This window comes from Oryx dammah, unplaced genomic scaffold (genome assembly GCF_014754425.2).
Source record: "Oryx dammah isolate SB20612 unplaced genomic scaffold, SCBI_Odam_1.1 HiC_scaffold_10, whole genome shotgun sequence".
Lineage (NCBI taxonomy): Eukaryota > Metazoa > Chordata > Mammalia > Artiodactyla > Bovidae > Oryx > Oryx dammah.
The window spans coordinates 8,726,765-8,862,224 of record NW_024070194.1 but is presented as its reverse complement, the minus strand read 5'-3'; the positions used below and the strand labels follow the sequence as shown (position 1 = coordinate 8,862,224).

The following is a 135,460-nucleotide window of genomic DNA, read 5'->3' as shown; positions in this document are numbered from 1 at the left end:
CTTCCTCCCAGAGACAGAAAGAGAAGACGACCACAGATGGCTCCCTCCCTAACCAGCTCTGGGAGCCCAGGAGCACCCAAGGATCTCTTCCCCAAAGAGCTGACGTACCTCCCTTAATGTCTCCGAAGCAGGCATGGCCACAGCCGGTGCTGCAGCACTTCTGTCCCTGGGGACAGGACGTGTCCCCATCACACAGCTCTTCACACGGAAGGGGGTCAGCCGGACATTCACCGCCAAGCTCTGCCACAGAATCAGAACACTGGGGCTCAGAGGTACCCCAGCCCAGTGTTGCCAGTTATTTTTATTGGGACTCCAGTACAAAATGTACAAACAAAAATGTAATGGGAAACGACACATTTTCCCTTGTTCCTGTGTGTGTTTCATGAATATTTATGCTTAAAGGGCGCATATTCATGTGCCTTCATGCATATTCAGTGCTGACACTTCTTATTTTATTTCTTCTTTTCTTCAACGCTGGCCACAAAATACGAAGTTGATATCCAGATGCAGCCTGAAAAGCGTGGTTGAGGTCTAACAAGTTGTGACAGACGCACTAGTTGCCACCCCCGTATTTGTCCTCCCTCCTTGCTTCCCGTGGTTGACATCAGCACTGCTGGCTGCTGCACTCATGCCCACGGGTACCCCCCTTCCTATCGTCTCTGGGCTGGACTGGGTGACTCGCTTTGACCGACAAGACCCCAGCAAGTATGATGTAAGCAGCGTGTGTGCATGCGTGCCTGCTCAGTTGCTTCAGTCGTGTCTGACTCTTTGGGACCCTGTGGACTGTAGCCCGCCAGGCTCTCTGTCCATGGGATTCTCTAGGCAAGACTACTGGAGTGGTTGTCATGCCCTGCTCCGGGGGACACGTTCACTGCCCCTAGATAGACAATGAAACTCAGAGAAGAGAAGCTGTTGGCCCAGAACCGCAGAGTGAGTCAGCGCCAAAGCAGGACGAAACCCAGCCTCCCGGTCTGTAGTGAAGCACTCCTTCTACTACACCATCCCTAAGACAGGTGGGCAACGGGCCAGCTCCACAGGGCAGGCACACCCAAGAAGTCACATCCAAACCACACCCACTCACCGTGACTCACTCCTCTCGGTGTTCAAGTTTTTTAAATAGAGGGGAAATACAGGCCATTTTCTTGTAGAAAACCAAGACAGGACCGGCCCAGTGCCTCTGAGAAAGAATATATACATACGATTGGACACAGCTGGTTCCAGGAAGTCTGACATGATGGAAAAAGCACATGCTAGACTCCAAGAGAATGCGTGCAGCTAAACGTGTTCAGGCGCTCAGTTGTGTCTGACTCTTTGCAACCCTATGGACTGCAGTCCTCCAGGCTTCTCTGTCCATGATATTTTCCAGGCAAGAATACTGGAGCGGGTTGCCATTTCCTCCTCCAGGGGATCTTCCCCACCCAGAGATCACACTCCAGTCTCCTGCAGGCACTGGCAGGCAGATTCTTTGCCACTGAGCCACCTGGAAAACCTGCCAGCTGAACAATCCAAGGTATAATAACCTCGCCTCCTTAGATTTTCTAAATAGCCCCTATTTCATGCCACTGTCAGTCCGTATTACAACTGTGTGTCTTGATATTTTTATTCATAAAATATGATCATTGTTCATCACCACGTCTCTCCCCACACCTCCCCAGTTGTTTGACAAACACTAAAATCCCTCTAACAAGGAACAAAGCCCTTTATCCCCAAGGTTGAGAAGACTGGGCATAAAAACAATCTCCCCGATAGAGAAAAAACCCAGCAGCATAAACGTCTCACCAAATTATACCTTGTACCCTAGAGAGTGGAGGCCTAGAATCTCAAATTTCCCAGATTTAACCATTTTGCTGGGCCTGACTCTGAAGTAGCTTCCCAGGTGGCTCAGGGTAAAGAACCTGCCTGCCAATGCAGGAGACAGAGGAGACGCGGGTTCAATCCCTGGGCCGGGAAGATCCCTGGAGGAGGAAGTGGAAACCCACTCCAGTATTCTTGCCTGGAGAATCCCACGGAGAGAGGAACCTGGAAGGCTACAGTCCATGGGGTCACAAAGAGTCGGACACGACTTAGCAACTGAGCGCACACTCACGACTCTGAAGTAACCAATGCCAGGAGCACCCGGCTACCACTGCTTTCGTCCCCAGGACAAGGAACAGACACCAAAGCTCTACTGTCTCCCAGGCCAGACTTCCTTGAGTTCCCTGGGGATTTATCAACTATCAGAAGGGACCGTTGGAGGATAGGCTGAAGCCCTGAGGCTCAGAACATATCCCCTCAGACCAGTTCCCAGCAGGGCCACCCAGTCCAACACCCTATCTGATGCCTGAATCCCTGCCAAATGATCCCCCATCCTCAGTTTGGAGAGCTGGAATTAAGGGAGAAGGCAATGGCACCCCACTCCAGTACTCTTGCCTGGAAAATCAATCCCATGGACAGAGGAGCCTGGTGGGCTGCAGTCCATGGGGTCGCGAAGAGTCGGACACGACTGAGCAACTTCACTTTCACTTTACTACCTCCAAGCCCAACTACAACCAGCCACCCTTATATTTAAGCTAGACAGCCTTAAGGATAAAAAAGTCTCTCTTTATATTCAACTGCCATCTGTTTTTCTCCACTGGTCCTTTACCTATCCCCAGAAACCTGGTAAGATCACAGCTTGTGCCACCTTTGTAGACGTCCTCTGCCTTTCACTGTCTCAGCTCTGCCAGGCTAGGTGAGCTCAGTGCCTCCTATCACACAGTTTCTAGTCACCTCAGTTACCTCAGCAGGAATCAGGGTGAGAAATACGAATGACAGCCAGAATAGGGATGGTCAATCTAGGCTCTGGATATGCCCGATCCCAAGATCCCAAGCTATCATCAGAAAGCAGAATAGAAAGCTGAAGCCCAGGAACACTCACTCACTGAGTCTCCACTGCTGCCTCAGCTCCAACCCTCCACTAGGGAAAGACACCAGCTGCTGGCAGGAAAGTGACATGTCAAAACTTCTTAAGCTAAGAAGGGCCCTGAGTCCTCAAACCTACTCCTTTCTTCTCATGTAAATAGACAGACAGACATTCAGAAGGGGGAGAAATAGGCCTGAAGTCAATGGTCCCAGAACTGGGCCCCAAACCCCCAGCTCTGACACTAGGTCCAGTGCCCTTTAACCCACACGATTACAATCCCCTACACTCTGCAAGGATCACATAAAAGCCAATCAAGAAGCACTGGGACTCAGCTCAGTTCCGCCAAAAGACCCAGCAGTAGACAGCTTTAGGGGTTAGGAAAACTTACAAATAAACTAGAGTGTCTCTGGAGCCCCCGGGACCACTCCTAGTTTTGGTGATTCACCGGGACTCAGCATACAGGTGTACATACGGCCATGATTCACAACAGCACAAAAATACAAAGCAAAACCCATCAACGGGAAAAAGCGCGTGACGCGAAGTCCAGGGGAAACCAGGCGCAAGCTTCCAGGAGCCCTCTCCAGGAGAGTCGCACAGGATGAACTTTATTCTTCTGGCATGAAACTGTGACAACATGTATGAAGTAGTATTCTACCAGGGAACCCACCGGAGACTCAAGATTCTTCCTTGGGGCTGGGCACACGGCACTCTCTGCCTAGCCCATACCACTCTTAATAGTTAGGGTGGCAGGAACTCACTCAAAGATCCAAATTCCCAGAAGCCAGCCAAGGCCAATCTTGTGAGCAGGCCTTTCTGGGAATGTTAACCTTGACCTTGGACCTGCTGTGTTAATTCTCTCAGCGGTACAAACAGCATGGAGGTTTCAGGAAAGGGGGCCCAAACACACATGGAGCCCACACCCTCAATCCATACAAAAGGACGTAATGCATATTTCCTAATAAGAAAACGGAGGCTCACAGGGGCTCAGGAGGGGCCAACCTTCAGGCAGTGGGAGGGGGGACATAAGGGACCCAAGACAGACAGACAGACAGAGATTGGCTCAGTCGTGTCCAACTCTTGGCAACCCCACATGCTGCAGTGCACCAGGCTCCTCTGTCCATGGAATTCTCCAGGTAAGAATACTGGAATGGGTTGCCATCCTCTTTTCCAGGGGATCTTCCCAACCCAGGCATTGAACCTGGGTCTCCCACATTACAGGCAGATTCTTTACCGTCTGAGCTACCAGGGAAGCCTCTGGGACAACATTAAGGGAGCCAAAGGGGGACAACATTAAGGCCATTATCTGAATCTTCACTCCAAACCCTTCTCCTCCCAAAGTTGCCCCCTTCTCAGCAAAGAGTACGACCATCACCCAAAGGCTCCCGCCAGACACTCAGCATCCTTCTCGACACTTCCTCTTCCTCATCACCCACATCTGCTAACCAGGCCTGTCAGCTCCATCTTCAGAAGTATTTCAGGGACTTCCCTGGTGGTCCACTGGTTAAGAATCTGCCTGCCAATAGTGGACACGAGTTCAATCTCTGGTTGGGGAAGATCTCACATGCCCTGGGGCAATTAAGCCGGTGAATTAAGCAACTGCTGAGCCCCTCTGCTGCTACTGAAGCCTGCTTGCCATGAGCCGGTGCTCCGCAACAAGAGAAGCCCGAGCGCCACAACTAGAGTGTGGCTCCCCCTTGCCACAGCTAGAGAAAGCCCAAAAGCAGCAACAAAGACCACGCACAGCCAAAAATAGTAAATAAAATTTTTCCCCCAAAAAAAGTACTTCAAGTCTGCCGCTTCTCCGGGTTGGCACTGTCACCAGCCTGGTCTGAGCCACGGTCACTCCCTTGCCCAGCCTGCCACAGTGGCCTCTCAACTGGCCTACCACCTTCCACATTCCCCTCATCCATTCTTCACACTCCAGCAGAGAGGTCTTTTTAAAATGAAAACCCAACCAGGTCTCTCCTGCCTTAAAGGCCTCCCGCTGCACTTACAATAAAGCCTCAGACAGAGGCCCTGGAGGTTCCCTGAAAGCCTAGACCTGAACTGGAAACACCCTCCTTCTCTATCTCTCGTCTCCAACCACACTGACCTTTCACCTCCTGAAAAGAGCAAGCCCAGCCCCACCCCGCAGGTTTTGCCCCGGCAGTTCCCTCTTCCTAGCATTACACCCAACAGCCAGCTGCTTCATCTCATTCTCCAGCTTAAAATGATACCTCCTCTTCCCCTCACTTTTCTTTTCCATTCGTAGCACCAGCATGACTGGTGCTTATTATTGTTCACTTATGATTATTTCCTCTGTCTCACGTCAGGGCCCGAGCTCCATGAGACCAGGGACCATGACTGCCCTGCTCACCCCTGGATGCCCAAATGCCAGGTAGTAAAGACCGACTCAATGTGTACTGAATCCATTTATAAGCAAGCTAGTGAAATAGACAGGCCGGACGTCAGAGAGCTGGGGGGAAATCTGATCGGCAAGGTGCTGGGCATCACTCTATAAGCTGCTGGGCATTATTTGGCAGGTTTTGTACAAGCTTCTTATATACATCTCTTCTCAACTACATGATTGGAGAAGGCAATGGCACCCGACTCCAGTACTCTTGCCTGGAAAATCCCATGGAGAGAGGAGCTTGGTAGGCTGCAGTCCATGGGGTTGCAAAGAATCAGACACCACTGAGTGACTTCACTTTCACTTTTCACTTTCATGCACTGGAGAAGGAAATGGCAACCCACTCCAGTGTTCTTGCCTGGAGAATCCCAGGGACGGGGGAGCCTGGTGGGCTGCCGTCTCTGGGGTCGCACAGAGTCGGACACGACTGGAGTGACTTAGCAGCAGCAGCAGCAGCAGCAGCATGCATGTGTTTAGTCAATCAGTCATCTCCGAGTCTTTGCAACTCTTTGGAGTCCACCAGGCTCCTCTGTCCATGGGATTCTCCAGGCAAGAATACTGCAGCAAGTTGCCATTTCCTCCTCCACGGGATCTTCCTGACCCAGGGATCTCCTGTGTCTCCTGCATTGCAGGCAGATTCTTACCTGCTGAGCCATCAGGGAAGCCCTGATAAGAGATAAATATGCTTGCCTCCATTTTAAGGATGATAAAAATAGGCCACAGAGGAGCCAGGCTTCTTACCCATATTCAAACCCTAACTGCCTCAGGAGAGCAGGTCCAGGGTCCAGCCTGGGCCCTCAGGCACTCTGATGTGCCTCTACCCTACCACACAGACAGCACAGGAAGCCTCTGGTGAATCAGGGCTTAATGAAAGCAGAAGTTGTTCACAGCCCAGAAAGAAGAGCTCCCAGTGCTGGTCATTGGGTGTAGCAACGAGTCCCACTGGGTGAGTGGGCCAGCCCTGCTCCAGTACTGGAACTGTAGAAAAGCACTTAACTAATAACCCCGTGGCCAATATCACTTCCCACTGGACGAGGAACCCCACGCAGCCAGTGGGCTCTGGGAAATCTGCAGAGAAATCACTGTTCTAACCTGCTGAGCTCCCAGGAAAGAAGCAGCCCCAACTGGGCTGGCCAGGGCCCAGGGCAGCTCACTGAGGTGCCCAGCTGGGCTGCCAGCCTCACCCTCAGCCCCTACAATTCAGTCATAACCTTCAAACACGGGGAAGACTGTACCAGGCCCCACAAGCCATGAGGGAGTGACCTGTGGGAGACAGACGCCCAGCCCTAGTTCCAGATGGGGCCTCAAGAGTCCTGGCAAGGAGTACAACCCTCTATTCTCTTTTATGGGCACGCTGCCCAAGGGAGCTACCAAAGTCAGGTGCAGACAATCCTACTGGGTAGAGGGAAGGGGCCTGCTACATGGGGAGATTTGGCTGGCAGGTCAGCCTTCACAAGAACCCTGAGTTCCAAGTAAAAGAAGCACAGATAATCAATGGTCTGTTCTTTCCTGACAGAAAGCAAAGAACTGGGGACTCTAATGTTATTAAAGGAGAAGAGACAGCTCCCCCACTAAAAAAAAAGGGGGGGGTGGGGAAGAGGTGCTCCAGGTGAGCTAGAGTCCAAGAGCCAACCTTGAAGACAGGAAGCTGGCTGGGTCTACGTAGCCCAGGGGCAAGATCGGGAAGGAGACATGGATTTTGCCTCTCGAGACATCCTTAGGGACGACTCCTCAGCAGAGCCAACCACAGCATGCACTGCAGCGCATCTGCCCAGCCAGACAGGATTCATCCCCCTGGCATGGCTCTTGGCACAGGTTCTTATCGGGAGGGTATTTTCCTTCTTTCGCTGCAAAAGAGACCACCTGAGATTGGGGGTACCTGATAAGGCCTCAAGAAATGGGGAATGGAAGCCAAATGCACTTCGGGGACCTTTAGCCTCTCCCAAATTCTTATCTAAAATATTTCTGCAACCACTTTCCCCTCCTCCCTCACCCCCACCATCCACCAACACACACCCAGCACCACTCAAGGACCAGCCATTCTGCAGAGAGAGAGAAAGGTTGGGCAAAGCCAGAACCTCTAGTAAGCCAGACTGGAAATGCTATCTCCTTGTCCAGAGAGGACAGAGAAAGCCAGGAAGACCTATCCTGGCTGCTCCCAGAACTGATCCATCCAGGTCTGTCCTATAGAGGAAACCATCATCTCCCCAAATGAGGATGCTCACTCTGGGGGGAGGCAAGGGGTGATTTCTTCTCTAGTCATTTTCAGTTACTCTTAGTCAGGGGTCCCAAAGGGTAACTCACCGCGCTCTCCTACAGTCACCTTGGATGCTGTGGACTCAAGAGCCACTACTGTCTTCAGGAGAAAGAGGCAGCTCAACATGACGATGATGCTGAGAGCTGAGACGAAAACTCCAATCCGGCCAGACATGTACATCTTGCCCAGAACATCAACCGAGGGAAGGGCAAGGCAAGGGGACTGGCCTAAGCCCAGCCCCAGATCCTTCCCTTTCGCAATAATTCCCAAGGATGTCTTCTCCTGACAAGAAGAAGAAAAGTGATTGGTTGCTGGTGTGTGGGAACATTCCTGGTGCTACCAAAAGACACATGATCAGAATGATCAAACTGTACAAGGGACAATGATGAAGAATCTAGGGGGAGCTGGGAAAACAGAGGGATAGACACTGGATCAAAGAAAGCCCTAGAGGGTTTTTCAGGGACATAGCTACAGCTGAAATGAGAGAGGAAAGGACTAAAGACACCACTAAAGAAAAGAACCAACGCTAATAAAATGCACTGTGGCTCCTGTCCATCATCGCAACCTAGAAAACAGAGACTAGAACCAACTGCGTACAAACTATTCAAAAACTATAGAAAAGTAGTGTTTGAATTTCTTCAGAACTAACATAAATGCACCAAAAACCTACATCTTGGTCACTCTGGCCCATATAGGACATTTTTGGACTATATGAAGGCTAGTTGACAAAACTCAAAAGAACAGTTGCTGACTCAAGTAATAACCTAGGTCATATAGACTCCCTTTCTTTGTCTCTTCTTCCTTTATTTCTTTTTATTTTTCTATATCTGTCCCTTTGATCAACCATGATACCTAATAGTGTCCACTGGCACTGCTTAGTCTAACAAGGTTAAAGGGCAGGGGACATTCAAGGCACAAGATAAAAAAACCTCAATAGGGTCTAGGAGTTTGTTGCCAGAAAGTCACCTTATTATTTTAAGGCTGATAAATGAACATTTGTTGATCTAATATGTGCTTGACATATTTTATTTCTCACAACTAACTTGCAAAAGTAAGAAAACTAATTCTTTTTTTAGAGGGAAAACTGCCCAAGGTCATTAAGCTAGTAAGTGGTGGCTTCTGGGATTTAATAACAGTAATGACAGATAGCATTGTTTGAAGGTTTATTGCTGCCAAGGGTCTAAGTACTTTACATAAGTTAACTCACTTAATTCTCACTGCAACCCTATGAGTTAAGTACTATTATCCCCATTCTACAGATGGGGAAACTGAATCACAGAAAGAAATGTAGGTCACAGCTACATTCTACGTGGTAGAACAAAGGTACATGTGTGCATGCTCAGTTGCTTCAGTCATGTCTCACTTTTTGCAGCGTCTGAGTCTTTGTAACTCTATGGACTGTAGCCCACCAGGCTCCTCTGTCCATGGGATTCCCCAAGCAAGAATACAGGGAGTGGGTTGCCATTCCCTTCTCCAGGGAATCCTCCGACCCAGGGATCGAACAGATGTCTCCTGCATCTCCTGTGTTCCAGGAGGATTCTTTAACCACTGAGCCACTTGGGAAGCCCAGAACAAAGGTAAGCAGTCCAATTCCATAGTCAGTGTTCTTTATCATCTTATCATAATGAATTTGAACTCAGATCTAACTGCAAAACTTATGCACCTTCTAGTACCCTGTATTATGACCTGGTAAAAGTAGGTCCAATTCTATTCATGGATGTCTTACCTCTAATGCAGAGCAAAAGGGGATCTGGGGAACTCCACAGCTGTGAAACCTCTGCATCCTCAACCTATCCCAGAATCAACCATCTGGGAAGAGAAGCCCAGGATCTTCATTAGATGCCTTCAGACGCCAAGAGGCAACCCCTGGGGTAAAAGCCTGGAGGGACCGCTGAGTGTTTAGGACGCCATGGGCCAGACCCCCTCCCCCTCTTGTATTGGGTTTTGGGGTCCTCGCATGAGGCCCATCCAATTCTGGGAGCTGAGTGGCGGTCATATTAAAATCTAGTTTTCCAAAGACAACCGCAGACGCCCCTGTACCAAACGCTCCCCTCCTCTCCCCAGCTCTAGCCCGTGGAAACCTGCTCCCTTCTTCCCGCTCCGCACTTCTCCACGGGCCTTGGCCCGGCCAGAGAACGACCTTTGACTGAACACCCCCAGTCACACCCGAAGCGAGGCGGCCCCCGAGAGAGAGACGGGCCACCCGACACGCAACGCCTCTAAGCAGCCGCAACAGGACGGGAACCAGCGGCTCGGTTTCCCTGGCAACCCCGCCGCTCGCCGCGTCGCGCTTCCGGAGCCTGAGGGCGGCGCGCTCCAATGACGTCACGGGGCCACTTTCCGGCCGGTGGCAGAGTCGGGCTGAAGTTGTGGGGGCCCGTGACGCCATGGGGGCCACTGGCGACGTTGAGCAGCCGCGGGGACCCGGCGGGGCAGAGCGGGGTGGCCCCGAGCTGGGAGACGCGGGCGCAGCGGGGCAGCTGGTTCTCACGGTGAGGGCGCCCCCGGGGAGGCCCCGGCCGGGCCTGGGCTCGGGCCGGGCAGGGCCTCGGGCTCCCGGGACCCTGGCCCGCGGGGGAGAGAACGCGGCGGCTGATCTACCGAGGGGGTTGGCATTGTCACAGTCCGACGACCTGGCTTCAAATTCTGGTGCCGCCCTCCTAGCTAGGTGACGTGGGCCAGCCCTGTCAAGCCCCTCAGCCCCAGTTTTATCTTCGGGAAGATGGAGATGCTTAGCCCCTGCCTCGTAAAGTTGTCGGGGGGAGGGATAATAAATGCGGGTAAAGCGCCCAGCGCATCATCTGGCAGAGTAGACCCTCGGTAAACACTGGTCCCCTTCCTCCCCGCTTTTCTGAAAAGTAGGGTTGGGACTTTGGAGGCAGGAAACTTTGCCTCGGTTCCTCTTCCCCGGCCGGGCCTTCCCCCGCACCGCCCTACCCCAAGGTGGCAGAGACGGTGAAAGCACCCGAGAAGCAGGAATGTCTGAGGTGTAACTTAATGCCCACGCTCCACCTCCACGCCAGTGTCACGGACCTCGGTGACATGGGCTCCCTTGGTCCCCACAGAACCCTTGGAACATAATGATCAAGCACCGGCAAGTGCAGCGGAGGGGCCGCCGCTCACAGATGACCACAAGGTAAGGCTAGCCCTGGACGGGATGTCTCTCCAAGGCCCTGGCATGGAAGGCAGTTTTGCGGTCCCCACTGCACAGGGCTAAGAAAGAGTTCATCAGCCAGTAGAAAGAGGAGATTCAGATACTGTAACTCTCTGTGTGACCTTGAGCAAGTCATTTCCCCCTGAACTCAAAACGAGGGGGAGGTGTGTTGATTAGACAGTGCCCAAGGTCCCTAACATTCAAAGGCTCTTGTGTTTAAAGCTGCCAAAGAGGCAGAATAGCATGGAGGGTTTGAGAAACATGGGCCTGATAGTCTCCATCTCAGGGAAGGGAGGGAGCACAAGATGGGTCTTTGGGATGCTGGTTGTATATGTTTCTTGACCTGTATGTGTGTATGCTAATTCGCTTCAACAGTGTCCAGGTCTTTGCAACCCTATGGACTGTAGCCCACTATGGGATTCTCCAGCCGAGAATACTGGCGTGGGGAGCCGTGCCCTCCTCCAGGGGAATCTTCAGACCCAGGGATCGAACCCTCATCTCCTGCGTCTCAGGCGCATTCTTTACATCTAGCACTACCTGGGAAGTCTTGACCTGAGTAGTAATTAAATGGCTGTTCACTAAAACTTACAGTGTATTAAGTATTATTCTGCTAAAACACTTTAAAAATAATGCCCATTTCATAGAGTTATGAGTATGAAATGAAGTGCCACGTCTATGTGGTTTGCACAGAACTTGGACACATAGCTAGTTTTCAGTAAAAGTCATCTGATTGTTTATTCGGGGGTGGTTTGTTTTTTTCTTTTTCTAGCCGAACTACATGGCATGCGGGATCTTAGTTCCCTGACCAGGGATCAAACCTGTGCTTCCTTTAGTGGAAGCATAGAGTTTTAACCACTGGACTGCCAGCCAAGTCCCAAAGCCATCTGTTATTGTTGTTGAAGGATCTTATGTCAGTAACTGGCTGGGCAGATTGGGAAAAGAAATGTTTGGAACATGCCTCCTGACTGTGGCTTCTTCCCCTCCCTCCCTCTGCAGTTTCACAGATCCTGCCATCTCCATGGACCTCCTCCGAGCTGTCCTGCAGCCCAGCATCAACGAGGAGATCCAGACAGTCTTCAACAAGTACATGAAGGTGAGAAGGATGCAGAAACAAACAAAAAAAATTAATAGGAGTTAAGACTCATGGGTGATCCTTCCCTGCATCACAGTCTCCCTAGCTCTTTCTAGTACCTACACATGCCTAAAGTTTTCCAATTTGGAATCCCCACTCCAAGAATGTTTTTTCTCTTTGGGGGTAATTGAATACCTCTTATTGTTACCAAAGCAAGTTTGGGTCTCCTCACCCATGTGTGTGCTAAGTCGCTTCAGTCATGTCCAACTCTTTGTGACCCTATGGACTGTAGCCCGCCAGGCTCCTCTGTCCATGGGATTCTCCAGGCAAGAATACTGGAGTGGGTTGCCACGTCCTTCTCCAGGGGATCTTCCCGACCCAGGGATCAAACCTGCATCTCTTAAGTCTCCTGCATTGGCAAGTGGGTTCTTTACCTCTAGCGCCACCTGGGAAGCCCAAGCAAGTTTGGTTCTGCTCACCCACACGCAGTAAAACCAATCTACTGACACCAGGTAGTGGTGAAGGAAAGTGCAACATTTACTGCTGGGCAGCACCAAGCAAGGAGGCTGGGGACTGGTTTGTTTCTGTTATTGTTATTTAGTCACTAAGTCATGTCCGACTCTGCAACCCCATGGACTGTAGCCCACCAGGCACCTCTGTCCATGGAATTTCCCAAGCAAGACCACTGGAGTGGGTTGCTATTTCCTTCTCCATCGAATCTTCAGACCCTCATCTCCTGCATTGGCAGGTGGGTTCCTTACCACTGAGCCACCAGGGAAGCCCTCCAGGGACTAGACTAGTGCTTGAAACCCCCAGACTCTCCAGTGAGTTTCAGCAAAGCATTTTTAAAGACAGCGTGAGGGAGGGGCGTCGCAGGGTATGCGATCAGCTTGTGCACCATTCTCTGATTGGTTGATGGTGAGGTGGCCGTGTAGTATCACAGGGAGTAACATTATTAACCCTTAGGCTCTGCTCATTTTCATCACGTAGTTCATTTCTTCCACTTCATGGTGACTTTAACATCTATTAGACAACTCAGGAATGTGCATCAGATGCTGTTATTGAGGAGCTTTAAAGCAGAGGATATGGGAGAGGAGTCTGCTCCCTGTCCTCCAAGGCCCCATAGGGTCAGCTCCATTAGTTTTGCCAAGCTGTTGTGAGGATGAAATGACTTAAGTGTAATGTGCTCAGCCTGTGCTTGGAATGCAAGTGTTTTTATTACTTGTTTAATAGATAACCATTGTTACTGTTTAAAATTTATTTCAATATCTATTAATAATCTTCTACACGGCTCTACCTGAATTTCCCACAGATGCTTCAGTCCCAGCATATTAAGGACTGAACTCTTGTTTTTCTTCCTAAATCTTCTCATATATTTATTCTTTCATTTGAGAAGTATGTACTAAGCCCTTACCATAATGCAGGCACTGTTCTAGGCACTTAAGGATGTAACAGGGAACAAAATGGGCAGCGTCCTTGCCCTCTTTAAATAAATGTGTCCTTTGTCAGGGAATGCCAGAGAGAAGGAGAAAACAGTGACCTATAGGGAACAGAGGTACTCTTTCATAGGTTGTGTCTAGACAAGACATTTGAGCAGAGACCCAAAAGAATGAGGAAGGAACAAGTCATGCATATACCTGGAGGGAAAGCAATCCAGGCAGAGGGAACAACGGCAGAGGCCCAGAGCCAGAAGCATGCTTGGCACGTTCAGAGCACCAGAGTGGCCAGTGTGGTGGGAGCCAACCAAATCAGGAAAGAAGTAGGAGAGGTGACCAGACAGGTAACAAACTCGGCTCAGGCAGAACTTTGAAGCCGGGGTGAGAACTGTGAATGAGAAGTATTACCTGCCACATCAGAAAACAAAGGCTGCTGCAGCCATCAAGCCATCTCTCTACAGCTACCCGGCCTAGAGCCCCGAGGGAACTCAGGACAGAAACAGGACGCCCACCATCTAGCGGTCAACTGCTGCAATCACCCCTGACAGTGCACCCCGAGGGGACTCGGGACTGAGAAGGCACAGGATTCTGGCCCCAGGAAGCTGAGGCACACACCAAAAAAATGGTTTCAGTGAGCCCAGACTCCTGCATCTTTCCATACATAGGAAAGCACTAAATTCCTTAACTGGAGATACCTGGTTTTCTTTATTTAACAGTAATCTTTTGATGTTCCGACTACCTACTCTTTGTTGCAAAAACTTCTGTGTCGATATCCTGGCTCCCCACCTTGCCTTCTTGGAGCCGTCTCCCAAAGCTGTCTTAGATGCTGTGTCCCGGACTTAAGTCCTCAGTTTTGTCCTCACCAAATAAAACATAACTCTCAACTTTTAGGTTGTGCTTTTTTTTTTTTTTTTTCCCCAGTTGACAGAACTTTGGGTTTCATTATAAGTAAAATAGAGGCTCTTGGAGAGTTTTGAGCAGAGTTCATGATCTGATCATTTTTAAAGAGTCTCTCTGACAGTCATAGAGTGGACTTCAGGAGGAGCAGTTAGGAGGCTTGAGATGATAGTGGCTTGGGTATTAGCAGTAAGGGTGCCAGGAAAGAGTCAGATTCTGTATGTCTCCAAGGTAGCAAACAGGATTTGCCGGTAATTCAGAAGTGCTGAGTAAAAGAAAAAGAGAAGGAAATAACTCCCAAGTTATTTGCCAGAGGCAACTGTAAAGGTAGAATCACCACTGACTTGGTATGAAGAAGATGGAAACAAGCAGAGGAAGCAGGAGCTCAGTTATGGACAAGTTTAAATGAGATCATCATTCACTTAAAAACCATAGTCCAGTGGGCTCTACCCTCCTCCATCTTCCATATTCAGTCCTGGGGTCCTGTACATTCCACCCCACACTCTTACCAGCCTGCCTTTCTTCTTTGCCTCTGCCTTGGTTCAGGCCTTCATTATTTCTCCCACTATAATCCTTAACTGCCTCTGTTCTTTCTCTCTTTCAGCCCACCCTCCATAAATCCAGTGATTTCTAAAATGTAAATCCTTTAAAATCCCTCCATGACTTTACATTTTTTTCTGGGTGAAATCCAAATTCCTTTACATGGCATATATGGCCCCCTAAGATCAGACCACAGCCACCCCTTGCTGGATACCTAGTTATTCCTGCCCCTGACTTCTGCACTTCCCAGGATGCCCCAAGTATTCTCATACCTCTGCACCTTTACATATGCAGAAATAAAGGGGTTAAGCCACTAGGAAAAGGCTAGACCAGGATTGTCTATCTCCAAAGCACTTTCCTTGTTGCTTGTCCTGATAGTGGATACCATGATTCAGGAACTTTCTCTCCTGGACAAATGCTGAATAAACACAATTTGTGGCTTCACGTTGTCTGCAAAGATACCTCCTTGCCACGCTTGTTTTTAGGACAAGGTACAAGTGACTTGATTACATCACAGCTTCGTATTAAGTGCAAGCTCTTGATCAGCCTCATCAGATCACTTTGTTTAATAGTGTTCCCAAATCTCAGCTACCCATTTTCTTAAGAATGTTTAGAATAATAACTTCTAGAAATGGCTGATCTTATCCAAGAAATGTTTAATTTTATCCATTTATTCTTGTTACTTCTAAATGCTAATACTACTAATTTAAAAAATCTAATAACATAGCTTAGAAAATGGAGTGATAGATGGATAAATGGGATGGGTAGATGGCTATGTGATAGCAAATACAGCAGAAGGTTAATTGTAAACCTAGAACCTATTACACAGAGTGAAGTGAGTCAGAAAGAGAAAGATAAATACTGTATTCTAACGCATATATACAGAATCTAGAAAAATGGTACTGAAAAATTTATTTACAGGGCAACATTGGAGAAATAGACATAGGAAATAAACATATGGACATGAGGAGAGGGGAGGAGAGGGTGAGATGCAAGGAAAGAGTAACACGGAAACTTACATTACCGTATGTAAAATAGGTAGCCAACAGGAATTTGCTGTATGGCTCAGGAAACTCAAACAGGGGCTCTGTATCAACCTAGAGGGGTGGGATGGAGAGGGGATATATATATACCTATGGCTGATTCATGTTGTGGTTTGACAGAAAACAGCAAAATTTTGTAAAGCAATTATCCTTCAATAAAAAATAAATTAATTGTTTTTAAAAGGTTAATTATAGACTAGGTAATAGGTATTAGTATCAATTGAATAAAAGTAAAAACCAAAAGTCACTAAAACTCACCTCACAGAATACCAGGCTGTTAATAATGATCATGTAGTCTCCTATATTTATTTGTGTGTATGTGTGTGTGCGCACGCGCATGCATGTTTACAAAATACATAGGATCGTTTTACACCGTTCTGCAATTTGTTTTTTTCATTTAACAGTATATTTTGGTCATGTTTCTAGGTCAGTACGTAATAGCTCACACTGATTGTTTTGTAATAGTTGCAGAGTGGTCTAGTGTGTGAATGTACTGCAGTTTAGTTAGCTAATCCGTAGAACACTTGGATTATTTACATTTTTCCCTATTACAAACAGTTCTATATTGAACACTTTGAATGTATATCTTTGTTCACCTGTGAGAATATTTCTGAAGGATAAAGTTGTAAAGATGAAATTGGTGGGTAAAGGAGGAAACATTTTTCCCTCAAGAAAATTTCTTTCCAGAAATTTTGTGCCATTTTGCATTTCTACCAATAGTGCTTGAGAATTCCTTATTTATTCTCATATCCAGAGGTGGCTTACACTTAGCCTACATATTCCTTGTACTGCCCACCTCACAGGGTGGTTGTAAAGTATCCATGTTATTTCATTTAGCATTCACTTAGTCATTAGTCAACATTGAACACCAGTAGTAATCTCCAGTTTTTAGTTTTTGTTTTGAAGTCAAACTCATCTGATCATTTCACTTAATTTTGCCTGCAGAATTTTCCTCCTAAACTCTTGAGCTCTCTAATCCAGTGCTTTCACTCTCTTCCCCTTGGTTTGGTGTAAACAACAAAGGCATATATGTAAGTGATTGTACTTCTGCATGGTTGTCTGCCTCAAGGGGTTCATGGGTTTTAGATTTCAGAATTTTTCTATTTACTGAAGAGAACCTATCTTTTCTTCTAGAGACATGGATCTCTTTTTGATGTATTCCCAGTGTCTCGGTTTGGACCTCGCATCACCTCATCCCTTGATGTTTTCAGGCTCAAGCTCTCCCTCGTACCTGTGGAGGAACCTTCTGCCTTTCCTTTCCCCAGCCAGCTGGGGCTGCTGATATCCGGGGGCCTGGCCAAGTCTTACCCCGCGCAGTCTACAGATGTTCCTCTCAGATTGGGTGAAGTCAGGGTTCAAGTAGGCTTTTCTGCCCACTGCGTCTTTTTGGCCTCCCTCACCTGTTCATCTCAGGCACTGGCCTTTCTTTTTTCTTCTTCTTCTTTGGAAGTAAAACATGTACATTGTAGAAATTGAGAAGATTTATAGTTACACACAAAAAAGAGAGAAAACAATCACGACATCACCACTTTAATATAGTGTATTCTCACAGTTCTTTTGTCTTATGTTTGCTTTTTGCTATTTTAGTCTCACGCTGTCCCAAACTGTTTAATAACTTCCTTTCTTCACTTGACTGTATATCATGAATACCTTTTTGTGTCAAAAATATATTCTCCTGTACCTTGCTTACTGTGATTTTTGATACTTGTCTACTGCTTCATGCTATAGATAGTCCATAATTTACTTCAGTTGTACTTGGAAATTTAGATTATGCTTTGATTTTGTACTGTCTACACGTTACTACTGTGAAGACCCTGCTTTGAGTACCTCCGTGATGGTTCTCCTCTGTAAGACAGGATGAAGAGGGGAAGTAGAGCCAGGGACCTGAATCTAAGCCTGGCTGATCTCACGGCATGGTCATGATTGCCTTTCCCTTCTTTATGCATACGTGTGTGCTTAGTCGCTCAGTTATGTCTGACTCCTTGCAGCTCCATGGACACCAGGCTCCTCTGTCCATGGAATTTTCCAGGCAAGAATACTTGAGTGGGTTGCCATTTCCTCCTCCAGAGGATCTTCCCCGAACCTGTGTCTTGTGTGTCTCCTGCATTGGCAGGCAGATTCTTTACCACTGAGCCACCTGGGAAGCCCCTTCCCTTCTTTATAAGGGTAGATTTTATGTACAGTTCCCTTCACGTTGATGCAAATCAGCAGGACTTCTGGCTCTTTCTTCTATTGTACTTCTCCCTAGTTCTTCCAGAAGGCAGCACTGAATGTACGAGACAACGTCGGGGAAGAAGTGGATGCTGAGCAGCTGATCCAGGAGGCCTGTCGGAGCTGCCTGGAGCAGGTGAGATCAAAGGGGAAGAGAAGTGTAGGCACAGGGGTTAGCCCTCCGGGCTCGGCAAAGACATACGATCTCATCATCAGTGGTGTTTGGAAGGAGACCCAGTGAGCTACTTACTTAGACAGGGCTTGGAGCTTTGAAGACAGAGGGAAGGGAGGTAGCTACTAGATGCCAAGTACTATGGTAGACACTTTCACCTGCATGCGTCGTTTCCATCTCAGAAGAAACCTGTACAGAAGGCACCTTTCAATTCCTAGTTTACAGATGAAGAAATTGTGGCTCAGCACAAACAGGAGGTAGAAGAGCTAAGATCTGGCTCGCCTCTTAGTGCGTGGTGACTTGACCCTTCACGTAGTCACAGCCCCTTTTGGTGTCACAAGAACTACCACCCTTTCTGCCTCCTTGCCTCCCAAGGTATGGTCAGGAGGCATGACGTCAGGTCTAGAAATGGCTGTGTGCTCAAGATAGTCGTGAACCTGTTTGCATGTGTCAGCTGCTGTTATTAATAGGAATTGTCAACATCACCCAGATTCTGTGCTTGAATGTGAAACCATTAGCTGTCAGAGATGGAATTTGCTTCATGACGATAGCCACAAGAGCAGACTGGAGTTCAGTCCTTTTATCTCGTTGTTGTTGTTCAGGCACTAAGTCGTGTCCGACTCTTGGTGACCCCGCGGACTGCAGCCCGCCAGGCTTCCCCTGTCCCTCACTATCATGAGTTGAGAGAATAATGTCTTCTGGGAGGTTGGCTGGCAAGCTGCTCAGGCACAGCCTCGGAAAAGAACAAGACCAGGGCCTTGAATCTGAGGTTGTTGAGATTCCCCCTGAGATACACATCTCATCTGTCTGAGGACCTGTTTTTCCAAAGCACAGAGTGACTCTTTTTCATCTTGAATTCCTCTTGAAGTGCAGGCTACTTGCAGTGGGTTACAACTTAACCCTCGTAGAGCTGAGCAACGCTCTTTGTTTTGTTTAGTTCACAAATCCCATCTCATCTCTGGCTCCCTGTCCTTCCACGTGACTTTATCTAGTCCTGTGGCTTTGAAGCCAGTGTAGCTGTTGATGATTCTAAACATACAGCTCAGCCCTGAGCTGCTTTCCCATTTGCCTTCCTCCACTCTATCCTCAGAGCAGCCAGCCCCAGGGTTTTTTGTTTTGTTTTTTTTTTTAATTTTAATTTATTTATTTTAATTGGAGGCTAATTACTTTACAATATTGTATTGGTTTTGCCATACATCAACATGAATCTGCCACAGGTGTACATGTGTTCCCCATCCTGAACCCCCTTCCCACCTCCCTCCCCATTACCATCCCTCTGGGTCATCCCAGTGCACCAGCCCCAGGCATCCTGTATCCTGCATCAAACCTGGACTGGCGATTCATTTCATATATGATATTATACATGTTTCAGTGCCATTCTTCCAAATCATCTGACCCTCTCCCTCTCCCACAGAGTCCAAAAGACTGTTCTATACATCGGTGTCTCTTTTGCTGTCTTGCATACAGGGTTATCGTTACCATCTTTGTAAATTCCATATATATGCCTTAGTATAATGTATTGGTGTTTTTCTTTCTGGCTTACTTCACTCTGTATAATCGGCTCCAGTTTCATCCACCTCATTAGAACTGATTCAAATGTATTCTTTTTAATGGCTGAGTAATACTCCATTGTGTATATGTACCACAGCTTTCTTATCCATTCATCTGCTGATGGACATCTAGGTTGTTTCCATGTCCTGGCTATTATAAACAGTGCTGTGATGAACATTGGGGTACATGTGTCTCTTTCAATTCTTGTTTCCTCGGTGTGTATGCCCAGCAGTGGGATTGCTGGGTCATAAGGCAGTTCTATTTCCAGATTTTTAAGGAATCTCCACACTGTTCTCCATAGTGGCTGTACTAGTTTGCATTACCACCAATAGTGTAAGAGGGTTCCCTTTTCTCCAAACCCTCCCCAGCATTTATTGCTTGTAGACTTTTGGATCGCAGCCATTCTAACTAGTGTGAAATGGTACCTCACTGTGGTTTTGATTTGCATTTCTCTGATAAGGAGTGATGTTGAGCATCTTTTCATGTGTTTGTTAGCCATCTGTATGTCTTCTTTGGAGAAATGTCTGTTTAGTTCTTTGGCCCATTTTTTTTATTAGGTCGTTTATCTTTCTGGAATTGAGCTGCAGGAGTTGCTTGTATATTTTTGAGATTAGTTGTTTGTCAGTTGCTTCATTTGCTATTATTTTCTCCCATTCTGAAGGCTGTCTTTTCACCTTGCTTATAGTTTCCTTTGTTGTGCAGAAGCTTTTAATTTTAATTAGGTCCCATTTGTTTATTTTTGCTTTTATTTCCAGTATTCTGGGAGGTGTATCATAGAGTATCCTGCTGTGATTTATGTTGGAGAGTGTTTTGCCTATGTTCTCCTCTAGGAGTTTTATAGTTTCTGGTCTTATGTTTAGATCTTTAATCCATTTTGAGTTTATTTTTGTGTGTGGTGTTAGAAAGTGTTCTAGTTTCATTCTTTTACAAGTGGTTGACCAGTTTTCCCAGCACCACTTGTTAAAGAAATTGTCTTTAATCCATTGTTTATTCTTGCCTCCTTTGTCAAAGATAAGATGTCCATAGGTGCGTGGGTTTATCTCTGGGCTTTCTATTTTGTTCCATTGATCTATATTTCTGTCTTTGTGCCAGTACCATACTGTCTTGATGACTGTGGCTTTGTAGTAGAGCCTGAAGTCAGGCAAGTTGATTCCTCCAGTTCCATTCTTCTTTCTCAAGGTTGCTTTGGCTATTCCAAGTTTTTTGTATTTCCATACAAATTGTGAAATTATTTGTTCTAGCTCTGTGAAAAATACTGTTGGTAGCTTGATAGGGATTGCATTGAATCTATAGATAGCTTTGGGTAGTATACTCATTTTCACTATATTGATTCTTCTGATCCTTGAACATGGTATATTTCTCCATCTATTAGTATCCTCTTTGATTTCTTTCACCAGTGTTTTATAGTTTCCTATATATAGGTCTTTAGTTTCTTTAGGTAGATATATTCCTAAGTATTTTATTCTTTTCATTGCAATGGTGAATGGAATTGTTTCCTTAATTTCTCTCTATTTTCTCATTATTAGTGTATAGGAATGCAAGGGATTTCTGTGTGTTGATTTTATATCCTGCAACTTTACTATATTCATTGATTAGCTCTAGTAATTTTTTGGTGGAGTCTTTAGGGTTTTCTATGTAGAGGATCATGTCATCTGCAAACAGTGAGAGTTTTACTTCTTCTTTTCCAATTTGGATTCCTTTTATTTCTTTTTCTGCTCTGATTGCTGTGGCCAGAACTTCCAAAACTATGTTGAATAGTAGTGGTGAAAGTGGACACCCTTGTCTTGTTCCTGACTTTAGGGGAAATGCTTTCAATATTTCACCATTGAGGATAATGTTTGCTGTGGGTTTGTCATATATAGCTTTTATTATGTTGAGGTATGTTCTTTCTATTCCTGCTTTCTGGAGAGTTTTTATCATAAATGGATGTTGAATTTTGTCAGAGGCTTTCTCTGCATCTATTGAGATAATCATATGGCTTTTATGTTTCAATTTGTTAATGTGGTGTATTACATTGATTGATTTGTGGATATTGAAGAATCCTTGCATCCCTGGGATAAAGCCCACTTGGTCATGGTGTATGATCTTTTTAATGTGTTGTTGGATTCTGATTGCTAGAATTTTGTTAAGGATTTTAGCATCTATGTTCATCAGTGATATTGGCCTGTAGTTTTCTTTTTGTGTGGCATCTTTGTCAGGTTTTGGTATTAGGTTGATGGTGGCCTCATAGAATGAGTTTGGAAGTTTATCTCCCTCTGCAATTTTCTGGAAGAGTTTGAGTAGGATAGGTGTTAGCTCTTCTCCAAATTTTTGGTAGAATTCAGCTGTGAAGCCGTCTGGACCTCAGCCCCAGGTTTTTAAAGGTGAATCAGATTGTGTCTGATCATGGTCCCAAATACCCTTTTATATGTGTTTGTTTATTTGCTTGCCATCCAGATCACCCACAGAATGAGCCTCACAAGAGGAAAGCCCTTGCTTGTGCTATTAATCGCTGTGTCTCTAGCACTTACATACTAAGCACTCAATATTTATTTGAAAAAAAAAAAAAAAACAGCAGCTTACTGAGGAACATGTTTAATATCAGTGCATTTACTTAGAAAAAAAGTATTTAGCATATGTTTACATGGGAAAAGTGAGGAAGAATCTTACATGAAATGTTAATAGTATTCTGGGGAACTGAGGTTTCAGATTTTTTTTTAAATTTTGCTTATTTACATTTTTGTAATTTTTCAGTAATCCTTCATTATTCAGCGATTTCAAAAAAGGTGTTTATTTGTATGACTATTTCAGGGTCCCTTTGTACTGACCGTGAAAAAGTTTTAACAGAGTTTGAAGTTGTGTCTAATGGAGGTAGATAGGTTTACCCACCAAGAGTGACTGATAACACTTTTTTTGTCTTTTCCCTTCAGGCTAAACTACTATTTTCAGATGGAGAAAAAGTAATACCCAGATTGACACATGAGCTTCCAGGGATAAAGGTCAGAGTCCCTGTGTGATGGTGTTTTGCAGGGAGGACCAATCAGACTGGGAGGCTGGAGAGCTCTTTTACCCCGCGGAGGCTACACAGACCCCCTGTTTGTGGGACCAGGTCTGAATAGCATCGTGCCAGGAGGGCTGCTGAGTCCTGGCTCAGGGGGGTGCCAGAGGGTGTGGTCTAGGCCTGGGGACCTGCAGCTCCCGAGCAGCGGCCTCCGTCTGACTCCCTTCCCTTCCCCACCCCCAGCGTGGCCGGCAGGCAGAAGAGGAGTGTGCTCTCCGAGGAAGCCCCATTCCCAAAAAGGTGAACCGTCTCCTCATTTTCTGGCTGGGTAAAGGCCCTGCAGCTCCAGAAGAGGGTGGGCTTCCTCAGCGCCCCTTGGGGCCTTTCTAGCGTGGGAGGCAGGAGTCCTAAGCGCAGCCGCCCTCCCCGCTCACCCCCGAGCGCCATCTGGCCTCGCAGGGAAGCCACCTCCTTCAGGCGACCCTGGTCCTGCCCGTGGGCTGGGGCTCCCACAGGGCCAGGCCTCTGATGGCTGTTCTCTTTGGCAGCGGAAGGGACGGCCTCCGGGACACATCCTGTCAAACGACCGGGCCGCCGCGGGCATGGTGTGAGTAGAGGCCAGCAGAGCTGTGGGGGGTAGTGGGCAGGGGGTAGGCCTGGAGGAGAGGAGGCCAGAGTTCTCTGCCTGGCAGCCTGGCAGACTCAGACTCATCTATGCAAGAACCCAGGGAGGAGAGTTCTCTAGTCTGAGGGCTGAGGGAAGAAGGCAGCGAGGAGGGTGTCGTATCTTGCTTTTACCCCAGAACAGTTCAGCCCAGCTTCATTAAACACCAAAGTTTTTCTTTAAACACCGGAATTGTGTTTTATTAGTATGTACCAAATGCTTGTGGGGCTTCCCCAGTGGCTCAGCGGTAAAGAATCCACCTACAGTGCAGGGGGTGCAGGAGACGTGGGTTTGATCCCTGGGTCGAGAAGATCCCCTGGAGGAGGGCGTTGCAACACCCTCCAGTACTCTTGCCTGGAGAATTCCACGGACAGAGGAGCCTGGCACACAGAGTCAGGCACGACTAAAGTGACTTAGCACACACACACGAATGCTTGTAATGTGCCATCACTGGTCTGAACACCTAATATATACTTTTCCTTTTAATCTTTCCAACCACCCTCTGACGAGGGTATAATTAATTCTGCAAATAAGGAAACAGACTCACAATTACTTGCCCAAAGTCAGACGGTTAATAAAAGGCAAAACTATACCACATTGCCTCCAGGATGGTCATTTTCAAAGACTGTTGAAGGAACAGAATCTTTTTCAAACAGCTTTATGTGGAATCGTGATACCGATATGTAAAAAAGATAAAGCCTCCCTGGTCAGGGAACTGAGATCCTGCAAGCTGCATGGCATGGCCGAGGTTTGGGGGTAGGGTGAGGAGGAGCCACACTGATCTGGTTAAGAGAGATGGAGATAGTTTGAAACCACCAGCTTAGGAGATGGATTAGTGTAATCCTTATACCTTAGACTTGTCTCCTGCCTGAAGCAAGTTCATTCCTCACTTACACAAGACTGGGAATTGCTACTGTTATCTCTTCTGACAGATGAGAAACTGCAGCCCAGAGAGGTTCCCAGACTTGCCCACATGGCTAGATGGTGTCAGATTGAGTCCTTGAGTGGACTAGGACCCGTTCTTTTTCCCTTTGCACCCCCTCTAACGGACACCAGGTAGCAGTCTCCCTGGGGCTGGAGTGAGAGTCTATGAGGATCTCCCACCAGTAGCAGCAAACTTTCTTGCAGTCCTAGGCCCTATCGGAGAATTCACCTTTCCTCTTTGCCTCCAAGCAGGTGGAAACCAAAATCCTGTGAACCAATTCGCCGGGAAGGCCCTAAGGTATGATGCTGTGAGCATGGCAGTGACCGCTGTCCCAGGGAGACCCCAGTCCAAGCTCTGGGCACCCCCTTGAGGGAAAGGGCCTGGGGTTGGGTGAAGGATGTGTGCGCCAGAGCCATTTTACCTGCCCTCCTACCTCCCAACTCTGGCTTCCAGGAGGATCCCAAGTAAGGATTGAAATTAGGGGCAAAACAAAGAGAGGGCTTGATGTCTGCCGCACCCTTCTCCCTGTAAAAGCTCGGTGTCGCCAAGACTTGTCCCGCACTTACTATGTCACAGGCACCGCCCTACATCCTTGGTATGGTTTGCCTCGTTTAATCTTTATCACAACCTGTTGAGAGAGATTCTGTTACCTTTCTGTGGTTCATGAGCTTCCTTTCCTACCTCATGGCAGAAATTATTTTATCTGTTATCCTACACATTTGATACGCTTGAAGATACTAAGGACTACAGAGTTGCCCAAAGTCACATACCGAGTAAGTGGCAGAGCTGTGTCAAACCCAAGGTCCAGGGATGCCAGTCTGGGTTCTTAAAACTGTTAGCTTCTGTTGCCTCCAGAACAGTTGTTTGCAGGCTTTTTTTTTTTTTTTAACACCAAAAACATTTTGTTTGGGGATATGCCAGTTAACAGTGTTGTGATAGTTTCAATTGAACAGTGAAGGAACTCAGCCATACACGTACATGTATCCATTCTCCCCCAAACCCCCCTCCCATCCAGGCTGCCACATAACATTGAGCAGAGTTCCACATGCTATACAGGTGTTTGTTATCCATTTAAATATAACAGAGTATGCATGCCATTCCCAAAGTCCCTAACTGTCCCTTCCCTTCCCTTCCTGCCCCACCCTCCACCCCTCCGCCAGCAACCATGAGTTCATTTTCTAAGTCTGGGAGTCTCTTTCTGTTTTGTAAGTAAGTTCATTTGTATCATTTCTTTTTAGATTCCACATATACGTGATGTCATATGATATTTCTCCTTCTCTCTGACTTCTCTCAGTGTGACATTCTCTACTTGCGTCCATGTTGCTGCAAATGACCTTATTTCATTCTTTTTAATGGCTGAATAATGTTGCATTGTGTGTGTACCACGTCTTCTTTATCCACTCCTCTGCTGACGGAGGCTTAGGTTTTCTCCATGTCTTGACCGTTGTAAACAGTGCTGCAATGAACACTGAGGTGCATGTATCTTTTGGGGCCATGTTTTTCTCTGGATATATGCCTAGAAGTGGGATTGTAGGGTCATATGCTAGCTCTGTTTTTAAAGGAGCTTCCATACTGTTCTCCATAGTGGCTATAGCTTTTTATATTGCCACCAACAATTCAAGAAGGTTCCTTTCTCTCCACACCCTCTCTAGCATTTGTTGTTTATGGATTTTTTGATGATGGCCATTATGACTGGTATAAGAATAGAATCTTTTCTTCAACTAAAATCATACATGCAAGCCCACTGTCCAGTCATACATGATAGGAGAAAGCTCCACCATCCAAATTAAGGCTATGTGCAGTGGAAATGGTCCCCCCGTTATTGTACTGGCCCGCTGCCTCCACCAGTGCCCAGGCCTGCCTTCTTCACCTCTGCTCCCTTGGAGCGGGTGATCCCGCAGCCTCCTAGAGCTCTGTCTTCCTCTCCAAACACCCCTTCTCTCTCTCCAGTGAGTCCTTCCTCCTGTATAAGCGGGCATTCCCCAGAATTCTCTCCATTGCCCACTTATCCACCTCAGGTTTCTCTCTGGATGACCTAAAGCATCCATGCTTATTAGATCTTGGGGACTACCTCTTGGTTTATACCCCACCTTTCCCTCTAGTTTAAAACCTGTATATCCTACTGTCTGCTGGAGCTCTTGGCCTGGAATCTCCATAGAATTTCAAACTCAGCATATCCAGAGTTGAAATCAGAATCTTTCTCCCAGAACCACTTCAACCTTCTCTCTTTTTTTTTTTTTTCTCCCCAACCTTCTCTTCTTGAGTCATCTTTGCCTCTTCCTTTCCTTCCCCTCCCTACATCCAGTCCCGGCTGATTCTGCCTCCCAAATACATTCCCTAAAGAGGTTCCTATTCCTCCTTCTTCCTTCATCCTACTACTGCGGCCCTCATCTTCCTCTTTTTTTGGCCAAACTGGCATGCAGGACCTTAAGTTCCCCAACCAAGGATCAAACCCATCCCCCTGCAGTGGAAGTGCAGAGTCCTAACCACTGGACCACCAGGGAATTGCCCCTCATTTTCCAAACTGCTCTGTACAACTACCTCTAAACTGCCCACCCCTCCTATAGTCGAGCCACTTCACACCCGTTAGCCGAGTTTCAGAAGAGCAGGCTATCGTGAGCGCAAATCCAGCTCTCCCTGCCTAGAGGCCTTCAGTGACTCCATTACCTCCAAGATAAACAAATAAAAAGCTGTCTACATAGTGAACGAGCACCCCCAGCCCCGCTCTGCTTCCCTCCAGCCCCAGCCATTGCCACTCTCTGAATGCTCGCTCTTTCAGCAGCACAGAGCTGCTGTGGTTTCTCCGCGAGCTCCCCAGCCGTCACCTGCCTGCTTGCGCTGCGCCTCCTGCCCCCCCTCTCACTGTCCAGCTCTGCTGTCTGTCAGCACCACCTTGGGAGTCACCCTTCAAGGAAGCCCTTCTGTTACCCTCCCCTCAACTCCCATCAGGCCTTGTACTCATCTGTGTCACCGCCCACCTTATAGTGGTATCATTATCCGCACGTGCATCTGTGACCCTGTGGAGAACAGAGACTGTCCCTGATTCATCCCCTTACCCCCCGGCCCCCCATTCCCCCCGCCACAGTATATATAGCACAGTGTCCAATATTTTAAAAGTATTCAGTTTCTTAAATCAGCTGTTTGTTCAGTAATGGCCAAGGATGATGGTAGGAGAGGGTGGGGGAGAGTTTCTGTCCTGCCCACCAGATAAACCTCCACCTCACCAGCCTCTCTGTCTTTTGCACAGTGGGACCCAGCTCGGCTGAACGAATCTACCACCTTTGTGTTGGGATCTCGAGCCAACAAGTAAGTCTATACGGAGTTGGTGCTGAGGGAGGGGCCCTGAGGGGTCCCCCTGAGCACCACGCCTGCTGGGATCCTCACCACTCGCCTGTTGCCTTGCAGGGCCCTGGGAATGGGGGGCACCCGAGGGAGGATCTACATCAAGCACCCACACCTCTTTAAGGTACGTGAGTGCCAGGGGTCGGGCCAACCCTGGCCGTGGAGTAGGCGGCACTGCGAACTCTCCATGGCCCAGAGGAACCTGGAGTAGGCCCTGACCCAGGAGCCAGGGCAGCAGGGTTCTAGTGGCCCCTCTGCCCTTAACCTTTACCTTTTGTAATTGACTCAGCACCTCTGTGCCTCATAACATAGCTCCTGTCCTCGCCCATTTGCTGTGTGTCTAACATGGTTTTAAGTGCTACGCTTACGTTACCTCTTGGATGTGAGTCAGGATTCTGTCTTCTGCAAATCCTGAGCTCTTGACCACTGCTGTATTCAGTTGTCTGCGAAATAGAGAGATTGCAACGGAGCAGCCGTTCTAACGTTTTCCAAAGAGGGGACTCCTCGTCTGAGCTATGCTTTGGTCTCCACTATTTGAGAAAATAATGGAGCGGGGAGGGCATGAATTCATGCTCTTAGATAAGTTTGTATTTTATCAGTCACAGAAGCATCCAAATATATTAGAAGAAAGGTAACATGCACGTGTTCAGGTTAATGGTTTTTGCACCTATGTGCAAGACTCGGTGCCCCTTGTCAGAACAGCTCCTTGGGGTCTCAGAATCAGGGGCTCTGGCCGCTACATTTGGTACAAGTTCAAGTTCTTTAAAGGGCAGACCTACTTCTATCTTACCAGTCTTATGTTTTGGGATTTTCAGCCTGTGTTTCGGCCTGCGTGCCGCTACTTCGTTTGCCTCCCTTAGTGTCTCCACTCTTGCTGTTCCCATTGATGGCCTTCCCCCGCCACCCCCACTCTTTTCTCTGCCTGACTGTTCTGTTAGATCCACCTTGTCCAAGACCCTCGCTGGCATCATTGCCAAATGGATATGCTCTTAGACCTACTTCCAGGTCCTTTTGTGCAGTGGTTAAGAGTATCATCTCAGTCCTGATTCCCTTACTTACTAGCACGTGGCCTTTTATGGTTGGCAGAATTAAGAGAGAATGCAGTGAAACAGCCTTTTTTGTAGTAACTTTTCCTTTTAATATTTATTTGGCTGCATTGGGTCTTAGTTGTGACTCACGGGCTTAGTTCCCTGACCAGGGATCAAATCCACATCCCCTGCATTGGAAGGCAGATACTTAACCATTGGACCACTAGGGAAGTCAGTAGTAATAACTTTAAAAGGAGTATAGTCTATAAAAACATTGACTCATTGTGTTGTACACCTGAAATTAATACAATATCATGAATCAGCTATACTTCAAAAAAAAAACCAAAAAAATGGACTTTCTCTATTAAAAAAGAGAGAGAGAAAGAGATAAAGCACAATAAAGCCCCCAGACAATGCCACCCCAGCAAGGGCTCAGTAAATTGTCCCCATTACCAGCATAGTTTCCCAGTTCTTAGACCCATCGTTGGTAATAAACTCATGGCCAGTAGATACTCTCTCTTACTTTAGTCTTTTCAGAATAATAAGTGGAGGGGAAAGATTTTTGGTTTTTTACTTTTAATTCTTTACTAGTGATGATAAGCATCTTTTCATCCATTTAGAGTTTTTGTGTTTCTTCTGTAAACTGCCCGTTATACCTTTTGCTCATTCTTCTGTCCGTCTAAAGGCATTTTGCAAATTTCCTTTTTGTTTTTAACTTTTTTAAATTATAGAAATAATATATAAACCCATTCTTGTAAAAAGATTCAAACAATACACTAAAGCTAATAGGGAACAAGGCACCAAATCCCGCTTCACCCTTGTCTCTGACTCTTCTCCCCCAGAGGTTACCCCAGCAACGTGGTAGCATCTGTCAGTCCCGTGCGTGTGTGTGTGTCCTTGTCCTTTAATGATGTATTGTTTATGTTACTGGTCTTACGCTGTATATATTGCTCTAAGTTTTTTTTCACCGCAAAATTCATTCATTCATTCAAATATCTATTGAGTACTGAGCAGTCTCAGACTGCAGAGATACAGCAGTGGGCAAAACAGATACACACAGCTCCTTGCCCTCACAGAGCTTACAGTCTAACGTAGAGCAAGCTGTATACCCTGGAGCCAAATCCAACCTGTAGCGTTGTTTTTGTCCAGCACAGAGTGATGACATTTTTAAAGGGTAATTTAAAAAAATAAAAATAAAGATTATGTGACCAGCAAAGCGTAAAGTATTTATAGAAAAAGTGTGCTGACCACTGTAAATCTAGGGAATAAGACCTTAAGAGATTTGCCCATGTTATTAAGTCCCCCTCATTTTACTTTTTTTTTTTAAGATTTATTTTTGACTGTGCTGGGTCTGTGTTACTGCACAGGCTTTTCTCTGTTTTCGGAGAGCAGGGTCTGCCCTCTAGTTGGGATGTACCAGCTTCTCACTCCCTGGGCTTCTCTTGTTGCAGAGCTCAGGCTCTAGGACACACGGTCTTCAGTAGTAGCAGCTCCTGGGCTCACTACTTGTGGCTCCCAGGCTTTAGAGCACAAGTTCAGTAGCTGTGGCACGCCAGCTCAGTCGCTGCTCGGCATGTGAGGTCTCCCCAGATCAGGGATGGAACCTGCATCCCTTGCACTGACTGGCGGACTCTTCACCACAGAGCCAGCAGGGAAGCCCTTCTTTTTTTTTTTTTAAATTTTATTTATTTATTTTTGGCTACATTGGATCTGTGTCCAGCCTTCTCTAGTTGCAGCAAGCAGGGTCTACTCTCTAGTTGTGGTGTGCGGGCTTCCTTTGAGGTGGAGCGCCGCCTCCAGGTGCTCGGCCTTCAGTAGCTGCTGGATGTGCGCGCAGTAGTTGGGGCACACAGGTTTAGTTTCTCCCCGGCATGTAGGATCTTCACTGACCAGGACTGAACCAGTGTCCTCTGCATTGGCAGGCAGATTCTAATCCACTGAACCACCAGGGATGTGCTGACTCCTTCAATTTTAACAACAGTCCTATAAGTGTTAATACCCTCTGTTTTACAAATGAAGAAACTGAGTCTCAAAGAAATCATTGCCTCGATTTACACCACCTAATAAGTAGAAGAAACCAAGATTTATGAACCAGGTTTTTTTTTCTTTTCTTTCTTGTTTTTTTTTAACCTGACACCCCCTAAAAGCCCACCAAGCCAAATTGGCCACCTGCACATATGCTCATCTCCAACTTTCCCCGCCACACGTGCTCCCTATGGGCTGAGCTCTGAACCCCACAATTAAGTTCTTACCCAAGATGCTCTTCTGCTTCCAGGGCATGAATTGTCCTGACTTTTGTTTTAGAAAATTTGGTCACCTTAATAGCCACATATGTTGTAAGCCACCTCCAATCACTTCTTCACAGAGGAATACAGCTCTCAAACATAGTCACCAGTCTGACCAGTTGCCAGAGGTCCTATGTTTTAAGGAAGGAAAGGGAGGATACTCTGGTTTCTCTTGAAATCGAATATATCTTTCGCCTTTTACTAAAGATTTCCGTAGAGAGAAACAACTCGAGTGTTCGACTCGGAGCCCTTGGCAGGGCTCATCTTTGATGTTATGGTGGTGGTTTAGTTGTTAAATCATGTCCACTGTAGCTTGCCAGGCTCCTCTATCCATGGGATTTCCCAGGCAAGAAGATGGGAGCAAGTTTGCCATGTCCTTCTCCAGGGGACCTTCCCCACCCAAGGATTGAACCTGAGTCTCCTGCATTGCAGGCAGATTCTTTACCAACTGAGTTACCAGGGCAGCCCCTTGATGTTATAATAAAAGATAAAAAAGTAAAAGAAAGCAAAGGGGGGGAATTCCTTGGTGGTCTAGTGGTTAGGACTCCATTCTTTCACTGCCATGCCTCAGGTTCAGTCCCTGGTTGGGGAACTGAGATCCCACAAGCCTCGAGTCTTGGCCAAAAAAAAAAGAAAGAAAGAAAATTTTTTTTAAGGGAAAGGAATTAGAAGTGTATTAAATCTCTGGGAATTGGGCCCCTTTCCCTGGCCTCCTGGACTCAGCCCTGTTCGCTCTGAAGAGGTCAGTGAGCCCTCTGTAGCCACCAGAGGTCTTGTTGGTAAGCAGTGTTAGGTAAAAGACCAGGACACCAAAAGAGTGTCTAACAGGCTTTTTAATGGCGAAGCGTTCCCGGGCGGGGTTCCCAGACCCGAGCGAGGCAGGTTGAGGAAGTCTGCCTGGACCGTGTTGGAGGTGGTTTTTATACGATCGTTGCGAGGGCTGGTCAGGCTAGATGGACGGGGGTTCGGATAGGTCGCCAGGCCGAGGCATCGCGGGCTGACAGGTCCTTCTACATGGCTGGGGTGGGGTGGCTTTAGCTGGTGAAGTGTTCTGTCATTGGTCCCCGGGATCTGGGAGGCTCCTTCCATTAGGGACTTCCCCCGCCGGAGGGAGGGAGAGGAGGGGCGGCCCATCATGGCCCCTGGGGTCCGGCCTTACAAGAAGGCCTCAAAGGCTAAGAGTATGTTCTGAACCAAATGAAAAATACCCATCACACCAGGCTAATGTCTCCCCGTGTGGCTTCATCCCTCACAGTATGCAGCTGACCCCCAGGACAAGCACTGGCTGGCCGAGCAACATCATATGCGGGCAACAGGGGGAAAGATGGTAAGCACTGTTCACACGCGCCACTGCCAGGGACCCACCCAGCCCAGGGACCAGGGCTGTTAGTGACAGCTTGCCTCCAAACCTGAGAGACTCTATGCCCAACAAATGAGAAAGGAGACTTGCAGGAGGAGAGAGGGCCCATTCCTTCACACTGAAGACCCATCTGTAACCCCTGCCTCTCCTCTCCTGTGCCTGGGTCTCCCACACACCACCCCCTCCCCGTCCCCATGGCACCCTCATATGTAGTTCATATTAGCTGTACGTAAGAATAGCAAGTACAAGACACACTTAACACTCTTTGCCATCATGCACTGCCTGTCGATAGATTTCACCCCTCCATCACAACTCTGCCACCAGACGCAGCTACGGAATCTCTTCTCAACACTGCCCCAGGCAGCACCCCTTGTCAGAAAAAACAGCACATGCAGTGAAACTTGTCTGCCACCCCTGGCAGCCCTTTCCAGAGTCACTTCTACTTGAAGAGTTCTCAGCTCAAATCAAGCAACATCCTTAGGAAAATCATCCTCACATGTATTCTGAAACTGTCTTGGAGGGTTGTGTCCGTCACATGCACTGTCTCTCACCTGAAGGTGCACTCAGTCCACTGCTGGGACCGCTCCTGTTAGAATTCAGCAGCCTTGCAAGCCACTGCACCATCCCCTGCCTGGCTACCTTTTATTTCCCACTACATTTACGCTATACTCTCTTTCAAAAAAGATTTTAGGAAGCTTACTGTGAACACATAACATAAATAAGAAACAGAGAGGAAAAAAGGAAAAGCAGGATCGAAAATTAAGGCAGGAGCAAGATTAGTTATAAAAAAGAATTGTTTTGTTTGTTTGTTTGTTTTTTAAGAAAAAAAGGCAGGGGAATTTTAAGTTATCAGACTAGGAGACCAGGGCATGTCTATAGGTTTTCACAAATTCAATTCCTTTGCCCCTGAGGTGAAGACAGTCAAATGACTCAGGGGACACACAGTTATTTCTGACCCTAAGACTGGAAAGAAATCCCTTCCACAGAAGACTCTCATGTGATGAACATCATCGCCCACACGGTAAATTCACAAGAGGGCTCTCCCGAGGCAGATCGTGGCGTTGTGCCAAAGCAATTCTGCAGGCCCCGGACCACACAGCCCAGCTCCTCAACAGCAGTGCAGTTTATCTGTTTGCCCTTTTGCCTCAGAGTTCAAAACCAGCTTATCTTAGTTCAGGGTTCACACATGGCTTCCTTCTGATTTCCTGTTTCCATGTATATTTTGCTGGCTCTCTGGCCCTTTCATTTTTTTTTTTAATTTATTTTTGATTAAAGGATAATTAGAATATTGTGTTGGTTTCTGCCATACATCAACATGGATCACCCCCATAGGTATATATGTCCCCTCCCTCTTGAGCCTCCCTCCCACCTCCTACCCCATCCTATCCCACTAGGTTGGCACAGAGCCCCAGTTTGAGTTCTGTGAGTCATACAGCAAATTCCCACTGGCTATCTGTTTTACATATGTTAGTGTATATGTTTCCATGCTACTCTCTCCATTTGTCCCACCGTCTCCTTCTTACCCCGCCCCCTCCATGTCAGTAAGTCTATTCTCTATGTATGCACCTCCATTACTGCCCAGCAAATAGCATCATTAGCACCATCTTTCTAGATTCCATATATATGGGTTAATATACAATGTTTATTTATCTCTTTCCATCTTACTTCACTCTGTATAATAGGCTCTAGGCTCATTCACCTCATTAGCACTGACTCAGGTGTGTTCCTTTTTATTGGCCCTTTCATTTTAAAACACATCAGGGTCCCTTTTTACAAGAGATGGCAGCTATAGATAAATTAGTCACCATTGCCCACTCTCCCACCCAGAAAGTTTCATCTTGAGTAAAAGAATGCTTCAAGGAACTGTTCCCCAGACAGACAGTCTCTCTCTACTCTCTCCATAGCTAAATTATAAACTGTGACTACCGGCCCCTCCCTTCCAGCCCTTACTTTAAGCAGACATTTAATAAAGTGCTAATCCAGTTGACTGAAGTGAACCATAGGCAATGATGACTCTCCTTTGCTCCTACTCTAGGCCTACCTTCTCATTGAGGAGGACATCCGGGACCTCGCTGCCAGCGATGACTACAGGTAAAACCAGTAGTCTCTGCTCTCCCCTCCCCACTGGGATGAGCGTGGACCTACAACCTCCCTTGCTCCAACTCTCCTCCTCAATGTCTGTTCCAGAGGATGCCTGGACCTGAAGTTAGAGGAGCTGAAATCCTTTGTCCTGCCCTCCTGGATGGTTGAGAAGATGCGGAAGTACATGGAGACACTCCGGACAGAGAATGAGCATCGTGCTGTCGAAGCGCCTCCACAGACCTGAAACCGGGTCCCCTGGTTACAGTTGGCAGCCCTCCTCCAAGGCCCTCGTACCCACATGGCTGAGGCCACTGCTAGGACTGCTCCTAGGTGGATCTGAGCGGCATTAAGCTATGCCTGGGCTAGTTTGTAGTGACTCACTGCAGAGCATCCCCAGACTGGCATGTGGTTCTATATTTGTAAAGTTATTGGGATAAGAAGCAATTAAACAGTTTGTAATAAACACAGATGGTGAGCCTGCTGTGAAGTCTGCCAGTGGGGCTGACGAAATATCAAGGGCTCTGGAGGAAGTGGGTGTAGGAAGAAAGAGCCAGGCACCCCCCACCCCAGGAAGCCCAGCACCCCTGCGAACATCTGCTTTGTGAGATGAAGCTGGGGACACCAGGTGTTTGGCCAATCTTCCCTGTCCCTCTGTTTCTGTTTCCTCACTCAACTAAAGCATGGAATAGCAGAATGTGATGGCTGGCACCATGGGAGATTGATGACAAATCAGAAGAAAAATGTAAGGTGGTTTTTATTACCCCCGTTTTATAGGTTAAAACTAAATTTTGTGCCCAGGGTAATACAGCAAACTTGGAGAGGCAGCCAATGAAGCTGTTTTCTAATAAGGACTCTCGCTGTAACCATCAGCTTCTAGTTTTTTCCCCTCACTTGTGTGTTCAGACAGCAAAGGCCCCAACCAAAGTGGCTAGGACATTAATAACAGGTGGAGGAGCTGGGTTTCCGGTTTGAGGGACGAGTGTGGCTTCCCAGGTGGCATACCGGTAAAGAATCCGCCTGCCAGTGCAGTAGACAGCAAGAGACACTGGTTTGATCCCTGGATTGGGAAAATCCCCTGGAGTAGGAAATGGAAACATACTCCAGTATTGCTTGGAAAGTTCCATGGACAGAGGAGCCTGGCAGGCTACAGTCCATGGGGTCGCAGAATTAGGACTGAGCGCACACACATCACAAAATTGGAGACCCTTGGTCAGGGCGTGCAGGGTGCTGGCCGACTGTAACCAAGCATTGACCTAAAGGGATTCATCCCACGTGGACGTCTTCTAGGCCCTTTAATGGTTGGCGTTTTCCAAAGGCGGCCAATCCATTACAGGCTCGTTAATCAAAGACAGCCTGTTCTGCCTATCGCCACTGAGAAGCCCGATTCCGTTGCCCAATAGTAGTACGCTGGTAGGTGGGTCTAGCGGTTGCGCAGTGACATAGCACTCTGGAGTGCCCCGTTGGCTGGATCAAACCCAAGCGAGCCACTGATTGGTTAGCGCTGCCGGAGGGTTACAATTCAAACGCGGGCGGGCGGGCCCGCAGCCCTGCAGTTGCAACTGTGAGCTCCCCGTACCGCTTATCTCCGTCTCATCGCCGCCGGGATGGCTTCCCAGAACCGCGACCCAGCCGCCGCCAGCGTCGCCGCCGCCCGTAAAGGAGCCGAGCCTAGTGGGGGTGCTGCCAGGGGCCCCGTAGGCAAGAGGTGAGTGGTGTGGAGGTAACACCCGCCGAGCCTGGCACGCCCTGGGCATTTGCGGCCAAGAGGGAAGACTTCCGGGACCCCCACCTCCTCCTGGAACGGGTTAGATACGGGAGTTAGAGAGACACGCCAGAAGCTCTCCTGCTCTTAAGAGACACTCCCGAAAGAGGACGGAAGGGGTAGGATGACTGCCAGGATCCTCTTGTCAGTGAGTCGAGATGAAGATACTCCGGCGAACCTCGCTGGCTAGGCCGGAGGGCGGCGGGGGAGCGGGGTCGGGGAGGAAGAATGGGAGAAATTGAGATCCGGAGAGAGACTCCAGAGAAGCAGATGGGGTTAAGAGTAAGCCAGATCCGTCCTTCGAGATCCTCGAATTAGGGAGGGTGAGGGCTCACTAGGACCCTCCTATGGAAATAGAGGTGACTGTTCCCCCAGTTGAGTCCGACTTCAGGGTAGAGGAAAGCCTCCGTGACAACTGCCCCAGAGAGACTGGGGTGGGAGAAGATACCTGGAATCCTGGCCCATCCAGACTCCCAGGTGACTCCAAGTACTCTTTTTGCAGGTTACAACAGGAGCTGATGACTCTCATGGTGAGTGACTGGTGCCCAGATCCCCAACCAATTGGTCTACCCTTTCACCTCCTAGTCATTTATCAGTGGCTTCCTTTCCTACATCAGGCTCTTTGGTAGTCGTGGGGGTAAAAAGATGAGTCCACCTTTCTCTCTTCTGTAAAGAAGTTAATCCACCCCACCTACACACCTTTTCTCCCCAATCTCTACTCCCCAGTACCATCCCCCACACAGTGAAGTTATACCTAAAATACAGCTCTTATACAAGGCCCTCTCCTTGTCCTGCCTGGCCCTACTTCCCTGCCCTAAGGTTTGAAAAAAGGGAAGTGTTAGTATCTCAGTGGTGTCCGACTCTTCGACCCCATGAACTCTAGCCTGGTAGTCTCCTCTGTTGAGGGAACTCTCCAGGCAAGTACTGGAGTGGGTAGCCATTCCCTTCTCCAGGGGATATTCCCGCATTGCAAGCAGATTCTTTATCCCCTGAGCCACCAGGGAAGCCCTCAGGTTTATCCACACCCATCTCTCCATCCTTCTTAATATTTCTAATCCTGTCCTACTTCTTCCTGGACTATGTTTTCTACGTTAACCCTAGATACTCAACTCACATCCTTCAATGACCATATTGTTCCTCTTCCCAGTCTGTGAATAGTTTCTGGGCTTCATATATAACCAGCACTCAATAGCATGTTGAGGGAATTCCCTGGTGGTCCAGTGGTTAGGACTCAATGCTTTCACTGCCTTGGCCCAGGTTCCATCCCTGGTCAGGGAATGAAGATCCCACAAGCCAAAGAACAGCCCCCCAAAAAATAGCATGTTGAACTGAATTCCCGCAGCCAGCATTAAAGGTTCAGAGCTGCTTTCTGCTTCCCTACACAACATCTCCTTTCTTAGCCTGGCAATGAACCGCCACAATCCCAGTACTCCCCTCAGAAAAGCATATTGGTTTGGCCCGGTTGCTTTATTTTGGATCAAAATGTGAGGTTAAGAGGAACGGGTTCACTGACTGGCCCCCCAAGAGCAAACTCTTCCAGCCCAGCATGTGTGGTGTTTCCTCCCCAGATGTCTGGAGATAAAGGAATTTCTGCCTTCCCTGAATCGGACAACCTCTTCAAATGGGTGGGGACCATCCATGGAGCCGCTGGCACAGTAAGTGCAGGGCTGGGGGAGGTGAGTGTGACTAAGCTGAGTCTGGGGAGAGGTGGGAGGTGAAATCCAAGTGCCAGGTCTGCTTCACGTCTCTTGCCTGCCAGGACACTCCTCTGTGTCTGCTGTGGTGCCCTGAGCTTGTGGTCCTGGTCACCCTGAGTACAGTAAGAGGCTGGGTTTAAGGCAGCACTCTCCATCTGAGATACGTACAGAGGACCAGACAGCAAAGACAATTGAGCACACTTAGGCTGGTGGGCCTTAGACCAAAGGACCACTGAGGACCCCACCAGATACGAGAGAACGCACCAGACCGGTTTCATGCTTCATATTCTGTTGAGTCCTGATGAACTCAGGGGTCCTGGCAAGTCCTTATGTGGAGCTTAGGCTGAGAACTGAGGCTCAGGGCAGGAGGGTTAACCCACAGATCTCTTTCTCCAGGTATATGAAGACCTGAGGTATAAACTGTCCCTGGAGTTCCCCAGTGGCTACCCTTACAACGCGCCCACGGTGAAGTTCCTCACACCCTGCTACCATCCCAATGTGGACACCCAGGGTAACATCTGTCTGGACATCCTGAAAGACAAGTGGTCCGCCCTGTATGACGTCAGGACCATCCTGCTCTCCATCCAGAGTCTGCTCGGAGGTGACTGCCAGGCCCAGCCCCTCCCCCAGAACCTGGGGACCTGTCAGGACTCCCCCCAGGCTGCCTCTCCTACCCACACCTGACCCTTCTTTTCCTCCATCCACAGAGCCCAACATTGATAGCCCTTTGAACACACATGCGGCCGAGCTCTGGAAAAACCCCACAGGTGGGTCCTTTATCCTGAAGGCACCAGACCATCCCTCCCCAACCTTCAGAATCTCCTTCAAACAACAGGAGGATTCCAGTGACTTGGGAATGTGTCCTGATGGCTTAAGGGGGCCGGGGAGGAGGGGGAGGTGGTAACCCACTTCTACCCCTTTCTTGATGTGTCTGGTTCTCTTGTTTGCTATAAAATCAGAAAAACCAACCCGTTCCACATTAATAGAGCTTAGGGAGATTTTAAGTAGAAGGCAAAGCTTTGTGCAAATGACTTGCTCTCTCAGGGCCCCTAGGCGCCTCCCCTGTCCCTGGGAGCAGAGCTACCCCCTAGAAGCAGAAGCCATCCAGGAGACCTGTCTAGGTGGCCAGCAGAGGGTCAAGCCGTTGTGCTGGGAAACCCCTCAGAGCTCCCCAAAGTCCTCCCACGTGTGTATTCTTGCTGCTCTCTTGCCCACCTTACCCCCTGCCCCCATCAGTCACCAAGACCTGCCTGTTCTCTTCCAGCCTTTAAGAAGTACCTGCAAGAAACCTACTCAAAGCAGGTCTCCAGCCAAGACCCCTGACCTGGGATGTCCAGCTCTCCTTGTGTTCTTTTTTCTTTTTTTTTCCCTTAGGCGGTCTGTCCATGCCTCAATTTCTGTACAGAACTCTGTCTTATCTGTGGTGTCATTTTTGTTTTGTTTCTGTATTTTAAATTAAGTGTAGTTAAACCCTTGTGATGAATATATTAAATAAATACATTTTAGGGTTTTTATAGCAAGTTGCTGTTTTGTCATTGCCCAAGGGTTGCAAGTGCCCAGGGTCGGCAGAGATCAGGTTTAGGATTTGAATTCTCTGCTCCACAGCCCAGGGAGTAGAAACAGCTGATAGGCTCTAGGGGTAAGCAAGGAAGTGACAGGATTCCCTCCCATGTAACCTGAGTTATTTTATGATTCTGCACCTGTTTCCTCATCTATAAAACAGGTGTCACAAAATGCTAGTTTCTGGGAGTTCCCTGGTGGTCTAGTGGTGAGGAGTCAATGCTTTCACTGCTGCAGCCTAGGTTCAACCCCTGGGAACTGAGATCCCAGAAGCCACACAGCATGGCAGTAAATAAATACCAATTTAAAGAAAAGCAAAATGCTGATCCTATGGAGTGGTGACACAGACCAGGAATATAGGTGTTGTCCCAGTTGTGTTGTAGATGAAGCTGAGCCAGATCTTAAGACTGAAATGGAGTGATACAGTGTGTATGTGTATGTTGAAGAGGGTTGGGAGGAGGACCAGCTACCTGCTTTATGACAGATTTTTTGACCCTGAAGAAGGAGCAAGAGGACATTCAGGTGACCCTACAGCCGGCCTAGGGTCTGGGGAGACAGCCAGGGGAAGTTTTCTGGATGAAGGTCACAAGTCACCCCAGCCCAGGTCCTCCACTGATGGTTCCTTCTCCACTGGGGCACATTCACCTGCTCCATCTCCCAGCATTTCCTCTGTTTGCTACACCACTGGTCCAGAGCCCCAGCCCCTTGGGCCATCTTTCCACTGACCCACCACAGGCCTTTGAGCCCCTGGAAGGAAACCCCCATGTTGACCAGCTGGGTCCCAGCAGGCTGGGGTGCTGGGCCCTGCCCAGGTCCTGCAGGAAGATCTCCATGAGAAGCTTAGTGTTAGGTGAAAGACCAGGACACCAAAAGTGTCTAACAGGCTTTTTAATGGCGAAGCACTCCCAGGCGGGGTTCCCAGACCAGAACGAGGCAGGTCGAGGAAGTCTGCACCCCGACCGAATTGAGGATGGTTTTTATACGATCGTTGCAAGGGATGGTCAGGCTAGATGGACGGGGATTCGGATAGGTCGCCAGGCCAAGGCGTCGCCGGCTGACAGCTCCTTCTATGTGGCTGGGGTGGGGCAGCTTTAGCTGGCGAAGTGTTCTGTCATTGGTCCCCGGGATCTGGGAGGCACCTTCCGTTAGGGACTTCCCCCGCCAGAGGGAGGGAGAGGAGGGGGAGTCCATCATGGCCCCCAGCGTCGGCCTTACACTTAGGTGCACTCCAACAAGGCCGGAGCATTGCCCTGCTCACCTAGCCTGGTCAACTGTGTCTGCAGCTGCTTGTGCAGGCCTGGGGTAGGGTAAGAGGAGGAGATAGCAGGGAGACCATCAGGAAGGTTCTCACCCACCTTTTTCTCTTAACCCAGCTAGCCCACATCCCTGCGCCCTGACATGTGGAAAGTACTGTGGTTGGAACTTAGATGTCCTCTGATCAATTTCTTTATTTCAAATTGTGCTGTTGGCTCTCTCCTTGGAACTTAGACTCATGTTGCTCAATCTGCTGTGCATATAAACCTTCCCGGGATTTTATTCAAATACAAATTTTGATTCAGTCCATCTTGCGGGGGAGCTGAGGCTCTGCAGTTCCAGTTGGCTCCCAGGCGGTATCATTGCTGTTGTCTAGTTAAAGGTACAGAGCAGTCTTCTCAAGGTGCTGTCCTTCCACTTGTCACCTGGATCTGGCTAGAAATGCAAGTTCTTGGCCCCAGTAATCTGTCCAGATGATTCTGACGCTCTCAAATTGAAAATCACCAGACCAGACTTCCCTGGTTGTCCAGTGGTTCAGAATCTGTCTGCCAATGCAGGGGACACAGGTTCAACCCCTGGTCCAGGAAAATCCCATATGCTACAAGGCAACTGAGCTTGTATGCCAACTATTGAGCCTACACTCTAGAGTCCGCCAGCCACAACCCCTGAGCCCACGCATGCCCTAGAGGCCATGCCCTGCAAAAAGAGAAGCAATAAGAACCCCAAGCACTGCAACTAAGAGTAGCCCCACTTGCTGCAACTAGAGAAAGCCCGTGTGCAGCAACCAAGACCCACTGCTGTCAGAAATAAAATTAAAAAAAAAAAAAATCACCAGGCTGGGAGATGTCTGAGAAGAGCAGTGCTCAAAATCTGACACTAAATTGGTTCTTAAGTACTGGCCAAGGTGGATGAGTCTTTGCCTGCCTTAGGAAGCCTCCTTATGTGCTTTCCTAGATCATGGTGTCTGATCCCCCCAGATGGTCACGTGGCCTAAAAGCGTCAGTCACAGAGACCCAACTCCACATTGTCATTCAGAACTAATCCCTCCAAGAAAGTAAAATTGCTTTCTTGAATACTACTAGAAGGCAATGGCACCCCACTCCAGTACTCTTGCCTGGAAAATCCCATGGACAGAGGAGCCTGGTAGGCTGCAGTCCATGGGGTCGCTAAGAGTTGGACACAACTGACCAACTTCACTTTCACTTTTCACTTTCATGCATTGGAGAAGGAAATGGCAACCCACTCCAGAGTTCTTACCTGGACAATCCCAGGGACGGGGGAGCCTGACGGGCTGCTGTCTATGGGGTCGCACAGAGTCGGACACGACTGAAGTGACTTAGCAGCAGCAGCAGAGCTGCTAAAAGAGGAGGGTGTCAGTCTGGGCTGCTGGTGGAGACAGCTGCAAATGAAAGAATGCCAAGCAGAGACAAATAGCTGAGAGATGACATTGAAACTCTGGCCTCCACTTCACGCCTTGGCATCCCAGTATCATGAGTCAACAAATCTCTTCTTTGTGTAAGTCAGTTCGACTTCAGTTTCCGACACTAGCTCAGTAAGTATGAGAAGGTGGTCGTGGTGGTTGCTAAGTCACTAAGTCATGCCCAACTCTTGTGAACCCATGGGCTGTAGCCTGCTAGGCTCCTGTGATGATTGTCATTCTCATTCATTAAGTCAACGGTTGAGTGCCTACAAGGTAAAGGCCCTAGGTTGGGGGCTGGGGATAAGGCAGGGAAGAGGACACAGTGCTGTCCTCGAGGAGAGTGAAGTTTAGGGAACAGATAGACATATCGATGGGGCTTCCCAGGTGGCTCAGTGGTAAAGCCTCCGCCTGCCAATCCCTGGATTGGGAAGATCCCCTGGAGAAGGTAACAGAAACCCACTCCAGTATCCTTGCTTGGGAAATCACATGGACAGAGGGAGCTTGGCAGGCCACAGTCCATGGGGTCACAAAGAGTCAAACACAACCGAGTGGCTGAACACATACACAAGCAAAGGCATGTCAACAGCAGGAATAAGTGGTGGTTAAAGTAGAACTGTGTTAGAATTCCTGATCCATGCCCATATTACTTGTACACACTTGGGAACTTAGAGGGAAACTCTGTAAAATGGAAATATTAGTAGCTACCTCATAGGATAGAACAGTGCCTCAGAATAGTGCCTGACACATAAAAAGCACTAAATAAAAGCTGGATGTAGGAGATCCCGGGCAGTCTAGTGGTTAGGATTCCAGGCTTCCACTGACATGGCTTGGGTTCAGTCCCCAGTCAGGGAACTGAGATAAGCCACATGGTGTGGCAAAAAAAAAAAAAAACTGAATGCTAGGCTCACATGTTGCTATGAGAACTCAGAGGTGAGTGAGGCACCTAACGAAGACGAGGAGGGTCAAAGAAGGCTCTCTGGAGAAGGAAATTGGGCCGTGCGGGAGGTAATAGGCAGTTCATGAAGCCTTGAGCAGGGCAGTGACATGATCAGATTTGGTTTTGGAAAGATCCTTCTGGCCACCGTCTGTCTAGGGAGTGAATGGCTGGAAGGAAGTTCGCTACCATTATCAATAGCCTGGTAAGCAATGGTGGTGACCTGAGTTATGACGTTCAGTGGGCTTGGAGAGGAGAAATGAAGTGGTAGGGAGACGAAGTGGTGGGGCCCAGTAGGTAAATTAGAGGTGGGAAATGAGCTCCAGAATTTCTGACTTGGGTCTCATCCCTGAGAAAGGTACCACAAGACAAGATGGAGGAGGGAGATTTATCAATTTATGGCAGAGCCAGTTTGAAGCACTCAGGACACCCAGGAAGAACTGTCAACAGGTAGTCTTACTCCTGTTTCCACCCCACAGCCATATCGTCTAGGTCAGCGGTCCCTAGCCTTTTGGGCACCAGGGACCAATTTCATGGAAGACAATTTTCCACCGACCAGAGTGGTGGGGGGGGATAGTTTCAGGATGATTCAAGCACACTACATTTCTATTATTATTACATTGTGATATATAATTATATAACTCACCATAATGCAGAATCAGATCATCAGGCATTAGATTCTTGTGCAATCTAGATCCCTCACCTGCACAGTTCACACAGTAGGGTTTACACTCCTTTGAGAATCTAATACTGCCACTGATCTTACCAGACATGAAGCTCAGGCTGTAATGTGAGTGATGGGGAATGGCTAGGAATACCGATGAAGTTTCAATCCTCACTCACTAACTCACCTCTCACCTCCTGCTGTGTGGCTCAGTTCCTAATAGGCCCCGGACAGGTACCGTACCTGGTACTGGGGATTGGGGACCTCTGATCTAAGGCAATGCCAAAGAATGCTCAAACTACTGCACAATTGCACCCATCTCACATGCTAGTAAAGTAATGCTCAAAATTCTCCAAGCCAGGCTTCAGCAGTACGTGAACCGTGAACTCCCTGATGTTCAAGCTGGTTTTAGAAGAGGCAGAGGAACCAGAGATCAAATTGCCAACATCCGCTGGATCATGGAAAAAGCAAGAGAGTTCCAGAAAAACATCTATTTCTGCTTTATTGACGATGCCAAAGCCTTTGACTGTGTGGATCACAATAAACTGTGGAAAATTCTGAAAGAGATGAGAATACCAGACCACCTAAACTGCCTCTTGAGAAATCTGTATGCAGGTCAGGAAGCAACACTTAGAACTGGACATGGAACAACAGACTGGTTCCAAATAGGAAAAGGAGTACATCAAGACTGTATATTGTCACCCTGCTTATTTAACTTATATGCAGAGTACATCATGAGAAACGCTGGACTGGAACAAACACAAGCTGGAATCAAGACTGCCGGGAGAAATATCAATCACCTCAGATATGCAGACGACACCACCCTTATGGCAGAAAGTGAAGAGGAGCTAAAAAGCCTCTTGATGAAAATGAAAGAGGAGAGTGAAAAAGTTGGCTTAAAGCTCAACATTCAGAAAATGAAGATCATGGCATCCGGTCCCATCACTTCATGGGAAATAGATGGGGAAACAGTGTCAGACTTTATTTTGGGGGGCTCCAAACTCACTGCAGATGGTGACTGCAGCCATGAAATTAAAAGACGCTTACTCCTTGGAAGAAAAGTTATGACCAACCTAGATAGTATATTCAGAAGTAGAGACATTCCTTTGCCGACTAAGGTCTGTCTAGTCAAGGCTATGGTTTTTCCTGTGGTCATGTATGGATGTGAGAGTTGGGACTGTGAAGAAGGCTGAGCGCTGAAGAATTGATGCTTTTGAACTGTGGTGTTGGAGAAGACTCTTGAGAGTCCCTTGGACTGCAAGGAGATCCAACCAGTCCATTCTGAAGGAGATCAGCCCTGGGATTTCTTTGGAAGGAATGGTGCTAAAGCTGAAACTCCAGTACTCTGGCTACCTCATGCGAAGAGTTGACTCATTGGAAAAGACTCTGATGCTGGGAGGGATTGGGGGCAGGAGGAGAAGGGGACGACCGAGGATGAGATGGCTGGATGGCATCACGGACTCGATGGACCTGAGTCTGAGTGAACTCCGGGAGATGGTGATGGACAGGGAGGCCTGGCATGCTGCGATTCATGGGGTCGCAAAGAGTCGGACACGACTGAGCGACTGAACTGAACTGAACTGAACTGATCTAAATTATCATCTATATGTCTGGGTAAGATGGTTAGACGGCATCACCAACTCAATGGACATGAGTCTGAGCAAGCTCCAGGAGTTGGTGATGAACATGGAAGCCTGGCATGCTGCAGTCTGTGGGGCTGCAAAGAGTCGGGCACGACTGAGCAACTGAACTGAACTGAACTGATATGTCTGCATACATCATTCCACTCGGTCTTAATTTCCTCAACCGTAAAATGGAAATAAGGGCATCTGTCCCTGGGGTTGTGTGGATAAATGAGACAATGAGCAGCACACAGTAGGCACTCATAGGGATGATAACTAACCTCCAGCACTCCTCCTGGCTAGAAATACCATCAGGAAAGGTGATGAGACAGAAAGGGGAGAAGAAAACACAGAGTTGGAGAGAGAGAGCTAGAGTGATGAATGAGTTCAATGTTTCAAGACGATAACGACATTACTAAAAGGATTTACTGTATGCTGACTCTGTGCCAGTCTCTGTTCTAAGCACTTGGTACACATTAACTAGTCCTTCCAACCCTGTAAAAGTGAAAGTCACTCAGTCCTGTCTGACTCTTTGGGACCCCACGGACTGTACAATCCATAGAATTCTCCAGGCCAGAATATTGGAGTGGGTAGCCTTCTCCTTCTCCAGGGGATCTTCCCAACCCAGGGATCAAACCCAGATCTCCCACACTGCAGGCGAATATTTTACCAGCTGAGCCACCAGGAAAGGCCAAAGATATGTACTGTCATTGTCCCCATTTTACAGATTAGGATAGGGAGCAGAGAGTGGTTTGTCACCAGCAATGAGGATTCAGACTTAGCCTGACCAAAGCCAAACTACCACTGCACCTTATTAGATTCGACCCGACTCTATCATTGAGTAGTTTCCAAAAGAGCTCTGGTCGCCAGAGTGCAGCCAGTCAGCGCACGGATCAAGGAAGGACGTGATGATATCTGAGATGGGTCGTGATATCTTGGAGATGGCATCTGAGCTGAGTTGAAGGATTTGCCAAGGTTTTAATAAGAGGAAGAAGGGCAGTCCAAGGAGAGAGAACAAAGTGTGCAAAGGCCCAAGGACTTAAAGTGCACCCCACCTGCAGAGCACGAGAGAGAGGCCGAAGCCTGTCGAGGGGAGGGGCAACTGTGAGAAGGAGGGGATGGAATCTGGATTTGATTCTAGAAGCAGAGGGGACCCTGGAAGCGCCAGGCGCCACACAGCCCCTCAGCTAAGCTGTCACGCACGCTCAGTCGCGAAACTTCCGAGGGCACGGAACGCCACCTCGGGTTCCCGGGTCCCGCTGCGCTCGGACCCGAGGATGCTCGGGCGGCTCCAGCCTTGCGGCGCCCTGGACGGTGACCCAATCAGGCGGCCCCGGACACTCGATCCCTCGATCCGTCCCGGTCCTCCCCTCTACTCAGACCACGCGCTTTGCAATGTTTCCTTTTATTCCTTTCAGACACATCCCCAGAAGAGGCCGCGCCTCCCTCCCGGGGCGGAGGGACGAAAGCGGCTCGGGTTGGGGGGGGGGGGGGGGAGGCACCGCCCACGCTAGAGGGCCGCGCGGTGTCGGTGGCTGCAAGGGCCGACTTCTTACTGCACGCCCTCCATCATCTTCAGGAACTCTGCGGGAAAGAAGACGGAGGGGCGCTTACGAGTCTCCCCGCGGCGGACGAGGCCAGGTCCCGGGGGCAGGGGGCGGGCGCAGCCTCTTGGACAGGGCGCCCGGCTATTAGCGGACGCATTGCACAAAACTGGCCCGCAGGAGGCGGGGAGGAACCTGACCCCGCCCCGCCCCGCCCCGCCCTCAAGGCGGAGGACGCCCGCCGGGGCGCGAAGCCGCGGGGGCTCCCGTCCCCGCGCCACGGTCCCTGCGCGCCCCAGACCCTCACCGTCAAAGTCAATGCGGCCGTCGTTGTTCTTGTCCCCGTCCTTCATCAGGGATTCGAGCTCCTCGTCTGTCACGTGCTCCCCGGAGGCTCGGAAAATCTCCGCCAGCTCCTCGGCGTCGATGTAGCCGTCCGCGTTCCTGCGGGCGTGTAGGGCCTGGGCGCGGGGCGCTCAGGGCCCGCAGGGGCGAGCCTCCCGCGCCACGCCCCCCGCCTGCACCCCCATCCGCCCCCCCAGAACCTTCGGGCCCTGAGGGCCAGATTCAGACTGCTCCGCGCCTTGGCTGTTCCCAGGGCCCCCGACGCACCTGTCGAAGATGCGGAAACACTCAGCCAGCTCCTCCTCGCTCTTGCCCTTGGCGTCCTCTTTCATCTGGCGCACCATCATGACCAAGAACTCCTCGAAGTCGATGGTGCCGCTGCCTGAGGGGAGCGGGTGGTGAGTGGGCCCGAGCCCTGGCTGCCACGCCCCCCCCCCCCCCCCCCCCCCCCTCCCGAGGGCCGCCGGCTCACCATCCTCATCCACCTCTTCGATGATGGCGTCCAGCTCCTCTTTGGTGGGTGTCTGGCCCAGCATCCTCATCACGGTGCCCAGCTCCTTGACGCTGATGTCCCCGCCGCCGTCCGCGTCAAACATGTCGAAGGCGGCCTTGAACTCTGCCAGGGCGAGGAGGGCAGAGAGCCGAGGTGAGCCTGGCGAGACTGTCAGCCTCAAATCCACATACTCTCTCCCCGCCTGCCCAGACTCTCCAGGTTCCCCGGCACTCCGCCTCCCAGCAGCCAGCCCGCCCACCCCCACTCACCAGCGATCATCTCCTCGCTGAGGTAGGACCGGGCCTCAGCCTGCTGGTCGGTCTGCAGAAGACACGGGCCATCAAAGAGTCAAAGGGACAGAAGAGAGTACATTCCGGCCTTCACCCCGTTCTCCTGCACCCCCATTTCCGTACGTGCCCCCTAAGTCCCTGCAGAGCAACACCTTCCAGTTGCCCCACTCTGGGCATGCCCCCACAGTACCCAACCCCACTTTTGAAGAACTGGGGATTATGTCTCGCTTGTCTATCAGAGATCAAGTCAGGGCCCCCCACCCTATGACCTTCCTCGAGTCATTAATGTACCTCATCCCCTGATCTCTTCTCAGCAGCTTTTCGGGGATCAGCTGGAATCAGCCGAGTGAGAAGGCTTTGTAAAGTGCTAGCATGATTCCAGCATGGTCTTCTAGTTTCCCTACCTGCTCATCACACTTGGTACTTTAATAGTGAAGTCACTCAGTCGTGTTCTACTCTTTGCAACCCCGTGGACTGTAGCCCACCAGGCTCCTCTCTCCATGGGATGCTCCAGGCAAGAACACTGGAGTGGGTTGCCATTTCCTTCTCCAGGGGATCTTCCCAACCCAGGGATTGAACCCGCGTCTCCCGCATTGCGGACACTTCAACCTCTGAGCCACCAGTACTTTAATAGGTGCTCAATAAATGTTTGTGGTCACGCAAATAATAATGTGACGGAAAGTTACTGAGTCCTGACCAAGGGTCAGGCCATAGACCAGGCCCTGGTACCACCAAGGAATCAGGCACATTCCCTCCCTCAGAACTTTCAGAGACAGAGGGTGTAAGCTTCCTTCCGCCGACTCAGTCATCAGAGTAGACACCACTCGGTGCTGGGCAGAGTGGGATGTGGGCCTTGTGGGGGTGACAGGTGGCTCTGGAGAGTTCTGGTCACATCCAAGCCCAGCCAACCAGCCGGGGCTCTGGACTGAGGCTGGCCCTGAGGGAGTGCTGAAGCATTCTAGGAGTCCTTTGGCTGGCTGGCTGGCTGACTGCTGCCTGTCCTCCCTGTCTCCCTCCTCCTCTCCCCCTCCCCAGTCCTGAGCCAGAAGGGCAGACTATTTTTAGTAAGGCATGGGCAACAGCAGCTGCCCTCCGGGTCTAGTTACTCCTTGAAGAGAAGTGGGGAGGGCTCCCGGAGGAGAAGCACAGCCTCAAATCCCAGCCCCTCTCCGGGAGGGTGACATCTCTCTAACCCTGCTCTGTCATCTTTGGCCCCTTGGAGCTCTGGCGGTCCTGCTCCTGAGCAGGCCTCCTGTCTTCCAGAGGAGGGCTTTAGCAAGGCTTCCAGCCCATCCCCCCCCCCGCCACCACTCACTGCCTTGCTGGATAACCCCTTCTCCACCACGAGGGAGACAAGCTAAGGCCCACTCACGGTCCCCTGATCCATACTGCTAGAAGCCTCAGAAGATCTCTGGGAACCAGCAAGCCTGGAGGATGGGCCCCTGGAACGTCCTCACTAGCCGTCCCCTTCCAAGACAAGTCCAAGGCCCTCTTCCAACCTTCCTCCCAGACACCGGGATTCCAGGAGACTTCAGATTCCATCTTCAAACATCCAAGTGACTGCCCCACCAAGCACCCAGATCTGAGAGATGCCCAGAAGAGCTCCAGTGAAGGCAGAGAGGAAGTCCCTTTGGATCCTTACCCTTACCATTTTGCGTGTCCACCTGGACTCCTTCACTGTAGGTTACCTTCTCCGTACTCCACCACCCAAAGATGCCCTGGCCCGCTCTAGCCCCTCGGATTTGTAGGGGCACCCTCTCCTCCCACCTCCCTGCTCCCCAGGACCGATGCCCTGGCCAATCAGATCCTGGGGTCAGTGAGCCACCCCCTCCCAGAGTCCTAACCCATTACCTAATTTAGCCAAGGGCCCTTGCAGAGAAATTTAAGCCTCTGAGCAGGTGGCGAGCCTTGACGTCCTAGATTCTTGTGAGGAGAACCCGCCTTGCTCTGCCACTCCTAGTGAGCCCCCCCACCCCGCCCCCAAGAAGCACACTTGCTCCAAGATGGGTGAGGAAGATCAGGATAGAGGAAAGAGAGGCAACCATAGTAGCATGGAAGAGCACAAGCCTTGACGTTCAAAACCCAATATCCAAGTCCTGTCTCTACAAGCTGTGCATACGTGGGCAGGTGGCAATGCCACTCTGAACTTCAGTTTCCTTGTGTGTGAGATGGAGACAGTCATAACCTCCCTCCCAGAGAAACCATGGTAAACGGGAGCCTGGGTTTAAGTCACCGGGCTTGTGCCAACTACTTAAAGTCAGTGCTTTGCAAATGGAGTGTTCTGTCTTTGAATCAGAGACCAGAGGGGGACAGGACAGGATGAGGGGACATTGACAGCCACAGTTACTGAACCTCTGCGACGTGTCGCACATGTGCAAAGCGTTTTAATCATCTGATCTCACCCAATACTCATCCTGTGAGGTAGCGACTATGGTTATTCCCCTTTTTACCGGGAGCTTTGTAAATCATAAAGCTCTGTAGTCACGTTGGGGATTCTTATTCATCCTGACTGAGGGGAAGTTGGGGCAGGCGGTCCTCCAGAGGGACCTGTCTGGAGGGAAAAATGAATAGAGGGGTCCAGGAAACGGGGTGTGCACTTGGAAGAGAAAGAAACATTGAAAGTAGATTCTTCTCTCAAGCTTACCTTGTCCAGGAAAGGAGGTTTGGGGATTCACTTTTTTAGTGGGGGAGGGGACCAGAGGAGGATTCCCTAAGTAAATGCAGGGACAGCTTGCCCTTTGCCGGAGCTCAGGGGAGAAGTCTGGAGGAGCTCGGCTGGCCTCCTGGAGAGTGAAGGGGTGGGTGGATCAAGGCAAATCCAAAGGGAGACCACCCTGAGAATCCCTGGGGTCCACCAGGGTGTTGGGATGGGCAACATTCATGGACTCTTATCAAGTAACAGAAAGAGCACGATGATGACTAAACACAGGGTCTGGGGCCAGGGAAAGGGGGCTGGACACCAAGGAAGGGAGACGGACAGTGGCAGCTGGGCTGCCTTCTTGCCCTACATAGATATTCCCAAGGAAAGCTCAGTGGAGCCAGGCCAGGCTAAATAAGGCCTCCCCCAGCCAGGCCCAGGGCCAAAGGGTGATGCTCTCCAGGGGTGCCTATTTAGACACAAACATTGGAACCACTTGATCCTTTAGGAACAGAGTATAGGGAGTATAGAACTCCCAGCAATCCTTTGTTCATTAGTTTGTTCTTTATTTGGCAAAATAGATAAAGTCCAAACTCAGTGTGGCCAAACAAGTTCCCACTGATCCTTCCATTCTCATTCCCCACCTTACATGTGGTTCTGCTCTGGTTCAAGCTAAAATGCAGCTTCAAACACCATCCTTTATAGCCCTCCAAGCCCTTGCACATGTAGGTTTGTTGGTGGTTTTTTTTTTTTTTTTTTTAATATTTACTTATTTGGCTGTGCCGGATCTTAGTTGAGGCATGCGGTACGTTCCATCTTCATTGAGGCATGCAGGATCTTTAGTTGTGGCCTGTGAACTCTTAGTTGCAGCATGTGGGATCCAGTTCCCTGACCAGGGATTGAACTTGGGGCCCCCGCACTGGGAGCTCAGAGTCTTAGCCACTGGACCAGGAGTGAAGTCCCTCGGTTTCTTCGTCTTAAAAATGGACGATTCTTGTCCACTAACGGCCTGTTCCCCAGGAGGTTGTGAGGGTTAGATATGACACCTTTTCAAGTGCCTAGAACCAGGTGGAGGATGCCGTGGAACCTCAAGAAATGAGAGCCCTGCCTCTTCTGCACCGAGGGATGGCAGGGAGTGTGTTTCATTCAAAGCCATTCCCCCACCCCTCTCTCCTGTACATTTAAAAAGGGCAGGAGTGGACTTCCCTGGTTGCGTGGAGGATAAGAACCTGCCTGCCAAAGCAGGGGACATGAGTTCAATCCCTGGTCTGAGAAGATTCCACGTGCTGCAGAGCAACTAAGCCCAGCTCCACAACTACTGAAACCTCGCTCCAGAGCCGAGGGTTGGAGCTGCAACTTCCAAGCCCAAGTACTGCAACTATTGAAGGCCAGGTGCCTGGAGCCTGTGCTCTGCAACAAGAGAAGCCACTGCAATGAGAAGCCTGTGAACCTCAACAAAGCAAAGAGTAGCCCCTACTCGCCACAACTAGAGAAGGCCAGGCAAAGCAACGAAGCCCCAGCGCAGCCAAAAGTAAAATTAAAAAAAAAAAATTTAAAGAAGTAGCTACCATCAGAGATTTTATCTGATCATACGCTATAACTAGCAATATCTGCCCTGCTAAGGACTGATAGCTAGGCCTTCTGACAGGAAGGGACAATAAATTCTTGACCTACAGCTGCCTTCTGGATAAAAGATAAAAACACAGCTCGTTAGAGGAATTGCTGAGATTGCAACTGACATCGGGAGATAAAAAACAGGATGTGGAACTCAGGAGACCTGGGCGGCAAGGCCCCACTCTCAGAAACCTCTGGCAAGCTGTGTGACTTCAGGCAAGTAACTCAGCCTCTCTGGGTCTGTTTCTTCATTTGTCTATGTGCTATGTGTGAGGCAGGCTCAAATGAGATTGTAAGCGTGTGAACACTGGAGAAACAAAAATCGTTGTGTAACTGATGATCCTCTTAGCCCCTGCTCTGAGCTAAGCCCTCGACTAGGGTCCTTTCCGAGAGCTGCAGAAATCGTGCTTCAGTTCGTATTGTTCTTGTTTTACGTATGAGAAAACCTAGGCCACTTAGATTCCATCTCAGATCACATGGCTTCTCTTGGCCTCGGTTTCCTCCCAGGAGAGAAGGGTTTCTGACTGCCGCGCAGTGACTTTGGAAAGTTAGAGTGCTGGGTGGAAATGAGGGGACAGTCTGCGGCCAGCCTGGGTCTCCGGGAGGGGTGGGCGGATTCAAGGAGGGCGTAGGCCCCTCCGGATTGGGGACGATCCCGGAGGAGGCCTGGCCTACCCAGGATTCCCATAGCCCTCCTGGAGCGAAAGGCCCGGGATTCCCGGGCGGCTCCGGGAGCGGGCGGGGCGGGAGGCGGGCCAGCGGCAGGAAGGGGCCGGAGCGGCGCTCGGAGCGGACTGGGCCGGTTCGGTGCAACCCGGTCGGCCTCGGCCAGCCTCCGGGAGCAGCACCGGGGAGCGGGGCGCCCCGGGGCACAGGAGGCAGAGCCGCGGGGAGAGCCCCCGATCCCCTCAACGGGCAGGGGCGGGACCTCCACGGCGCCCCGCCCTCCCCGGGCCCCGCCCCGCCCCCTCCCGGCGCGGGGCCGGGGTCCACCTCCCGCCCCAGCCCGCGACCCGGCTTCGCGCGCTCCCCCCGGGGTGCCATGGCCTCGCGGCTCCTGCACCGGCTGCGGCACGCCCTGACTGGCGACGGCCCCGGGGAGGCGGCGGCCGGCCCCGAGGCCGAGCAGTTCCCGGAGAGCTCGGAACTGGAGGACGACGATGCCGAGGGCCTGTCGTCCCGCCTCAGCGGCACCCTGAGCTTCACCAGCGCCGAGGACGACGACGAGGAGGACGGCGAGGACGACGACGACACTGACCCCGACCCGCTGTCCGCTGGCGACCAGGTGGCGGGAGAAGACGCAGGCGAGTGCGGGAAGGATGGAGGCGGGAACCCTGGGCTCGGTTAGGCCTCCACCCCGGCCGCGTTCCCGACTTGATCCAACCGAAACTCAAGACACTTCGTTTAATTGCGTCCAGCTGCCTCTTGGCTGTGTGACCTTGAGAGACTCACACCACCTCTCTGGGCCAAGTTCCCTTGTGTCAAATCACTCGCATCTCAGGGTTGTTTAGAGCGTGAAATGTACAGTCTGGGATACAAACGGTAGTACTGTGCTAGGGATGTTTGGGGGGTGGAGATGTTTATTTAACTCCTACTGTCTGCCCGGCAGGTGTTTGGCTCCGGGTCCCTCTCTGGCCCTCCGTTTCCGTTTATGTCAGATAGGGATAAAGCCTTTGTCATTCGTTGGGAGGAGGATGAATGAGGTCAGGCGCCTAATTTACGTCAAACCTGGCCCCAGGCCCATCCTGTGCTCAAGCAGAACGGAGTCTCCCACCTGATGGGCAGCGGAGCAGTCAGCTCCTGACCCGGCAGTTGCAAGATTTCTGGAAGAAGTCCCGGAACACCCTGGTACCCCAGCGGCTGCTCTTTGAGGTGACCAACGCCACCGTGGTTAAGGACCCGCCCTCCAAGTACGTGGTGAGTGAGGGTCCAGGACCCTGAGCTATGAGTCTTAGAAGACCCTGGCTTAGAGAAAGTAGGGGAAACTTCAGCATCCTGGGTGATCTGGCTGTGTAGTTATAAATGGCTGCCCCATTTGACAGATGGGGAAACTGAGGCCAGAAAAGGGCTGTAACTTGAGCAGATCCTCAGGCAAATGAACCTATCCTATCCCAGTTTTGAGACTAAGAACTACTGTGCATGTCCTCTGCCCCCTGGACTTTTGCAAACTGTCACAAGATGCGAGATACATGGGGAAGAATATTATCTGAGTCAGACTTGAGACCAAGTTGGTATTGGTTGGAAAAATGGGTTTGGGATCCAGATCTTGATTCAGATCCCAGTTATTACCAGTTGTTTGACTTCAGGTGAGTTATGAAACCTTGACTAACCCGTTTTCTCACCTGAACAATGGGGATAATGCAGGAGTTAAATGAGACAGTACACAGAAAGCCCTTCGCATTGTGCCTGGTATCTTGAAGTGCTCGATAAAATGTTAGTTCTGTTATTACTATTTTACTTTGGGTTGAAAATGTCAGGCATCTAGGGCCTGTTGTGGCCTCTTTGCAACCCAGAAGAGTCAGTTCTCCAGCACTCACACCTGTACAGAATAAGCTGATCTGAAGGACTGGATTTAGGGGACTGGTGTGTGTGTGTGTGCCTTCTGTCGTGTCCGACTCTTTGCAGCCCCATGGACCATAGCCCACCAGGCTCCTCTGTCCATAGGAATTTCCAGGCAAGGATACTGGAGTGGGTTGTCATTTCCTTCGCCAGGGGATTGAGGCCCTGTCAAGTCAGTGGTAGGGGGTTGCGGGGGGTGCAGGCTGATTTCCTGACTGTGGAAAGGAGGAACACATGGAGGATGCGGTTGGCCTGGTCCTGAAACCCAGCCTAACCTGGCTGGTTGTGGCAGCAGCAGCTCCCTGCCTCTCACTTCCCTCCTCTTCCCCACCCTCCTCCATTTTTGACTCAGCAGGAAGGGGGCCTGGAGCCCTGTCCCACATCTGGACTTCTCCACCCCTTTCTGAGGCTCTCAGTTTAAAAAGGGCCACGCCCACAGGGCAGCTGCTCCAGTTTCACCGAGGATTGACTCTGATGATCAAGTCTTGAGTGGCAGAAGTCCTGGCTGAGGGTCATGCACAGGAAGGGGCCGCGAGGAGCAGCTGAGAGACAGGGAAGTTGGGAGTAGCTCTGGGAAGAGAATGACAAGACAGAGCCAAGCCTGGCCTGGGCCGGGCCTGGGAGAATCCCAGGGAATCAGGAGCCTGGGGGTGGGTCGCAAAGAGTCAGACGCGACTGAGTGACTAGGCAACAAATCCTGCTTCAACATCTGCTGAAGGTTAAGAGCAGACTTTGGAATTAGGTCGGCCTGGGTTTGAGTCCCAGCTGGGCCATTTACCAGCTGTGTGACTTAGAGGAGGTCTTTAAACCCTTTGCCTTCTCTGGGAGCCTGCTTCCTGAGCTGACAGAGGTATGGACACCTTCCTCGCAGTGAGGTTGTGATGGTGAAACAGTGGCTGTGAAGAACTCACACGGTGTGGTGCAGGGTAGTGCTCAGTTAATGATCCTCATTATTACCTGTCACATAGGACAACAGAAGGATCAGGCAATGGATCTAAAATGGGTTTTTGTCCAAAAACTACCAATGAAAATAAAAGCTAGATGAGCATAAGGGGTCACTATAGATGAGGGCTTCCTGAAATGTGTTCTGCAGAAAATTGGTTCCCTGGAATATTAAAAACTGTCCCTTTAAATAAAAAAGCTTTACAGTCAATATGTAATGTTTTAGGAATGCGGAGTTGAACTAGAGTAAAATAAGTTTCTTTATGGTTAAACTTTCTAATCCTGAATACTAGTTAGACTGAATCTTCCAGAGTGAGCAGGCAAACCTGACTGAGCAGGCGTGGCTCCAATATTGGCAGTTTCACAGAACAGATTTGAGAGTAAAATCTGGATTTGGTGTTAGTACACTTTTAACATCTATGTGTGTGTATCTGCGTGTGTGCGTGCTCAGTTGCGACCTAGTGCTTGCTAATCCCCTTTTTAGACCTGTTAACTCAGCATTATTATAGATTAAGGCATATTTGGGTTCTCAGACCTGGTGGGAAGCTTAGTGGTCATCTTGTTCAGTGTTTCCCAAACGTCCATCTCCCTCACAATTTTGGTCCTATCTAAATGCTACTTTTACCATTTGGTGCTTATCACTTTTCTTCAAATAAACCTATTTTTAAAAAATAACTTTAAAAGACAACTTTACAAAACAACTGTATATGGGAAGCTTGACTAACTCACCATAAAGAGAAGATAACCATAAAAATAAAAGCAGTGAAACAGAGTCTGACTGGATGCTGCTGCCTGGAGGTGGCGCTGACAGATTCTTTCTGGCTCTTTTCTAAAAACAGAGCTGAGAAGTGTTGGAGAAGGGCTTTTGTGAACCAAACAGAGAGCTTCTCAATTTGTAGTCAGAAAGATTCACAGAGAATGAGAGGGGTATCACCTCCTGCCTCTATTCAAGTGTTATTCACTCCAGTACTTACCATCTAAACATCCCGGGGACTGACGTTTGTTCCCGTCCCACACCTGAGTAAACTGTGAGCTGAGCCAGCGCTCCATTCACTACAGTGGAAGTGGACCCAAGAAGGGGACCACCCTGCCTGACTCCCATAGTGAGGGAGCATCTGACCCAAGGGTAGAACTTGGGTCCCAGTCCAGTGAGGGTCTGGATGGGAATAACCCAGCCATGTGGAGCCATGTGTCCAGAATGGAACAGAGCTCCAAGCTGGTCCTAAAGGTTGGCCTGGAGATGGGCCTGGGTTTCAACACACAGCTGGTTTTCCAGAGGGGCTGTCAGAAGAGCTCGCTTCCCAATGGGAGGGGCTTCCTAGGTGGCACTAGTGGTAAAGAACCTGCCTGCCAAGGCAGGAGACATCAGACCTGGGTTCGATCCCTGGGTGGGAAGATCCCTTGGAGGAGGGCATGGCAACCCACTGCAATATTCTTGCCTGGGAATCCCATGGACAGTGGAGCCTGGTGGGCTATAGTCCATAGGGTCGCAGAGAGTCGGACATGACTGAAGCGACTTAGCACGCACTCCCTGGAAGGGGGTGAGGGGGGCAGCCATCCAGGCGCTAAAGCTCATCTCTGTCTTTTTCTCCCTGTGCTGCCTTGGGCCTGGGTCATTTCAGACGAGCCTCAGGTAAGATGAGACTGGGCTCCCCAGCTGCAGCCCTGGCAGCTCCCACCCTCCAGGCTCAATCTCCAGGGTGAAGGGAAGGGGTGGGGGAAGAGAGTTGGAAGTGGAGGTGGGGGGTCAGGGAGGGAAGGGGCCCAAGGACACCCTGCCTCTGCCCTGACCCCCGCCCTCCTTGCAGCTCTACACCCTCGCCGTGATGGGCCCGGGGCCACCGGATAGCCAGCCGGCCCAGATCTCCCGCCGCTACTCGGACTTTGAGCGGTTGCACCGAAACCTGCAGCGGCAGTTCCGGGGCCCCATGGCTGGCATCTCCTTCCCCCGCAAGCGCCTGCGCCAGAACTTTACCGCCGAGACGATCGCCCGCCGCAGCCGGGCCTTCGAGCAATTTCTGGGCCACCTCCAGGCTGTGCCTGAGCTGCGCCACGCTGCGGACCTGCAGGACTTCTTCGTGCTGCCCGAGCTGCGGCGGGCACAGAGCCTCACCTGTACCGGCCTCTACCGCGAGGCCCTGGCACTCTGGGCCAACGCCTGGCAGCTACAGGCCCAGCTGGGCATCCCCTGTGGCCCAGACCGACGTCTGCTAACCCTGGCGGGGCTGGCCGTCTGCCACCAGGAACTGGAGGATGCCGGGGAGGCCCGGGCATGCTGTGAGAGGGCCCTGCAGCTGCTGGGGGCCGAGAGCCCGCACCCTCTGCTGGCCCCCTTTCTGGAGGCCCACGTGCGGCTCTCCTGGCGCCTGGGCCTGGACAAACGCCACTCTGAGGCCCGGCTCCAGGCCCTGCAGGAGGCAGGCCTGACCCCCACGCCACCTCCCAGTCTTAAAGAGTTACTCATCAAGGAGGTGCTGGACTAGCGTCACCTAGACTTAAGGCCACTGTGGGAGAGGCGCCACCCCTGGATGGGGGGTGGGCTGGGGGGCTGATGAGGACACAGACAGCTGCTGAGAGGCTCTCTGGGGTGCTGGGAACCCCAAGAAGGTCCACAGAGAATTTGCAGCAGACCAAGGAAACGTGCTGCTTCTGTTGAGCTGCACTCAGGACAAGCTGGAATGTTGCAGGGAGAAAGTCTGACGCTGCCTCTCCAGCTTATGAATACCTGGGGGCCGTTGTGACCCAGGTCAGGGTCGATGGTCTGTCTTCCTGCAGGCCAGCCTGGCTGAAGGGCCAGGGACTGAGGCCGTGGAGTCCTGGAGTTGATGGCTGGAGGGAGGGCTGCGATCCTGGCCCAGGGGCCTTAAAGGGCAGCAGCTCCCGTGGTTTGAGTCTCTTTATTGGATCCCGGACAGAAGGCCCCGCCCTGGATGGTAATCCTGCCTCAGGAGTAGGGGGAGAAGGGAGAGCCTTGAAGCCCAAGGCCCAGCTGGCACCTCTGGCTACAGCTTGCTCATTGAGTCCAAGGGCTTAACTCGGATCACACCCTCCTGGGCACAGGACACAGCCAGGACCCCGTCCTGACGCCACAGCCGCCCGTGAACCAGGCCACGGGAGCTGCCTGCGGATGAAGAGAAGAGTTTCAGTGGCCTGTCTCCTGCTGCCCAGCCAAACGCGCTCCTTGCAAGAGGTGCAGCTCGGGTTGGGCCACCCCATGCCAGAGCCACGCTTGGCGGTGTGGTCACTCCCAATCTCCAAGCACCCCTTTAGGAGCCTATTATGTAACTCCTCCCAAGGGAGCCCCACTTGATGGTTTAAAAGCACTTTCATGTATCTGCTGACTTCCTCGAAAAAAAAAAAATCCCAAGGGGAGAAGTTCTGAGAACAGTCTGATTTAGAAGTTTAGCTAGGCGGATCTGCCCAACCTCTGGCCACTTGTGTAAGGAAACCCATCAGTTCCCTTTGTAATAAATCCAGCCCTCCAGGACAGTCATTCATATTATTAAAAAAATTTTAAAAATCTTCCACAATCATGGGGACAAAGGGGCTCAGGGGAGAGGATATGAAGCCATGAGGAGCCTAGGCACTACCCCCCGCACGTGGAGATTCTCCCTTGCTACCCAGGGCCGGAGTCTGACATTTAGGAAGGGAACTGCTGGTTTGTTTTAAACACAGTACAGCCCACTTAGTTCCCACGGTAGCCAAGTAAAGCAGGCCTTGTCCTGTGTTCCAGATGATGACACTCAAGCCTAGAGAGGCTTGGGAAATTGGCCTTAAGGACCAGGTCAAAGCCGAACCCAAGAGACCTACCATCAAGGTGGCTGTTCCTGTGCTGTGATGCTGTTGGTTCTTGAGAGTCCCTCTTCCCTGAGTATAAAGAGTCCCTTAAGTTTTGTTCCTGTTTCACAAAACAAGGCTTCTCTTCGTTTGAAATGCTCTTCCTTGGAACAGAACCCAGGGCTCTGAGACCAGGCACTGATGAACAAGCCTGGGTTTCTTGCTTCACAATATAAGGAGGGTCCAAGCAGTGGGGCCGCTACACTGCTGAGGGCCCCAACCCCCAGCCAGGCTAACTGTCAGAATCACTTAGGGAATCTGTAAACTTTCCTGGACCTCATCCAAGCCCTGTAGTCAGAATCTTGGGGGTCAAATCTGGGAATGTTTTGAAAAAGCTCTCCCAAGAGGTGGAAGAATAGGCCCCCAGCTTTGGATCCCTCTGCTCTGGTGCAACCCTATTTGTGTAGACGAGGAAACAGACTCAGAGCGGAGATGGGACTTGCCCAGCATCACACAGAGAATCCGAAGTGGTTCTGGGACTAGCACTGAGCCTCAGAAAAAGTGAGTCATGTCCCCAGCATGTTACAGAAATTAGCTGAGCGGGTGTCCTGTCCTCAGGCCGCACCCTGTCATTCTGAAGACAAGGATGCCGCAGCCTGCGGAAGCAGGAGAGGAAGTGATCTGTGCAGCGCTCCACAGTAAGAGGAGCATCACCCAAGAAAGCAGGCTCCCTGCCCTCCCCACCAAAGGCACCAAGGTCAGCACCCTCGTCCCCCGTGACCCCAGTACTCACCGGCCCAGGGACTCTCACACTCATAGAGCATCCAGTGGTCAGCTCGGAAAGGGGCATGGAACCACATGGAGTGGTCCAGAGAGACCATGAAGTCTACCTCGTACCGCCAGTGGTGGGGCAGTATTGCTGTGCCCAGGAAGGCAAAGTCCGAGATATAGGCCGCCACGCAGCAGTGCATCTTCATGTCGCCCTCGCCTGCAACAGGTTCCAGTCCCATCAGCCCTGGGCTCCTGGGCTTTACAGCACAGGACCTGCAGGGAGGTGGGGAGAAACGGGCTGCCGTGCACAGATGTGCAGACTCTTCACAAGGGCACCTGGCCCAGGGGTGTGTGTGCGTGTGTGATGGAGGCCAAGGGAGACAGAGTGGAGGAGGGCAGGGGTGGGTGAGGACTGAAATCCTCCCCCCGCCTCCCACCCTGGACCTTGAAAGTATCTTCTTCCAGTTTTGCACAAAGGCACCTTATGCTTAGCAGGGGACCTGGAGAAGAATCTCGGCCAGGTGCCTTGCCTTCCCCAGGAAAGGCCCACGTGAGGATTCCCGTCACTTCCCCATTCTACCCCTGCAAAAGGCTGAGCTCACTTCTCCGTCACTCAGATAAGAAAATGGGCCCACAGTGTGGGAGGACCATGTTCAAGACTACCCAGGGCAGAAGAGGTGCAGGTCTAGACCCCGGAAGAGAGTTTCCTTTCAAGCCATGGGGTCCACTTACCAATATAGCCCTGGGCTCGTACCCAGAACATCTGTTTGGGCTCCATTTTCTTCAGTGTGCATGGAGTAGTTGGGTTTACCAGCTTGATCTCAATGGGCACCTCCTGGGCAGCAATTCGGTTCAGCCCCACTTGGTACTTCTGGAATTTCGGGTCCCTGAAAGTAAAGGGGAGAGGCGTGGGGAGACCCCGGAAGATGGGGAACCTGTCTGAGCTGCCTCTTCTGACCCCGCACGTTCCTCCACAGGAACTCCTGACATCCCAAGGCCTCTCCTCCCCTCCAGCAGGCAGGATAGGACAGTGTCTGCATCCTTTCTTTGCCACCGAGGAGCCCTGTGGCCTGCTGCAAGTTAGTCATCATCAGCCTTTTTCCCATCTGCAAAATGTGGGTGATGACAGTCACCTCCCTCATAGTTAACGCTATGAGGGAAGAGACAACATGATGCGTGTGAAGCCAACACGTCATCCAGCCATGGGGCTACCCTGTAATGGGCCCAGCTCCAGGCAGTTCACATCCACGAGCTCACATGCTATCTTCCCTGCTCTCTGAGAAGTGGAGTGAACACAGAGGGCGCAGACAGCCAGCTCAGGAAGTGCGTGGGGGCGGGAGTTAGACCCAGGCCGTCTGGCTCCTCCTCGGTTCCTGCTCTTAACCGCTTCTCTATTCTAACCCTCAGGAAACAGGCTGCCCTACTTAGACTGACTTACCTAACCTGAGCCACTGGGGACACTGTCTCCCGGGCCAAGGAGCCCATTGCCAGGGAAGCCCCTTCGCCACAGGAAACACCACCCCTCGTGCCCCTAGCGCTCTTCCCCAGTATTTCAATTCCCTCTCTTTCCCCTTGAGCCTTGATGGAAACTTCTGTGGTGATGGAATGTTCTGGTCCACTGTGGTGGCCACTAGCCACATCAGGCTGCTGAGGGCTTGACATGTGGCCAGTGTGACCAAGGAACAGATCTGAATTAACTCTGTTTAATGTTAATAAACTCAACACAGTCCCCTGTGGTTAGTGGTTTCCTTATGGGAGACACAGTTCTAGATTCAGGGACCTTTAAGAACAAGGTCCTCCTTTCATTCTCAAAGTTTTTTATTTAATTTATTTTTGTCCACGGCACGTGGGATCTTAATTCCCCGAACAGGGACTGAACCCCAAGCCCCCTGTGATGAAAATTAACCACTGGGCTGCCAGGGAGAAAAGAAAAGAAAGAAAGTGAAAGTTGCTCAGTCACGTCCAACTCTTTGCAATCTCATGGACTGTACAGTCCATTGAATTCTCCAGGCCAGAATACTGGAGCAGGTTGCCGTTCCCTTCTCCAGGGGATCTTCCCGACCCAGGGGTTGAACCAAGGTCTCCTTCTCAAATATTTTGGAGCTCTGACCACACACCAGGCTCCGTGTTTATTCCTCTCTGTCAAGAGTGGCATAACTATAATTTACTGAGTGCTCACCGAGCACCTTGTTATCACTTATCTCTGTCATCCTCACAGCAGCCTTACGAGGTAGGGATTCCGATGGATTTTATAACTGATCACAAGCTCAAAGTGGGAAAGCAACTTGCCAGACTCACACAGCAGGCAGTGACAGAGTCCGGATCTGAGCCCAGGCCTTTCGCAGGCTCGGATGCACATTCGCGTCACACTGGGCTGACTCCCCTGCACGGGGCACTAGGCAGTGGAGCCCTCCTTACCACTCAGCTGTGAAGCAGGCGGGGCAGAAACAATGACCCCCATTCTTCATATGAAGAAGCAGGGCTCTGAGAGGCTGGAGAGGGCAAAGCTACACAGCAGGTGGGCACCAAGAGAGGTGGAGCCCTGGCAGGAATCAGTAACCGAGCAGGAACCTGTGGGCACCTCTGTCAAGTTTAAGATTAACTTCCATATCTGAACCTTTATTCCTTTTCTTGTTCAAAATGTGTTCTCTCAAGACTGAAGAGTATCGAAAGAAAGGTGGGAACTGTAACTGAGCAGGACGCTGGGGGGCCTTCTGGGGACAGGTCTTCATCCACTTCCTTGGCTTTCACTCCTCTCTGAGGTACCCAGGTAACCAGCATTTGACGCACATTTCCTGAGTTGTTTTACAGCTGTGAAAACTCCCCACCAAATGGAAGATGTTAACTACTGATGACCATGAGCACATAGCCCCGGGGCCTCCTGGAACCTAGGGACTGATAAGGTTCACCCCTGAGACACTGCCCTGTTACATCAGCATCAGCCAATCAGAGAACTGAGCATGAGTGGATCTCATGTCCTGCAGCCCGCCCCACCCCGCCTTTCTTCTTTTAATATTTATCTATTTACTTTTATTTGGCTGTGCTATTTAACTTATATGCAGAGTACATCATGAGAAACGCTGGACTGGAACAAACACAAGCTGGAATCAAGATTGCCGGGAGAAATATCAATAACCTCAGATATGCAGATGACACCACCCTTATGGCAGAAAGTGAAGAGGAGCTAAAAAGCCTCTTGATGAAAATGAAAGAGAGTGAAAAAGTTGGCTTAAAGCTCAACATTCAGAAAACGAAGATCATGGCATCTGGTTCCATCACTTCATGGGAAATAGATGGGGAAACAGTGGAAACAGTGTCAGACTTTATTTTGGGGGGCTCCAAAATCACTGCAGATGGTGACTGCAGCCATGAAATTAAAAGACGCTTACTCCTTGGAAGAAAAGTTATGACCAACCTAGATAGTATATTCAAAAGCAGAGACATTACTTTGCTAACTAAGGTCCATCTAGTCAAGGCTATGGTTTTTCCTGTGGTCATGTATGGATGTGAGAGTTGGACTGTGAAGAAGGCTGAGCGCTGACGAATTGATGCTTTTGAACTGTGGTGTTGGAGAAGACTCTTGAGAGTCCCTTGAACTGCAAGGAGATCCAACCAGTCCATTCTGAAGGAGATCAGCCCTGGGATTTCTTTGGAAGGAATGATGCTAAAGCTGAAACTCCAGTACTTTGGCCACCTCATGTGAAGAGTTGACTGATTGGAAAAGACTCTGATGCTGGGCGGGATTGGGGGCAGGAGGAGAAGGGGACGACCGAGGATGAGATGGCTGGATGGCATCACGGACTCAATGGACGTGAGTCTGAGTGAACTCCGGGAGACGGTGATGAACAGGGAGGCCTGGCGTGCTGCGATTCATGGGGTCGCAAAGAGTCAGACACGACTGAGCGACTGAACTAACTAACTATGTCTTAGTTGTGGTAGGGGGGTTCTTTGATCTTTGCGGTACTCAGGATCTGTTCGTTTTTGTATGTGGGATCTAGTTCCCCAACCAGGGATTGAACCCAGGCTCCCTGCACTAGCAGCACAAAGTCTTAGCCACTGAACCTCCAGGGAAGCTTAGCCAGCTGAGCTACCAGGGAAGCCCCCAGCTTTTTTTTTTTTTTTTAATTGGAGAATAACTGCTTTACAGTGTCGTGTTAGTTTCTGCTGTACAACAACGTGTATCTGATGGGGACAGAGTTAAGGGACAAAACAGGTGACTAAATAGTGAATCCCACTAGGAGATTGGGGGCTTCCCTGGTAGCTCAGCTGGTAAAGAATCCATCTGCAATGCAGGGGACCCTGGTTCAATTCCTGGGTCGGGAAGATCCCCTGGAGAAGGGATAGGCCACCCACTCCAGTATTCTTGGGCTTCTCTGATGGCTCAGCTGGTGAAGAATCTGCCTGCAATGCAGAAGACTAGGGTTCGATACCTGGGTGGGGAAGATCCCCTGGAGGAGGGCATGGCAACCCACTCCAGTATTCTTGCCTGGAGAATCCCATGGATAGAGGAGCCTGGCGGGCTACAGTCCATGAGGTTGCAAAGAGTCAGACATGACTGAGCCCCCACAACTAAGCAGCAAGGGATTGTTGAGTAGAAAAAGTATGGGAAACCCTGGTACGTTCATGATTACTCAAGAAAGCAGGTTTGTTTAGCAACAAAGCCACGCAGCAGAAGCACGAGACCTGCCCCCAAAACGAGACTCACATCCTGCCCAGCAAGCTCAATAAGTCAGTGATCCCCGGGACATACTCTGCACACATGAAACACAGTCATTTGTGGACCTAGCTTGACCACTCAGGGACAGGAAAACTTCCCTGCTCAAGCTGGAGCAGAAGCTTATGTTGGAAGCATGACATCGACTCAAGAAAGACAAAGGCATTCTTCTCCTCCCGACTTTTCCTTCGATTATAAAACTGTAGCCCAGTAAGTTCTCAGGGTGCGCGGCATGTCTCTCCCGCCCACTTATAAGCCTCACAAGCATCCTCTTCTAATAAATCACTTATCAATCACTTTGCCTCCTGCTGAATTATTTTCTATGCTGAGCCATAAAGGACTGTGGTGCCGAAGCTCTTCGGAGCCCCTGAAGTGACACCAAACAGTTTCAAATCAGCTGTAAGTATACCTATATTCCCTCCCTTCCACTCCCCCAATCCCAAGTCTAGCTTTTTAAAATGCTATTTGGGATCCACTTAAGAAGCCCGTGACCCGCCAATGGGTGGCAACTGCGGTTTGAACACTGTCCTGGGGCCTCCAGGTCTCTCACCTTAAATACTGGTCAATGAGGGCCTTGTGGCTAAGCAGCTCCTCCGGCGGGGGCACGGCAGGCATGGAGAACTGGTGCTGCATGGGGCTGGGCTGGGCCTTCTGGAAGGAGGCCTGGCAGATAAAGATGGGCCTGCCGTGTTGCACGGCCTTCACAAAGCGCACAGAGAAGCTTGCCCCTGTCCGCGTCCGCTCCACCTGGTACAGCACCGGCACCTTCGGGTCCCCTGCAGCGGGCACAAGGCACAGTGAGCCCAAGTGAGCCCCGTAGGCCCACTCACGTAATGGTTCTCCTTTTCTGCTCAGTAGCTACTGACTGCGGCCTGCTGAGTCCCAGGTACTGGGGATACAGGGAGGAAACCTAGACCCTATTGTCAGGATGCTCCTGGTGCAGGCAGAGCTCCTGTCCATCAATAGCACAGGACAGAAGGGACACTGCCAGATGCCCTGCGTTCAAAGCTTGGCTCTGCCACTCATCAGCTGCAGCCGTGCGACCTTGGGGAAATCACTTAACCTCTCGGAGCAGTTAACATCATAGTGTTCATGCCTCTCAGGATTTCAATGAGGGTAAATTAGTACAGAGTTGTAAGGTGTGTTCAGAATAATATCCAGCACACACAGTAATTTCTCTATGTTTAAATAAAATACTCTCAGCTTTTGTCTTGTTCCGCCTGTGACCGGGATCTTGTCATGAGCCCAGTACCATTCTTCTAGATCAGGGGTCAGCAGATCTGGTCTGCTGCCTGTTTTCTTTCTTTAAAATAATTGTATCTGTTTATTTTTGGCTGCCCCGGGTCTTCATTGCTTTGTGAGGGTTTTCTCTAGCTGCTGCGAGCAGGGCTACTCTCTAGTTACGGTGCTCGGGCTTCTCACTGCGGTGACTTCTTGTTGCAGAGCACAGGCTCTAGGCACCTGGGCTTGGTTGTAGCACTCAGGCTCAGTGGTTGCAGCACGGTCTCAGTTGCTCCGCGGAACGTGGGATCTTCCAGAGCAGGAATTGAACCCATGTCCCTGCAACAGCAGGTGGATCATTATCCATTGCACCACCAGGGAAGTCCCTGCTGCCTGTTTTCTTTCTGTTTTTCTTTTCTACCTTCCTTTATTTTGAAAACAAGCAAAGGTTATTTATTCAGAATTTAGTACATCAAGGGAGTCAGCCACAATTACTTCCATTTGGCAGAGACCCAAAGGAAGACAGAGGAGTGGGAAAGCTTTATAGTGGGGGAAAAAAAAAAAAAAGGTTTCCGGTGTGCCCTGCTTGGAGACCGCTGGCAAGGGGAAGCTACAGGTAGGCTAACTATGTAATTGATGCAGGGCGCATGTTTGGCTTTCCCTAGTTAGTCCTAAGTTGGAAACGAGTAAAAAGTAAGGAAGCTCCCGGTTATTCACCAAGTCCTGGCCATTAGGGGCTGATCCTTACAGGGACTATGGTTTAGCTTCCTAGACTGGCTGCTAGAGATGGTGGTCTGACATCCTCCAAGCCTGACTTGTAGATAGTAGGCTGGTTTCCTGTGCTAGTTGCTACCGGTTGTGGCTCAGAGTACTTTTTTTATATACGGTTTGGCCATTGTCTGATATTCATTCTCCCAAGAAAGGCCTGCTGTCAAGTCAGTTCCTTCATTCTTAATGCAAATGGAAGTCACTCTGTCCTTCTCCTTTGGTATCTGCTCTGTCAATGCAAGAGGGGAAACACTGGCCCCAGGGTAAGGACTATCAACCCTCAACAAACAGGCTGGGAAGGGTTTTTAGAGGGAGAGAGTCTTCCTGGTGTTCCTGAAGTCCTTTGGTCTGAGTCAGACGACCTTGGAGAACATCTAGGTGGTAAAACAACTTGGGGATGATTTTCAACTTTGAGATGCAAGAAGCAAGTCTAGAGAAGTGTTGTTTCTTCACCTTGTCCGGGTGGGAAGCCCCTGCCAGGCACAGGGACTCATTCAACAGCCATAAACACGCCTGTAATGCCTTGAAGCCCAGCAGGTTTGCTCAGGTTTGCTAGCTGGCAATGCTAAAGGACATTTTTATCAGAATGGGGGCTCCTCAAGGCCTTAGTGGAGTAGGAAGTGGCAACCCACTCTAGTATTCTTGCCTAGAGAATCCTATGGACAGAGGAACCTGGTGAGCTACAGTACATGGGGTCACAAAGAGTCAGACACAATTGAGCAACAGAGCATGCACACAAGGCCAAAGGCCTTTGAGAAGGGTTTCCCAAGAGTCCAGAAACTGGAGATAGCTACATGAGCAGTCTGATTTCAGGGGATGGGAAAGAGGCCTCCCTTCCCTACCAAAAAAAGGTTTTCATCCAGTCCTTGGGCTACAGCTAAAATGCAGTATTTTCCATCACTAGTGATTTACCTTTCAGTATGAATGAGTTCTTGGAGAAGGCAATGGCAACCCACTCCAGGACTCGAGCCTGGAAAATCCCATGGACGGAGGAGCCTGGTAGGCTGCAGTCCATGCGGTCGCTGAGGGTCAGACACGACTGAGCGACTTCACTTTCAATTTTCCATTTTCATGCATTGGAGAAGGAAATGACAACTCACTCCAGTGTTCTTGCCTGGAGAATCCCAGGGACGGGGGAGTCTGGTGGGCTGCCGTCTATGGGGTCGCACAGAGTCGGACACGACTGAAGCGACTTAGCAGCATCAGCATGAATGAGTTCTAGACCTGTTCTTTAAAATTTGTATTGGAACAGAACAGGTAGGCTCTGCAGTATATTGAAGGAAGAGAGATAAAGAGTTATGGAGTTGAGTGCATTTGTTACATTGACCTGAAACAGATAGCCAGATATTTCTCCAGCGAAGATATGTTTCTTCAGGATCAGCAGGGAATTGCAATTTGAGGCCTGCAACCACGGTGAGCCAGGTACAAGTCCCCGCCCAGCAAGGGAAGGAGCCAGCTTTTATAGAGGGGGAAAGGGGAGCTACAGTACAATGTAATTAGGAGGGTCCTAGTAAACAAGGAGCCTATGGTTTTTCATTGGCTGATTCCTTGCCAGAAAGGAGTCTTTCTTTTTCCTCTTGGGCTCCATTGTCACAGGGCACGAGAGCGCCCTCTTCTGGCCTTCTAACACTCCTGAATGGAGGTTTCCGTTTCATTTTTTAACAGTTTAAACTAAGGTATCTTCTCATGTTGGTTTCACATTAACTATGCCAAGTGGGTCTTACCCAGTTGTATAGATGGGGAAATTGATGCCATAAATAACATCTTTGGAGAATACAGCCAAGCCCATTTGTTTATGTATTTCGACTATTTTGCCCATAAAATCGAAAATATTTATGATCTGCCTTTATAGAATGTTCTTTGACTCCTGCTGTAGAATCTCCAAGCTCTAAACCTACATCAGGGCTTCCCTGGGGGCTCAGATGGTAAAGAAATCCACCTACAATGTGGAAGACCTGGGTTCCATCCCTGGGTTGGGAAGATCTCCTGGAGAAGGGAAAGGCTACCCACTCCAGTATCCTGGCCTGGAGAATTCCATGGACCGTACCAAGGCAGATGACAACTATCTAGAGAAAAACATTAAAAAAAAAAATAAACAAAAACCCAAACTCACATTCTCTCCTAGGCTTCAAGAAAAAGAATTGATACGATAAATGGCCAAGAACCAGACCCCAACCTCACAGTATCTTTTAATTAAAAATATCACTGGAGGACTTCCCTGGTAGTCCTGTGGTTAAGACTCTGTCCTTCCAATGCAGAGAACAAGAGTTTGATCCCTGGTCAGGGAACTAAGGTCTAAGATCATTGGAGCACCATCACTGTTTATAAATCTTGATGTACCGGGTAGAGGGGGCTTCCCTGGTGGCTTAGCAGTAAAGAATTCACCTGCAATGCAGGAAACTCAGGTTTGATCCCTGGGTCGGGAAGATACCCTGGAGCAGGAAATGGCAACCTACTCCAGTATGCTTGCCTAGGAAATTTCATGGTCAGAGGAGCCTGGCTGGCTAAAGTCCATGGGGTCACAAAGAGCTGGACACAACTTAGCAACTAAACAACACCCTGGTAGTGGGTCACATCAGAAACGAATAAGAGCTTCCCTTTCTGCCTTGCTGCCAGGAAGCTTGGAACTAACTTTTATATAAAACTGAGATGATATGCCTTAGCCTAGTATTCTGACACAATCATTCCCCCCAAATCCTAGTCTCCTGGCCCTTTAATTGTTTACTTTTAAAACTTTTGCCCCAAATGTTTTATTTTTTTCCCCACACTTTATTTTCTTGCAGATTATATTCCATTACAGGTTATTAAAAGATATTGAATTCTCTATGCCTCACAGTAAATCTTTGTTGCAGATCTCTTTTATGTATAATAGTTTGTATCTGTTAACCCCATACTCCTGATCTGCCTCAACTTTTATTTTATTTTTTAAATTAAGGAATTTATTTTTGGCCACATTACACGGCTTGCAGGATCTTAGTTTCCTGACCAGGGAGCGAACCTAGTACCTCCACAGTGAAACCATGGAGTCTTAACCACTGGGCCGTTAGGGAATTCTGACTTTTAACAGCCAGTTATTTTAAGCTGTCTTCTTTCAAGAAGTTGAAAGGGGATACAAATAACTGGTGATTATTAGGATATAGCGGTGTTGGCACCATTCATTTCATGCTGCTCCTGGATAGAGAATTTCCAAGGAAGTGGATGCCTCCCCTAGAACCTGAGATGGGCTCTCCCATGGTTTGGGAATTATTTCCCAAGAGTGAAAGAGAAAAGCACAGAAGGAGAACAAAGCACAGAGCTTGGAGTCACCCAACTTCAGGTTCAAATCCTGGCCTTGCCTCTCTGAGCATTACGGAAGCTGCTTACATAACCTCTTTGGGTCCAAGGTTCCTTACACGTAGAATATAGAATAAACACCCCTTGGGTTTACGGAAGAGGGTCAAACAAGACAGTGTAAATAGCTGTGCACTGCAATGTGCAAATTGTAATCACTCCCATATATTCATTGTCAAAAAATAATGGTAAGTACTGTTTATGGAGAACTCACAACCTGCCAGGCCCTGCACTAGCTACTTCACCTACAAAGACTCAGAATTCTTTTCAGAAACCGGATAATGAAACTGGTTCAAAGGGATCAAGTAATGCCCCTACTTCCACAAAACAAAACAAAACTGTCTCACTGGGCAAGAAGGATTACAGTATCAAAAGGCCAGGATTTTCAGAGTCTACAAGCAAACTGAGGGAACCAAGGGCACAAGGGTATGTCTGCTTCCAACTGGCATAAAGGTTTAAGAACAGGGCTCACCTCAAAATAAGCATTCAAATACTTTATAGCAATGACTATCAGGAAAGGACAGGAAATAAAGGGATGGGGAGTGACAAACAGGGTATAATACAAAAAGGTATATTTACTATTAAACTATTCTATATTTGTATATATGCTGGGAAAGACTGAAGGCAAAAGAAGTGGGCGACAGAGGATGAGATGGTTAGATAGCATCACTGATTCAATGGACATGAATTTGAGCAAACTCTGGGAGACAGTGAAGGACAGGGAAGCCTGGCAGGCTGCAGTCCTTTTGGACACGACTAATCGAGTGAACAACAACGATTCTATATTCATAAAATGAAGGGGGGAAACCCACTATCTTTCTTAATATAGATCACATTTCATAAAGTTGCATAAATTCTTCTCAGTTGATGGGACCACGCAGAAGGCAGAGACTCTTAAAATTGGGAGCATCTGCTTAGGAGTGAGATTTTTATGTTTCTCAAAAGAGCCTGAGTTTTAAAAGATGATGTTCTTTCTTTGATTTGATACCAGGGTTGTAAGCAGCTAGAACAATCTCGCTTGGCCCAGGCCCGCCTGCATTTTTCAGGTGGGAAGAAGGAGAGGGTGAAGAAGAGGGGTTATCTCACTCAAGGGGAGCTGGCAAATCAGTGACAAAGCTCCACCGGGACCAGAGGTCTCTTGATTCCCAGGCTGGTCTCTTTTCCAAACTCCCAGCAGAGATTCCAGGACTTCTCTGAGGAACCAGCACCAGGACTGGCATGAGAAGGTGAGTAAAGGATAAAGAACAAAACACCCACTGGGAACAGTTAAGCACCAACAAGTACCTAGTGTCTCAACAGGTACTGGGTCTAAGGTTCTTCCTGGCTCTTGCCCTTCTTCCTCTAGGCTCCCCTGAGGGTGATCAACTAACCTCACCATCCCTCTCCCCTCCCCTTCTCTCCTGCTTTCTCCTCAGTCACCACCCCCATCCCACAAGGCCAGAATTCTGCTGAGCCACCTGGGCCAGGGTGGGGTGGGGAAGAGTTGGTTTACCTGTCCGTACAAAGTAGCAGTGCAGGGAATGCACATGGACATCTTCACTCACAGACTTGGCTGCAGCCACCAGGGCCTGGCCCACGATCTGACCCCCAAACAGCCGCTGAGTTGAGGGTACCCAGTAATGCATTCCTCTGTGGGGAGAGAGGGACAAGAGGAAAGACTTGGGGGCTGAGCCAAATCCTACGACCTTCAGTGAGCCTCCAGTGTAGGATTTCTTAACCTGATTGGGGTTTGTGATCCTTTGAGAAACCTTTCCCGAGACAAATATCCTAACATCACTCTATCTACAACTCCAAGGCTTTATCTGTGGACTTCAGTTAAGGGTAATGAACCAATCCTCGTATTTTACACTAGGAGAACAGGGATCAGAGAGGGAAACTGACTTGAGAAAGGTCACACAGTTCACAAATTGCCATCCGGAGCAATATCTGGGTCTTTTGATCCCAAGTCCAATGTGTCTTCCATTGCCCATACGAGGTGTGTCTCAACGCCTTGAGTAGACCAAGATGAACCCCACAAACTGCAGGTGGACTGCATTAGCTCTGCCACTTACACCCCTCAACTTTGATAGATCAGTTCTTAAAAGAACTAAATTTAGAGGTTGGAGACCCTCAGACTTCAAGTCTAACCCATTCAGTGCACAGATGAGGAAACGCAGCCCCCAGAAGTGAAAAGTCTCCCCCAGTGAAAGATTAAGAATTAAGATTAAGTCTCAAGCTTTCCACTGCCCGGCCCAGCATTTTTCATATAAGGCACTGCAAAATTCCAGGCAGTTATTTGTAGTTGGTTAAATGGGGGAAATTAAGTTAGTGCCAAAAATAGCTTCCAATAAGCCAGGAGGAGCCTTGGAAGCTGGAACTGTTACATCCCCAGTTCCAGTGACATCAGGAAGGAAACTGGCTCAGGCCTCAGAATGAATAAGGAGCTACTAGATGCCACCTCGGAGAAGGCGATGGTACCCCACTCCACTACTCTTGCCTGGAAAATCCCATGAACAGAGGAGTCTGGTAGGCTTGCAGTCCATGGGGTCTCGAAGAGTCGGACTTCACTTTCACTTTTCACTTTCATGCATTGGAGAAGGAAATGGCAACCCACTCCAATGTTCTTGCCTGGAGAATCCCAGGGACCGGGGAGCCTAGTGGGCTGCCGTCTCTAGGGTCGCACAGAGTCGGACACGACTGAAGCGACTTAGCAGCAGCAGCAGCAGACCCCACCTAGTGGTGGTGGGGATGGACTATGTAAAAGGAAAAAGTGACTGCAAGGAGCTGAGGTTACGTTTGTTCCCTCGGACAAATCACTGCCCTTTCAGGGCTGGCGCTCCCAGGGACCTGACCCTTCCTGGGGAGGCTGCTGAGAAGGATACCTCGGATCACCACTTTATCTGCCCAGATTGCCAGGACCTCCCGGGGATGAGGCTGCACAGAGCCCCGCGCCGAGGAGGAAGCCGGGGCAGCTTCGTCAGGCACAAGTTCCCTCCCAATTACGGCAGAGGCATCGCGCACAGAGCCCATCCTCGTCCAGAGGGGTACGAGCAGAGGCAGTGGGGTTGCAGCAATCAAGATCAGAAGACTCTGACCCGCTGCGGGGGTGCGGACCAGATGCGGCCGGCTACCTGAAGAGATCCTCGTCCAGCGGCTCGAGGTTGAGCACGCTGGTGACCAGGACGCTGCGGAGGTCCCCGGGTGGATCGCCGCCGCCCTGTTCGTCTTCCGGGTCCTGAGGGGGCGACATGTAGTTCACCAGCTGCTGGCACGGGCCGCTGCGCTGGAGGGACACACGCGGACACCTGAACAGAACGCGCAGCCTCGAGAGGACTCTTAAGTAACCGGAAATCTCCCTCAAGCCCTAAGAAAGAGGGAAAGCCTGAATCCTCTTTATGATTGGTCGGTGCTCCTGTCAGTCTTCGAATGGGCGAGCCCATCTGCTCTCTAGCAATTGAGGAAGATGAGTGCCAGTCCGGCGAACCCATGCGTGATTGGATATGACGGTGAGGGGGCGGAGCCTCGAGACTGGATAATAAGGGCTCAGTGTCATTTTCCCCACTTGTCAGAGAGCAAACCCACTTAACCCACGATAACCGTCTCAGGCCGAGGGCTTCTCCTGAGCTCCGTAACAAGGCACCCAATAGAGGCCCGCTCTTAAGGCATCCTGGGGACCAACAGCCTGTAGACCCTCCTAGGTGACCTCTGATCCCCGGTGTTGATCTTAGTGCAGCCCCTGGGTGGGCCGAGGGGGCGGCCATGGAGCTCGGGAGCTGCTTCAAGACCTACGAGGACTTCAAGGAGTGCTTCAGCGCCTACAAAAAGGAGAACAAGTGTTCCTTCATTCTCAGGGACTGCATTTCCGTCCGGTACCACAACCTCAACCACGGCACCTCTATCCGCGAGGACATCCTGTAAGGGCGTGGCGGGGGCGGGGCAGGAGGGTGGGGAGGAGGCCGGACGGTCCCAAAAAGGAGGGCGGCGTGGAGGAGGGAGTGCACCTGGGCGCCCCCTGACCATGCCCCGTCTCTGAGCAATTCCATATTGAGCACCTGCTTGGTGCCTGGGAAAAGCGCAAAACCTCCACAGGCATCGCCTTTTGACCACCCACGTCACCTCCACTCATTCACGCCTTCATTCCCAGCTTTCCTGGAATTCATGACGACTGCAGTTTATCTCTTTTTTTTGAGCACCTGCCATATCCCAGACACAACGTATAGCCTTCACAGTGGATAAAAAGGCCTTGGCGAGAATTATGTTCATGTCTTCTCTTTACAAAGCAGTGACACTGGTCAGTTGTTGGTTGGTTAGATGGGTCATTCATTCTTTCATTCTTTTCTTAGTTCTGTAAATGGTTCTCGAGCTCCAGAGATTAACAAACCGGTTTTCAAACACTTCCCATGTCCCAGGCAGCGTTCTCTATTCTAGGTACGCTTTCACCCACAGGGGTGTATTGAAAATCACAGGTAAATGTTATTTTTCCCATTTGGCAGATGAGAAAAGAGGCTTGGAGGCTAAGCTAAGGGTTGAAAACTCAATTGCCTTCAGGACTCAGGTGAAACAGCCCCGTGTAAGAAAGCTGAACTTTTAATTTAACTATATAAAAAGGAATGATGAAATAATCAACACCAGGTCTTTGTGCTAGGGAGAATAGACGTGTAAACTGGGCCAAATGGAGAGCAGGCCAATTAACTGCAGCTGATGGTCTCCATGTAAGAGTGAAGATCCAGTGTTCCCAGATATGGGGCAAATGGAGTTAGCAGTCCAGGCTTTATGTGAATGTGTCCACTTTTAAAAAATTGGAAATCAATTCACATGTGAACATGCTCTCTATGGGCCACCTTTGAGAGTCAAAGTGTATCTGAGTTTGAGACCTCTAGGTTGAGACATTTGGCCAAAGCTCACTCTCTGGTCAGGCAGGTGGTGTTTTTTTCCCTGTTCTGAAGTCCAGTGCTGTGCTGGGTACAGATAAATATGAATAAGTAATTAAACTTGTGCTCAAAGAGCTTGAGATGGCATAGTGCATGGACTAGTGTGTGACCAATGCTTTATTAGATATGTGCAGAGGAAGAAGTGACAAGTATCTGGGAAGACAGGAAGGGCTTCACACTGGAAGTAATGGTTGCTACTGGGCTGTGAATGAAAGCAGAAGGCTAGTGCAGAAGTTCAGTGGTTAATCAAGTATCACAGAGGGGTTTGACCAGAAGGAGCTGTGGAGTGAAGACACAAATTTATGAAAGGATGTGGCATGTTTGAGAAACAGTGTAGGATGCCATACCTGGCAGGAGGTCATGTCAGTTGCAGTTCACCCATCAATAAAAGCTTCCCTTGTGGCTTTACTGTAAAGAATCCATCTGTAACACGGAAGACCTGGGTTCAATCCCTAGGTTGGGAAGATCCCCTGGAGAAGGGAAAGGCTACCCACTCCAGTATTCTGGCCTGGAGAATTCCATGGACTGTATAGTCCATGGGGTTGCAAAGAGTTGGACACAACTGAGAGACTTTGATCAATAAAGTTCATCGAGCTTCCCTGGTGGCTCAGATGGTAAAGAATCTGCCTGCAATGCAGGAGAGTGGGGTTTGATTCCTGAATCGGGAAGATGCCCTGGAGAAGAGCATGGCTACCCAATCCAGTACTTTATGGAGAACCCCATAAAGTATGACTGTGAGGTGTTAGGACTTTGATCTATGCCTGTAGCATCTTTCTAAGCTATGAAAGAATGCAAAAAAAAAAAAAATGCCCTGCTTCAAACTGCTTAACAGTATAGGCCAGATAAAGTGCAATAGCCTCCCCGTTGCTCTCTTGATTAAGTCCAGGATTATTATTAACCTGGCTCGCCAGACCATCTAACCCTTTTGACCTCCCCATCTTGCACTGTGTGCTCCATACTCACCGACTCTTACTCCATAATCAGCCCCTGTCCCAAGCCCATAGCTTCCTAGTCCTTGCACTTAACCACTTCTGCTGGTTAGAATAATCTTGTCCATCACTATAGCTCTCTCTTCCTCAAACATCAGTTGTTTTGTATACTATCCTTTCTGTACTGTATATCCTGAACTACAATTTACCTAACATTTTTCTTTAAATTGTTCTAATATTCAGAGAAACTTTAGAACCAATCTAAGTAATACAGTATGGTGGCCAAAAAATAGTATATCTTTTATAAGTAACTATTAAACATTCATGTGTTCTCTGCAGTCATTTTGGACCACTTGTGGAAAACTCTGTCTTAGCTAATTGTTACTTTTCCTTCAGATACTAGCATAATTTCCAAAAAGCCTTTCTTAACTCCCTGAAGGTTAGGTTCCGTGCTCCTACTCTGTGTTCTGACAGCACTTGTTATAGCTCTTTGCACATCCTTTTGGAATATAGTTTACAGAGGTTTCCCTGGTTTGCTGAGCTCTTTGAGGGAAGGACTCTGGTTTACTATTTTTTGCATTCTCACTGATTGACACCATGCTGCTTGCTTAGAATCAAGTCCAAACCCCTCATAAATGCACCTAGACACCCTTCGGGTGGATCACCTCCAGGGTCTAGCACAAGGCTTGTCTCACAGCAGGCCTTAAGGAACCATTGAAGGAATGAGTCATAGAGTATTAAATGTATAACTCAGTGAAACTCATGCTGCAGGGACTCAGAGAAAAGTCACAGTGGGCTGGGGAAGTAAGAGAGACAAGGAGGCTTGAGCTGGGCCCTCAGAGACGGGGAGGTGTCAAGAGGTGTCTTTTCTATCTGCTGCTGTAACAAATTACCACAAACACAGTGATGAAAGCAACACAAATTTAGTAGCTTACCATTCTGTAGGTTAGAAGTCAGGCACAGATCTGACTGGGCTAAAACCAAGGCATCAGCAGAGTTGTATTTCTTTCTGGAGTCCCTGTGCATGCGTGCTAAGTCACTTCAGACTCCATGGGCTGCAGCCCCCGAGGCTCCTCTGTCCATGGGATTCTCCAGGCAAGAATACTGGAGTGGGTTGTCGTGTCCTCCAGGGGATCTTCCTGACCCAGGGATCTAACCCAAGACTCCTGAGGTGCCTGCGTTGCAGGCGGCTTCTTTACCTCTGAGCCACTGGGGGCGCCCCTGGAGTCCCTGTAAGAGAGTCCATTTTCAAGCCTTCCAGCTTCTAGAAGCTGTCCACATGCCTTGACTCATGGTCCCCTTCCTCCATCTTCAAACCAGCCGTGGCTGGTGTGGTCCTCGCATCATATCACTCTGATCCTGCTTTGTTCCATCTCCTCTGGCGCCCCTTCTGCCTTCCTCTTCCATTTTTTAGGATCCTGTGGTTATATTAGGCCCGCCCAGATAATCTAGGATAATTTCCCTTTCAAAAAATCAGGTAATTAGTACCTTGATTCCATCTGCAATCTTAATTCCCCTTTGCCATCTAACCCAACATATTGACAAATTTTAGAGATGAGGAAGTTGGCGTCTTCAGGGGCCCATCTGCCTGTGACGGGAGGGTTAACATGCTGGAGGGAAAAGTGGTGTGTGAGCCAGTGCATATGTTAACATGCTGTACCTGGAAGGCAGTGAGGAGACACACTTGACTAGAAGGAAGATCTATGCTGGAGCAGTACCAAAAAGAATGGCAGGGACTTAGCTAACAGAGGTGCAGATTGGTTTTATTTATTTGTTGCAGGTTGAACAGTTTTTTAAATGAATTTGTTTTTGAGTGGTCAATGTAGTCATTTAATTTTTTTAATGTCAAATTACATCAAAGTTTGCAAAAGGCAGTGTCCCTTCCAGTATGTTATCTAGAGACAACCACTCTTATCTTCCTGACATATTCTGAGATTGAAAAAATATATCTTGTGTGTACATATGCACCTTTAAAAAAAAAAAAAAAAACACTGGTGACTGACTTTTTTTATTGTTTTTGGTGACAATGTACCACATGTGGAATCTTAGTTCCTTAACCAGGAATCAAACTTGGGGCCCCCTGCACTGGAGTCTTCACTGCTGGACCATTGGGGAAGTCCCTTGCATACTACTTTTACATATCATTCTGCACCTTGTTTTTCTCACTTATCAGTCTATTTTGGAGATTACTCCACATCACTCCATTGTATGAGCCATTTGATTCATTGATTTTGGCAATTGTTAACTGAAAACTTACTCCATGCTACTGTCTAGAAACAGTGTTGAAAAACATAAGTTGAGTCCCTGCCTTCATAGAGCTTGCCCTCCAGTCAGGGAGACAAATATTAAACTCTAATTGCAGAAATAACAATTTCCTTAAAATAGTAGTAAGAGGGAATTCCCTGGTTATCCAGTGGTTAGGACTCTAATTTCACTGCCAAGGGCCCAGGTTCCCTCTCTGGTCAGCCTCAAAGCCAATTAGTCAATCAATCGATAAAATAGTAGTAAGAGTCTAGGCCAAAGCCTTTGACTGTGTGGATCACAATAAACTGTGGAAAATTCTGAAAGAGAAGGGAATACCAGACCACCTGACCTGCCTCTTGAGAAACCTGTATGCAGGTCAGGAAGCAACAGTTTGAACTGGACATGGAACAACAGACTGGTTCCAAATAGGAAAAGGAGTACATCAAGACTGTATATTGTCACCCTGCTTATTTAAGTTATATGCAGAGTACATCATGAGAAACGCTGGGCTGGAAGAAGCACAAGCTGGAATCAAGATTGCTGGGAGAAATATCAATAACCTCAGATATGCAGATGACACTACGCTTATGGCAGAAAGTGAAGAGGAACTAAAAAGCCTCTTGATGAAAGTGAAAGAGGAGAGTGAAAAAGTTGGCTTAAAGCTCAACATTCAGAAAATGAAGATCATGGCATCTGGTCCCATCACTTCATGAGAAATAGATAGGGAAACAGTGGAAACAGTGTCAGACTTTATTTTGGGGGGGCTCCAAAATCACTGCAGATGGTGACTGCAGCCATGAAATTAAAAGACGCTTACTCTTTGGAAGAAAAGTTATGACCAACCTAGATAGTATATTCAGAAGTAGAGACATTCCTTTGCCGACTAAGCTCCGTCTAGTCAAGGCTATGGTTTTTCCAGTGGTCATGTATGGATGTGAGAGTTGAACTGTGAAGAAGGCTGAGCGCCGAAGAATTGATGCTTTTGAACTGTGGTGTTGGAGAAGACTCTTGAGAGTCCCTTGGACTGCAAGGAGATCCAACCAGTCCGTTCTAAAGGAGATCAGCCCTGGGATTTCTTTGGAAGGAATGATGCTAAAGCTGAAACTCCAGTACTTTGGCCACCTCACGCGAAGTGTTGACTCATTGGAAAAGACCCTGATGCTGGGAGGGATTGAGGGCAGGAGGAAAAGGGGATGACCGACGATGAGATGGCTGGATGGCATCACCTACTTGATAGACGTGAGTTTGAGTGAACTCTGGGAGATGGTGATGGACAGGAAGGCCTGGCGTGCTGCGAATCATGGGGTCGCAAAGAGTCGGACACGACTGAGCGACTGAACTGAACTGAACTGAAGAGTCTAGGAAAGACTAGTAGTAAGAGCCAGAGGAACAGTCTAGGGTGCCAGGTGAGCAATGACAAGGAACTTTAATCTTGTACATAGCGTGGGTATTGGCTGACACCTGATGCTCGTGCAGGCTCTTGGGGAGGAAAAAACAGCCATCCCTGATATTTTCTGGAGATAAGTTTACAAAGCACATTCACTTCCTTACCTGACTTGGCCCTCTGAATCTCCTTGTCAGAAGCAGGTTTCACTCCCATTAAATGAGTTAATACATGTAAAGTGTTTCTCACAAGGCCCACTACGCAGAAAATATTCCATAAATATTATTGCCTTTATAATAATGTTATTGTGCAGATGGGGGAAATGGCCAGGAGAAGTTGAATGTTAAGAGGACTAAAAGTTCTACCTCTCTGCTTTACATTAAGGCTCCTAGTTTCATTATGTAACTCTTTGGAGGCGGTTACCCCCTAGCTCCTCTGTTCTTGAGCAAAAGGGAGGAGAGAAGGTAGATAGAGTCAAGGCAGGCAAGGAGCAGAGGCCCGGGTAGTCAAGGCTTGAAAGAGGAAAAGAGGACCTATAACAAAAACCACCCCCGGCCCCAAAATCACCTGGTGGGAGCCAGGAAAGTCTGAATTTGGGGTACAGTTACAGTCAAGGAAAATAAGAATATGCAGAAATGAGTGAGCAAGTTGGAGCAGGAAGTGGGGTAAGATTTCTTTCTTTTTTCTATTTTGGCCTCACCAAACAGCATGTGGGATCTTAGTTCCCCAACCAGGAGTTGAACCTGCACCCCTGCATTGGAAGTGCAGTCTTAACTACTGGATTGCCAGAGAAGTCAGAAGATTTTCAGAAGTTGTAAGAAAGCATCAGGGTATTAGAACCGAAGCTCAGACCCATCCTGTTTATTGCCACAGCTCCAAGTTGCCTCTTCAACCACCGGCTTATAACAACACCCTGGTATTGATTCAGTCAACAAACTTCTAGTGGGAGGTAAAAAGGTTTACCCCTGCAGGCTTGAGCTAGGATAAAAAGATTGAGTGAATTGTGGTCTCTACCCTTGAGGAGAATCATATGCCAGAGTTCGTTTGGGAGGAAGTGAATTCTGAGCAGCTTAGGCCTTCAGCAGAGAGGGAGTGACTGCTTGTTGGGGTGTTGTAAAGGGTATTCTTGGAGCTTGTGTTGGATACTGGCTCTGTGCCAGAGTGCACAGAGTTGGGCTTTTTGAGTGATGTATGGATGTGTGGGATGAGCCCTTCTCTTGTGGGACTGGAGGGCAGGTGGGGAAAATGTTTTCAGGGAGTAATTTAACAGAGCGGTGTTTCCTGCAACCAGATAGACATGCTACTGGCGGTCAGGCGAGATGCTTTTAAGTGTTCATGTTAATATCTAAACATAAAGATCCTCATTAAGTAAACTGAGCTGATTTAAAGAAAACCATATGAAAATACTAATACAAAGATTATAGGAATGGCTATGTCAGATGCAAAGAGGATCGGTGATTCCTTGACGTTCAGGAAAAGCTGGCATATCTGTTAAAAGAGAGAACTCTAAAGTCAGAAAGACAGGCTTTAACTCAGTTAAAGCCAACAAGACTTTTAATTTCCATGACACAGTTTCATCCTCTGCAAAATGAGGAGGATGTGGCGAAGATTACATAAAATACATGTAGTGGTTTAAAAGTGAAGTCCCTCAGTCGTGTCCGACTCTTTGCGACCCCATGGACTGTAGCCTACCAGGCTCCTCCGTCCATGGGATTTTCCAGACAAGAGTACTGGAGTGGGGTGCCATTGCCTTCTCCAGAGTATATTCCCGACCCAGGGATCAAACCCAGGTCTCCCACATTGTAAGCAAGACGCTCTTGCTAGTGGTTTAAGCACAGTAATATTTGCCAAAGTCATAGTTGTAGTACATGACAGAAAATGATAGGTATTTTTAAAAGAGCCAGAGAATTGTGTCATGGGAGTTATTACTAAATGACCCAAAATCCCAATCAACTGGGAGATTCTGTGAGTTTTATGCCCAGTTTCCCTTCCCATATTTTTATGTACGACTGTTACATGTGTTTTTCTTTTTGTTATGTCTTTGGGGGATTGATAGTCTTCAAACATCCTGTGAGGTATTCTGTTGTCTCTCTCCATTGCTGTTCAGTCTAATAGCTACCTTTTTTGAACACTGGAACACCTTCCCAAAAAAGTGTTCAAAAAAGGTAGCTGTTAGACTGAAGACTATCGACCTCAACGTGAATCAGTCATAGGTATACATATACATATATGCCCTCCCTTTTGAACCTCCCTCCTCTGCTAAGGATATTACAGTTTTATTTAATCCCCATCACACCCTTTGAACTAAGCCTTTGTTATCTGAGTTTTCGTTTTCCGCCTATCCCTGGTGGCTCAGACAGTAAAGCATCTGCCTTCACTGCGGGAGACCTGGGTTCCATCCCTGGGTTGGGAAGATCCCCTGGGGAAAGAAATGGCAACCTGTTCCAGTACTGTTCCCTGGAAAATCCCATGGGCAGAGGACCCTGGTAGGCTATAGTCCATGGGATTGCAAAGAGTCAGACATGAATGGGCGACTTCACTTTCTTTCTTTTCTAGTCACAAGGCTGTGTAGGAAAACGAAAATCATGCTAACAAACTAGCCACTTTTAAAATTAGTTACTACTTAGTCATTCCTTCTTGTTTGTCTCCACCAATTCCATCAACATCTTTGGTAGTCAGTTTCTGGCTAATGAATAGATGAGGTAAACCTTAGGATAATACAGTGCAAATAAAATTGATTGCAAACTGAAATAGCACGTCTTCCAAGAGCTGTGGTACTTGGTGAAGTCCCTGAGAGTCATGATAGAGAAATCCTTACATTCCCCACAGCCTTATGCAAGGAAAAGCAAGGACAATGATGTGATACAGACTTGAAAAGCAAAGGATTGGCAGAGCAAAAAATTAAATTAGGCCCTTGGGAAACATGATAAAGCACAGGAATATTTTGGTAAGATTGACCTTTATATATTGCGAAAGTGAGCTAGGAAATAAAGTATTAGAGTGTTTGGGGAAAATACATCAGGAAAAAAAAATTGATTCTTCAAGTGGTTCTTTGATTATTTTAAGAATTGGCAGACAGCCACCATTATAGCTTGTTGTTCACTTGCTAAGTTGTGTCCAACTCTTTGTAACCCCATGGACTGCAGCACATCAGGCTTCTCTCTCCTTCACTATCTCCCAGAGTTTGCTCAAATTCATGTCCATTGAGTTGGTGGTGCTATCAAACCATCTCATTTTCTGCCACCCTCTTTTCCTTTTGCCCTCAATCTTTCCCAGCATCAGGGTCTTTTCCAATAAGTCAGCTCTTCACATCAGGTGGCCAAAGTATTAGAGCTTCAACTTCAGCATCAGTCCTTCCAATGAATATTCAGGGTTGGTTTCCTTTAGGATGGACTGGTTGGATCTCCTTGCAGTCCAAGGGACTCTCAAGAGTCTTCTCTAGCACCATAATTTGAAAGCATCAGTTCTTTAGTGTTCAGCCTTCTTTGTAGTCCAACTGTCACATCTCTACATGACTTAAATTTCATTACATATAATATTTTCATAATTTTCATCTCATTTTTTAAAGATCTGCTCAAATCTTTTTTTCTACTGTTTTCTATAAAACATGGATTCTGAAAATGTCTTTTGGGCTGCAATTAACTGAAAATCCTGACTCAAAATGCTTTATTTCTTAGCCCAGGTGATTGTTTCAGTGGCTCAGGCTTTCCCTTTCTTTCCACTCTCTATCTTCAGGTCTCAGCTTTGTCCTCAGAGTGTCTCACCCATGGCACGTATGTAGGAGTCACATTCAGAAGAAAAAGCTTGCCTTGGTTTCCTACAGACTTCCTATCATGTTTCTTTGCAGAATTGGGCATGTATCCATGGCCGTTCTTAACAAGGTTACCTTAATTGGCTTAGACCAGCCCTGAAGCACTTAGCTGTGTGGGGAGGAATGGCAACCTGAATGAAACTGGCCCGAAGGGAGGAAGGAGGGGGATAGGGGATATTGGATTAATTACCAACTGATCATGCCTTTTGTTTTTTAATTGAAGAATAGTTGAGGGAACTCCCTGGTGGTCCAGTGGCTAAGATGGTTAGGACATGGGCTTTCATTACCATGGACCCAGGTTTGATCCCTAGTTAGAGAACTAAGATCTCCCGAGCCTCAAGATGTGGCCAAAAAAAAAAAAAAAGGAAAGAAAAGAATAGTCACTGTACTACATGTTACAGGTGTACAGTATAGTGATTCACAATTTTAAAAGATTTTACCCCATTCTTATTATAAAATATTGGCTACATCCCCCATGTCGTACAGCATTTCCTCATAGCTTATGTTATACCTAATAGTTTGTACCTGTTAGTCCCCTACCATCCTGCCCCTCCCCCCTTGCCTCTTCCCACTGTTAACCATTAGCTTGTTCCCTGTATCTGTGAGTCCACTTCTTTTTTGTTATATTCTCTAGTTTGTTATATTTTTTAGATCCCACATATAGGTGATATATTGTAAATTATCTTTCTCTGCCACAGCCTTTTAAACAAATTCACTTTTGTGCGTGCTAAATCACTTCAGTAGTATCTGACTCTGTGCAGCCCTATGGACTGTATAGCCCACAGGCTCCTCTGTCCATGAGATTCTCTAGGCAAGAATACTGGAGTGGGTTGCCATGCCCTCCTCAGGGGATCTTCCCAACCCAGGGATCAAACTTGAATCTCTGACATCTCCTGCATTGGCAGGCAGGTTCTTTACCACTAGCGCCACTGGGAAGCCTGAATTCACTTTTAGTTGTAGTGATTTTTCTTGGATCAGGTACTGATTATTCAGAGACCAGTGCTCTGGTTATTTCTGTATTTATAGATAAGCTTTGGAGGCTGAGAGGAAATGAAGTGACTTGTTCACTCTCACACAGCTAAATGGTAAAGCTGGAAATTAACTCAGATCTTCTGAGTCTTGTTCCTAACTCAGATTATGTTGTCTAAAATGGCTTGACTTCACCTGTAACAATTCTGTCCATTGCTTGAGGTACAGTTTACATGCAACAAGGACACAGATCTCATGGGAAATTAATCAAAAGCTTTAGATCTGTTCCAATCCCCATAGTCAGGGGGAGTTAGTCTTTATTCAGTTATAAGTGTATTGCTCGTACCTCTGTTTAACCTTTCACTTAGTTCTGACTTTACTGATCATCTATGTACTAATCTCCCTGCTCAACAGACTTTGACAGTAGAGCCTAATTTGTCTCCATCACCTTCTGAGCAACTAGTATAGTGTTTGGTACAAAATAGACTTAGTAAATGTTTGAAATTAACCAAGGACTTGTCCAAAGTTACAGTTAATAGTAGTGCTGGGATAGAAGCCGAGTCACCTGACTGAACTCTCCTGGTGCTCTTCCTAATGTGCCGCTCATACTTTGAGATGAATTTCCTGTTATGCAATCACTCATTTAATGTGTGTGTTCTGAGCACCTACTCTGTACCAGGTGCAGTACCGGTCACTGGGAGTACACGGGGGGCACAGTCCAGTTAGAGGAAAATAAACACCTACAGAGTAGATTTGGCTGACTTCCTTCCTTCAGGTCCTGGCTGAGCATGCTGGGATAGAAGCACTAAGGGGGATTCAGAAGTATAAAACCCTATCCCTGTCTTGAAGAGAGACTATGCCTTCACTTGGGAGATAGAAATAAATACAGATTAAAAATACTACAGTGCTCCAATAATTCTTCCGAAAGACTCGTGTATTTCACTGGGTGTAAGTTACAGCTTAATACCAAAGATTAAGGGAAGCAGGAAAAAATGACAGAGGCTTTAACCTAGTGCCCCTGAAGTTTGAAGTGCTTGATGCCAACAAGCACAGTATGTTTGGAGATCTTTAAGGACCTTATTGAACCTGAATAAAGTATTGAGGGTCAAGTTGAGGAAGGTAAAAATGAGAATTCAGAAGGAGAAATAGTTTGGAAGAAGACAGGCAACATAATGGTTAACTACATAGACTGTGGCCATGCAGGCTTAGTTCAAATCCCAGATCCTCCAGTTTTAGCCAGAGGATTAAATCCCAGATTCTCATGCTCAAGAACCTCTTTAAGCCTGTTGCCTCATCTGTAAAATGTGGATGGTAGAACCCTTTTATTAGCATGAAATGATGCATGTAAGGGGTTTACATGGAACTTGGCGTATAGTAATCCTTATACATGCAATAGTGGGAGAAATGAATTTAAAAGACTTAACATATTGGACATAAACCTGGAGAAGGAGGAATTAAAAAGAATGCTGATGTCTCCACAGGGAGGTGCATTCGTTAATGAACTAGGAAAGGGGGAAAGAGTTTTATGGTTGGCACTCACCAGTGTCTTTTTGTTTTTCTTTTGACTAGGTTAACAAGCATGGATTATGAGCACATAAAGTCAATGCAATGTAATGAGCTAAGATCTATGCCAAGATGTTGAGCCAGCGGAAGGGTAGGGCCCATCCTGAGGGCTTGGGGGAGGCCTCCTAGAAAAGAAGGTAGTTGCATCTAGTCCTGAAGACTGAGTAAGCTCTGAGATGAAGACAGCTGGGTAGGGCATTCCAGACAGAGAGACAACACGAGCAAAGGCAAAGAGGGGAGACACAGTGTAGGGAACCCGGGAAGCAGTTGGTCTCTCTAGGGTACAATAGAACAAGACGGCAGGGGCAGTGGAAAATAGGTGGGCGATCAGGCGGAGGCTGTCCCGCGGTCACACCTTGCTGGCCTTGCCCTACCACCAGGCTGCTCCCTGAGCCAGGGATGACGTGGCCGCCCCGCTGCTGTGCACACAGCAGGTGCAGGCATTTTCGGCCTCAGGCCCCTCCGCCCTGTAATTTCAAGCCAGACATCCTATTTCTCTAAGCTTGCCCCACAGGGTGAGCAAACAGGACCAGATGGATGAGTGTTTGGAAAGGGTTGTTGAGATGCCAGCATTGTGTCATGTCATGCCAGAGGCTGAGATTTTTTTTTCCCCTTCATTAATCTTTAGGTTGGGACCTCTCTGAGGAGGCAGGGGTGTGACCTGTCCCACCCACCTGTGGTCCCTGAGTCATTCAGCCAGCCCATCTTTGACAAGCATCTGCTGAAATAGCATTTGTGCCAGGTGCTTAGAATATGCTGAGGATTGATTTACTCTTGACACTTGAAAACAGCCCCATCCAATTGGAAAAGTACTGCATAAATGCCAAAGGATAGGTTACAAGGCTTAAGAGCTGTAATAACAGTTGATGACTCCTATTTAGAATAAATACAAGGCTGAACCAGGCTCTGGGCCAAATATTATGTCTGTGGCTTATTTAAATCTCGTAACAACCCTATTTAGTTTTATTTTATGATGTTAAGGAAACTGCATACAGAGAGGTGAAGTAACTTGCCCAAGGTCAAACAGCTTCTGAGTGGTAGAGCCTGGATTCAAATCCAGGAGTCAGCCTCCAGCCTCCCCACTGTGTAACCACTACTGCTACCCAGAAAATCTGCTAAGCCTTTTGTTCCAAATAAATGCTATGAATCTTAAGGAAGGAGAAATTACTGTGGCTTGAGGGCATCCATAAAGGTTTCCTGGAGAAGGTAGGACCTAATTTGGGCCTCAAAGGTAGAAAGGGGGGAGAGAACAGATATTCAGTTTAATTACCAGTCTTCTTTGAGTAGGCACTTTCAGCCTAGAATGGCAATGCTGGCAGAATCCCAGGGATCATTTAGCCTCAGGGTTCTCACTCTCTCAGGATGTAGACATTTTTCTTTAAGTCAAAGACGAACCCAGATCTTTCCTCTTAGAGAGGAAGCCCAGATCTACCCTAACCCCTGAGACCTCTTTTATTTTTGCTGCCTGAAGGATGAGGCAGAGAAGGCAAAGGCTCCCTGAAGGCAGGAATGAAAGGACACTTTAGACAGCAGGTAACTAATTCTGCTGTTGCTGTTTATCTATTTCCCCTTATATCTTTGCCTCAGATTGACAACTACAGATGGGAAAATGAGAGTAAATAAAAGGAGTTGGAACTTAGAACTTCTGTAGATGCAAATGAAGGGTGTTTTAATTGGATGGGGTCTTGAAGAAAGACCTGACCACTTTGGGACTGGAGTGTGAATGTGAATCTTTCTCTCCCGTATCCTATACCACACTGTGGTCTCCAGGAAATGTATCAGGCACTGTGAGTCCCTACAGAGCCTAGACTTGTAAGAGAAAACTGGGTGGTCAGCACCTGTTTCATTGTTGCTTCTGTCTTCCCTAGATATGTGCAGGTGAAATTTGTCTGTATTCGGACCCAGTCAAACAGGAAGAGAGCAGCAGCAGCAGACATGTGCCCAGCATACTTGCTCCTGCGGTACAATGAGAAACTGGATAGACTGTTCATCAGTGAACTCAACACACAGCATATACACACTGATCCCAAAACCACGGGTCCTAGAGGAGACGCCACCGGCAAATCTCAGAAGAAACTCCAGTCTGCACAGCCCGAGGTCAACAAAGACCTTGGCACAGTTGCTAAGTCCCCAGTTGAACCATCGTTTTGCTTAGACAAGGTCCAAATACCCACCAAGCCAGAGAAGGAGGGTATCACTCCTTCTGACCTGGCCAAGATAGCCAAAGTGATGAAGAACTTTCTTAAGGTGGACATGGGTTCCATGGCCTCCTTCAGTGTGGGCAGCAGCCAAGACCTGGACCGGCTCAGTTTCCAGAGCAGCAAGATGAGCGATCTGTTTGTCCGCTTCCCAGAGAATCTCTTGCTGCACCGGGTGGAGAATGCCCAGGGCCACATCCTCTACGCTTTCCTGGTGGAGAGCAAGGAGCGAGAGGGGCGGGTGGTGCACTTCGCGGTGCTCAAGGCCGAGACAGCCACTTCCGTGGCCAAGATGCTAAGCATCTTTACGGAGTTCAACTCAGACTGGCCCAAGGTCAAGGTGGTCTTCGTGGACCCATCCTTCCCTCACCGAGCCATCCTGCAGGAGGTCTTTCCTGGTGCCCGCACCCTCCTCTCCATCTATCACACGACCCGACTCTTGGAGAAGAAGCTGCATCGTAGTTCCGCAGATCCGTCCTTTAAACGGCGCATGAAGGAAGCCCTGCGGGAGGCCGTGTTTGTCACCTCCGAGACCAGCCTGCAAAATCTCTGCCAGATGTCCCAGGCCCTGCTCGACGAGCAGCTTTTCAGCTTCCTGCAGGCCCACTGGTTCTCCTGTGAACTGCTGTGGTACATGCACGTCAGGAAGGGCCTGCACGCCTGTAGCACCTACATGGACAGCCTGGACGTCGTCACCAGCAAGGTGTCGAGCCTCTTCCGGGAGCAGCAGTCCCTGCTGGCCTGCATCCTCCGCTTCGTGGATTACATAGACTTCTTTAACACCAAAGGCGTGAAGAACTTGCCCACTGCTCCCCCCAAGTTAAAGAGAGCCCGGTCAGCAAACATGGCCCCCAAGTCCAAGAAGCCTTCTGGCATCTGCGGAGGGAGCCTCAGCAAGCCCCCTGTGCAGGAGGCCAAGCCAGAGCAGGTGCGGGGGCCGCCGTGGCAGCCTCCCCAGGGGCAGCCCTCGCAGGGCGGCATGCTGGCCTCCTTACACCAGAGTGGCTCCGACCTGGCCTACAAGCTGTGCCACAATGAGTGGGTGGTGGTGCAGAGCTCCACGCACCTGGTGGACGTGGCTGGCTGTGCCGTGGACGTGCAGCTGCTCGAGGACTCCCATCAGGTGAGCAAAGACGGCTGCAGCTGCAGCTGCTCCTTTCATCAGCGGTATCACCTGCCATGCCGGCACATCCTGGCGCTGCTACACACCAGCCAGAGGCCCGTGAGCGAAGCCATGGTGTGCCGCCGGTGGCAGAAGAGGTACCAGCACCTCCTCGGGCCCAGTGGGGAGCTCCGGGACCCCATCCTGATCCCGGCAGATGCAGGCCAGCCAGGGGAGCCGGGACGGAACGACATGATTCAGAACCTAAGCAGGGAGCTTGCAAATCTGTTGATGCAGAGTGAGGGACCAGAGCTGGAGGAGCGCTGCTCCACGCTGCGCAAGATTGTGGACATCTGGGCGGCCCCCTGCCAGCCTCCTGAGCCCAGTCACTGGCAGGGGGACTTCATGGATGTGGGCTGCCTCCCTTTCCTCTGGGGAAAGCAGGAGGAAGGGGAGGGACTGGCTCCTGCTGGCGCCACCATTCACGGTTGAAGCACTTGCACTGGCAGGCTAGGCCGCCAGCCCCTCCCTAGCAGTCTGAGAGCTCAAAGCGGGCAAGACATGCTCGGGGTCAGCATTTTAACCAACGTCTTTGTAGGTAGGGTTAGGAAAATGGTTCCGAGAGAAAGAAGAGGAAGCCTACTGTGTGACAGTCCTTTGAATCTGCCCCATTTCTGCCCTACCTTTGGTTTTCCTTGGGAGCCTCATTCGTTGTTCAAGGCCAAAGTTATTTCCATGCAGAAAGGTCATTCCTCTTTCCCCCTCAACCCCTGAGATCAGACCTTACTAACTTTATAGAGATGATAACCCAGCCCCAGGATAGGGGGAGATAAAACGGACCTGGTTTCAGGGACTAAAGGGAAGGAGCGTGCTACTTGGCTGTTGCTGCTCTTTACAAAGAATTTGTTTGTACCTATTTTTATTCATATTAAAGTTTTGTTTTGTTTCTGTTCTTTAAATAAAAGCAAATAAGCAAGAGAAATGTGTTCTGCCTGAACAGTGAAGGAATCTGGGTGTGTGCATCCAAATAGAGTGCGATGCCTCAAATTCAATGATTAGCGATCCTCCCCTTGCTTCATCCTCTTCCTGCAACCAAGTCTTCAACATTGACTTCAGGCTGCCTCATATTCTAGCCTGAAGAAGCCAAATAGATTGGGAGGGAAGAAACCTGGGTCCAAGACTTGACTGCTCTCAACTTGCTGGGCGACTGTGGGCAAGTCCTTAATTTCTTTGACCCCAGTTTCCTCATTTGCAAAAACGAATCCGTTGGCCTGTTCTAATCCCAGTTTCCCTTCTAGATTCAGTGGAGGTTTAAGCACCAACACAGACTTTTGTTGTTGTTGCTAGTTTGTAACCTTAGTCACCTAAAGCCTGGTAGCTTCCCAGCTTTCCAAGAACCATCTTCAACAGAACCGAGGTCAAAAGATGGTAGTCAATCCTGCTTCTTGCACTAGTTCACCATGACCTTAACAGTCACAACACTATTCTGGATCTTGCCTGTAAAATACTGGAGGGGTTGGGCTGAGCAATACCCAAGTTCAGCTCTCTCAAGAAGACCTCGATCTCCTCAGTTCCGAGAGTTGGGCCCCTCGACCCTTGGAGAGAAGCAAAATTTGAGACCCGCGCCTCAGCTTCCCCATAAGACAGGGGACACAGTGCAATCACACAGGCACCACTTCCTACGCTCCTGGGGCTTTGGAATTTGACCAGAAAAGAAAAAAAAAAAAATCTTGAAACGCTGCTATTTATTTTCTTTTTGCTTTTTGGCCTCTGAAGGAGTTTCCATAGTAACCCGCCCTTCCCGCCCTCTTCCCAGACGTGTGGCTCCGCAGTTTCAGCTTCAGAGCTCAGACTCCAAAGGATGCTAGTGTCTTCAGGCTTTCATTGGTTGCCGCCAGCCGAGCCCCTCGTAACCCTGGTAACAGCGCCCGCCCACAAGTCGCCGGGCTATGATTGGTCGTTGCCACAAAGTCCGAAAGCGAATTCCTCAGGCCATTGGCCCGAGTCACAGGAAGCTGGCACCGCGGTTGGTGAGCCTAGAGGTCAGTCAGAGTCAGAGGCAGGATCAAATAGGGAGAAATGGCGACGGAGCCAAGCTGTGGGTGAGTAATTCCTGAAGGGGTGGTGTGAGGCAGCTGGTGACCGTAGTCACCGTGACACAGCCCCCAAAGGGGTGGGAGGTTGACTTCTCTTCTGGCTCTGGCCAGACCCCGGATGCGAACGTCAGACATGCACATCCTGCCACCTGGGTTAGAGGTGAGAGGTCAGAGGCTGTATCCCCTCTCTGTCTCTGGTTTTTTACTGTGGCAAGCTGTCAGAATCCCGAGCCAAAGACTCAGCTTCCAGCTACTTACTGAGTGATGGTAGGCAAGTCACTTAACTTCTTTGAGCCTCAGTTTCTCATCTGTAAAATGGGGACAGTAACCGGTTTGAGGGGCTAAGTAGAGGAAATATTTGAACAAAGTATTACAGTTAATAGAGGGATTAACGTAGAGGGAGGAAAGACTTATGAACACTTGTTAACCCCATTTTCGGTTGAAGGGATTGAGGCCTAGAGGGATCACTCACTGGCCCAAGATCACACAGTAAGTCTGGAGCAATTGCAGTTCTCTTGTATATACCAGGACCAATGAAAGAATGGAGGCCAAGAAGTAAATACAAAGTGCTGTACAAATATTTTAAATATTTAAGGAGAAAAAAAGGCAGCTCCGCCCTTCACACTCACTCAAATCTCCTGACACCAAATCCTTCCATGCTGACTTACCAATTAGCTCTCAGCTCCATGTCATCCTCCGACCACCCAGAGAGGACTTCCTTGGCCACCTTGGCTAAGGCATCCCTCCCTCCTCCAGCCTACCCCTACCCCGTTTTAGAGTCTTTATAAACTTCATTATCTGATACATCCTTGTTTGTTTACATGTTTATTGCGTGTCCCTCAGAACAGTGCTGATACATAGTTAAGGAATAAAATATTGTCTGGGTGAATAATTGAAGAGCCAAACCCCTACTGGGTCCTTAAACCTCTTTTCTTCTCCATAGGCCCATCTTTGGATTAAGATCTGGGGTCTACAGCCTAGCCTCAAGCCTTGACTTAGTTGGAGCTTGAGAGTGGGAGCCTTCTGTTTGGCAGCCACACAGAGCAAATATTTTGACCTTGGCATCGAGACATTTCCCATCTTCCCCATGGCGCTGACAGTGCTGAATGAGCTCCTGATTGAGGACCCAAGCCCACCTCTGCTGCTCTACCAGCTTAACAAGACTGCCCAGTTGGAGACCCTCAACTATCAGAGCTGCTATATGCAGAGGGTCTTTACCCATTTTCCCGAGATCTTATTTATCCACCGGACCTATAACCCGAGGGGTGAGGTGTTATACACCTTCCTGGTGGATGGACCCCGGGTACCGCTGGAGGGTCATCTTTCCCGGGCAGTCTACTTCGCCATTCTTGCCAAGGAGGATGCTGAAGGCTTGGCCCACATGTTCCAGGTGTTCAAGAAGTTTAACCCAGCATGGGAGAGAGTCTGTACCATTCTGGTGGATCCCTACTTCCTCCTGCTGCCCACCCTCGCTATGGAGTTCCCCGCAGCTGAGGTCCTGCTTTCGGCCTTCCACATCTGTAAGTTCCTCCAGGGCAAGTTCTGTCAACTGGCCCTCGAGAAGCCGGTGGAGAGGCTGCTCCTGACGGCTCTGCGGAGCACCATGTGCTCGGCGACGGCCGGGAACCTGCAGAAGCTGTACGCGCTGCTGAGCACCTGCATCCCACCGGCCCAGCTGCCCGCACTCCACTCACACTGGCTGCTCAATGACCGCATCTGGCTGGCCCACCGCTGGAGAAGCCAAGCCGAGAGCAGCCGCTATTTTCAGGGCCTGGAGGTCACCACCCGCCTCCTCAGCCAGTTCTTTGGCACCACCCCAGTGGTGGAAAAAGGCATGAGTGCCCTGCTCCTGTACCTGCAGCAGAACTCGGGAGACAAAGTGAGTTTCAACCTGGGCCCGAGTCCCCCGAACCATTACACCCCCTTGGAGGGCAGTCCCGAAAGTCCCAAAGTGGAGCAGTTGGTGGAAGCCCGCATCCAGCACTCACTTAATGCCATCTGCACGGGGCCGGCCGCCCAGCTCTGCCTGGGCGAGCTTGCTGTGGTCCAGAAATCCATGCACCTCATCGGCTCGGGTTCCGAAAAGGTGAACATACAGATCCTGGAGGACACCCACAGGGTGCAGCCCCAGCCCCCAGCCAGCTGCAGCTGCTACTTCAACCAGGCCTTCCGCCTGCCCTGCCGTCACATCCTGGCCATGCTCAGTGCCCACCGCCAGGAGCTCCAGCCTGATATGCTGCCTGCTGAGTGGACAGCAGGCTGTGCCCCCAACCTCAGTGACATCCTGGGCAGCTCATGGAGCGAGACCCTGGAGAAGCGCTTGGCCGTGGCTCTCCTCACGGAGGAAGTGAGTCAGCTCCTGCAGCATTGCAGCCAGGAGGAGTTTGAACGGCGGTACAGCACCCTGCGGGAGCTGGCCGACAGCTGGATTGGCCCTTATGAGCAGGTCCAACTCTGATTACCCGTGATGTTCATCCTCGTGTATCACTCACATCCCCCCCCACACACCCTTCCCCCAACACTCACACTGCTGTGTTTCCTCAGACCCTCCTTCCAGGGAAGAAGCACAAGGGTCTTCTCTTCTGCAGCCTGCTACCCATGTGTCTAGATTCCTAAAACAGGAGGCAGCAAAGCTGTCCCATAAAGGGCCCGATAGTCAGTATCCTAGACTTTGCTGGGCACTTACAGCCTGTTGTATATTCCCGGTTCTTTGTTGTGTGGGTTTTTTTTTCCCCCCTAACAACCTTTCAAAAGTAAAACACATTCTTAGCTCAGGGGCCTTAACAGGTAATACCTGCTGTAGGATAAGAGATAAGACACTGAGTGAAGATGAAGATTCGGACTTGGTAAGAGCTTCCACAGTCATGAGATGACACCTTACCCACAGAGGAAAAGCCCCCCAGAGGCTGAGAGCCTGGCTGTCAGCCTCACCACCTGCCACACTCCCCCATCCTGAGGTTATTAAAGTGAATGTTGTCTGTATTAGCACTTGTCTAGTTTTTTGTCTCATAGAAGGAAGTTTAGGAAATACTGGGTTGGCCAAAATGTTTGAGTTTTTCTGTGAGATGTTAGGAAAAACCCGAACGACCTTTTTGGCCACCCCAATACTATAGAACGACTAGACCCTATGGAGTCTGACATTACAGACTGGTTTCTTCCCTGTCTGTTTTCTGAGGCCTGGTGCTGCCTTTTACTTGCCCTGAGACTTGAGGCAAGTCACCTCTCTAAGCCACAATTCATTCACCTGTAAAAATGGAGCTTTGCCAGAGCACTGGTAAGATGAGAGGAGAATGGGAATGTGATGGGCTGATGCCCAGTGGGTGCTCAAATAAGAGTTAATGTTCCTTCCTTGCCTGTGGTCTCATCACCTGCCCTCAGCAGAGTGAGAAACAAAGGGCAGGAGAAAAGTGCACGTTGCCTAGGGCTTTGCACAAGAATTCTGATGGGAGTACCAAAACGGTACAAAAGAAGCCTCCACTCTCCAAGCAGGGCCGCCTACCTCAGTAATTCTCATTGTAACTACTCTGATCAAAGACCCATCTCCCAGCTTAATGGTTTCGGGGAACTTCCTGGAGTCTGGGCCCTGAATGGGCCAGTATTTGTCAGAGGGGCTCAGACCACCACCTTATTCCAGTCCCTGCCATAGGCACCACCAACCCTGCCTGCCCAAAAACCATACGGAGAAGCCACCCTGTGTGTCTGGTGCTATTTCATCCAGCTACAAGTAGGAGCCAGGAGGCTGGCCCCTCCGGGATCTTGCTAAGGCCATTGGCCCAGAGGCTGTGTGGGTCTGCACCTGCACCCACTGGGCCCCCTCCACAGCCCCTCCGGCTCCGGATGGGCCATCATGAAAGCTTGAGCCGCCCGGATCAGGTCCTCCTCCCGCAGGCCCGGGACGGGCACAGTAGGGATGCCAGCGATCATCATGGCCAAGGTCAGGATGCAGATGTCGGGCTGGGAGTTGGCCTCCTTCCCCCCTGCTTCGGCGGGCATCGGCGGAGCCCCAGGTGACAGCCCACACAGCAGCAGAGGCGCAGGCCTGCTGGGGCCGCCCAGCTGGGGGGCTCTGCTTCTGGAGCAGCCGTCCTCCCGGCCCAGGTTCTCCGGCTGCCTCGTGGCGGGGAATTTGCGGCAGTACCAGTTGTACTCCTGCCTCGGTGGCTCCCAGCCAGTGCCCCCAGGGGCCGGGCCGCAGGCCTGGGCGACAGGTGTCACCCGCTCAGCTTTCTGGCTCAGTGGGCCTTGTCCACCAGAGGCTACAACCCCTGGCTCTATAGGACTATAGAGGCCAAGAGATGAGCCCAGAGAAGCAGCCCCACCTGCAGAGACAGGAATGGGATGGAGTGTTATTCTTGGTCTCGGAGGAGGAGGCCCTGAGGGGCAGGGCATAGTAGCAGAGCACTGGGATCGGGAGCAATTAAGACCTGCCCAAGAGGGCGGTCTGGTGGTTGGGAACTGGGTTTTACTCATGTCCACACCCCAAATCAGCCCCTAATGCAGGTAGGTGATGGAGCCTTGTTTGTTGAACGAATGAATGAACAAGTGGGTGGCTCTTGGCAAGGACTTTGGGAATGGCTTTCTTCAAAGAGAACTGACTCCAGGGCAAGCCCAAAAATGCCCAGCAGAACCACCACCTTCCCAGAGCAGGACTCAGGTTTTCAGGAAGTTGTACACCCCCCCCGTTCCAAGAGCCCCCTCACCTTGGCCAGAAGACGGAAGACCTGGCTGAGTCTGTGGAGACATGAAATAGGACATGGCTGCCCCAAAGCCCCTGTTTGTGAGGGAACAGTCATCTGCCTCCTGCCCTACCTTCTCCACCCTTCTAGAATGTCACCTCATAGTGATAGTATAGTGAAGTCGCTCAGTGGTGTCCGACTCTGCGACCCCGTGGACTGTAGCCTACCAGGCTTCTCCGTCCATGGGATTCTCCAGGCAAGAGTACTGGAGTGGGTTACCATTTCCTTCTCCAGGGGATCTTCCCGACCCAGGGACTGAACCCGGGTCTCCCGCATTGGAGGCAGATGCTTTAACCTCTGAGCCACCAGGGAAGTCCCCGCATAGTCCTTCCCTTTTACACCTGGAACCCACCTCACAGGATTGACCTGTTCATTCTAGAACCTGCACCGGACAATGGATGGCGCTAAAAGAGTGCTGGACCAGGAACTGGGCATTCTAGGTTCTTGCCTTTACCTTGGGCAAGTCACCTGGACAGTTCTGTTCCTTGATATCCTTATCTGTAAGATGGGGGGAATGACTGCCCACTACTTCACCAGAAATTATGAAGGATCAAATGAGATCATCTATATGGAAGAAATGATCAGAGGCGACAAATAAAGGAGTCAGGTGCTTTGTGCCCTGTAGCGTGTGACGAGGAAACACCCTGTATTCATTCATTTGCTGTGTGTCTTTGGACAAATACACTCCCATCTCTGGGCTTCCACTTCCCATCTGTGAAATGATGTAGTTGCTCTAGGACATTGGTTCTCACCCCAGGCTGCACGTTAGATTCTCTTGGAAGCTTTTAGAAATCCTGATACTCAGCCTTATTCCAGGGTTAACTAAATCAGAATCCCAGCGTCAGACCCAGTTAGCAGTATTTTTCAAAGTTTCTCAAATGGTTACACCATGAGCCAAAGTTGAGACCTCTGCTTGAGGGAAATGCTTCTCAACCCTGGCTATTGCTTAGTATCTCGAGGGGAACTTTTGCAAAAACAATGTCCTCTGGCAAATCAAATGAGAAGCTCTAGAGACACAACCCAGAGCGCTGGCAATCTATCTTATATCACGAGTAGTCAGGCTAGGAGTCACTGGTCTAGGTGATGTCGAAATGCTCTCTTTCTCTCACCTGCCCTGCTGAGCCCCAGTGATTCTAAAAGAAATGCCCCTCACAGATTTCAAGGGCAAGGAGACCCTCCAAGGATCAGTGGCAACATCAGCTGTGTTTATTTCCATCCTGGCTGGCAGTAGCATGGCCAGCTTCAGGGCAGGCACGCCTCTGGGGCCAGGATGCACTTGCGTGGCCCTGCTCCAGGGCAGTGCAGGCCTTCACTCATACTTGCAGAAATCCTTAAGTCCTTTGGGCAGGTGGAGCCCATCAATGGCCAACCGGTGCACCACACTCCTCTGGATCACCAGGCGGCACAGGGTCTGCAGCGATGGCACTGTGGAGAGAAGGCTGCCTAAGGCAAAAGCGGTGGGGGGTGGGGCGGGGGAGCCGAGGCCGGAACCCAGATCTAGGTCTCGGTCCCTTCACTCTCTGGCTTGGGGCTGTTTACATGATGGAGATAAGCACCTCTCGTGCAGCACTTCCCCAACGCTGCAGCTCTGTCTCCTTGATAGCATCACCCTGCTCCCCTCCCCTCCCTTAGCAGCTTCTGGGGGCAGGGGTAGTGTCTGATAAACCTGCATAACCCCAGCCTCCAGCACAGACCTGGCACAGAGAGGGACCTCATCTACTGAAATCATAAAATGTGAATTCAGATGTATGGATTCCCAGGCGGTTCAGAGGTAAAGAATCCACTTGGCAACGCAGGACCTGCGGGAGCTGTAGGTTCCATCTCTGGGTCGGGAAGATCCCCTGGAGGAGGGCATGGCAACCCACTCCAGTATTCTTGCCTGGAAAATCCCATGGACAGAGAAGCCTGGTGGGCTGTGGTCCATACGGTCGCAAACTGCGGAGGCAACTGAGTGCGCACGCACACACACACTCAGATGTATAAATAAAGGGCTTAATGGTGCTATCATGAACCAGACCGCACGATTCAGAAGCTCTTAGGGGCTGAGATGATGCTTTTAAACTCTGTATACTCAAATCGATGAGTATTTGTCTAATAGACATAACTCTTAGAGGACCAAAATCTAAAATTGGTTTAGAATTCATGCCCTAGATTAATACGGAAAATAATTGGCAAAGCCAGAAAAGGGATTTAGAGGACAACTTAATCAATCACAGCCAAGGTGGGTAAATTGAGGCCCAAAGCCAGGGGATTTGACTTGTCCAAGGCCACAGGCAGAGGCAGAATCTGAAGTCAGATTCCCCCCTCCACCTTTTTTTTTTTTTTTAATATTTATGTATTTATTTGGCTGTGCCAGGTCTTAGTTGCAGCACGCAAACTCCTAGCTGTGGCACGTGGGATCCAGTTCCCTGACCAGGGATGGAATCCCAGTTCCCTGCATTGGGCCCACTGAGTCCTAGCCACTGGACCACCAGGGAAGTCCCAGGTTCCCCAACTTCTAAAGCAACCCTGGACAGACCAAGGCCTTGCCAGCTGGTCCAGAAGTCCTAGCAGGTTCCTGTCCCCCACTGGGGGCCAGGAGGGGTCGCTGCTCAGGGGATGGGATACCTACAGCCATACTCCAGCTGGATCAAGCGCACGCTCTTGGTGGAGGCGAAGACGTCCACCACCGCGTAGAGGGGCTGGGCGGCTGGCAGCCCCCGGGCACTGGGGCCCATGTCCTCGCCGTTGATGACGATATGCATGTCAGCCGTGCCATCCGGGCGCGGGCAGAAGAGAACGCCCAGGCGGCTGCGGCGCGCGGTCGGAGGCAGCACATTCAGTTCATAGAGCTGATCCAAGAGGTGGCTGTACAAACCCGGCCGGCTACGGCCGACCAGGCGATCGCGGGGAATGCGAAACTGCTCGATGCAGAGATACGGTTCCACCAGGAGTGCTGGGGGGCGACTAGGGGCCAGGGCCTCTGCCTCCGGGCGGCCCTCCCGGGGCACGCGGTTATGATGGCGCGTGATGGCGAAGACCCAGGTGTGCCCAAGGCTGACCAGGTCGGGTAGCGAAAACTCGGGCACGGCGGCCAGACTGGCGGGGTCCAGCGCGGTCAGGCCGAGGCGCAGGTGCCCGCACCAGCCCAGCTCTTTCTCCTCGATCTCCACCAGGAACACCTGGCCGGGGGCCAGCGGCTCGCGACTGAAGCACACACCGTGGGCGAAGCTCTCCACGCGTGTGGCCCGCGTCCCGGAGAGGTCCACGCGGATGTTGGCACCGTGCACTGGGTGGAAGCGGGTGGGAGGGGGCTCGGAGCGCGCCAGTCCCCGCGGAGCACCCGGCCCCACGGGGTCGGAGACAGCAGCCATCTCCCGGCCATGGGGCAGACCAACGGGCGCCGGGGGCTATTTTGGGCAACGGACTCAGATGGTGACCGCCGGGGGAGGGGGAGTGTACCATGTAAGGTATTGCCCTCCGCCCACCGACTCCCTTCCCCGAGGCTCTGCCCAGGGGTCCTAGCGCCGCTAGCCCGGCCATCCCGCCTCGATGCGAGTCCCGGGAGGCTCGGGACCGCCGGCGCCCGGGATGCGACCTGCCAAACCCGCTGACCTTCGCCCGGGTGGAACCTCCGCTGCCCCCGTCCTGCCCGCATGGGTCCGTAGAGGCCAGAAGGGGGCAGGAGGCGGCCCGTCACGTGACGCCGGGGCACACGTGACTCGGAGTACACATGACTTCCCATCGCCGGGCCGGCACCTCCAGGAAAGCAAGGACGCGAGGGAGCGGAGGTGAGAGGGATCCCGGGGCTGGAAGGGATCCCGGAGGCTGGAAGCGATCCCGGAGGCTGGAAGCGATCCGGGAGCCCCCCGGGCGGGGCGCGACGGAGGAGGCACGGCGGGTGGGAGCTGGGGCAGGGCAGGGGCTTCCCTGGAGGGTGCGCCGCCAGCTCCCCGCCAGGGGCGGCCGAGCACCGAGCGGGCGAGGCAACAGCCGGCACCCGCTTCCTGCTGCAGATGTTCCGAGCCGCGCTGTGGCCGCCAGTCCTCTTCCTGCAGCTGCTGCTGCTGCTGCTGCTGCTCGCCTGCGCGCCTGGGGGCGAAGCGGCCCCCGACCAGGACGAGATCCGCTTCCTGCCCGGGCTGGCCAAGCAGCCTTCTTTCCGCCAGTACTCCGGCTACCTCAAAGGCTCCGGCTCCAAGCGCCTCCACTACTGGTCTGCAGCCCTGTCTCCCAGGACGGGGTTGGGAGGGGGGCACTGCAATGCCCACCGTGGGGGGAGATGATGGTGTGGGGGGTGTCCTTAAGACCCCTGAGGGATCGGACTTCCCTGGGGGTCCGCTGGTTAAGGCCCCAGTGCTTCCAGCTGCAGGGGACTAGGTTTCCATCCCTGGTTGGGGGACTAAGAACTCGCATGCTCTCCGGTCAAAATGAGATGAAGAAGAAGAAGGAAAAAAAATCCCTGAGGAAATCCAGGAGTAGGGAAGGCTGGAAGACCGAGCTGCACCCAGTCCCCTGCACCAGCACCCACCCTAGCCTGACTCCACCTCCCTCCCCCAGGTTTGTGGAGTCCCAGAAGGATCCGAAGAGCAGACCCGTGGTTCTGTGGCTCAATGGAGGGCCAGGCTGTAGCTCCCTCGACGGCCTCCTGACAGAGCACGGCCCCTTCCTGGTGAGTGGAGAGCAGCGCGGTCACCCCCTGGTCAGAGGCAGGGAGGGGACAGTTCCCAAAGGAAAAAGCCCAGGAAGAGGGAGAAAAGGACTTTGGTCTTCCAAAAAATGTGTCCGTTTCCTGAGCCTCGGTTTCTTCATCCATACCCCTGACTTGACAGTTTCATATCTCAAGGGGTTTTGCCTGGTTGTGCAATACCCAACAGGTTGACCTTCCCCCACTGCACCCCCCACCCAGCTGACTCTTGGAATTTAGCCATCTCTTTCCTCCACAGATCCAGCCAGATGGTGTCACCCTGGAGTACAACCCCTACTCCTGGAACCTGGTATCGCCGCCCCTTTGGGTCCTGGGTGGGTGTCTCAGTAGTTGGATAGGGAAGGGAACAGCCCCCCTCAACCCATTTCCACTTCCCCTCTAGATTGCCAACGTGTTATACCTCGAGTCCCCAGCTGGAGTGGGCTTCTCCTACTCCGATGACAAGTCTTATGCCACCAACGACACGGAGGTGAGTCCAGAGTCCGCCCTCATGTCCCAGTCTCCCTGGCTGGCGTGACACAAGGAGAAAGAGAGCCTGGTCTTGGGGCCCATTTGTGGCTCTATCACCAGCTCTGGGGTGTGGGCTCGGACTAGTCACAGGCTCTTGCACAAACAGGGTGGGTGGGTGTCATTATCTCTGAGATTGTTTGTAGCTCAAGCACCACCACTTTCTGATTCCGTCTATCCTGCCATCTCCAGGTTGCCCAGAGCAACTTTGAAGCCCTTAAAGATTTCTTCTGCCTGTTCCCGGAATACAAGGGCAATGAGCTTTTCCTGACTGGCGAGAGCTATGCTGGCATCTACATCCCAACCCTGGCAGTGCTGGTCATGCAGGACCCCAGCATGAACCTTCAGGTGCAGAGAGGCTGCGGGAGGGGAGGGAGGCCTAGACTTGTGGTTGGCAAGGTCAAACAGGTCCGCTCCTCCGCCCACGTCTTGGGCAATCCCCTGCGGCAGGTCTCCCCAGGCATGTGGTACCCCAGGTCCTACCTCCCCTGCTCAACGAGCAGAACGTCAGCTCCTTCATCCACCTGTTCCTTCATGACACCCCTTGCCACTCACTGGCCCCTCTGGGCTGCGTGCCTCCCCTGACCGGAAGCTCACTCATCAAGCTACCAACTCCATTCTTTACACTGAGTGGCCTCCCCCGCCCAACCACTCCCACAAACTGGGTTTCAGCTTCCAGACTGCTTAAGGTTTGGGTGGAGGTCAAAGGAGGCTCTTCTGGCCCATGTCCAGATGAGCTGAACGCCCTGGGTGTTTCACAGGGGCTGGCGGTGGGCAATGGACTCTCTTCCTATGAGCAGAATGACAACTCCCTGGTCTATTTCGCCTACTACCATGGCCTTCTGGGGAACAGGTACGGGAGAGGACCACTGGGCAATCCCTGTGGTGTGGCGGGTCATAGGGGTCTCAGGTCTGTCCTCCAGGCACATGCTATCTCGGGTCCTGCCCTGGTTTATGAGGAGAAGTTGGGGGGCAGGGGAGGTGGGTGAGGCTGGGGTTTTGGTGTGGAAAGATGAAAGGGTCTTTCATGTAAAGATCAGAATGTAAAAAAATGAAAGAGGGCTGGCAGGATGGCCCCAGGGCAGCTAGGTTTGGGAGCTACATACCACGCCCTCTGATAAATGTCTTTGTCCCCAGGAAACAGGTCCCTTTGGTCCAAGCCCTGACTGGGAAGTTGAGAAGGTGGGGTACTTGCCTTCTCTGGCCCACCACGGGCCTAAGCAATTATCATTCATCTCTTACAGGCTCTGGTCTTCCCTGCAGACGCACTGTTGCTCTCAAAACAAATGTAACTTCCATGACAACAAAGAGCCAGAATGCCTGGCCAATGTGCGGTTCTGCCCCCGCCCTGCGCCACCCCCCACAGCCCCCATCCTGCCCATCCCCCTTTATTTTATATCCTTCTTGGTGGTGTTTAGTCGGTTGCGTCCTACTCTCTGACCCTGTGGACTGTAGCCCACCAGGCTCCTCTTTCCATGGGATTCTCCAGGCACAAATACTGGGGTGGGGTGCCATTTCCTTCTCCAGAAGATCTTCCCGACTAAGGGATTAACCTGTTTCTCCCGCCTTCAGGCGGGTGCTTTGGAGTGTGGGTGCGGTCCCACGCCACTGCCCGAGGTCTCCCTGTGAGGGGAAAGGGCGTCTCTCTCGTCCAGCCTCTGATGTGCCATGGCTGTGCTCAATGATGGCCACGCAGATCGTTCCTCCTCCAAAAGTCCCTTTCGAGGGAGAGCGTATCATCCACATTTTCCAGATAAGGAAACTGAGGCCAAGCATGTGGAAGTCACAGTGCTAGTAGAGGCACAAGGATTTGGACCCAGGACTAGCAGATTCCTTCCACTGAGGCTCAGTTTCCCTGGGGGAGGTGGGGAAAGGATAATGACCAGGCCAAGTAGAAGAACAGTAAATCTTGGGATGTGGGACTTCCCTGGCGGTCCCAATGGTTAAGACTCCTTACTCCCAAGATAGGGCATGCGGGAGTCCATCGGGGAACTAAGATCCCATGTGTCGCCTGACAGGGCCAAAGAAGGAAAAAAAAAGTCTTGGGGCGCTGTTGGGGAGGTGGTGGGAGGCCAGGATTCTGTAAAGCATGGCGGCTTGGCGGGTGTCATTGCAGCTTCAGGAAGTGTCCCACATCGTGGCCAGCTCCGGCCTCAACATCTACAACCTCTATGCTCCATGTGCTGGGGGGGTGCCCAGCCATGTAAGGTAGGCCCTGCCAGGCGTCCCGTGTGCCAGCCCCAGCCCCATCTGGGGCCCAGGCACCCATTCCCCCCCACTGCGCTTACAGGCATGAGAAGGACACTGTCGTGGTCCAGGATCTGGGCAACATCTTCACCCGCCTGCCACTCAAGCGGGCGTGGCATCAGGTGTGCATGGGCCCGGGCTTCCTCCCAGCAGGGACGGGGAGGGACAGCAGGGCAGGGAAGCCAAGATCCTGACCCTCTGTGCCCCCCTCCCAGATGCTGCTGCGTTCCGGGGAGAAGGTACACCTGGATCCCCCCTGCACCAACACCACGGCCGCCTCCAACTACCTCAACGACCCTCATGTGCGGAAGGCGCTCCACATTCCTGAGCAGCTGCCCCGCTGGGACATGTGCAAGTGGGTTTCTGTGGGTGCTCGTGGCCCGAGGGTGGCGGACTGTTGGGGCCTGTGGGCCTCAGAAAGGTCCCCAGGCATCCTGTGCCTAGGGCTTCTCATTGAGGACACCATGTGCATTTGGCTGTGACCATGAATTGTTCCAATAGGATGTTCAAGGTCCCTGACCCCCAGATGGACTGATATTCAGCCACTTAACTCTTAAATGGCCACACTGGTTGTTAAAATGTCAGTTGCTTACACTGGTATTTAGCAGACACTCCCATCCCCTGCCCCTCCCTGACTTTAGTACCACCCCAGCTGCCTGCAGCTGTCTCCTGTGACACCTACACGTAAGAGGTGACCACAGCAGGGGCCAGTCAGGTCCCTTCTGATTGGTCAGCACGAGCCCTTACGCCTTAACGCCAGTGGCACCCCAGCCACCGTAAAAAAGAGTCCCTGTACATTTCTAAATGGGGGTGATTTGGGGTCTGCTGGATTCCAGCCCCACCTCCCCTCATCTAGGTGAGTCCCAGAGAGGTTACATGCCCAAGGAGGGGCTGGATCCCAGCTGTCTGTTTCTCTTGGCCTGGAGCTTGGGAACAGGAGCAGGGAGGGGATGAGGTCTCATCTGTGGTCTCTTTTTCTTACTGCCCACGTGGTCCTGCAGCTTCCTGGTGAATATCCAGTACCGCCGTCTCTACCAAAGCATGTGTTCCCAGTACCTGAAGCTGCTCTCTGCACAGGTGAGTGGGCAGCAGCCACAGCTGGGTCCATCAGCAGCCTGGGACCCTGGAGCAGCGTGGCAAGGTGGGGGCTCCTTTAGGGCGCTGCTCGGGGCAGGGGAAGCTGAAACTCCCCCAAAAAGTGAAGTCACTTGGCAAGAGCTGACTTGTGGTCAGCAGGGTCAGGATTTGAACCTGGCTCTGTCCCCACCTGATGCTGCTCTGTGGGAAGAGTCTGAGGGGTCTCCATCAGTCAAGGAGCCTTTACGGTGAGAAGAGCTAGTCAGATCATGTTACAAGAGGCAAACAGAGGTCCAGGGTGGGAGAGGACCTTGTCCAAGGTCACCTAGAAGATACGGTAGGTTACCTAGGAGATACTGGCTGAGCCAGGGCAGGACCAAGTTCTGCAGAGCACAGTGGGTAGAGTATGGGCTCTGGGGTCACTAGCCAGGTGACCCTGGGCAAGTTTCTCACATTTCTGAGGCTTGATTTTCCCATCTGTAAAATGGGGTTACTAATGGTATCATAGTAAAATGCTTCATAGGTAAAGCATTCAGTAGGGCTCTTGCCATGTAGGAAGTGGTCAGAAAACACAAGGGTTTCCTGGTTTATGCAATTTAGCCAGTGGGTAGGGCTTGAACCGGGGGAGGGCTGGGGTCTGGGCTTATTCCAAACCCCTCATTTTCCCCCTTGTGCTGCTTCAGAAATACCGGATTCTGCTGTACAACGGCGATGTGGACATGGCCTGCAATTTCATGGGAGACGAGTGGTTTGTGGATTCCCTCAACCAGAAGGTGAGGCAGGGGCCCCAGCCCCAGGGTCAAGTAGGTGCGGGGGAGGGCAGACTGGCTGGGGCAGACAGAGAGCAAACCTGGAGGTGTTCCCGGCCCCTGAGGCCTGGCCGGTGGCTGCGAGCAGAGGCAAGGGGGCAGCTACAGGCCGCTAAGTCTTTCCTGGCGGGGCAGATGGAAGTCCAGCGCCGGCCCTGGTTGGTGGACTACGGGGAGAGCGGGGAGCAGATCGCTGGCTTCGTGAAGGAGTTCTCCCACATCGCCTTCCTTACCATCAAGGTAGGACCTTGATGACCAGGGAGGAGAGAGAGGGTGCGGCAGGACCTGCCTGTCCTTTTCTTCCGACCTTTATGCTGGGTTACCACATGGCCCCTGGAAGGGCAAATTCTGGGCAGGGATGGGATAAAGGGAGGGACCAGAGGAGGAAGGTCATGGGCTAGAGGGATCCCGTAGGATGAAGGAAGCACCCAGCGGCAGGGGTCGTCCTGGGAGGGAAATCTCACAAAGCTTTGCCCTTCAGGGCGCTGGACACATGGTCCCCACCGACAAGCCCCAGGCTGCCCTCACCATGTTCTCGCGCTTCCTGAATAAGCAGCCATACTGAGAACCACAGGACCAGCCCCCACTGCCTGATCCAGCCCTTCCCAGCCTCTCCTGCCAGAAGAGAGGGCCCCCTTTATGCAGAATGCCCCTGTGGGGCAGATCCCTGCTTCCAGAACGGCTCCCACCCCCCTCCACTGCCCTGTGCATCCCAGATCTGGCCCCAGCGCCTCACTTGGGGGGAGTTTGCACTTTATAACTCACCAGGGTGGGGCCTAACCCCCTCCCTGCTGAAAGAATTGCCCTCATTGCACTGATAGCATCCCACAATCAAAACAAAGTTCAGAAGAGCCCCACGGGGAGAGTGGACGGACTGTAATAGATGGATTGACTGTGATTATGGAATTAAATTGGGTACAGCTTAAAACCCCGTCTTCTCTGTGGCACTGAGGGCTATAGAGGACACTAGAGGCTGTGATGGGGTAAGGGAGGGGATGAGAGGCGGTGGAGTCCTGAATGCAGCTGCCAGGGTAGGGGCTGAGGGCTCAGACAGCTGCCGTGGAGGGTGGTGGGGCACTGGATATTCGGGGGTCCCTGGTATCAGCGGGCCGGTTCTTCTCAATCACCTCTCGCAGCCCTTTGGCAAAGTGGAGGTCAGCCCCGATGGTGAGGAAGCCCTGTACAGGAAGGAGCAGAGAAAGGGGTCTCTTTATTCCATTACTGAGAATAGAGTTTAGAGACACAGACAAGAATCCCTGGCCTCAATCTAGTGGGAGAGGCAGAGCACCAGAGCGGTTCTTATAACTCCCTGTGATGGGTGCTGAAATAAAGGCTGCAGGAGGTCCAGGAGGGCTTCCTGGAGGAGGCACGCTCTTAGTTAAGACCTGAAAGATTAGTAGGCATTGGGCATAGAATCAGGGAAGAGTGTTCCAAGGTGAGGATGCAGCCTGTGCAAAGGGCTGGAGGAATCTGATGTAAGGTTGAGATGAGAAGAAGCCATTGGAAAAAAAATTAATTAATTAAAAAATAAAGATGCCGTTGATAAGGGAGAAACAGGGATCAGGTCATGGAGGGCAGAGGAGAGCTGTAGAGGGAGGGGAAGGCTCTGCCCTCCTTCCCCAGGCGTCCCTACTCACCGCGTGGTTTGTCACCACCTCACGCACAAAGTCGATTCCCTCGGGGAGTGGGATCTGCACCCCACGCCAGGTCCGCTCTGTGGGCAGGAACAGTCAGCTCAGTCTGAACCCACCCAGCCCCTCCCCTGACCTCTCCCCCACCCTCCTCACACCCTCACCCCGACCCTACCATTGAGCATGGGCATCACTGCAATCTGCAGCAGGGTCTTCAGAGGGGTCTGCAGTGGTATCAGCTGGGAGCGGGGAGACAGGAAGTCAGGGCAGTGAGGAGGGGGTGGGCTGGCCTTCACTGCCCTCCCCAGACCCCAACCTTGTGCCTGCACCCCCTCTTCCCAACTCACTGCCAGTGACTCCAATGCAGATTGGTTTGAGTAGATTCGGAACCTATGGGAGAGAAAGAAGGGTCCCGTGGGCAGGTGACCACCAGGCCACCCAGGCCTGCCTACCCGAAGCCCTTGAGCTTCCGTCTTGGATGTTCCACCCACACACCTTTCCAGGGGGTTCTAGCACTTTCCAGCTGTGCATCCTTGGGTGAGTTGTTTCTCCCTCTTCAGGTCTCCTTTCTCCAAGTTTGCTACCTTTTTGTTTTGTTTTGAATCTCAAGTCTGCTACTTTTTATTTGTAGACCACCTCTATAGCCAGACTTTTGCTGATGGCTTTCTGTGTGCTGGGGCTTCCCTGGGGGCTCAGACGGTAAAGAGTCTGCCTACAGTGCGGGAGACCCGAGTTCAGTCCTTGGATCGGGAAGATCCCCTGGAGAAGGAAATGGCACCCCACTCCAGTATTCATGCCTGGAGAATCCCATGGACCGAGGAGTCTGGTAGGCTACAGTCCATGGGGTCGCAAAAAGTTGGACACGACTGAGCATCTTCACTTTCACTTCTGTGTATTGTTTACTTTTATTTAGCAAAACTGTCAGTGCTTGCTTTCTGCCAGATACCAGGCGTGTTAAAAAGCTAAATACTGAAATATTTTTAAATGCCACATGATTTAATCCTCATAACAACCCTAAGGAATAGGCACTATTAAAATTTGCATTTATAGAGGCCCAGAGAGACTGATTTGCATAAGGTCACACAGCTGAGAAATTCCAGAACCTGCCTCTAGAATCTAGGCTCTTGTAAAGTGTTCTACACCAGCCACACAGTAGCCACTAGCTACCATGGTTATAGAAATGAGCAAGTAAGGAACTATTTCATTATAATTAAATGTATACAGCCACCAGTGGCTAGCACCTGCTACACTGAACAATATAGCCTTAGACAGCAGATGCTACTATTTTCTATATTTAATACATGAAGAAAATGAAGCTCAGAAAGATAAAAAGACTTGTTTCAAGATCACAAAACTAAGTTGTGCCAAAATCTATGTTCTTACACACTTTGCTGTGTGACAGTGGGTGTGTCATTTAACCTTGCCGGACCAGCTGGATCATCTCTCATCATACCTGCTCTGCCTGCTTCTGGGTGGTTGAGGATGCAGAGAAATTACACTGTAATGAAACGCTTGATGCGTTAACAAGACCCTGGCTCTCAGGTGGCTGATAGCTATGACTGAATTTTGGGCTTCCCTGGTGGCTCAGAGGTTAAAGCATCTGCCTCCAATGTGGGAGACCTGGGTTCTCTCCCTGGGTCGGGAAGATCCCCTGGAGAAGGAAATGCTCCCCAGTATCGCTGGGCAGGTATGATTATCCTGAAGGCACTGACGCTCAGAGAGGTTACAGGCTCGCCCAAGACCCCCAGACACCTGCCCACCTGCGCAGGTCCAGCTGGGTGCGCAGCGCCTTCCCCCGGAGGGCCATCTTGGCGCTGAGTCGGGCATCCTGGGCGGGAAAGCGGGGAGGGTGGTGTTACTGCCCGAAAGGGGGTAGCAGTGCCCCTCCTTGACCCTCTGCATCCCCTGCTCTGGAGTCCGCACCATGATCATGCTGGACAGCTGGACTTCGGGCTGGTTGGGTGGCACCAGGGCGATGGTGACACTGGCGGTGACAGAGACGGTGGTGCCCGAGGGCTTGATGGTGCAACGAGGAGGTTCCGTGACCCGCAGCTCCAGCTTCAGCGGAGAGTCGATCACTGCCGGGCTCTGGGACACAGCAGGGAGGGCCGGTCAAGTCCTCCCTGAGGAGTCCCTGGGACGGAGTGGGTAGTTTCACCCTCTGGGAGCACACAGACACAAATAGGAAGACGGCAGTGGCTTCCAGAACCCTCCAGGACTGTGTCCAGCCTCTGCCTTTGCTCAGACAAGGGAATGTCTCGTTCCAGGAATGCCTCCTTCCTTCTCTTTCTGTTTTCCCATGTTCTCAATATCCAGGACCCAGCTCCAATCCAGACTCCCCAAGAACAGCCTCTTTGCATTAAATACCCCAGGGAATCCCTGGTGGTCCAGTGGTTAGGGTTTGCCTCCAAGTAGGAGGCGCAGGTTTGATCCCTGGGTCCAGAAGATCCCCTAGGGAAGGAAATGGCCACCCACTCCAGTATTCTTGCCTGGAGAATCCCATGGACAGAGGAGCCTGGCAGGCTGCAGTCTGTAGGATCGCAAAGAGTCGGACACAACTTAGCGACTAAACCACCACCACCAGCAGTGGTTAGGACTCTGTACTTTCACTGCCGTGGGCCTGGGTACAATCCCTGGTCAGGGAACTAAGATCCCACAAGCCACATGACTTGACAAAAAATTAGTAAATAACAAAACTCAGCCCCCTGCCATATCTTTTTTCTTGAACCTGCTGAGCTATTTCTTCTACAGGCAGTGTCGTGACCACCTGCTTGCTTTTCACCAAACACTTCACACGTGTTCCCTCATTTAAACCTCACAGTAACTGTGTGAAGCAGGTATTAACGTATACCCACTTTTGAGATGGGAAAATTGAAGCAGAGGGAGGTTAAGTAACCTGTCCAAGTTGGGTTAGTGAGTTGAAGAACTGGGACTGAGACCCAGGCAATCATGGCAACAGAGTCCACGCTCTTAACAGTGCTCGGCCACGACGATGATGCCAGTGATGACGACAAGGATAGCATTCATAGCAGCTGGTGTTGTCATTGTAAGTATTAACGCATTCAATCCTCATGACAACTCTGGGAGGCTACATAGTATAGACAAGTAGGGTAACCTTGAATCACCGAGATTCATACCCAGGTTCAAATCCCAGCTCCATCATTTTATAAGCTAGAACCAAGGACAATTCCTTTAATGATCACTAAAGATATGGACATGGGTTTGGGTAAACTCTGGGAGTTGGTAATGGACAGGGAGGCCTGGTGTGCTGCAGTCCATGGGGTCGCAAAGAGTCGGACACGACTGAGCGACTGAACCAAACTGAAGTATTTCTTAAAAAATTTTAACTCTCCATTAAACAAGGGAAAAGAAGCAAAAAGGATAATACCCGGGTCTCCCAAATTGCAGGCAGATTCTTTACCATCTGAGCCCGTAGGGAGGCCCAGGCTGATATTTCAGTTGCTATTAAAGTCCCTACACTGGCCTGCCTTGGGTTCTCAGCCCACCTTCATCCTGGTTTTCCCGAAAGAGATGAAGCAAGAGTAGCAAAGTCTTCCTCGCAGACCTGGGAACCTTCATAGACTCTGGCCAAATCAGGGGCTGTGGCCACAGGCAGGCCAGGCCTTCTGTCTACTCTGTGGCTGCCGCTGGGGGCCCTGCTCACCTCGCCAGTTGCCTCATGGGTGTACACTTGGTGTGCCCACCCGCCTGACCAGGCTCCCACCCACACTCACCATCAGCACGATGCTCCCAAAGTAGGAGGCCCTCAACACCATATCCAGGTCGTGAGGCACCTGCGCAGGGGAATCGGGGGTGAGGCAGAAGCCGCGTCACAGGCCCCACCTCACAAACAGATCCCGGCTTACCTTGTCCCCCACCAGCGCGAGCTTCAGGGCTCCTGCCCGGAAGTAGCTCTCCATGGCAGAGTCGAAGAAGAACTCAGAGAAGGCCACGTACACCATCCGCTCTTCCTCCTGCAGCTGGGGCTCCACCGCCCGGTTGGGCAGACTCCAGTTGGCCTCAGTCAGGGGATAGAAGGCCCCCTGGTGTTGGAGGATCAGGGTCAGGGCCAGGCAGACTGGTCCAGCACCCGGATGTCTTGAGGCATATAATTTACTGTCCCCAGACAGCATGGTGGACAGCATCGTTGTTGACCTCGGGGGGACTCAACAGGTACTTTTCTTAAAAAGCCTGGAAGGGAGGGTAGCTGGAGTGCTCCAAGGGTGCAGTCCCATCCGACTGAAGGAGCGACACACGAAAGGGTTCACGGGGGAGGTGGCCCTTGAGTGGGCCTTGAAAACTAGACGGTAATAATGATGGCAACAACTGCCTCCACGTATGGAGTACTTCTGTGCTGCTTACCTAGACCAACTCCTTTAATCCACACAACATCCCATGAGGTTATCTTTTCTTACTGTATTATTTCCATTTCCATTTGAGGAAACGGGTACAGAAACATTAAGCCACTGGCTTAATATCACACAGCTAGTAAGTGGCAGAGCGGGAGCTGACCTTCCGGCTCTCTAACTGGCCTCTCTGCTCTGAAACTCGGCAACACTCCATTAGGGAAAGCAATGGGCATGGCCACAGACTAGTTGAGTGGCCTCGGACAAGGGACATGGCCGCCCTGAGCCAGTCTGCGCGTCCCTGAAATAATAAAACATCAGGACCTGATTTACAGGGTTATGAGAGGAGGGAATGGGATTGCGTGCGTTAAAGCTGAATGTTCAGTACCTTCTGGGAGAGATGGGGGAAGACAGTACATGAGCAAAGGCCCTGAGATAGGAAGTGAAGGGCATCTTTGGGAAAGAGGAGCAGTTTCCCAGGTGGCGCTCATGGTAAAGAACTCGCCTGCAAAGCAAGAGACTAAGAGACGTGGGTTCAATCCCTGGGTAGGGAAGATCCCCTGGAGGAGGGCATGGCAACCCACCCCAGTATTCTTGCCTGGAGAACTCCACGGACAGAGAAGCCTGAAGGGCTACAGTCCACAGGGTCGCAAAGAGTTGGACACAACTGAAGCGATTTACTACACACACACACACACACACACACACAGCTGCAAAGGATGAAGCTGGAAAGGTGGGACTAGACAAGATTAACAAGGCTGAGTGTCAGACCCAGGAGTTGAGCCTGAGGCCACAGCATCCCCACCAGTGAGTGGCCACATCAGAGTGTGCTTTAGGGGAGAAGGAGGGGTCCGGTTGCACACACCAGCTGGGCAGCTCACCCGGAATCCCATGTCCAGGTTGCTGGTGGAGGCCACGGGATCCTTCAGGAGGGAGTAGTCGATGCCCACGAGCTCGTCCACAGCGCTGCGCACTGTGGGGAGGGGCGGGAGTCACGCAAAGCTGTGTGGTGGTTGGCTGGGTGCTTAGGCTCTCGGCCTCAGCTGCTTACTCATAGAAGGGGGATTAGAGTACTTCCCTCATAGGGTGCTTATGAAGCTCAAATCAGTTTTACTACAAGTGGAAAGCATTTAGTGCCTGGTGTGCGGTGGGCAACAGTGTTAGCTGTTATCATTGTGGCTTTTGTTGTTCTCTCGGTTTGTTTTTGGCCGCACTGCTCAGCTTGCTGCATTTTAGTTCCCCAACCAGGAATTGAACCTGGGGCCATGGCAGTGAAAACACTGGGTTCTAACCACTGAACCACCAGGGACCCCCACCCCCCCGATTATTATTATTGTTGTTGTTGTTGTTTGCTGCTGCTACTACTACACAGATTTCATCAAGTCACTAAATAATATTGCAAGGGAGAGACTTCCCTGGTGGTCCAGTGGCTAAGACTCCATGCTCCCAACGCAGGGGCCCAGGTTTGATCCCTGGTCAGGGAATTAGATCCCACATGCCACAATTAAGAGTTTGCATGCTGCAACTAAAGATCCTGCATGTCGCAATTAAGACCTGGCACAGCCAAATAAATAGATAAAAAGAAATTTAAGAAATACTCTAAGATGGCACGGGATTCCCTTCTCTCAATGGTTTGGTTTCCCCTGCCCTCTCCTTCCCATCCTGTGCCCCATGCATGTGACATGATGAGCTCATCTCTTAGGGAAAGGGAAGTCATGTTAATTGAGTTCCTATTAAGTGCTAGGAGTTGAATACAAATGAGGCCCCCACAGCAGACGCGTATTAAGGATCATGACAACCATGCCCTCAGTGAACCCTCACAGCGAGCCCTGAGGAAATGTTGTCAGCCAAGCAAGGAAACCAAGGAGGGAAAGAGTGAGTACTGACCACAGGGAGTCAGTGGCAGGAGGCTACCTTTGAACCCAGGGCTGCTCCATCACAGGGCGGGGAAGGGGCCTCCTCAAATGCTACCTGACAGCTGCCCACCCAGCCTCCTCCCCACCCCGTGCCAGGGCAAGGCCCAGAGCTCCCCACCCTGTCTGCACAACTCACCAGGCACGGTGTCCAGCAGCGAGTTGAGAAGCACAGTCCCTGCATGGTAGAGCACGGGGCAGATCTGGGAGGTGGCGGCCTGAGTCAAGGTCTTGGCAAGAGAGGGCAAACCCACCCCCCGTTGGCCTCCAACACGTGCCCCCCCCCACCTGCCACTGCCCGCACCTGCTGGTTGAGGAGGAAGCGCATCCCTGAGGTGATGAACGTGGAGAGGAATTCATACACCTTCCTGTGAGGAGAGGAGAGGCCAGGTGAGTCCAGACCCTGCCCTCACCCCAACCCAGTTCTGGGAGAAATCACAGTGATCAGAGATGGGCGTGGGTGGGCAGAGTACCTCTACTTCAACTTAATTTACCACCTCTTTAGTGGAATTTCAATTAAAGATGTGGGCTCAAATTCCTTCTCCAGACTGGTTCTCAAGACCTCTTCTCTCACCCCATCCCCCACCAATCAAATGAATGGACCCAGAGTTCTTCAAACCTCTGAGCATCCTCAGCTCCATATCCTTACTCCTGTCTTCCCTTACATCCTCAGTGCTCCCACCCTGTATTTTCCCATCTGGGCACAGATGCTTCCTCTTCCAGGCAGTCCTAGACTATTCTTCTCTAAACTCCTCCTCCTCCTCCCAGAATACTTTCTTGGTCCCTCCCTCAAGGCTCCAACGACAAATGTTTCATCCCTCCAGCCAGGCTCTGTGTCCTTTCTGAATCCTCGAGGCCTGGCCTACACTTCTTTTGTTGAATGAATAAAAAAAAAAAACTGTGTATCAACACCAGATAATAAATCCACCATTTTCTCTCCCCCACTTTCTTTCAGAACCAGCACAAATTCCCCTTCTCAGCCCCAATCCTGGAACTATGTTATTATTTTTGTTATTAGTGGTTAAGAGCTACCGATTATTGAGAGCCCAGTACATGCCCACTGTATACACTAGGTCCTCACAGTGGTTCTTACCTAAGTGGTGAGCCCATATTATATGTGAGGTACTGTTATAAATATTTTTACATTAACTAAGATGAACAGTCCTCACATCTCATAGAATAGGTCCTATTACCATCCCCATCTTTGAGAGCTTCAGCAGCTTGCTCAAGTTCACAGCCAGGAAGTGGTGGGGCTGCGATCTGGACCCAGTTGATCTGATTCCCAAGCTGGTGCATTGTGCATTGCACTAGGCAAATGGGCTGTGGGGCTGAGACGGGGGACGCTAGGACTGGGGACAGGGCTTACTTGAAGGTTCCCCCAAAGGCTGCATGCATTCTGGAGACAGAGGCCTGGCAGGAGACGTTGGACACTTTGATCCGGCCAGTGGGATCCCGGGAGAGTTGCAGAGCAGTGTGGATGGATACACCCTCGGCAGAGGCGTTGATATAGCCCCCATCATAGCTGTGGCAAGGGTGGGAGTGTTAATGGTCACTCCAGCTTGGAGCTTAACCAAGTCTTTACTGTCCTCCTCCTCAACCCCCCCCCCCCCGCCACCATGACCCCTCTTAATAAGGCTTATGTGCTTCTGCACAGTCCACCTGACTGTGAAATGGGTGTGACTGCCCCTTTTGTACAGATGGAGAAACTGAGGCTCAGAAAGGCTAAGGGACTGCCCACAGCTCCACAGTTCCCCCAGGCTTCCCAATCCACTCTCCACTCCCCCAGGGGTGCCAGGTCCTCACAAGAACCAGTAGAGGAGCTGTCTCCGGAAGCGCAGCCCCCAGGAGGCATTGTTGATTTGTAGCACCAGCTCCTGGTCTGGCTGGAAATGGAGCTCAGAGAATGTCAGCTGCAGCTCTGTGACCTTCACCCTGTGTAGGAGGCCTCAGGGTCAGATTCAGGACCAAGAAAAGGGCATCCCACCCAACTGTAGTAAATTCATTTGCTCCTCTTCCGTTCCAGGTCTGGGGAAGCTGGGGTGAGTGGAATGAATTCTCCAATTGCCCGTCACGTGCCCAACCTGACCTGGGCGGCTAAAGATCACGGGCCTTTATCTCCTGTCCCTCGGACCTCTCCTATTAGCTCCACCCGGGTACCCTACACCCCACTCTCATCCTTGGCCAAGTTTCTTGACTCCGCCTCTAGGGCCAGCCTCAATTCCACAGGTTCGGCTTTGCTTTTCTTGGTCCCGCCTACTTCTAGGCCACGCCCGTCGGCTTGGTCCCGCCTCGGTAGGCGGGCCAGGCCTTTATCTTTTCTGGCCTCATCCTGTTTCTTAAGTCCAGCCTCGGCGGTCAGGCCACGCCCCCAATCCACTCAGCCCTCCCTTCTCCCGAGACTCCGTAGGTGTTTCCTAAGCCTCCGGCCCTGCTCAGGCCCCGCCCCCTTGACCCCCACATACTCAGAGATGTTGTAGAAGAAGTGGCCCTCACTGCCTCGCAGATCCGGGATGGTCACGGTCTCCAGCTCTTGTTCCAGAAAGCGCAGCCCCTCCTGCTTCACTGAAGCCGCAGTGAGGTTCTTAGTTCCTGCGCACACACACACACACACACACACACCTACCTCACCTCCTCACTACCCACCCCCACCCCACAGCACTCCGCGCCTTACCCAGCTCCAGCGCCTTGGAGGTGATGCGAATCTTGCAGCCGGGGAGCTCGGCGTGAGCGCCGGCCATCAGCGCTAGGATCAGGGCCCCGAAGAGGGCCATGGCGAACGGGCCTGGGGATGGGGTGGGGATCGCAGGAGTCATGCGGCCGCTAAAACCCACTCCTCGGATGGCCAACCAGAGGAGGGGGATGGCCCGGCTCGTTAAGCTCGAGATCGCTCTTCGGGGAACTTGCAACCAGTAACATTGCCTCCATTTGACAGATGCGGAAACTGAGGCTTAGGCGACGTGCTCCCTTACGCTCGGAGGATTTGGGGCACCGGAGGAGAGCAAGGGCACCTTCTCTGTTCCCTCGTGCAACCGCCGCGTGACGAGTCTGGACCTCCCGGGGATCAAGCCCCCCAGCCCCCACAGCAACCTCCCCTTTTCCTCGGCGGAGGGCGGGTGCGGCTTGCACGTTACCGTGGGAACGGCTGCACGCGCATTCCTGGGGGGTGGCTTGCGGTCTCCTAGGCCGCGAGTCTGAGGAGCCGAGGGAGCAGGCGGCCGACCCGACCTCCGGCTCCCGGGGCTCCCGGCTCCTCCAGGTCCTAAATCCCTGTCGTTGGGATTCTGCCTGATGCCCCCCAACCCAATCTCAGCGCTCTCCTTCAGAGGCCCTCTTCCCCAGCCCGGGTTCAGTAGATCAGGGGGCTGGGCGAGAGTCTGAGGGCAGATAGAGGCGCGCCCCCAACTCACTGGCTGTGGAGCTGGTGGTCGGCGCGGTCACGTGGGGCGGCCGGCAGCTCAGGGGATCCAGGCGGCGGGGTCTGGCGGGCAGCGCTGGTCCAGCCGCCTTTATAAAGCCGAGCCACCCCGAGCCCCCCTCCTCTCTCCCACTCTCCCCTCCTCCCTCGGAGATTGGGAGGGGATGGGGCGGGTCGCTGGCAACCGGGAGGGTGGAGAGGGCTGTACGGAGCCCCGTGACAAGCCTGGCCTTGTCAAGACAAGTGGGGGACCCAAGCGGGGCAAGAGGGAGGGAAGTGCAGAAGTCAGCCCGCCCAACGCCAGCAGTCCCTGCTTGGCTGGGACCTTGGTTCAGTTTCCCCCTACCCATCTCTCTGTGTGATCCTAGGCAAGTCCCTTCCCTTGGGTGCCTGAGCCTCAATGCCCTCATCCAGTAAAATGTGTGTGATAATAGGAACCACTCCTTGGGCCCCGGCAAGCCTCAAAGTCAATGCCCAAGGCGCGTACTTCCCTTTCCTTCCACTGAGCATCATCTCAAGACCTCTCCTTGCCAAGCTTCACCGTGGGAAGCCCCCACCGCCACCGCACCCCCCAACTGTCTCTGTGTCACTAACCTGCGGATCTTCAGGGCCCAGAGACCTCTCCGACTGGGTTTCAAGCAAACACTGCCAACTCAGGAGGACACACACAAGCTGCTGGAATCACCCTCAGGGAGGCTGGCATTTCCCCACGGGCTGTGGGTTTCTGGTGAGCCTCTGAAGCTAGGTTTTCTGCACGTGTACTGCCTACAGATGGCCCCAGCTCCCAGGACAGGCTCAGGGCACGCAACCTTCTTGTCAAATGTGTGAAAGCAGGAAAGAGAAATAATGATGGTTCACGTCCATTGAACATGTATTTAAGCACAAAACACTACTCCAGACATGATGACCAACTCCTCCTAATTTCCCCAGAACTTTCCCAGATTTTGAAACTCCAAGTCTCTCTGCCTGGGACCCCCCACCCCCACCCTACCCCCACCCCCACACACACACAGTCCCAGGGAAAGTAGAATGGTCAATCACCCTGGATCTAGATTAACTGCCTGTGAGGTTGGCATTATTATGAACCCTCTTTAGCAGGAAACTATAGGTAAGGACAATCCTTGCTGCTCTGGGAGCCCACAAACTGTTCATGGCCAGGTGGGAGGTCAGAGGCGGGTACCTACAGCCCAGTAATTGTGTCCAGACCCTATGTCTAACAGACCAGGGTTAAGAGTCTAGGCTTGCAGCAACATGCATGGATGTAGACAGTGTCATACTGAGTGAAGTGAGTCAGACAGAGAAGGAGAAATATCGTATGACAGCCCTTATATGAGGAATCTAAAAAGAAATGATAACACAGGGACTTCTTGCGACTCTGCGCTCCCAAAGCAGGGGGCCTGATCAGGGAACTAGATCCCATATGCCACAATTAAGAGTTTGGGGGAAAAAAAAAGAGTTTGCATGCCAAGACCAAAGAACCCACAGGCCAAAACTAAGAGCCAATGCAGCCGGATAAATACATATTTTAAAAAATAAAAAGGAATGATACAAATAAACTTACATACAAAACAGAAACAGACTCACACTTCAAAAATGAGATTATGGTTGCCGGGGTAAGAAAGGTTGGGGGAAGGGAGAATTAGGGAGTTTGGGATGGACATGTACACACTGCTATATTTAAATGGATTAAACAACAAGGATCTACTGCATAGCAAGCGGAACTCTGCTCAATGCTCTGTGGCAGCCTGGATGGGAGGGGAGTTTGGGGGAGAAAGGATACATGAATATGTATGGCTGAGTCCCTTCTCTGTTCATCTGAAACTATCGTCACATTGTTTGTTAATCAGCTATACCCCAATACAAAATAAAAGTTGTTTTTTTTTAAAATCCTAGGCTATCAATTCTTAAGTGTATGACCTTGGACCCTTTACTTTAGCAACTCTCAGCCTCAGTTTCTAAAATGAAGACAATTAGATTATTGCAAGAATAAATTAAATAGGCATAGTGCATGTGCTGGGCATGATATATGACACACCATTAACGCCAAATAAATGCTAGCTATTGTAATTAGGGTCACAGATTACAAACAAACAAGGTGGGAGGGGTGTAGGAGGGGAACAGAGAAAGTGCTAAGGATATCCAGAGGAGGAAGTGCCTGAAAGCCTTTAAACTCTAGTAACCCTGGCTCTTCCCGGAGTCTGGCTGGACAGAAAAACCTGAGGGATATTAGTTTTTCTTTCCTCACATTTTCTTAACTGGAATGCAAATGTCTTTTGTATCATTGTTATCTTTTACAGGGTCGAGCATACCTGCTAAGTCACTTCAGTCGTGTCCGACTCTTTGCGACCCCAGGGATTATAGCCCACTAGGCTCCTCTGTCCATGGGGATTCTCCAGGCAAGAACACTGGAGTGGGTTTGCCATGCCCTCCTCCAGGGGTTCTTCCTGACCCAGGGATTGAACCCATGTCTCTTATGTCTCCTGCATTGGCAGGTGGGTTCTTTACCACTGGCACCACCTGGGAAGCCCCTTACAGGGGCTTGCCCCTATAAATTCACTGTCCCCAGAGAACCCCAGTGAACTTTACACTTTTAAAATTATTTATTTATGTATTGTTTTTGGCTGTGCTGGGTCTTCATTGCTGCGCACGAGCTTCTCATTGCGATGGCTTCTCTTGTAGAGTACGGACTCTAGAGTATGTGGGTTTCAATAGTTGCAGAGTGTGGGTTCAGTAATTGTGGCCCAGCAGCGTGTAGAATCTTCCCAGATCAGGGATCAAATCCATGTCCCCTGCCTTGGCAGGTGGATTATTAACCACTGGACCACCAGGGAAGTCCCCAGCCCCAGTGAACTTTAAATATAGCAGTGTGACCCTGGGCCAGTGGTTTAATCTCTCTGGGCCTTTGTCTCCTCATCTATAAAATGAGGACAAAGCACCTCCTTCTTAAGGTTGCTTGTGAGGATTAAATGAGTTAATGTCTAAAAAGGACTTAATAAGCACCTGGCATTTAGTAAGGGCTCAAAATCTAGCTGCAATTATTACCATCATTAGCCACCAACAATTACTAGTGTCATTAGCCTTCAGTCAGTGACTTTCCACCATTCTTGAACTGCCTCCGTGCCCAGATATCTAGACACCTGAACGGGCCTTTCCCTGTCTCCTTTCCCACCTCCCTCACCCCTTTCCTTCTGCTCCAGCTACACTGATTGTTTTTGGTGACTTGAACATGCAAATGAAATTCTTCTTGGCTCAGGTCCTTTGCCGTTGCTGTTCCCTCAGCCTCAAAGGCTTTTCCCTCTGATCTTCCCTTGGTCTGGCCCCTTGTCCGTTTGGTCTCAGCTTAAATGACCCTTCTTCAGAGACGCCTTCCCTGACTACTTAGCAGTTAACTCTCAATTGCAATAGCCTTTTTTTTTTCTTTTTACCCTTTTTTTAGTTGCAGCATATGAACTCAGTTGTGGCATGTGGGATCCAGTTCCCTGACCAGGGATCAAACCTGGGCTCCCTGCATTGGGAGCACAGAGTCCTAGCCACTGGACTGCCAGGGAAGTCCCTAGTTTATTTCTTTATAGATCTTATTCTAATTTAATATTGGGTCATTGCCTGTCTCTGTGAGAGCTGGGATCTTATTCATCCAGTGCTAGAACAGTGCCTGGTACAGATTAGGTTGTTGTTTAGTTGCTAAGTCGTGTCCAACTCTTTTCGACCCCATAGATTGTAGCCCGCCAGGCTTCCCTGTCCATGAGATTTTCCAGGCAAGAATACTGGAGTGAGTTGACATTTCCTTCTTCAGGGGATCTTCCTGACCCAGGGATCAAACCCGCATCTCCTGCATTGGCAGGCAGATTTTTTTTTTTTACCACTGAGCCACCTGGGAAGCCCACAGATTAGGTGCTGAGTATGTATTTGCTGAGTAACTGGACTGGTCTGGGAGCGCTTGAGTATCCCCGGGGAGCAGGCGATACCTGTGCTGCCCGTTGTGAGTCACGGTCTAACTGACTCTAAACACAGCCTTGACCTGGGCTGGGGGACATGAAGGTCGCCTCTGACCTTGATTCCAGGGACTTGCCTACTCAGCCTGATCCCCTCTGTCACCCTTTATCCCACAGCTTGTACCCCCAACCTTCTCACTGCACAATGAAGTTGGCAAACATCCAGGCAAATGGAGTTCTTTTTACTTTTTTTTTTTTTTTAATTTATTTGGCTACACTGTGCCTTAGTTGCAGCATGCAGGATCTAGTTCCCCGACCAGGGATCAAACCCCAGGGGCCCTTGCCCTGGGAGCACGGAGTCTTAGCCACTAGATCACCAGGGAAGTTCCCCACGCGGAGTTTTGGCAGCCTTCCCGAGTCCTCACCACTTGGCTTGAGAGATGGAGTGATCAGAACCCCCAATCCCTTTCTACTTTCACTTCTGTCTTTGAAATGATAAGAAAAGCCTTCCCAGCATTCAAAGTGACAGGAAAGAAATGGTTTCCCAGACTTTATTTTACCCCCAGCACACTGATAGTGCAAAACACCAGTGCTTTGGATCCAGGCCAACCTGATTCAAATCCTGCTTCTGCCACTTTCTAAAGCAGAGGTCAGCAAGCCTTTCCTGTAAAGGGACAGACAGTACATATTTCAGGCTTTGTAGATCCTTTAATCTCTGTCATAGTTCCACTCTGCTACTGTAGCATAAGAGGAGCCATACACAGTCCTTTAAGGAAGAGGCTGCTTGTTGGACTGGGCCCACGGGCTGTAGTTTGCCTACTCCTGTTCTAGAGTAAAAATTAAAAAGTAAATCTCTTGGGACTTTCCTGGCAGTCCAGTGGTTGAGGCTTTGCCTTCCAATAAAGGGGTTGTGGGTTTGATTCCTGGTTGGGGAGCTAAGATCTCACATCCCTCATGGCCATAAAAACCCAAAACATGAAACAGAAGCCATATTGCAACAAATTTAATAGACATGGTTTATATTTTTTAAATTTTTTAAAGAAAAAAAATTAAGCTTTTCTCGATCCTCAGTTTCCACATCTGTAAAATGGGGATGATTTAGTACCTGCCTCCCCCTGCCGGGTGGCAGTGACATTTTAATATCATAAAGTATATCAAGTGCGAAATCTAGCACTTGGCCTACCAAAGGGCTGAATAAATGTCTCTGGTTATCAGTATTAAGCAGTTGTTTAACAAACAAAAAGTGCTTGGCAAATAGGAACTCACTTGAACCTCAAAACATCCTACAAAAGAGCTATCATCACACCCCCTTAACAGATGTGGAAACAGAGGTCTAGAGAGGGGAAGTAATTAGCTCAAGCCAGTCTGGCTCCAGAGCCCACGCTCTTCACCCCTTCAGCCTGTCATCTTTCTTTCTTTTTCTAAATGTTTATTTATTTGGCTGCTCTGGGTCTTAGGTGCGGCACGCAGGCTCTTTGATTTCAGCACGCGAACTCCTAGTTGTGGCATGTGGGATCTAGCTCCCTGACCAGGGATCGGACCCCGGGCCCCCTGCCTTGGGAGAGTGGCGTCCTAGCTCCTGGACCACCAAGGGAAGCCCCTGTCCTCTTTCTTTTTGAATGATCCCCTTTAATCCTCACAGCCACCCCTCGAATTAGCCAGTGTCCCTGTTTAGCAGACAGATACTGAGGTACAGCAGGAGGAAGTAACTGGTCTTTGTCGATAAACACAGGCTCCACTGACCACAGGATACCAAGTTGGATTTCTGCCCAAGAAGTCAACAGAAGGGGAGCTGGGCTCCCCCCTCCCTCTCCCTGTCTCCAGCTGTGTTGTCTTTGGATACTTGCACGGCTTGGAGAAGCTGCGTGCGGTCAGCCCATCTCTCCTCGTGACCTTTCCCCTACCCCGCAACGCCCACCCAAGCAATCATCCGCCTCTCTCTCGTGAACCCTGCAGGCTCTGTGCCCTCCGCTGCTCAGTGAGGCTGTGCCTGGGACTGTGTGAGGGGGGCCAGTTGGAATGAGGGGAGGGGTGTGTGGTGGGTGGTGGGGAGGGGGCACAGATGTCAGATCAGGAAACCCTGATTACATCTCTCCAAACCACCTGTTTCCAGAATGTAGCTGGGCAGAACTGCCCCCATGGGGGCCAGACATTTCCCAAATGGACAGAGAGACAGGACGGACCAGGGCTTTAAGGGTTCGGCCAGGGTGGAGCTGTTGACTGCTTCTGTGGCTTCTAAAGTTGGAAGACTTAGTCTTTCGATTTCTCCTTTTCTGTCCCATTTCCTCCTTTTTTCGGATTAAGGAGCTGGCCACGTGGTCCTCGAAGGCCCTTCCAGGTTTGAAACTCGAGGATTCTAAGGCTTCTTGCCCTGGCTCCTGGGTCCTCTGCAGGAGGACCAGGGTTTGATCTCTGGTCAGGGAATTAAGATCCTGCAAGCTGTGCGGTCTAGCCAAAACATATATAAGCATCATCCATGCCCTCACTTTTCTCCCGATACCTCTCCAGCTCAGCTCCGACGTTGGCCTCAGGCAGCTCATTCATTCCCTCTGATTTCTTCTTTGTTTTCTTCATGCTCTACCCTCCTTTCCAGGTTCTATGCCTCTTACAACCTGTGAACTGACTGACTCACGGGGCCTCTCTCTAATGGCCCTCTAAGCCTCCTGCCCTTGCTTGTGCTAGTCACCTAGCATGGGCTTTCTAGCCGCTACGTGATTTGAGGACAGGGTGGAGGGTTTGCAGCAGTGCTATTTAGATGCTTGGAGTTCGTAAGCCAGTAATAAAATTTCAAAGTACCTGAAATTCAATTCAGTTCAGTTGCTCAGTCTTGTCTGACTCTTTGCAACCCCATGGACTGCAGCACACCAGGCTTCCCTGTCCATCACCAACTCCTGGACTTGCTCAAACCCATGTCCATCGAGTTGTTGATGGCTTCCAACCATCTCATCCTCTGTCGTCCCCTTCTCCTCCTGCCTTCAATCTTTCCCAGCGTCAGGGTCTTTTCTAAGGAGTCAGTTCTTTGCATCAGGTGGCCAAAGTATTGGACTTTCAGCTTCAGCATCAGTCCTTCCAATGAATATTCACGGTTGATTTCCTTAAGGATGGACTGGTTGGATCTCCTTGCAGTCCAAGGGACTCTCAAGAGTCTTCTCCAACACCACAGTTCAAAAGCATCAGTTCTTCGGCACTCAGCTTTCTTTATAGTCCAACTTTCATATCCATACATGACTACTGGAAAAACCATATCTTTGACTAGATGTACCTGTGTTGGCAAAGTAATGTCTCTGCTTTTCAATATGCTGTCTAGGTTGGTCATAGGTTTTCTTCCAAGAAGCAAGCATCTTTTAATTTCACGGCTGCAGTCACCATCTGCAGTGATTTTGGAGCCCCCCAAAATAAAGTCTGTCACTGTTTCCATTGTTTCCCCATCTATTTGCCATGAAATGATGGGACGAGATACCATGATCTTAGTTTTCTGAACGTTGAGTTTTAAGCCTACTTTTTCACTCTCCTCTTTCACTTTCATCAAGAGGCTCTTTAGTTCCTCTTCACTTTCTGCCATAAGGGTGGTGTCATCTGCATATCTGAGGTGATTGATATTTCTCCCAGCAATCTTGTTTCCAGCTTGTGCTTCATCCAGCCCAGTATTTCTCATGATGTACTCTGCATATAAGTTAAATAAGCAGGGTGACAATATACAGCCTTGACGTACTCCTTTTCCTATTTGGAACCAGTCTGTTGTTCCATGGCCAGTTCTAACTGTTGCTTCTTGACCTGCATACAGATTTCTCAGGAGGCAGGTAAGGTGGTCTGGTATTCCCATCTCTTTGAAAATTTTCCACAACAGTCTGTTGTGATCCACTCAATCAAAGGTTTTGGCATAGTCATTAAAGCAGAAGTAGACGTACCTGAAGAGAGGGGACAGAAAAAGATGGTGACTTTTCCTTTTGATAACACAGATGGGCCACCTCTTTGGCTAAACTTGTCTCTAATACTTCAGGGACCTTCTAAAGGTTGCAAGAAATAATCCTAAATATTCCAGCATCTTAAAAATTTCCGAGATGCTCTAATACTCCAGTCTCAGGGGCCCACCCCTGGTGGCTCAGTTGGTAAAGAATCCACCTGTGGTACAGGAGACCCAGGTTCAAGCCCTGGGTCAGGAAGATCCCCTGGCGAATGGAATGGAAACCCACTCCAGTATTCTTGCCTGCAAAATCCAGTGGACAGAGGAGCCTGGTGGGCTAGAGTCCCTGGGGTCACAAAAGAGTCAGACATGACAGCGAATAAACCACTACAAGGACCCAACATACACAGGCTTCTATCTGACAAGGACAGCCAGTCCCTCAGCTGGGAATCACAAGGACATCACGGTCCCTGGCCTCCCTCCTCTCTTCCACTGAGCTGGATCTCTTTTAGTATCCCCACCTCTGGGTCCAGTTCTGCTCCTCTCCCGTGTTCTCCATCTCATTTCACAGTACCATCCTGCACCCAGCTGCTTAGGTCAGAAACACAGGCCTCAGGATTTCCCGGCCAGCACAGTGGTGAGGGCGCTGCACTTCCACTGCCAGGACCCAGGGTTCGATCTCTGGTCAAGGAACTAAGAGGGCTTCCCCTGGTGGCTCCGTGGAAAGGAATCCACTTGCCATAAAGGAGCTGCGGGAGACTCGGGCTCAGTCCCTGGGTCGGGAAGATCCCTTGCAGGAAAGGATGGCAACCCACTCCAGTGTTCTTGCCTGGAGAATCCCATGGACAGAGAATCCCAGGGACAGAGCCTGGCGAGCCACGGTCTATAGTGTGGCAAAGAGTCCGACACGACTTAGCACGCACGCATGCTGGGAGCTAAGATCTTGCAAGCTGCACAGTCCATCAAAAAAAAAAAAAAAAAAAGGCATCATCCTTGCCCCCACTTTTTCCACCTCCTACTCCATGTCAGCAAATCCTGGAGTCTCTCACTCCAGAATATGACCCATATCACACATCTCTCCAACACCAGTCCAAGCCATTTTCCTCGTCTATCTGGACAACTTGACTCATCTCCCTGCATCACTCTTGGCCCTTTCGGTCTAGTTACCCTGCACCAACCAAAATGATCTTTACAAAGGAGAAATCTTGCTTTGCTACTACACTGTTCCAACCCCTTCATCTGCTCCCCATCGCTCCCAACATCAAACCTGGACTCTGGTCATGACTCCAGGGAGACGCTAGGTGATCTCGCTCTTGTTACCTTCCTCTCCAGCTCCACCATTCGCCACTCTCAGGAACACACCAAATCCACTCAGTCTCAAGCTTTCTGCAAACTCCTCTCTACCTGAAACATCTTTACCCACAGATCTTTGCATAATCGGCTTCCTTCACTGACTCAGATCTCTTACTCACATGCCACCCCCACTGAGAGGCCCCCTCCCCATCATTACCTGTCATTCTGTTTAATTCTTTATTGTCTGTTTCTTCAAGTAAACTGTCAGCTCCATGTGAGTAAGGAGTCTGACACTTAGTCATGGCTGTAACCCAGGATTACATGGCCGTGCCCAGGGTCTGGGACATGGAAAGTGGGTGGTGTTTATCATCTGCAGACCCTCCAAAAGGAGGAGATCTTATCACAGACTGTGTGGCCCTGGCCTAATTCCTTCCCGAGCCTCTAAGCTCCCTTTTGCTTCCTGCTGGCACCACTGAGCTCTTTCATTTCCCTGGAGTTATCTGGAGCTGGTCTGCAGCCAGGAATGTCATACTTTCCTAATCTTTTGAGAGGCCTGAACAATCCCTAAGGTTGTGGGAGGTGCCCCCTGCCTTGAAATCTAAACAGGTTGTGCAGAAATCAGGACCCTTGAACCCAACCCACTCCCTGGTCCCTTCACCTCATGTTCCAACAAGTCCATTTGCTGTGAGATTGCATATACCTTTTGGGGAAGTTTCTCATTTCTTGTCCCCAAGCCCATATATCTTCTGGTGTGGGAGAGGCTGCTGGCCAGCTTGAGCTCCCTCTCAGTGAAGTCAGACAGAACTTCAAGCCGAAAGTTAGATCACTGGTTGTCAACCCATCTGCATGTTAATAATGGTTTTTCAAGCAGGGAGGTTTCTGCTTTGCTTTGTTATGTTTTGAATACCTATGCCTGGGTCCCCGTTCCCAACAGTCTGATTTAACTGGTTTGGGATGGAGCCCGGGCATCCTTAGGTGTTTTAAAAAAAGTTCCTCAGCAGGATATAACATAAAAGACAGACAATAATAAGTAATCGCAAGGACATGGAGAAACCAGAACCCTCATACTTTGCTGCTAGGAATATAAAATGGTGCAGCTGCTTTGGAAAACATTTCGGCAATTTCTTAGAAAGTGAAACACAAATGTACTCTATATACAATAACTCCCCTTCTAGGTGTCCACTCAACAAGGAGGAAAACATGTGTTCACACAACATTGTACATGAATGTTCATAGACACCAATTCGTAATAGCCAAAAAGTGGAAACAATCCAAACGTCCATTGACTGGTGAACAGACAAACAAAATGTGGTCTATCTGTAGAAGAGAATACTGTTCAGGGGGAAACAAAATGAGCTACTGATCAATGCTAAAGCCTGGATGAATCTCAGAAACATTCTGCAGGACATCCCTGGTGGTTCAGTGGTTAAGAATCTACCTGCCACTGCAGGGGACATGAGTTTGATCCCTGGTCCGGGAAGATTCCCCATGCTGAGAAGCAACTAAGCCTCTGTACCACAACTACTGAAGCCTCTGTGCCTAGAGCCTGTGCTCCGCAACAAGAGAAGGCACCACAATGTACCCCAACAAAGAGCAGCTCTGGCTCGCCTCAGCTACAGAAAGTCCACACAGAGCAACAAAGCCCCAGTCATGCTGTTATGTGTTAAGTCGCTTCAGTCGTGTCCAACTCTGTGCGACCCTATGGACTGTAGCCTACCAGGCTCCTCTGTCCATCGGATTCTCCAGGCAAGAATACTGGAGTGGATTGCCATTCCCTTCTCCAGGGGATCTTCCTGACCCAGGGATCGAACCAGTGTCTCTTACGCCTAACCTCCATTAGCAGGCAGGTTCTTCACCACCAGCCCCACCTAGGAAGCCCAAAAACCCTGCAGCACCCCCCAAAATTCTGCAAAGCGAAAGAACCAAGACATAAAGACTACAGTTTTTTTTCTTTTTAAAGACTACAGTTTGTGTGATTCTCTTTTTCTTTTTGGCCACGCCGCACAGCCACGTGGGGATCTTGGTTCCCAGACCAGGGATGGAACCCGTCTCCACGGCAGTGGAGGCTCAGAGTCCCAACCACTGGACCATCAGGGAAGCCCCTGTATGATTTCATTTACATGAAAAGGCCAGAGAAGGCAAGTCCGTAGTGGCAGAAACCAGATGAGCGGCAACTGGGGCATTTGAAGAGGGGTTGACTGCAAACAGGAACAAGAGATCTTTGGGGGGAGAAATGTTCTGAAGACTGAGCTACGATGGTTGCACAATTGTGTAAATTTACCAGAAATCACCAAATTGCTCTTTGAAACCAGTAAATCTCATGTTATGTAAATTATGCCCAAGTAGAGGGTTGAGATATCTGGGTGAGAAGGCAAGTGTTCTAGAAACCCCTCAGCTGGGACCCAGGGTCCCTTGGTGTCCTCCCCTTCCTCTGTCTAGGTCAGTGTTTCCTCTGATCTCAGACTTTTGAGGAAGCTGCCAGCTGACGCTCTGGCTTCTATTTTGGAGAAGTCTGGGGTTTAATTCTGCAGACTCAGCTAACAAGGGTATAAACATCTGGCTCCTGGCTATGTTGCCTGAAGGAGGAAAATGGGCATCGGAGGGGATGGGTTGGATGGTGAGGGAGACCACCACAGGTGCCCCCCACTCTATCCTGAGATGACTCTAACACCACCTGGGGAGGCTGGACCCTAAACCAGAACTGTGATTGGATTTGGGTTCCTAGGCCCTGGTACCCATTTCCCGGCAGCACTCAAGCTGGACTAATTCTCCAAACATAACACGTCTTTTCATACCTCCAGGCCTGGCCGTACCCTCCCCTACCTGGAAAATCCTGTTCTTCCCACCAAACCCATCTCATTGTTATCTCTTCTGAAGGCTTCTCCTTTGCAGCCCATTCCCCTGATCATCCCAACAGAACCCTTATCTTCCTGTAGAAGAGGGTTTATTCGTGTGTCTGCCTCCCCCACTGCTCCATGGGCTCCTGAAGACAAAGAGCCCATCTTACTTATCGATGGTGCTCAAGTTTCTGGGGCAGGCCTCAACGTGTATCGGGTAGTGGAGAAATGCAAGGGTGCCTCACACCACATCAGACACTTGCCGGGCCACGGAGACCAGAGGAGACGCCCCATTGCCCTCATCTATTCTCGGCCTAAATGGCTTCTCTCATCTGGCCCAGAATGGCTGGAGAGCCACTCCCTGGAAAACCACAGCTCAGGGTGGCAGCCTCTTCTGCAGCTTTCCCACTGCCAGACCCACTCGCCTTGGAAACTGCCTTAGTGTTTTGGGGGTTTTATTAATTTCGCTGTGCTGAGTCTTAGTTGCAGCATGTGATATCTTCGATCTTCACTGTGGCATGTGAGATCTAGTGCCCTGGCCAGCGATCGAACCCAGGCCCCCTGCATTGGGAGCTCAGAGTCTTAGCCACTGGACCAACAGGGAAGTCCAAAACTGCCTTATTGTTACTTCAGCTGCAGAACAGAGTCTCAGGGAAGCTGTGGCTTCGCCTTGGTGGGGAGAAAAGCAACCTGGAATAGGGTTGGAACCTCCCTTCCCCAACTGAACAGGAGGGAAGGGGGAGAGTATAGCCTTTAGAAAAGTGACATAGCCGTAGGACGGTGACGTAAACAGGTTACAACCAACCGAGTCCAAGATGGTGGATCAGACTTCCACTAGACCTTGAGCCTCACTGACCTTGAGTATTTGTTCACCGTCACACATCTGCATACTAAATGACACACCCACAGGCACCAGGACAGTTTCATGGCACACCATAAAACGTCACCAAGGGGCGGTGGCCCAATTCCCGGAAATCGTCATCCCCGTCCCCAAAATAGCTGGACTATTCATTCCACTCATTAGCCTATGAAATCCAGTTCAGTTCAGTCACTCAGTCGTGTCCAGCTCTTTGACACCCCATGGACTGCAGCACACCAGGCTTCCCTGCCCATCACCAACTCCCAGAGCTTGTTCAAAATCATGTCCATCAAATTGTTGATGGCATCCAACCATCTCATCTTCTGTCGTCCCCTTCTCCTCCTGCCTTCAATCTTTCCCAGCGTCAGGGTCTTTTCTAAGGAGTCAGTTCTTTGCATCAGGTGGCCAAAGTATTGGACTTTCAGCTTCAGCATCAGTCCTTCCAATGAATGTCCAGGACTCATTTCCTTAAGGATGGACTGGTTGGATCTCCTTGCAGTCCGAGGGACTCTCAAGAGTCTTCTCCAACACCACAGTTCAAAGGCATCAATTCTTTGGCACTTAGTTTTCTTTATGGTCCAACTCTCACATCCATACATGAGTACTGGAAAAATCTTATCTTTGACTAGACGGACTGTTGTTGGCAAAGTAATGAAACTATCCACTCCTATAAAAACTGACAACCTGCACCTTGGTGCCGCTTTTGCCTTCTGAGATGGCCCCACACTGTCTGTGAAGTATGTTTCTCTCCAAATATATCCACTTCTTACCTATCGCTTTGTCTCACTGAATTTTTTCTGTGATGGGACATCAAGAACCTGAGTTTCATCAAGTCCTAAGACTGGGTGTGATCTCAGTTTAAAGACCATGCGTTTGAGGCCCCAATCTGAGTTACACGGTTTCATAACTGCCAGGACCTCGAGGCTTGAAATGTGTGGCTCTCTCTCAGCAGCTTCTTGCTGTAGTGGGAGAGAACAAGGATGTGAAGATATGTGGTGCTCTGAGCCTGTATGTTTATGTTTTGACTTTAACATGTAGATAGATTTGTCCTGACTTGAGGCTGGGGTCCTCAGAGGCCCTGATAACAGGCTCCTGGCTAATGCTGAATACTCGGCTTCTGTGCACCGGTGCCAAACTGAATCTCAGAGCCAGAGTTTGGGGTGGAGTAGAAAAGAATAAATAACTTTATTGCTTTGCCAAGCAAAGGGGGTCACAATGATCTGGTGGCCCTCAAAACTGTGTGTCTCAGTGAGGGGAGAATTTGCTGAGGAGTTTTATAGCAATGGTTGAAGGGCCGGGTTGCTGATAAAGATTAGGGTGTTTGCGGGGCCTGTACTCCTTTATCTGGCCTCAGGTGGTCTGCTTTTAATAAGTCTCTCTGGTTCCTTTAATCTGGAACGAAGAATGCTAACATCTTCCATTTGTTGGGGGTTTTGGTTCTGTAAAGACTTCAAAGATAGTTATGTGTATCCCTGGAGACAGAACCAGGACTCTGACCTACGGCTGCACTTTTGTTTATTTTTTAAAAAATATTTTATTTCCTTATTTGGCTGCGTCAGGTCTTAGATGAGACATGCAAGATCTTCGTTCTGTCATGCAGGATCTTTCCTTGAGGTGCATGGACTCTCCAGTTGTGACGCACAGGCACGGGCTTAGTTGCTCCCCAGAGTGTGTGATGTTAGCTTCCCAAGCAATGTAAAGTGAAAGTGTTAGTCACTCAGTCATGTTTGACTCTGCGATCCCATGGACTGTAGCCCTCCAGGCTCTTCTGTCCACGGGATTCTCCAGGCAAGAATACTGGAGTGGGTTGTCATTCCCTTCTCCAGGGGATCTTCCCGACCCAGGGATCGGACCCGAGTCTCCCACATTGCACGCAGATTCTTTACCTTCTGAGCCACCAGGGAAACTCCCACCAGAGATCAAATCCACATCACCTGCATTGCAAGACGAATTCTTAACCACTGGACCGCCAGGAAAGTCCCTGCGATATTTTTCCTTGACTGCTCCTCCCTTGTCCCTGCATCGCCTGCCTTCCCTGATTAGAAACTGCTCAAAAGGGCTTCCACACCCAGGGTTCTGCTTGGTTTCCCAGCCAGGACTGGCTATATCTGGAGGAGCTCTGCTTACCCCAACCATCTCTCGTACCCCAGGCCTGCTGTCTATTGAGGCTTCTACAGAGGAGTTGTTGGAGTGCTTGAGAGTCCTAGTATCTTTACTCAACCTGCTCATCCCCATCTTGGGAGTAAAGGATTCCAGGCTGCTGGCAGGGACTCTGCCACATCGGGCAGCTCATGTTTTTCTTGGTGTCCCAAAGGGCGCTGCCTTGGTGTTCCCACCACAGAAACCAGAGCCTGGAATAGAGATGGGGACACCTGAAAAAGTCACCAAGACTTTAACCCGGTGTGGTCTGTCTGCGGTCAGCAAATATTCAGAGGCTTGGGCACAGTGCTAGGCCTGGGGACTGTAGGAGTGACGAGCCCTGGCCCTGCCTTCAGCAGTCCATAGCCTCATATTTGAAGAAAATGAACAAACCCTGAGCACAGGCTGTTAGGGGAATACAGAAGAGGTGACCTTCTGTATTCTAGGTGCCTAGGTGCCTATGACCTAGGCACCTAGTCTAGTCTAGGTGCAAGCAAATTCAGGGGAAACTGCCTGGTGGAGGTGACATCTCAGTTAAGATGAAGGTTGAATTAGGCAAAGAAGGGAGGAAAAGTGACAGCAAACAGCATATGCAAAGGCCCAGGGTCAAGAAAGAACTTGGCACATTTAGGTACATCATGGAGATCACTGGGACCAAATGAAGGACAGCTGGTTTGAAGGTCCAGGTTGTGAATAACAGGAATGCATGTGAAATGCTTGGCACAGCCCCTAGCACATGCTCTGCCATAGTAGCTCTCATTTCTTTCATCTTGGAAGCCAAGGTAGGGGTTTGAGAATTTATTGTGCAGTCAATGCGGAGACATTCCAGGGTTTTAAGGCCAGGGTGACTTGGTCAGATTTGCCATATGACCAAGCTTAAATAGATTCCTGTGACTGGTGGATTATGTACTACCAGAAGGACAGATGGATGATCAGACTAGTTTGGGAACTGATCTCCAAACCAATAGTAACTGAGGAAAGAGGTACAGGGTAGAGGAGCTTCAATTATACTGCAAGTGGAAGAGAAAAATATACAGTGGAAGACAGGTACAGCAATGAAAATTAACTATAGCTACACACAACTACTTAGATGGGTCTTGCAAGTGCAGTGTTGAACAAAAGAAAGAAACACATATATAATTCCATTTATATAAAGTTCAAAGAACAGGTGAAATGAAAGGATACCCTTTAGGGATGTGTGCTTAGGTGGTAAAACTATAGAAGCAAGGATGTGAATATTGCAAAAATAGTGGCAACAGTGATTATCCTGTGCTTTGCAATAACTTGACCTGAGTGATATTTACCAGATTCACTCGGTGACAAATCATTTCTCTTTCTGTTTTACCACGTAGTCCTCTGCAAGGTTTTCCCAGGTGGTGGTGCAGTGGTAAAGAGAGTGCCTGTCAACGCAGGAGATGAAAGAGATGAGGGTTCAGGTTTGAAGGTCCAAGTTTTGAATAACATGAGTGTATGTAATGTGCTTGTTGCAGCCCTTAGAAAATGCTAAATACACTAGAAAAAAGGGTTTTAAACTGTTAACAAGAAAAAAGGCTTTAAAATTCGTTAGGTAGTAGAAATGAGGATGGAGAGAAGGGATGAGGATATATTGTGAGGAACAAGTTTGGGGAGGCAAAAAAGGTGAAGAGCAGTGTTTAACACTCTTAAGTTAGAGAACCCTGAAAGATACTGAAGTGGAAATGTACAGGACCACTGTGTGAGCTCAGATAAGCCACTTGTCCCAAGTCCCAATTTCCTTCTCTACGAGAGAGAGCAGTATGATTTTAAGGAATCAGCCTTAAAAACTTTTGGTGTTGAGAACCCTGAACTTAAAACCCCAGTTCTCTCACTTCATGGCTTTGAACCTAGATAGTCACTTCACCCCCTGCTCCCACCCCCAGCCCCAGCTTCCGTTTCCTCAGGTGTAGATTTGACATAACCATTTCCACTCTCAGGGTTCTTGCAAGAGGTGCGCGCGTGTGCTCAGTCCTGTCCGACGGCAACCGCCATGCTTCTCTATCCATGGGATTCTCCACGCAGGAGTACTGGAGTGCGGAGTCATTTCCTACCCCAGATCTTCCTGACCCAGGGGTTGAACCCTCCTCTCTTGCATCTCCTGCACTGACAGGCAGATTCTTAACCACTGCACCACCTGGGAGAATCTTGCAGAGGACTACATGGTAAAAGAAGATAGGCACTTGGGTTATTTGGTGCTTTGATAATCAATTAAGAGACTCCAAACAAGGAATGAAAAATTACATTGAATATACGAAAGGACGAGCAGGTAACCATCACTATATGATTTTTACACTCCAGTGTTAATAAGAACTAGCTAGTGAGCTTGTCACTGAGCGCCGAAGAATTGATGCTTTTGAACTGTGGTGTTGGAGAAGACTCTTGAGAGTCCCTTGGACTGCAAGGAGATCCAACCAGTCCATTCTGAAGATCAGCCCTGGGATTTCTTTGGAAGGAATGATGCTGAAGCTGAAACTCCAGTACTTTGGCCACCTCATGCGAAGAGTTGACTCATTGGAAAAGACTCTGATGCTGGGAGGGTTTGGGGGCAGGAGGAGAAGGGGACGACAGAGGATGGGATGGCTGGATGGCAGCACTGACTCAATGGACGTGAGTCTGAGTGAACTCCGGGAGTTGGTGATGGACAAGGAGGCCTGGCGTGCTGCGATTCATGGAGTTGCAGAGTCGGACACGACTGAGCAACTGAACTGAACTGAACTGAGTGAGCTTGTAACACCGGGCATTCTATAAGTCTAGAGTAACCATATAATTTATTGTCCATACCAGGGCCCTTTTGAGAAAGCAAGCCATATTAATAACTATACCATGATAACAGACATAAATCAAGACTGTCCCAGACAAAGCAGGGTATGTGGTTCCCTTGTGTCTGTCTGAGATGAAGCCCTTGCCTGTCAAGCCTCCCAAGTGAACGTCAGGCACTGTGAGGGCAGGATCACTGCACCTACTGTGCCTACAAGGAGCCGGTTTACTTCCAGAGGGCTCAGATTTACTTGGAGCAATCCTCAAACGCCGCGAGGTGATAATAGCTAACATCTGTTAGTGCCTCCTTGTAGCTAAGCTGGTAAAGAATCCGCTTGCAATGCGGGAGACCTGGGTTCGATTCCTGGGTTGGGAAGAGCCCCTGGAGGAGAGGATGGCAACCCACGCCAGTATTCTTGCCTGCAGGATCCCCAAGGACAGAGGGGCCTGGTGGGCTACTGGTGGGGTCGCAAAGAGTCGGACACGACTGAGCGACTAAGCACAGCACAGTTCGTGCCATATGCTGTGCTGAGTACTTCCACAGGCACCATCCCAGTTAATTTTCACCAAATCTTGATGATGTAGACAGCCTTATTGTCCATTAGAGAAAACTAAAGCTTAGGAGGTTAAGCAACTCCTTCAAGGCCATACATTTAGAATAGAGGAGGAGTTTGAACCGACACTGATGGGAAGCCTAGTTCTTAATTATTCGTTACAGTACTGTCTCTGGTTTGTTGGCACTCCCAGGGGGCGCTAGTGGTAAAGGAAAAACACAAACCTGCCCACCAGCGCAGAAGTCATAAAAGATGGGGGTTCGATCCCCGGGTCGGGAAGATCCCCTATAAGAGGGGACAGCAACCACTCCAGTATTCTTGCCTAGAGAATCCCAGGGACAGAGGACCCTGGCGGGCTACAGTCCATGGGGTCACAGTCATACACGACTTAAGCGACTTAGCACGCTC

At 50.1% G+C, this 135,460-nt stretch overlaps 12 protein-coding genes and 1 pseudogene across 28 annotated transcripts in view; 7 read left to right on the top strand and 6 right to left on the bottom strand.

Moving 5' to 3' along the window:
- The window catches only part of WFDC3 (WAP four-disulfide core domain 3), an 11,470-nt gene extending 1,669 nt beyond the window's left edge, over positions 1-9,801 (bottom strand). The window contains exons 1-4 of the mRNA XM_040248903.1: positions 9,694-9,801; positions 9,254-9,336; positions 7,575-7,809; positions 109-240 (exon numbers count right to left, since the gene is read on the bottom strand). Of these exons, the coding sequence (XP_040104837.1) occupies positions 109-240; positions 7,575-7,809; positions 9,254-9,310 (424 nt within the window). The 5' untranslated portion in view covers positions 9,311-9,336; positions 9,694-9,801. The remainder of the gene's footprint in view (positions 1-108; positions 241-7,574; positions 7,810-9,253; positions 9,337-9,693) is intronic.
- Positions 9,802-9,835: 34 nt separating this feature from the next.
- Positions 9,836-34,744, top strand: DNTTIP1 (deoxynucleotidyltransferase terminal interacting protein 1). Of its 2 annotated transcripts, none has more exons than XM_040248902.1 (13): positions 9,836-10,019; positions 10,593-10,663; positions 11,678-11,774; positions 17,918-18,016; positions 22,513-22,581; positions 22,827-22,883; positions 23,132-23,190; positions 24,424-24,469; positions 27,420-27,478; positions 27,578-27,638; positions 32,083-32,154; positions 34,223-34,278; positions 34,375-34,744. In XM_040248902.1, exons 1-13 carry the CDS (start codon positions 9,915-9,917, stop codon positions 34,511-34,513), a joined length of 990 nt encoding a protein of 329 aa, XP_040104836.1. In that variant the 5' UTR covers positions 9,836-9,914; the 3' UTR covers positions 34,514-34,744. The 2 variants fall into 2 exon arrangements, with proteins under 2 accessions (XP_040104836.1, XP_040104835.1); XM_040248901.1 differs by having other exon boundaries at positions 9,861-10,019; positions 24,421-24,469.
- On the top strand, positions 30,985-31,089 carry LOC120869621 (annotated as a pseudogene).
- Positions 34,745-35,484: 740 nt separating the features above from the next.
- Positions 35,485-39,244, top strand: UBE2C (ubiquitin conjugating enzyme E2 C). Its single transcript, XM_040248904.1, has 6 exons — positions 35,485-35,974; positions 36,534-36,561; positions 37,600-37,686; positions 38,125-38,329; positions 38,436-38,495; positions 38,993-39,244. Exons 1-6 carry the CDS (start codon positions 35,874-35,876, stop codon positions 39,049-39,051), a joined length of 540 nt encoding a protein of 179 aa, XP_040104838.1. The 5' UTR covers positions 35,485-35,873; the 3' UTR covers positions 39,052-39,244.
- A 7,327-nt stretch (positions 39,245-46,571) lies between these two features.
- Positions 46,572-49,643, bottom strand: TNNC2 (troponin C2, fast skeletal type). 2 transcript variants are annotated; one of them, XM_040248905.1, is made up of 6 exons: positions 49,497-49,643; positions 47,834-47,885; positions 47,544-47,687; positions 47,339-47,453; positions 47,034-47,170; positions 46,572-46,766 (listed from the first exon to the last, which is right to left on the bottom strand). In XM_040248905.1, the coding sequence occupies exons 1-6, from the start codon at positions 49,503-49,505 to the stop codon at positions 46,735-46,737; spliced, it is 489 nt and encodes a 162-aa protein (XP_040104839.1). In that variant the 5' UTR covers positions 49,506-49,643; the 3' UTR covers positions 46,572-46,734. The 2 variants fall into 2 exon arrangements, with proteins under 2 accessions (XP_040104839.1, XP_040104840.1); XM_040248906.1 differs by having other exon boundaries at positions 49,503-49,624.
- Positions 49,644-53,078: 3,435 nt separating this feature from the next.
- Positions 53,079-59,106, top strand: SNX21 (sorting nexin family member 21). Of its 9 annotated transcripts, none has more exons than XM_040248893.1 (4): positions 53,079-53,410; positions 53,845-54,016; positions 57,230-57,240; positions 57,416-58,492. In XM_040248893.1, the coding sequence occupies exons 1-4, from the start codon at positions 53,149-53,151 to the stop codon at positions 57,454-57,456; spliced, it is 486 nt and encodes a 161-aa protein (XP_040104827.1). In that variant the 5' UTR covers positions 53,079-53,148; the 3' UTR covers positions 57,457-58,492. The 9 variants fall into 9 exon arrangements, with proteins under 9 accessions (XP_040104827.1, XP_040104828.1, XP_040104829.1 ...); XM_040248894.1 differs by having other exon boundaries at positions 53,080-53,410; positions 53,845-54,023; XM_040248895.1 differs by lacking the exon at positions 57,230-57,240 and having other exon boundaries at positions 53,080-53,410.
- On the bottom strand, positions 58,491-73,540 carry ACOT8 (acyl-CoA thioesterase 8). 2 transcript variants are annotated; one of them, XM_040248897.1, is made up of 6 exons: positions 73,299-73,540; positions 71,681-71,817; positions 65,420-65,645; positions 60,888-61,042; positions 60,174-60,372; positions 58,491-58,724 (listed from the first exon to the last, which is right to left on the bottom strand). In XM_040248897.1, exons 1-6 carry the CDS (start codon positions 73,415-73,417, stop codon positions 58,610-58,612), a joined length of 951 nt encoding a protein of 316 aa, XP_040104831.1. In that variant the 5' UTR covers positions 73,418-73,540; the 3' UTR covers positions 58,491-58,609. The 2 variants fall into 2 exon arrangements, with proteins under 2 accessions (XP_040104831.1, XP_040104830.1); XM_040248896.1 differs by having other exon boundaries at positions 58,491-58,728; positions 60,178-60,372.
- Positions 73,541-73,596: 56 nt separating this feature from the next.
- ZSWIM3 (zinc finger SWIM-type containing 3) lies at positions 73,597-90,274 on the top strand. The gene is made up of 2 exons (XM_040248875.1): positions 73,597-74,081; positions 87,867-90,274. Exons 1-2 carry the CDS (start codon positions 73,927-73,929, stop codon positions 89,788-89,790), a joined length of 2,079 nt encoding a protein of 692 aa, XP_040104809.1. The 5' UTR covers positions 73,597-73,926; the 3' UTR covers positions 89,791-90,274.
- A 617-nt stretch (positions 90,275-90,891) lies between these two features.
- ZSWIM1 (zinc finger SWIM-type containing 1) lies at positions 90,892-94,379 on the top strand. Of its 2 annotated transcripts, XM_040248884.1 has the most exons (3): positions 90,892-91,400; positions 91,840-91,883; positions 92,338-94,379. In XM_040248884.1, the coding sequence occupies exon 3, from the start codon at positions 92,482-92,484 to the stop codon at positions 93,850-93,852; it is 1,371 nt and encodes a 456-aa protein (XP_040104818.1). In that variant the 5' UTR covers positions 90,892-91,400; positions 91,840-91,883; positions 92,338-92,481; the 3' UTR covers positions 93,853-94,379. The 2 variants fall into 2 exon arrangements, with proteins under 2 accessions (XP_040104818.1, XP_040104819.1); XM_040248885.1 differs by lacking the exon at positions 91,840-91,883.
- A 495-nt stretch (positions 94,380-94,874) lies between these two features.
- SPATA25 (spermatogenesis associated 25) lies at positions 94,875-96,286 on the bottom strand. Its single transcript, XM_040248900.1, has 2 exons — positions 96,095-96,286; positions 94,875-95,713 (listed from the first exon to the last, which is right to left on the bottom strand). Exons 1-2 carry the CDS (start codon positions 96,147-96,149, stop codon positions 95,154-95,156), a joined length of 615 nt encoding a protein of 204 aa, XP_040104834.1. The 5' UTR covers positions 96,150-96,286; the 3' UTR covers positions 94,875-95,153.
- A 1,028-nt stretch (positions 96,287-97,314) lies between these two features.
- On the bottom strand, positions 97,315-99,777 carry NEURL2 (neuralized E3 ubiquitin protein ligase 2). The gene is made up of 2 exons (XM_040248898.1): positions 98,742-99,777; positions 97,315-97,555 (listed from the first exon to the last, which is right to left on the bottom strand). Exons 1-2 carry the CDS (start codon positions 99,481-99,483, stop codon positions 97,440-97,442), a joined length of 858 nt encoding a protein of 285 aa, XP_040104832.1. The 5' UTR covers positions 99,484-99,777; the 3' UTR covers positions 97,315-97,439.
- Positions 99,778-99,803: 26 nt separating this feature from the next.
- Positions 99,804-106,385, top strand: CTSA (cathepsin A). Of its 2 annotated transcripts, XM_040248877.1 has the most exons (15): positions 99,804-99,900; positions 100,126-100,325; positions 100,670-100,781; positions 101,056-101,106; positions 101,200-101,286; positions 101,517-101,672; positions 102,086-102,177; positions 102,569-102,653; positions 103,441-103,532; positions 103,615-103,693; positions 103,787-103,926; positions 104,573-104,648; positions 105,332-105,421; positions 105,593-105,697; positions 105,939-106,385. In XM_040248877.1, the coding sequence occupies exons 2-15, from the start codon at positions 100,126-100,128 to the stop codon at positions 106,020-106,022; spliced, it is 1,449 nt and encodes a 482-aa protein (XP_040104811.1). In that variant the 5' UTR covers positions 99,804-99,900; the 3' UTR covers positions 106,023-106,385. The 2 variants fall into 2 exon arrangements, with proteins under 2 accessions (XP_040104811.1, XP_040104810.1); XM_040248876.1 differs by having other exon boundaries at positions 105,332-105,697.
- On the bottom strand, positions 106,319-116,874 carry LOC120869515 (phospholipid transfer protein). 4 transcript variants are annotated; one of them, XM_040248881.1, is made up of 16 exons: positions 116,755-116,874; positions 116,019-116,129; positions 115,810-115,909; positions 115,151-115,279; positions 114,714-114,869; positions 113,652-113,715; positions 113,487-113,550; positions 112,316-112,407; positions 110,955-111,131; positions 110,823-110,882; positions 109,012-109,176; positions 108,849-108,916; positions 107,436-107,478; positions 107,264-107,327; positions 107,095-107,171; positions 106,319-106,635 (listed from the first exon to the last, which is right to left on the bottom strand). In XM_040248881.1, exons 2-16 carry the CDS (start codon positions 116,116-116,118, stop codon positions 106,504-106,506), a joined length of 1,491 nt encoding a protein of 496 aa, XP_040104815.1. In that variant the 5' UTR covers positions 116,119-116,129; positions 116,755-116,874; the 3' UTR covers positions 106,319-106,503. The 4 variants fall into 4 exon arrangements, with proteins under 4 accessions (XP_040104815.1, XP_040104816.1, XP_040104817.1 ...); XM_040248882.1 differs by having other exon boundaries at positions 116,759-116,835; XM_040248883.1 differs by having other exon boundaries at positions 116,751-116,833.
- Between the last annotated feature and the right edge of the window lie 18,586 nt (positions 116,875-135,460).

What these genes read in the sequence shown, in the direction of transcription:
- UBE2C (XM_040248904.1), top strand. Translation starts at nt 35,874, where the DNA reads ATGGCTTCCCAGAACCGCGACCCAGCCGCCGCCAGCGTCGCCGCCGCC. An exon ending in AGGGGCCCCGTAGGCAAGAG is followed by an intron (nt 35,975 to 36,533) that starts GTGAGTGGTGTG and finishes CTCTTTTTGCAG; the next exon opens with GTTACAACAGGAGCTGATGA. An exon ending in AGGAGCTGATGACTCTCATG is followed by an intron (nt 36,562 to 37,599) that starts GTGAGTGACTGG and finishes TTTCCTCCCCAG; the next exon opens with ATGTCTGGAGATAAAGGAAT.
- ZSWIM3 (XM_040248875.1), top strand. Translation starts at nt 73,927, where the DNA reads ATGGAGCTCGGGAGCTGCTTCAAGACCTACGAGGACTTCAAGGAGTGC. An exon ending in TCTATCCGCGAGGACATCCT is followed by an intron (nt 74,082 to 87,866) that starts GTAAGGGCGTGG and finishes TGTCTTCCCTAG; the next exon opens with ATATGTGCAGGTGAAATTTG.
- DNTTIP1 (XM_040248901.1), top strand. Translation starts at nt 9,915, where the DNA reads ATGGGGGCCACTGGCGACGTTGAGCAGCCGCGGGGACCCGGCGGGGCA. An exon ending in GTCGGAGCTGCCTGGAGCAG is followed by an intron (nt 18,017 to 22,512) that starts GTGAGATCAAAG and finishes TTTTCCCTTCAG; the next exon opens with GCTAAACTACTATTTTCAGA. An exon ending in GGGCAACAGGGGGAAAGATG is followed by an intron (nt 32,155 to 34,222) that starts GTAAGCACTGTT and finishes CTCCTACTCTAG; the next exon opens with GCCTACCTTCTCATTGAGGA.
- CTSA (XM_040248876.1), top strand. Translation starts at nt 100,126, where the DNA reads ATGTTCCGAGCCGCGCTGTGGCCGCCAGTCCTCTTCCTGCAGCTGCTG. An exon ending in ATGCCACCAACGACACGGAG is followed by an intron (nt 101,287 to 101,516) that starts GTGAGTCCAGAG and finishes TGCCATCTCCAG; the next exon opens with GTTGCCCAGAGCAACTTTGA. An exon ending in TCGCCTTCCTTACCATCAAG is followed by an intron (nt 105,698 to 105,938) that starts GTAGGACCTTGA and finishes TTTGCCCTTCAG; the next exon opens with GGCGCTGGACACATGGTCCC.
- LOC120869515 (XM_040248880.1), bottom strand. Translation starts at nt 116,160, where the DNA reads ATGACTCCTGCGATCCCCACCCCATCCCCAGGCCCGTTCGCCATGGCC. An exon ending in TCGCGCTGGTGGGGGACAAG is followed by an intron (nt 110,883 to 110,954) that starts GTAAGCCGGGAT and finishes TCCCCTGCGCAG; the next exon opens with GTGCCTCACGACCTGGATAT. An exon ending in CTGCATTGGAGTCACTGGCA is followed by an intron (nt 107,328 to 107,435) that starts GTGAGTTGGGAA and finishes CCCCGCTCCCAG; the next exon opens with CTGATACCACTGCAGACCCC.
- NEURL2 (XM_040248898.1), bottom strand. Translation starts at nt 99,483, where the DNA reads ATGGCTGCTGTCTCCGACCCCGTGGGGCCGGGTGCTCCGCGGGGACTG. An exon ending in GATCCAGCTGGAGTATGGCT is followed by an intron (nt 97,556 to 98,741) that starts GTAGGTATCCCA and finishes TTCTCTCCACAG; the next exon opens with TGCCATCGCTGCAGACCCTG.
- SNX21 (XM_040248886.1), top strand. Translation starts at nt 53,149, where the DNA reads ATGGCCTCGCGGCTCCTGCACCGGCTGCGGCACGCCCTGACTGGCGAC. An exon ending in GGTGGCGGGAGAAGACGCAG is followed by an intron (nt 53,411 to 53,844) that starts GCGAGTGCGGGA and finishes ACCTGGCCCCAG; the next exon opens with GCCCATCCTGTGCTCAAGCA. An exon ending in ACCCGCCCTCCAAGTACGTG is followed by an intron (nt 54,024 to 57,415) that starts GTGAGTGAGGGT and finishes CCCTCCTTGCAG; the next exon opens with CTCTACACCCTCGCCGTGAT.
- ZSWIM1 (XM_040248885.1), top strand. Translation starts at nt 92,482, where the DNA reads ATGGCGCTGACAGTGCTGAATGAGCTCCTGATTGAGGACCCAAGCCCA.
- TNNC2 (XM_040248905.1), bottom strand. An exon ending in CAGCGAGGAGATGATCGCTG is followed by an intron (nt 47,688 to 47,833) that starts GTGAGTGGGGGT and finishes TCGCCCTGGCAG; the next exon opens with AGTTCAAGGCCGCCTTCGAC. An exon ending in TGTTTCCGCATCTTCGACAG is followed by an intron (nt 47,171 to 47,338) that starts GTGCGTCGGGGG and finishes ACACGCCCGCAG; the next exon opens with GAACGCGGACGGCTACATCG.
- ACOT8 (XM_040248897.1), bottom strand. Translation starts at nt 73,417, where the DNA reads ATGTCGCCCCCTCAGGACCCGGAAGACGAACAGGGCGGCGGCGATCCA. An exon ending in CTCATTGACCAGTATTTAAG is followed by an intron (nt 61,043 to 65,419) that starts GTGAGAGACCTG and finishes CTTTACTTTCAG; the next exon opens with GGACCCGAAATTCCAGAAGT. An exon ending in GAGAGTCCCTGGGCCGGTGA is followed by an intron (nt 58,725 to 60,173) that starts GTACTGGGGTCA and finishes ATCCGCAGGCAG; the next exon opens with CTCCCGTGGCCTGGTTCACG.
- SPATA25 (XM_040248900.1), bottom strand. Translation starts at nt 96,149, where the DNA reads ATGTCCTATTTCATGTCTCCACAGACTCAGCCAGGTCTTCCGTCTTCT. An exon ending in TCTTCCGTCTTCTGGCCAAG is followed by an intron (nt 95,714 to 96,094) that starts GTGAGGGGGCTC and finishes CTGTCTCTGCAG; the next exon opens with GTGGGGCTGCTTCTCTGGGC.